This window comes from Mesoplodon densirostris, chromosome 3 (genome assembly GCF_025265405.1).
Source record: "Mesoplodon densirostris isolate mMesDen1 chromosome 3, mMesDen1 primary haplotype, whole genome shotgun sequence".
Taxonomy (NCBI): domain Eukaryota; kingdom Metazoa; phylum Chordata; class Mammalia; order Artiodactyla; family Ziphiidae; genus Mesoplodon; species Mesoplodon densirostris.
The window spans coordinates 8,803,584-8,947,762 of NC_082663.1; the positions used below are offsets into that span (position 1 = coordinate 8,803,584).

Here is a 144,179-nt window from a genome sequence, read left to right on the forward strand (position 1 = left end):
TACACAGTTTTATCAAAAAAATGTTAAAAATATTTAAAATATTAAAGTGTGTTAAAAAGCAAAAAAAAAAAAGAAAGTAAAGTAAAGCAAAATAAAATAAGATAAAATCACACACTTATTTTGGACCGATGGCCAATCTCTTTGTTTTCTCCTGTGTGGCTCTGTTGGAAGAGGGAGCACCAGGCATCTGTGCCATAATCAGCAGCACTGACTCATTGCTAAAAGAGAGGAAAGCTCAGGACTCTAAATTCTCAATCTTTCAGACAGTCTCACCATTTTCTAAACATTGCAACAATGTGTTGCAACATTGCAACCAACATCATGAAATACTTTAAAATCAATAAAAATAGATCTGGCTGCAGAAGGCAATTATTCCTACATTATCTGAAAACAGTAAGGTAAAATATACTTTCCACTCAACTTTCAGGATTATATGTATTACAGGTGAGTTTTTATTTTTAGCTCATTTTCCCCCCTCTTTCTTCTCTTTTTGCTCCAGTTGTTAGTTTCAGAGGGTCAGAGAGAGTTCAGTTGTAGAGAGAAAGTACTAAGTGCTGAATGGCTCTGTCAGGCTCCTGTATTTAAGGAGACAGGATTGCATATTACAAGAAAATGATTGTTCAGCTACCTTTTCATTAACAATTTGTCTAAAAGGAGACAGACTTAACTGCTTCTATTGAAGTTGGGAAGCAACAAATTGAATGTGTTCCATAAGGATTATGTCATACTTCAAACATATGGTGAGCTACAAACACCAAGACAGCGCATTTGGAAATAGTGGTGGGTTCCAGGTTGTCTGGTGGCTGTTTAACTGAATAGCCATAAATTCTTCCCCCAAAAAAAGAACTTATCACTATCTGCACAATCTCAAGTGAAATACTGTAATGATTTTCTTTTATATATATTTTTGGTCCCTGACACATCACAGAAAAGTTTCTTTGGGGAACCTATACGGAAGTTTACTAAGGAAATATTAGCTACAACATACATCCCAGGTCAGTCCTTGTAACGGGTTTCCACATTAGAGCACAGAGGAGACCACCAAAGGTGAGGCGGGGAAAACTTCTGAATGAGCCCAGGGTTAATGCATAAAAGGCTTCACGAAGTACACCTCGAGACTGAGGTCCTGGGGCAAACAGCCCAACCAAGTTGCTTCCACATCTGTCTACAGAACAGGATGTCCATTTATTCCCCATCCTTACCCCATAATGTTCTAAATGAAATACTCTACCTTTCAACACTCCCAATGAAAACATTAACTTGCATTGTCATAACTTATATGGCCAACAAGTATACAGCAGGTGAAAACCCCAGAACCCCAACTGCGGTTTATTCTGTTGTGTCTCTGAGACATGTTTCCACCAGGAAATCCACACTTGGTCAGTCATGGAAACATTACTCATTAATGTTGTATGTAAGTTCAAGTGCCCCGTGCCAAAACAGCAATTCTGGTTTCCTACTTAACAAAAAGAGATCACTAATTCCTGCAGAGGGGGAAAAAACATACTGAAAAATGCCAATTCTGCATAGAACAAAGGAAAACCACAGAGGCCACACTGGACAAAGCTGGTGCCAAGGGTCAGCTATGGGGGAAAAAAAGAGCATGATTAGAGAGGAGGAAGGGAGAGTTGCTTTCTAACGAATTTTCAAAGATACTGTAGTAGGTTAACAAGACTGTTGTCTTGTCATGCAGAAAAACACTAGAGTAGCTGTCCTCAAACCCTTTAGATAGCAAGCATTTTTTAACTACCCCTTTACTATCTTAAAATAGAATACATATAAAATATAGTCTATAAAAACACTCATTAAGGTGGCTCCTATCAAAAAAAAAAAAGACCAGAAAATATTAAGTGCTGGCAAGGGTGTGGAGAAATTGGAAGCCTTGTGCACTGTTGGTGGGAATGTAAAATGGTGCAGCCACTATGAAAGATAGTATGGAGGTTCCTCAAAAAACTTAAGTAGAATTACCATATGATCCAGCAATCCCACCCCGGGTATACATCCAAAGGAAATGAAAGCAGGAGCTCGTGTTCATAGCAGCATTATTCACAATAGGCAAGAGGAGGAAATAACCCAAACGTCCACTGCTGATGAATGGAAAAACAAAATGTGGTCTGTACATACTGTGGAATATTATTCTGCCTTAAAAAGGAAGGATGTCCTGTCACATGCTACAACACAGATGACCCTTGAGGATGCTAAGTGAAATAAAAAACTCACAAAAAGACAAATTCTGCATGATTCCACTTATAGGAGGTACATAAAGTAGTCAAATTCATAGAAACATAAAGCAAAATGCTGGTTAACAGGGGGTGTTTTATAATGGGTATAGAGTTTCAGTTTTGCAAGGTGAAAAAGTTCCAAAGGTGATATAAAATATATATATAATATATATACATCCTAATGCAAACATAATTTTAAAAATAATCATCACAGCGCCCTAAAACTGTAATAAAAAGGGGAAAATAAATTTGCAATAAAATGTACATATATTTCAACACAGAAAATCTCAGAGAACGCAATACTGGAGGATGTAATGCAGTAGTCAGATGCTTGCTCCTGTCCTTAGAAACTTCATGAACACGAAAGCCATAAAGGTGAGTGGACAAGGTGACTACACTGGTAAGTCAAACCCCACAAGTGACTTTCTAGCTCTAACTCAGTCAAGTTCCAAGCAAAATGATTTATATGGTGGCTGCCTTCAGAAAATTTAGAGTAGCTCACACCTGTGCACATGGAAAACAGAGAGTATTTTCACCCGTATGAAAGTCCCATGGCAGGAAGCAACATAAGATTATGAATGTGCATCGCTCACCAGCTCTAAGTGTCGACATGGCATGTGTGATACATTCAATAATTATTTTGTTTCATGAACAAGTAAGTGAAAGAAAAGGAATCTGGGATTTCTACTCTCTGTTTCCTTGCTTTTCATAATCCCAACACACTCCATGCAAAGGAAAATCCTTCCAAATGTAAAAGACAAGATGTAATCTTTGTCCTTCTTACGTAACTTCTTAGAGACTGTCATTGAAGACACAGGCGGGCATGGAGAAATTCCTCGGGAATGAATGGCATGCTAAATGCTGTGGTTTAACCCAAAGTATCATGGGTTAGAATCCTCTTCCTGTGGATGACATGTTCAAAGGATGGTGATGACAAAAAAGTGACATTAGGAAGCTCTTTCTGCAGGACATATGGCCTAATTTTGCCACATTCTTTCCCCTGGAACAGGGCAATGGTGTCCTTGGTCAGTAACTCTGTGTGTTTCCTTAAGTAGTGCTGGGCATGGCCTTTGTCAATGTTCACTGGTAGAAACTATGTAATGTGTGGTTGTAATTGCTCAAATTGTAAGTATTATAAACGCAAACTTCTACTGCATTATTTTTGTTGTTTTTAGGTCATTCTTCCCAAGATTTCAAGGCTTATGTAAATTTTGAGATGAACCATTACATTTCCTGCATGTAAATTTTGAAATTCTGGAGATTGCTTGGGTTGCGGTGTCTACTTGGCTGTACACTTTCAAAGGCATCAGTGAAAAGACCCCAGGAGCACCAAACACAATTAGAAACCTGATCTTTGCTCAAAAAGGAAAGAAATAGCAACAGTAACTTAAATATTCAGGGTAATCACCTTTTAGTAAATAAATATTTAATTTTAAAAATTAAAACAAAGAAACAAAAAAGAAAGTCCCATGGGACATTTGAAAGTCTGGCAGGACCCAGGACAATCCATCCATGGGCAGTACTACCTCATGCACTGCAGGATGCAGGGTCCCTAGGCCATGCTCACTAAATGCCAGCAGAGCCCCCCGAACCTTGTCACAAGCAAAAATGCCCCCTCCAGCTTCCATAATGTAGCAGCCCCCAGAGAAAACCACCCCAACAGAAAGCAGTGAGAATTGCCTGACTAAACCATGAGACCCAGAGAGAAAATCAAGGGGGGGCCTCTTACCCCAGACTCTGTACCCTGCCAATCAAACAGCTCAGGCCCCACCCCTAGGCCCTTGCCCAGGGGAGAGCCACATAAGTCTCAGAATGCAAGCAAAGGGTCCTCTCTGCAAAGCCATCTCAGGACAAAATTCAGATTTCTTGTTTTAATTTCTTTGACACAGAGTGTATGCCCTCCCCACACAAGTCCCTGACATGGAGTTTTATTTTACTTAAGACTCTTGAAAAAAAAAAAAGGTTTCAGCCTCCAAGGAGCAAAGAATTAATGGTGAAAACCTATGTGCTGTTAGACCACTGAGGGAACCATCCTTGATCTTCCTGATGGTGCCCAAATAACCCCCTGCTTGGAGACACCCAATCTGCCAACAACCGGCACTGATCCTGGATGGAACACGAGTGTCCTTGCATTTTCACTTTGTGATTGGCATCTTCCTTCCTGCTTTGTGAAACTGTGTGGCCGCCTAGAGACTGAACAGAACTGGCACGGCTGCAATGGCACAACCAGCCTCTGCAGCTTCCTGTAGCCCCAGCATCTACCAGTGTTTAGAGGAAACAGAGACAAAGTGCACAATGAGGAGTTACATCAAGGAGAAAACTATACTCAAATGCCAATCAGACACGAGTTAGCATCTTACCCATGTGCCGTACACAGAAGGAGAGGGGCAATGGGCTTCCTTCCAGGGCTAAGTCCACATGAGAAGGATCTTTAGAGGTTCTAATGCCAGCCAGTTCTCCCTGCCCTCATGCATTTAACATACATTTATCGCACAATGATGTGGGCTGCTACTAATACTAAACACTTATTGCAAAAATGACACCCAGTCCCTACACCCAAGCAGTTCCAACTGAGGGTGCTGTTACTGCAACAGAGATAAACACAGCATCCTCGAGAATACTGTGGGGTAGGGCAGGGATAGGAGTTAGCAGTAGAAATTGATAACTTCCCCCTCAGTAAAATGCCTGAGATCCTGAAATGATTGGGGCAAACGGGTTTCACATGCCTGAATGACTGAGAACATTAAAAACTGGAAGCAAGCTTTGTGTCTAGACAGAGCTGAGTCCAGGAACCTATTTGATATGCAATTTTCTACTTAGCAGAGCAGGTACACAGAATTCAATTTGGGGGTGATCTGTATTCTATTCAGTTTCCACAATATCATTCAAATGTAGGCAGGGACCGGGAATTTATCTTCCTGCAAATTCACTCCCTAGGGGTCCGCTGGCTCACAGCGTGTTTCAGTGCAAGCTAGGTGGGAGGCAGAACAGACAACAGCAAGAAATTACAGCCACAAATCGCCCTGCGGGAGCCTCAGTACTAAAACCACTGGCTTCTGCCTGCTTCTATAATTGCAGACCAAAAATCACTGCCAGAAAAGGGATAACTAACCTGAAAAAAAAGAAGCCTCTCCAGCTACCCAAGGACCTGGTCTTGCTCTAGTCTGGAGCAGAAACATATTCTTTTCTAACATATTTCTTTGAGCTAAAATATTACCATTTTATCACATTTTATCATTTCTAAAATTTGGAATGTTTTGCAGTCAGACTGCACATTTTAAACAGTAGTATGTTGTTCTCCTCCTCAACACACCGAAAATACTGCTATTAAATTGATAATGTGTTTTACAATCAGTGATATCTTAGAATCTAGGAAATTCAGTAATTACCAAGATTTAAGAATTATAGAACAACTAGAAAGATAATACTGAGAGGCTAAGCATTGCTTTCCACACATTTCCATTTCATCAAATGTTTTTTGTTTGCATCCCAGTGACGCAGAGGTTCAACTTTTGGAATTTTCAGAGAGATGTTAGACCTACCTCACACCTAAGGCCTTGCAAGGTGAACCTCCTAACCGAGCTCTCCCTAGGCAGGAGCCGGCCACCTCTCACCAGTCTGAGGGTACACCAAGCCAAGACAGAGGGGTGGATTAAACCTCTGAGCTCAGCCCAATGTCAAGTCCTCAATTTTAAGAAAGGAGTGCCCCTGGCCACCATTGCCTTCTGCCTCTGGTGGGGCCAGTGTGGGTAGTGAGTCAAATCTGCAATGGCCAGTGTTTGTCCCAGAGTCCCTGCACTGCTGCAGAAAGCTCAGGGGCCTCTTCATTCAGCAGTCAAGTTTTGCGAATGACCAGGCAAAATGGTACATTTCTTGGAAGCACGTGACTAACAATGATAGTCTTGGAGAAAAGGTATCCAGAGAATAAATATGATGCTGACACAGTCCTGGGATAAAGCTAATTGGCAGGGAATAGCTCACTACCTAGTGGAGTTACCTTTAACCTTTCATCCTCTTGTTCATTCATCCTCCCTGGCTATCAAATCTCAAGCCCCTCATCTTGGGCGCCAGAGTAACTCACTAAGAAAGAATCAAAAGTCATACACTATAGACATTTCCTTTCAAATTCTTGATCCCAGGACTAGGGAGAAATTTTTTTTTCCCCTAACCCGTCTAGGATTTTCAGAAGAAACAGCTAAATGTGGAACAAGGTTCAGAGAGCTTTAGGAAGGGCTAGAAATATCCCCACCTGTGGCTGACACACTTGAAAAGGCCAGTGGTGACTTGAAAGCTGACTGTGGTGAATCCATTTAAGGAGCTGTTAATAGCCTGAACAGTAACACAGAAGAGCCAAGAAATATCCATTCTCCATGGGAGCCTGTGTGAGCCAGGAATCTGTCAAAACACCTACAGAAGCAGCCATTGAGGTGGGAAATGCGAAGGGGAGCAATGCAAAAAAAAAATACCCAGACATTGTCAAGAAATGCAGTTTTGCTGGAAAAAAAGCTAAAGGGAAATATGAGGTTAATATTTGATAGTGAGAAGAATATATGGCTTCTCTACTATTGCTTGGAAATTAAAAACTGGGAGGCAAAAAACGCCTACATTAAGGTTTACAAACTTTGTTTTTAAAATGCTGGTAATGGCATAGTTTACCAAGACAATACGAAAATATAAAAGTCACCAAATGCGAGTGTATGTGTGACACTGTATATTCATGGGAAAAGACGGAATTCCAGAATAACGAAAAGACCTGAGTTTCGGTGGAAGCCAGATGGATGCTGAGTGCTCCAAGGTCCCAGAGAATAGCAGAACCACAAGACAGAAGGAGCCAGGGGGGGACTTCCCTGGTGGTCCAGTGGGTAAGACTCTGCATTCCCAATACAGGGGGCCCAGGTTTGATCCCCCGTTGGGGAACTACATCCCACATGCATGCCACAACTAAGAAGTCCGCATGCCACAGCTAAGAGTCCATATGCTGCAACTAAGACCTGGCGCAGCCAAAATAAATAAATAAATATTTTTTTTAAAAAAAAGAAGGAGCCAGGGGACAAAAGCCACCCACCACCTGGGAACCCCCAGTTGGGCTATCCCATGCGTAAGAAACAAATGTCTGAAATTTAGAGGTTTGCTTGTTCAGTAACTGGTGTGACCCTAACAAACACACAGCTCTATCTCTACTGATGCATGATCTTGACGTTTCCTAAGTTCTACGTGTCCATGTCTGTAAAATGGAAATATTAACAGTCCTTTACAGGTTTGCTGTGGTAATTAAGTTGGGAAGGGGATGGAAATCTGAACCTGGAACATTATAAATCTCCAATACAAACTTGGATTTGTTTTTTTCCAAGGAATAGAGACAAAGAATGACCAGGAACTGCAATGAGGTCAATAAAATTTAACATCATCACTAACAATAAGAAATAACTAATTAGAAACAGATATAAGGGGGAAATAAAAATTTTAAAATATGACGTTGTTCCCTGTGTTAGGCTGCAGTGGGTTTCCATCTTAGAGTTCTTTCCTTTTGAGAAGTTCCTAACGTTGGGACAATTTGGAATTGTAAAGTGTAGGATGTGAGGTAGAAAACTACTGCTTAAGACCTATCCTCTGCCTTTGATTCACATGCTGATCTTCCCCATTAAATTAACTGCGTCCTCATAGGGCAGGTAGGAACTTTCCAGAAGGAGGGAATGTGAGCAGAAGTGATGAGAGCTATTTCCAAGCCTGGTTCCTGTATTCCACCCCAACCCACAGCCCCCACCAACATTCTTTCCCCTCTTCCTGCTGGCTGGAGTGCCAAGGATGAGGGTGACCTTGAAAGCCGTGTGTTGAAAACTGCAAAGCCCAGCATCAGCCAAAGTCCCTGAATGAGCAGAGCCACTTGCCAACCTGCAGGGCACCCCTCAGAACTCTCACAGATGGCTGATACATTCGGCTTCTCTGATTTGAGGTCTTGTGTTACAGCAGCTCGTGTTACCCCAATTAATAGAGACTTTCCCTTCTCTGTATCTCCAGTGCTTACAGCAGAGCATGGCTCAGCTATTCACTGAATAACCCAAATGCAACATCTATACCTGTGAGCAGAGCTATCCACAATTGCTCCCAGGTCTCAGAAAAACAAAATAAGACTTATACTTCCCAACACCTATCCTTCTCAAACTCTTCCAAAATATAGCAAAGAGAGGAACACTCCTAAACTCATTCTACGAGGCCACTATCACCCTGATATCAAAACCAGACAAAGATGTCACAAACAAAGAAAGCTACAGGCCAATATCACTTATGAACAGAGATGCAAAAATCCTCAACAAAATACTAGCAAGCAGAATCCAACACATTAAAAGGATCATACACCATGATCAAATGGGGTTTATCCCAGGAATGCAAGGATTCTTCAAAATATGCAAATCAATCAATGTGATACACCATATTAACAAATTGAAGGAGAAAAACCATATGATTATCTCAATAGATGCAGAAAAAGCTTTTGACAAAATTCAACACTCATTTATGATAAAAACCCTCCAGAAAGGAGGCATAGAGGGAACTTACCTCAACATAATAAAGGCCATATATGAGAAAACCCACAGCCAACATCATTCTCAATGGAGAAAAACTGAAAGCATTTCCACTAAGATCAGGAACAAGACAAGGTTGTCCACTCTCACCACTATTATTTAACATAGTTTTGGAAGTTTTAGCCACAGCAATCAGAGAAGAAAAAGAAATAAAAGGAATCCAAATTGGAAAAGAAGAAGTAAAGCTGTCACTGTTTGTAGATGACATGATACTATACATAGAGAATCCTAAAGATGCTACCAGAAAACTACTAGAGCTAATCAATGAATTTGGTAAAGTAGCAGGATACAAAATTAATGCACAGAAATCTCTTGCATTCCTATATACTAATGATGAAAAATCTGAAAAGGAAATTAAGGAAACACTCCCATTTACCACTGAAACCAAAAGAATAAAATACCTAGAAATAAACCTATCTAGGGAGACAAAAGTCCTGTATGCATAAAATTATAAGACACTGATGAAAGAAATTAAAGATGATACAAACAGATGGAGAGATATATCATGTTCTTGGACTGGAAGAATCAACATTGTGAAAATGACTCCACTACCCAAAGCAATCTACAGATTCAATGCAAACCCCATCAAACTACCAATGGCATTTTTCACAGAACTAGAACAAAAAATTTCACAATTTGTATGGAAACACAAAGGACCCTGAATAGCCAAAACAATCTTCAGAAAGAAAACCGGAGCTGGAGGAATCAGGCTCCTTGACTTCAGACTATACTACAAAGCTACAGTAATCAAGACACTATGATACTGGCACAAAAGCAGAAATATAGATCAATGGAACAGGATAGAAAGCCCAGAGATAAACTCACACACATATGGTCACGTTATTTTTTATAAAGGAGGCGAGAATATACAATGGAGAAAAGACAGCCTCTTCAATAAGTAGTGCTGGGAAAACTGGACAGGTAAATGTAAAACAATGAAATTAGAACACTTCCTAACACAATGCACAAAAATAAACTCAAAATGGATTAAATGTAAGGCCAGACACTATAAAACTCTTAGAGGAAAACATAGACACCACACTCTATGGCATAAATCACAGCAAGATCCTTTCTGACCCACCCTCCTAGAGAAATGGATATAAAAACAAACAAATGGGACCTAATGAAACTTAAAAGTTTTTGCTCAGCACAGGAAAACATAAACAAGACGAAAAGACAACCCTCAAAATGGGAGAAAATATTTTCAAATGAAGCAAGTGACAAAGGATTAATCTCCAAAATTTACAAGCAGCTCATGCAGCTCCATATCAAAAAAACAAACAACCCAATCCAAAACTGGGCAGAATACCTAAACAGGCATTTCTCCAAAGAAGATATACAGATTGTCAACAACACATGAAAGGATGCTCAACATCACTAATCATTAGAGAAATGCAAATCAAAACTACAATGAGGTATCACCTGACACCAGTCAGGATGGCTATCATCAAAAAATCTACAAACAATAAATGCTGAAGAGGGTGTGGAGAAAAGGGAACCCTCTTGCACTGTTGGTGGGAATGTATATTGATACAGCCACTATGGAGAACAGTATGGAGGTTTCTTAAAAAACTAAAAATAGAACTACCATACAACCCAACAATCCCACTGCTGGACATATACCCTGAGAAAACCATAATTCAAAAAGAGTCATGTACCACAATGTTCATTGCAGCTCTCTTTACAATAGCCAGGACATGGAAGCAACCTAAGTGTCCATTGACAGATGAATGGATAAAGAAGATGTGGCATGTATATACAATGGTATGTTACTCAGCCATAAAAAGAAACAAAATTGAGTTATTTGTAGTGAGGTGGATGGACCTGGACACTGTCATACAGAGTAAAGTAAAGAGAAAAACAAATACCATATGCTAACACATATATATGGAATCTAAAAAAAAAAAATGGTTCTGAAGAACATAGGGGCAGGACAGGAATAAAGGCGCAGACATAAAGAATGGACTTGAGGACATGGGGAAGGGGAAGTGTAAGATGGGACGAAGTGAGAGAGTGGCATGGACATATATACACTACCAAACGTACAATAGATAGCTAGTGGGAAGCAGCCGCATAGCACAGGGAGATCAGCTTGGTGCTTTGTGACCACCTAGAGGGGTGGGATAGGGAGGGTGGGAGGGAGATGCAAGAGGGAAGTGATATGGGGATATATGTATATGTAGAGCTGATTCACTTTCTTATTAAGCAGAAACTAACACACCATTGTAAAGCAATTTTACTCCAATAAAGATGTTATGATTTTAAAAAAAAGGAGCATGGAGCTACAGCAGCATAAAATAAAGGAGAAATGTTATTTGCCAGGAAAAAAAAAAAGAAGACTTATACTTCTCACTATGAAGAAAAAGGTCATCAAGAAATGAAAACACTGAAATCTGTGAGTATCTGGTCAGGCCAGGTAAAGAGTACATACAATCTAGAAAACACCCATGAATGAAGTAGCCATCAGCTACTTCCTCCAGCATTACATCCCTTTATTCAAGGCATAGAATTCCAAACGTCTTTACAAACCTCCGGCACCACTCAGCTCTGTGGTTGAGAGACTGACTCCACCGTCCCCGCCCCACCCCATGCAAGGTTCGAGCCAGATGGGCTAAAATCAAATAGATTATTCCATCCCCCAGCCATGGAGATTGATTCGGGCATGGTTTTGGGAGTCGGGTCAGACCACAGAGTCTAAAACAGACTGGAACTAAAAGTGTGAATTCCGTCCCCTTCAGTAGGCCACTGAGTAGCAAACAGTGCAAAAGATATTCCTGAGAAAAGGTTAAACGTAAGAGAACAAAACACCCTTGGCTTTCCTATATGCTCCAAGAGGCAGGTCCAAACGTTAATAGTCAGTGCAGCCCTCATGGAGGAGTAATCCACCAGGTCAGAGAAGCTCAGAGCCGAGAATTCATCATTTTATACTACGAGGATGGGCTGGGGGCACATCAGCAGACAAGGGTCTAAGCAGTACCGTGTAAGGAAACTACAACTAAGTGACATGTTCCATGTTCCATGTCTCATGTCCTAGGAGTCATTGAGCCTGCAGTAGTTCCGGCCATGACCCACCACAATCCAGCCCCTTGTGGGGATACAGGTGGGCAACTGTCACAGCCCACCATGTCTAGTTACCCTCAGGGACACAACAAGTGTTCCCAGGACACAGCAGGGCATTACAATAACAACAACAATAATAATAACCCAACACTAAATTGGCATGTCCTATTAGCCGTAGTGTAAACCTCTGCTTTGAGCAGGTAAAATATGCAAATCCATCAGCTGAGCATTTCTACTCCTGTGCCTATTGGAGCCTGTGAGGTTGCAGCTACGTGGCTTGACTTGCAAGACTGTTCTTTGAGTTTTCCGAGTCATATTTCTCTCGGTAGGACCCGCTTTCCCAAGCGTTCTTTGGAAACCCATGGAGGCTGAGCTTCTAAGATGAAGATGCCTGGGGTCAGCAATACATTCCGGGAGCAGTGGGCTCAAGTGCGTTTGGCTAGGCCAGCCCCTCCATCCCGACATCCTCTGTTTTCTGAGGACACAGCTGGTGGAACTCACTACCCCCATGACAAAAGGCTACCACGAGAACTCTACATCACGATCCTGCCTTCTTTCTGCCATCCAAAATGCAGTGGGTTGATGGTGTCCCTCAAAACTCATGTCTACTGCAAAACTCAGAATGTGACCTTATTTGGAAATAGGGTCTTTGCTGAAGTAGTTAGTTAAGGATTTCAGGATGAGATCATCCTGGATTGGGGGCAATCCCTAAATCCAATGACTGGTGTCCTTATGTGAAGAGAAGAGGACACAGAGAAACACAAGGAAAAGACCATGTGAAGATGGAGGCAGAGGGCTTCCCTGGTGGCACAGTGGTTAAGAATCTGCCTGCCAACGCAGGGGATGCAGGTTCGAGCCCTGGTCCAGGAAGATCCCACATGCCACGGAGCAACTAAGCTCGCGAGCCACAACTATTGAAGCCCCCACGCCTAGAGCCCGTGCTCCACAACAAGAGAAACCATCGCAGTGAGAGGCCCATGTATCGCAGTGAAGAGTAGCTCCCCCATTCGCTACAACTAGAGAAATGCCACGCGCAGCAGTGAAGACCCAACGCAGCCAAAAATAAACAAATAAATATATTTTTCTTAAAAAAAGAAGCAGGCAGACATTGGAGTGATGCAGCCACAGGCCAGCCACCCCCTGCAGGACAGGAGTGTCTCTTGAATGCTGTGGTGTCACTGGCCTGGGTGCTTGTCTGAGTGAGATGGAGCACGGTACCTTCTGGTTGATGTGATGAGTGATGCTGCTTCTGGTCCCAGAAGACAGATCTCACTGTCCAGGGGTGAGGGACGGTCCTAAAATCCACCACTTCCAGGAAGTCTCTTCTTCCTCTATTGAAAGAGTGCACAAAGCCGTGGGGGCATACACCACGATGTCTGAGGGCCCAGCTTGGAACTGGGAAACAAGAGCCTGCACTGGACACTGAGGATCTGATGGGGGGAGGGTCTCAGGGAGACACCACAGTGCCCCGCAGGCAGGCAGGGGCTCACTCCGGAAGCCTCGCACACTCCGGAAACCTTGCACCCTCCCCTGTGCTGACATAGCAGCAGTCTCCAGCTAGGTATCCAATTCTAGCCACGATTCGTTGACCCCATGAATATAAACTCTCTTCTAGAAAATACACTCTATACATTTTTTTTTCTTAATTTCATGCCACATGTAACTGAGCCTGGAGCCCAGTGTGTGCTGGAGAGAAGACGGAATGTCTGGATTTCAGCACCAACTCCATCACTGATTAGGTATAACTTTGGTCGAGCTGCCTAACGTCTGTTCTGAGGTTTCCTCACTTGTAAAGTGGGAATAAAATCCTTCTCTCAGAGAGTCTTTATTAAAATAAAAGCAAAAATACACTTTTTGAAACACAGGAGAAAAAAATAGAATAAAACCACATGTAAAGCTGAGGAGATGCTCAGTAAATGGTAGCTACTTCCAAGATGAAAGCACTTCCAGGAAAACCAGGCACAGGAGTGCAGGGGCCACAGATCCTCCAGGAGAGGCAGCCATGCAAGAAGGGAGGCACCTAGTGGCCTGAGATGAGGGTGGCCCTCCAGAGCTGGCCAGTCCATGGTTCAAGTCTCCTCCCTACAGCCCAGCCACTCCCCAGCTGTGAAACCCTCAGCCAGCGGCTGAGCCTCTCCAAGCCTCGGGTCCCCATCGTAAAAGGAATATTGACAGTACCTACCCCTAGGGTACCTATGGCAATTAAATCAGGCCATGCATTTCAGTGGCTAAGAACAATTAGCAAAATGTTGATAATGATTGGACCTGTGCGATATGCACATGGAGAATCATTTTAATGCTTTCCCTACTTTTTTACATTTGCAATTACCCATAATAATTTTTAAATTTATTGCTCAGGTCAGTTCTTGCACATAATCATACACATTATTATTAATAATGTGCTTAATACCCATTAGCCCTTTTGTAATAGCCAAAATAATTTCTAAAATAGTCTTCGGTAAAAGAGAGAAGTTGTTACACTCCGTTCTTGGCATTTGGAAGATCATGGACCCCTTTAAGAACGTGACGAAAGATGTAGACCCACTTCCCATAAATATACACATAACCCATGCCCTGCACCCTGTCCACAAAGCCAGCCCAGGGAACCCCGGAGACTCCAGGGGTCCCAGGTCAGGAGCTGCTGCCCTTCGGTTATGGGGAAGGAGCAGAACTGCAGTGATTCTCTGCCATCCTACACATAGTTTCCTGACTCCCCTTGGGTGACAGTGTGCTGTGGGAAATCACTGAAGGAAGACTCAAATGATGGAACAGGTCTCAGCAGGAGAGCAGCCAATTTAACACAGATAACAAGCAAGACTTGTTTCATCTGTATGGTTGGTATTTATTTTTCTACCTCAGGACATTTATCTGAACATATTTTCCTTTTCATTTCCAGTCAGCATATGAAAGTTTTAGCATCATAATTTTAGAGGTTTGAAAATTTGGTATAACTGTATTAGCCATCATACTCTTGCGTTGAATCTTCTCCATAGCAATAAATCTCAGAAAACAATAAAAGTAAGGTGATGCAGTATATCATTTCTGATTCCAATATTATTCCTGGTTTAACATATGGCTTTTATGCCTTTGTTAACATTTTTATCTAGCTTTGTGAAAATAGATGGAAAAATATTTAACATGGTACAAAATGTAACCATGAAATAAAAGCTCTAGGTAAAGCCATAAGCAAGAATAATCAGCTACAAAAATACCTCTCAAGTTGAATAAAATAAAGTTTCAACTGAACTATCAATTTTGAATACAATTACAGCCCAGTAGTTATCAAATCATTCAGAAATAGATATTTTAGTGTTCTACTTTTCAAATTACAATGTGGAACTTCAAGCAATAAAGGGCAGTTTGAAGAAGTGAAAAGTCATAAAATGGGAAATGTGACATATCTAGCAGGAGCAAGGGGAAATGGGAAGTGTGCAGAGTATTAAATGGGACTGGAATCAGTGTAAATTCTAGGAATAGTAATACCACTGATCTGAAAGTCCCAAGAGAGTGTATAATAAGGCTAGATGAGTTATGTTTTTTAAAAAATACAGTAAGTTCTCTGAAATAAACATTGAGGAAAAATATAGACAATATCTGCTAAAATTAAAATCAATGTTGTTAAATGGAATTATCAATAGTAAATTGTTATGGCAACAAATGCAACTCCAGGATTAATTACATTACCATGAAACGTGATTAAATACTCCAGAAAACTTCATTAAAGTGATTATTTATCTACAACTGGTAAACTTCCTGTCTAAATGGTACTCACTATGCTCCAAGAAAAAAAAAGAAAAGGCAAAGCTGGGCTCAAAACATCTCCCGCAACAAACAGGAAAAGAATCTCAATGCACTAAGAAGAGCTGAAGACCCTGAGGAGAGGCTCTCTCAGCTCCCAAGGCTCTAAGCAAGCTTACCCCTTGCTCCAGAAGGAGACATCATCTCCATCTTCCGAGGCTCTTTGCTCTACAAACATCCTTAAAAAGACAGTCCAGAACAAAGGCTGTCAGCGCCTCCTTTACAAGACGGTCAGAAACACAAACGGCAATTACAGTGACACAGATTTCTCTTCAACAGCGTTAGATGTTGGAAGACAATGGAATAATATCATTGAGGTGATGACAAAAATAATAGTCTAGAATTTCATCCTCTCAAGAGGAAAGGCAAAATAAAAAGATTCTCAGATAAATGTAATCATGAGGATGAACTTTCCAAAGTCTGGGATAAAATCATAAAGCAACTGAAACTTATTAACATCCACTTTCGACTCATTTTCCCTTTAAAACTGTTAATGGACATGTTCTTCTACTTCTGGATAAAAACTCATCCCCATGAATTTTCTGGTCACTGTTAAATTTAAAACTTTAAAAAGACCTAAATCATGAAACAAAAGTTCGATTCCACATTTTAAATATCCAGTCCCACAGAAGCATTCAAAATTCAAACCTTGATTCTAAGTTCATATTTCTTTCCTTCCCCAGGTCAGGCTTTTGCAGTTAGGAGGGGAGCTGCCTCTTCTCTTTTCCCTAGCTTATGTTTCTGCTCCTGTTTGTTAGATCCAGCTCTGACCCCTCCAGGTCAGGCAGGAAGGGGGAGGCAAGGAGGTCAGGAAAGCTCTTACTGACAAGTACGAGAGGTAAGCCAGCATCAGTGCTCTGCGGGTTCAGCAATATCCACATCTCTCGCTTTATCTCATGATGTGTTATGGACTGAATGTTTGTGTCCCCCCAAAATTCATATGTTGAAATCCTACCCCCCTAGTGATGGTATTAGGAGGTGGGGCCTTTGGTAGATGATTTAGTCCTGAGGGTGGAGCCCTCATGAATGGGATTAGCATCCTTATAAAAGAGATACAAGAGCTTTCTCACTCTCTCGCTGCCATATGAAGATATGCTAGGAAGATGTCCACCAGATTGCTGGAAGTAAGATGTATAAACTCCAGTCATGCGAGAAGGACATCCCAGGAAAAGTGGTGGCACAATAGCAAGATGTGCAGACACTGACATTTGGAGGCTCCCCATCAAACATCTATGTCCCCTCGCAGTCATTATATAATCTACAAGCCCTATCTACACACACAGGATCTTGGGCCCGTCCTCAGTGCTCCATTCTTAAAAGTGAGCCATCAGCCAAGGATCTCTAGACATATGAGGAAAGCCTCTTTATCACTCAGCTATTGCTATAATAATCCTTCATGGAAAATAACCACAAAATCTCAAGACTGACAATTAGGCAAGAAAAAAGAAATAAAATACATCCAAATAAGGAAAGAAAAAGTAAAATTGTCTCTATTTTCGGATGATATGATCTTATATATAGATAATCCTAAAGACCACCAAAAAACTATTAGGATTAATAAACAAATTCAGTAAAGTCACAGGATACAAAATCAACAAATCAGTAATCAGTTGCATTTCTATATACTAACAACAAAATATCTGAAAAAGAATCAACAAAACAATATTATTTATAATAACATTGAAAACAATAAAACCATTAGGAATAAACTTAGCCAAGAAGGTGTACACTGAAAACTACAAGACTTTAGTGAAAGAAATTGAAGGAGACACAAATAAATAGAAAGATATCCTGTGTTCATGGATTGGAATAATTAATATTGTTAAAATAGCCATACTACCCAAAGCAATCTACAGATTCAATGCAATTCCTATCAAAATTCTAATGATATTTTTCACAGAAATAGAAAAAGAAATCCTAAAATTCATATGGAACCATGTAAGACCCCAAATAGCCAAAGCAATCTTGAAAAAGAACAGAGCTGGAGGCTTCACACTTCCTAATTTCAAACTTTATTACAAAGCCATAGTAATCAAAACGGTATGATGGTGGCATAAAAATACACACATATTTGGAACAGAATCAAGAGCCCAGAAATAAACTTGTACATATACAGTCAACTAATATTTGACAAGGGAGCCAAGAACACTCAATGAGAAAAGGATAGTCTCTCCAATAAATGGTATTGGGAAAACTGGATAATCCCATGCAGAAGAGTGAAACTGGACCCCTATCTTTCACCACTCACAAAAATTAACTCAAACTGGATTAAAGATTTAAACACAAAACTGAAACTGTAAGACTCCTAGAAGAGTGTTGATGAGGGTGTGGAGGAAATGGGAACCCTCGTGCACTACTGGTAGTACTGTAAGTTGGTACAGCCATTATGTAAAACAGTATGGAGATTCCTCAATTAAAAATAGAACTACCAACACTTCCCTGGTGGCTCAGTGGTTAAGACTCCGTGCTCCCAATGCAGGGGGCCCGGGTTTGATCCCTGGTCAGGGAGCTACATCCCATATGCATGCCACAACTAAGAGTGTGCATGCCACAACTAAGGAGCCCACGAGCCTCAATAATAAACAAATAAATACATATTTAAAAAAATAGAACTACCATATGATCCAGCAATCCAACTTCTCAGTGTATATACATAGAAAATGAAATCAATATCTTTTTTTTTTTTTTTGGCCATGCCATGCAGCTTGCTGGATCCCAGTTCCCCGACCAGGGATCAAACCCAGGCCCCAGCAGTGAAAGCACCAAGTCCTAACCACTGGACTGCCAGGGAATTCCCTAAATCAGTATTTTGATGGGATAGGATATCTGCACCCCCATGTTCATTGCAGCATTATTCACAATAGCTAAGATACAGAAACAACCTAAGTGTCCATCTATGGATGAATAAAGAAGATGTAAGACAGATTTATACACACACAATGGAATGTTATTCATCCATTTAAAAAAAGAAAAGAATTCCGCCTTTTGCTACAAAATTAATGGATGGGTGGATGGATGGACCTTGAGGGCATTATGAGAAATGAAATAAGTCAGACAGAGAAAGACAAATACTGTATGATCTCATATGTGGAATCTAAAAAAAAAGCAGAACTCACAAACACAGAGAGTAGAATGGTGGTTGCCAGGGGGTGGGGTGAGAGAAATGAGGAGATGTTGATCAAAGGGTACAAACTTCCAGTTATAAGATGAGTAAGTTCTGGGGACCTAATGTACAGCATGATGACTATAGTCAACTACACTTGATATTATAAACTTGAAATTTGATAAGAAAGGAGATCTTAAACATTCTCACCACCAAAACAAATGGCAATTATGTGAAGTGATAGAGGTATTAATGAACCCTCTTGTGGGAATCATTTTGCAACATGTAAGTGTATCATATCATCATATTGTGCACCTTAAACTTACACAATGTGATATGTCAATTGTAACTCAATAAAGCTGGGGGAAAAAACATAAAATCTCAGTAGCTTATCCAAACAAATATCTGAGAAGTTATCTGAGAGGTCTGTTGGGAAAAAAAAACTGGTTGAGAATGTGAAAAAATAATGTCAGAAAGAGATATGAAGAAAGACAGGAAGGGGCGAAGAAGAAAACAATTCCCAATAGAAGGAACCAGAAAAAATGCACAGGAAATGAAATATAATCGCTAAGATATAATTTGTGTCATTTGTAAGCAAGATTTACACAGATAAAATAACGAAAACACTAGATATGTAAACCCACCCACCCCTGAATGTGGAGAAAAGGGAATTACATACACACACACACACACACACACACACAATATTTGTTCAGACTTTTAAGGGGAGATCTGGGAAAGGGAAATATCTTTGTGTGAGGGTTACATAATCATGAAACACAGCTAAATCCTGATTTTTCATAATATAAATTCAACAGTAATAAAACTGTAATCTAAAACTAAAAGTCAAGAAATAGCAGTAAAAGCATCATACTTAAGAGTTATGGAGGGAAATACATGAGAAAACAACGAAAAGGGGTGGAAAGTGTTTGCTGACGGCAGTGGGGAAGGATGGGGAGAGGACTGCAAATTTCATTATAGCCTGTGATGGTTGGTTTTATGTATCGACCTAAGGGATGCCCAGAGAGACAGGAAAACATTATTTCTGATGTGTCTGTGAGGATGTCTCCAGAACAGAGTAGCATTTGAATCAGTAGACAGAGTAAAGATCGCCCTGGCCATGGCAGGCGGGGTTCATCCGAGCCACTGAGATCCTGAATGAAAAGAAAAGGTGGAGGAAAGTTGAATTCACTCTCTCTGCTTGAGCTGAGACATCAGTCTTCTCCTGCCCTTGGACAATGGCTCTCCCGGTGCTTGGGTTTTCAGACTCAGACTGAATTATACCATCAGCTTTCCTGGTTTTCCAGTTTGCAGAGGCAGACTATGGGATTTCTTTATATATATCTGACTGATAGAGCAAGCAAAACAGTCTCACATTTTCTACATCCCATTGGTCAAAGCAAGTTACATGGCCAAGCCCAGCTTCAGAGTTGGGGGAGTTTAAAAGCTAGGGGGCTGGGGGTAGAGCCATTCATTTGGCCCATTCACATGATCAACCTACCCCAGTACCCTGCTTTCTGGGGTTGTAAGGAGAACTGAATGAAGCAATACAATGACAAGATTGAAAAAGCAGATACTCAAGAAGAACTGAGGAACCTATAGTGGGTGTCTAACCTGCAATGTCCAGGGACAGAGCCAGCCTGCTCTGGACTCTTCTCTCCATTTCCTTTGTTCAGCTGAACAGTGCCCTTGAACTCTTTTAATATTCGGCAATACATTTTACCATAGAGAATTTTTCACTCTTCTTGTAATTTTCGTGTTCTGAGCTGGAATGCTTCAGATTGAAGTAAGCTTAGATTTTTGACAAACATTGGTAGGACCATACATGGATCTAGGCCAGGAGTTTGTAAACTTTTCTCTATAGCACTCTAGAGGTAAGAGGGAAGGTCGGTATGAAGAAGGAGATGCAGCAGTTGAGGCATCTCTGCTTCCACAAGCACAAGATTATGTCTTATGTCCTGGACTTCTGCAAATGATTTAACATGAACCAGATTCAAAACCCACTCCCCTAAGTGCTCTCTTTGGTGCCAGGCTGCCAAGTGAAACAGGATCCACCTGGAAATTCTCCCAGTATTAATGGACAGGTACTATGTATTACAAGGTACGAAGAGCCCCAGGCAGACAGGCTCACAGAATTCTCGGAGGATAAACAACTGAGAGTTTGGAGTAAAGGTCCTAGTTGCAAGCTTATTTCTCTCATTTCTCTCAATAACAGCTCTGCTGCTTTAATTATGGGTTGTGGATTGTTACAGCAAGGAAGAGGGCAGAAAGGTTGCAGAGGTGTCTGTAGAAAGATGCCGGGTGGCATCCTACATAAAACCTCACCAAATTTGCTCCTTGCACCTGGGTCTCCCACATTTTGTCACCTACCCTTAAGATGCAGGACGTCACTGGAGGTCAATAAATTATTCTATCCCAAGTTTCTACAAGTGTCCCTAACCACGTTATTTCAGGCAGGAACGTGTACATAATTTGCAGGACCCAGTGCAAAAAGAAAATTCAAGGTTCCTTGTGCAAAAATTATTAAAAATTTTAAGACAGCGACCGTGGTGCATTAAACAAAACACAGAGCCCTTCTAAGCAGGCGACGCTGTACAACAGCGCGGGTGGTGGTGCCCCTGTAGCCAGCCGTGATTTCTGGACTACAGGAAGCCCACTGCTAGTGAAAGGGAGAGTCACAGTCTGCTGAGAAAGTGCTTAGAGACTGTGTGTTCCCTCCCTTTCACAGAAACACGGTCAATCCTATAACTTTGGTTTTCTTATCAAATAATTACACAAAAATAGCGAGTGAGTGTGAAGGATAAACATTACTTTAAAAGCCACATTTTCTCCTCCCTTATTCTAGGAAAAAATAATTAAATCTCTGCTTCAGGTGCCCTGCAGAGAATGTGAAGGGCACAGAGGAACAGACAGCAGCCCAGCCTTTAGTTTAAACCTTATCTCTCAGGAAAGCCCTTGTCTCCCTCTGAGGAGCACCAGCATCTGTGAGAAGCTGGGACAAGCAGTTTGGGAGGAAGGGAATGTCTTCCCCAATGAGGTTCTTAAAATCTATGTAGGCGTTTACCTGATCACACTAGAATGTATGTCAACAATTCAGAATTACTTTCTTGTGCATCCCAACGTGTAGGTACATTTTTAATTACAATGGAAGAGTTTATATATGTACATGAATCTTTGCCCTTTGCTCATAACCAAGAGCAGAGAAAAGTTTTGCTGACCCTGAGTCACAGAGGTAACTTCAGAGCAATTAAGAGCTCAGTTCTGGAGTCAGAGAGACTCTTCTCAGGACCAGCACCTCCATTTTCAATCCCTGTGACCTTGAGTGAGTTAAGCCTCAGTTTCCCAATCTATAAAATGGGGATGGTAGCAGGTGAGGATTAAATGAGATGGTAGGTATAGAGCTCACCTACACCCTGGCACAGTGCAAACTCCTCACCAGATCTATTAAGTCTCATTATTGAGCCATGGATCCCACAAGGACGTTTGGTCTGATGTGAAGTTCTCCGGGGTTGAGTCAGGAACAGAAGCAGAACCCCAGGTCTCCAGGCCCCCTGGGGATGCTCCGATCTGACTCCAGGGATGCCCCTGAGAGTCCTGGTTTGAAATTTGCCCCTTGTCTGTAGGCAGTTCCTCTGCCTCAGCTACCCACCCAGCTCTGGGGAAGGAGCCCTGAGTGGGTTCAGCCTGGGGCTGGGACAGCACATCCACTCAGGTTCCCCTGCTGTGTCATCTGCCCTCCCCCCCCCCCACCAATCCTCGGCCAGGCCAGACTTCCCACAACACGGTGACTGCAGCTCTCTACTCACAGCTCTGTTCTTTATCACCTTGGCCTGATATTGAGGTGCATCCGTAGCGTGGCTCCCTCTAGCTGGACCCATCTTCTTTCTTCCACGTCACATCACCAGCCCATCCTAGGCTAGTCTCATTCCCAGCTGTGAACATGCCAAGCTCACGTGTGCCTCCAGCTTTGTCCCAGCCCGAAGTCTTTCCCAGTCCTCTGCCTGCCCAACCTGACCTGGGGCTGCTCGAGCCTACAGGTGGAATGTCTGCAATTTATAACGTCTAGAAAGAATACAGTTTAATCTAGAACTCTCTGCTTTCCTTTGATTCACATGGAAAGTATCAAGTTGGATCCCTATGACACTCATCATATCAAAATAAATCACAAATGGGTCAAACATTTAAATTTTTAAAAATCCATAAATATTGTTGAAGAAAATAAGGGCAAATTCCCCGATGTTCTCAAAGTAGGGAAGGACTTTCGTGTATGATACAAAATCCAAAAGCTATAAATAGAAGATTTTAAAAATCTGAGTAAAGAACATTAAAATTTTATGCATGGCAAAAATAAAGACCAGAACTGGTATATGTTTGCAGCACTATGACAAAGGGCTCCTATAAATCAATAAGAAAAAGTGCAGCAACATCATATAAAAATGGACAAAGGACATGAACAGACTAGTCACGGCAGGGCGGTGGGGGGGAGATGGCTTTTAAAACTGAAAAACACTCAGTCTCATCATTTAAAAATACAAATTAGAAACTACAATAGAATATTATTTTCCATTACTGGTTTTGCAAAGTTAAAAATTTTTATAATCCACTGTGTTGACAAGAGTGTAAGGAAAGAGGCATTCTTATAAATACTCTTTTACACTCTTGGCTGGAGATGTAAACTGGTACAGCCTCTCTGAGCAGCAATTAGGAAGTATCAATTAAAATTTAAAGTTTACATACCCATCAACCCAGCACTTCTCTACACATCGCTTGCACTGGATTGTCTGCTGTCAACCCTTCATCACTACCCACCCCTTCTAAAGTCTCTGAATCAGAAAAGAAAAGGGAGGAGCTATATTCCCCAGAAGCCGGTCGCAGGTTTGTTCTGAGTTAGTCCTCCAATGAGAAGTCCTTGCAGATGAGAGACAGGGGAGAAGCCACCACTTTTTTGCATATAGAGGTGGAGCTAGGCATGGAAGCTGGGAGTCTGATACTTGCTCCTGGTAAGCTCTTGAGAGCCACGACCTTGCACTGCACAGTGAGGTCCTTGGTGAGAGCTTCCTGGGAGCTACAGCAATTTCACAGTGAGCTTCTAAGGACCCCCGACTCAGAGGCTTCGACCTGAGATTGCCGTTTGCATCTTCCCTAACCTTTACTGACCTGGATCTGACAAGGATGTGTAGGCTCTCACTCCCTTTATTCAAATCTTTAACACCAGAGCTACATGGACTGGCTTCTGTTTTCCTGACTGCCCCTGTCTGACACATTTATCCTTGGGGAATGTATCCTACAGGTATACTCGCACCTGTATGAAATCATGTATACGCACCAAAAAATTCATTATTTCTAATAGCAAAAAGTTGTAAACGACTTAAAAGTATATCAATGGCGGACGATTAAAAATATCATGAACCGGGCTTCCCTGTTGGCGCTGTGGTTGAGAGTCCGCCTGCCGATGCAGGGGACACAGGTTCGTGCCCCAGTCTGGGAAGATCCCACATGCCGCAGAGCGGCTGGACCCGTGGGCCATGGCCACTGAGCCTGCGCATCCGGAGCCTGTGCTTTGCAACGGGAGAGGCCACAACAGTGAGAGGCCCACGTACCGGAAAAAAAAAAAAAAAAAATCATGAACCTAGAGATTGTCATACTGAGTGAAGTCAGGGAAAGAGAAATATATTGCTTCAACTTGGAATCTAAAAAGAAATGATATAAATGAACTTACTTACAAAACAGAAAGACACTCACAGACTTAGAGAAGGAACCTACGGTTACCAGGGGGAAGGATGGGGAGAAGGGATAGTTAGGGAATTTGGGTTGAGATGTACACACTGCTATATTTAAAATGGATAAACAAAAAGGACCTACTGTATAGCACAGGAAGCTTTGCTCAATATTATGTAACAACCAAGATGGGAAAAGAATTTGAAAAAGAATAGATACATGTATCTGTATAACTGAATCTATCACAGCATTGTTAATCAACTATATCCCAATATAAAATAAAGAGTTTAAAAAAAATTTTTAAATTAATGTAATTCATCGACAAATATAGCTGGTATTTTAACTCCTCCAGGAAACCTTTTCTATCTATTTCAGTAAAAAACCTTCTTCTTTCATTAGACCCCTGTAATGTTATGTATAGTTTAAGTAATTATTGTAGTGTCATATTTAGTTTAAAAATTGGCCATTCAATAATGTATTCAAATACAGCTGAATACTCATTTTTTAAATATTATTATTGGTATTATTAATTTTTAGACATAATAACAAGATATTCCCTGGCTCTTTTTGATATTTCCACATAAAAAAGCAACAGTTATGCTTTATTCTTTTTTATATATAACATCTCCTCTCTTCCCAGTTACATGTGTCCGTAATTCCACCTCCCTTTTTTTTTAACTTAAGCAGTTTGGAGCTGGATTTCTGTCTTCCAAAGGCAAGAGTCCCAACAGCTCTAACCCTGGCTGTCCTCTCCTGAGCCAATAGTCTGTGCAGCCTCACACACCTCTCCTTTGAGTCATTCTAGTAGTTCAGCTCCTAATCCAGTATCGTTTCCCAACAGCGATGAATACTTCTGCAACTCTCTTCAGTGCTCCTTCCCTCACAACCACTCTGTCTTCAGGGCCTCAAGTTCTGCCTCAGGCGCCCTCCCCACAAATCCAAGTGAAACTGCAAGAGACAGAGATCATTTCCAGGAAGCTTAAGGGAAAAGATACATACAAGGTGTTGTGGTTTGAATTATGTCCTCTGCAGAAGATGTGTTCAAGTTTTAACTCCAGCACCTATAAATGTGACCTTATTTGGAAATAGGGTCTTGGCAGGTGTGATCAAGTTAAGATGAGGTCATTACAGTGGCCCTCATCCGGTATGACTGGTGTCCTTATAAAAAGAGGAGAAGTGATATAGAGACAGACACACAGAGAGAAGACAATGCAAAGAGAGATGGAGAGCATGCGTGTAACAGCAGAGGCACAGATTGGAGTGCCACATCTCCACATCAGGGAATGCCAGGAACAGCCACCCATCCCCAGGAGCAAGCAAAGGGCTCTGGACAGTTTCCCTCCCTCAGAGCCCTTGAAGGGAGCCAGCCATGCCAACACATTGATCTTGGTCTTCTGGCCTCCAGAACTTTGAAAGAATACATTTCTGTTATTTTAAGCCCACCTAGGTTGTGGGAATTTGTTACAGCAGCCATAGGAAACTAATACTAAGGACACTGGGTTGTCTTGTGCTAGTCAAGGACAGGACCAGATGAAGCCAGGCCCTGGAACCCTGACAGGCTTGGTCTCCAACCATCCCCTCTACAACCTGCTTTATTCTTCCCTCTCTCACCACAGGCCTTCTAGAGGGGCAAGACCACTCTGTCGGCAATTCCACTCTGTCAGCTTCATCTCTTATGACTTCTGTCACTAGAGCGACTCTAGGCTCTTGGTCAAAAAGCCCAGGAAAGGGCCCACTTTGGGTCAAGAGGCCCCTCGGGCAAATAGTTGTGGGCAGGGGAGGAGGGACCACACTGCACGGAATGACTGCTTGAGCAAATGTGGCAGAAGATAGTTTCTGGAAGACAGGGATGATGCTTTGATTGAAGACTAAAATTCTACCTTCTCCCTCATATGCAGTCTTTCCCAAAAGTTTACTCTTCAAGATTCCTCCCTTTCTCTCTCTCTCTCTCTCTCTCTCTCTCTCTCTCTCACTCACACACACACACACACACACACACACACACACACACACACACCGTTGAGATTCTCTGCTTTCTGAAGCACTGTTAGAGAATAAACAAACCACACAACAGACAACCATGCATTCTACTCCATAGAATGTTTTCAGCTTCTCTTAACTCCCTATTATAACAACGCACCAGTCTACATTCTTAGAATTTTATCGATGAGTTATTGGCATTGCACATGGTGAAACTTTCTTGCAAACTCATTATTCATGAAGGTATACAACAGTTGTTCCTCAGGTCACTATGTCTTGATCTTACAAATGTCTGCAATCTGTGGGTGGCCATTCCTTGTTCCTGGCTTGTGGTTCATGTTTAAACTAAACCATGACCTGAAGATTCCCTGGTGACTCTGCCTTGTTGCTGTCAACTGTTCGTGCTCATTTATTGCAGCACAAAGTGAATGGAACTGACATGATGGGTTTGAGGCCCCTCCTGGCTCCGATTGATGATTACATATAACCCTCGCCTTCCTAGAGGCAGCTGAGTGGAGAAGAGTGAATGGTTTTAAGAGAATCCATTACCACTACTGATAAATTAACTTAAAACATGTTCTTCCGACAGTGATTCAATAGCATCACCTTTGAAGACAAAGGACAGCACAGTGACTGATGGGCATCTTCGGATATCAGCTCTACTTCTTTATCTAATGAAGGACAAGCTCCAATATATTTAATTAATCGTATTACACAATCAAATTTTCTATAAGAATTTTGGAAATTTTCCCAACCCATATTATTGATTAGATCCATCGAGGAAGACTAGGTTATGGCACATTTATAAACACCCCCACAAAATCTCAATGGCTGTAAACATTATTTCTCACCCTGCTCAACAGATTGGCTGGGACTTCTCCGTGTAATCTGCATTCAGGGACACCAGTTGAAAGACACTCTACCATCTGGAACATCACAAATGCTGTGGCAGAGGGGAGGGGAGATGACAAATGGTGCATTAGCTCTTAAGGGATTCTGCCTAGACAAAGACCTGTCACTCCTGCTCACATCTCATTGGCCAAGGGAGCCACGTGACCATGTCGCTCTTCAAGGGGTCATGGAAATATAACATTAATAGCTGAAGAGTCCTAATGATAACCGGAATCCACCGCAATCCACCTCTCTAGTGGCGAGTCAGCTCAGTTTTCTTCCTTTAAACAAAATTCACTTATTCCCTCCCCAGTCATTGATCCAGCACCTCTGTGTAATGTATGTTCGTCCTTTCATCCACAGGTGTATTAGTCTCCTCAGGCTGGTGTAACAAATTCCAAAGACTGCGGGACTTAAACGACAGAAGTTTATTTCATGCAGTTCTGGAGGCTGGGAGTCCAAGATCAAGGTGTCGGCAAGGTTGGTTTCCCCTGAGACCTATCTTTTCGGCTTAGGACCTCACGTTATGACCTCACTTAACCCTAATTTCCTCTTTAAAGTTCCTGTCTCCAAGTGTCGTCTCCTTGGACGTTAAGCCTTCAGTATTTGATTTGAGGGGACAAAATTCAGTCCATAAAAGGAGGTCATACACAGTGACTAAACTGGTCCTGGATGTGCCTCTTCTTGTTCTGGAGACTTACAGAATAAAAAGACAAGTTATCTATCCCCATACACACACAATTTATGAAGATGAAATAGTGAAGAGAAAACTCCAACAAACATTTCTATTTGGAAAGAAGGAAAATGGGAGGTATATAACAGACAGTGGCCTTCAGCAATTCTTCAACCCCCTGGACAAATACTCTGAGGTCTATGCTGGGCGGGGGGGATAGTAGTCCCTGAACATGCTCCCTGCAAGAAGCCTCATATCCATCATCCTCCACAGGCCCTGGCCTCCTGTTACATGATGCTCCTTGACACATCCTGAAGCGGGCATTAGGGTGTATGCTCTGCTCAGGGGCTGCACGGCTTGCTCAGCCTACTTCTTGACCTAAATGTTTGGGGCCCAAGGGCCATTTTAGGTCTTTAATAGTTATAGTCTCTTTTAGTCCAACCCAGTGATTCTTTTGGAAGTGTACCCCTTGCAACAATTTAGTCTTTTATCTATTTGATTCCAGAAAACTCCATCTGCCAACAGGCAGAACCACAGTTACCTTCAAGACATGTCTTATTTGGATCTTTACTCTGGTGCACCTTAGTCCTTGCAGAGGTTTTAATAATGGTGTGATAGCCAAGGAAATATAATCATTTGAATGGTTTATAACAGTAGGCACAGAGGTCATGCCCTGTGCTGCAAGACTCAGATTTAATGTTTTTTACTACTAAAAGTTTCTCTCAATTTTATCTTCTGCTGTTTGGCATCTAAAATCAGTCAGCCTTTCCAATATTGCAAAGCCTCAAATCTCCCATGATCTCCTGCTTGGAATCCAGCTAATTCTTTTCTGACCTTGTCTCTTACAATACTTTGTCAAGTGCAGCCAACAGAAACCAACATGTTACTAATACAGGTTATCCTTGAACATGAATTTGAACTGTGCAGGTCCACTTATACTCGGATTTTTTTCCATAGTAAATACTAAGGTACTACGTGATTCATGGTTGTTCAAGAGTCAACCCTATTGTTTTCCTGCCTCTTTCTCTAGAACTGCAAATTCATTAGGCATATAATCTGCCTTCCAAATAACTGTGAACAACAGTTTCACTAAAATTTTTGCACCTGCATAACAAGGATTCTCGCCTTTCCAGCCTTTATCACAGTTTCTTCACTGCCTATGACTTGTCCTTCAAGACAATGACAAATTATAACTTTCTTGCTATGCTAGCATCCGACTCCTGGTAGCAATTTCTGTATCAGTCAGAATAAGCTAAACTATGCTGCAGTAAGTAAGAGCCCTACAACTCCCATGGCTAGAAAAAATAAATACTTATTTCTCTCTCATGTTACCTGTTCATTATGCGTCAGCCATAAGGGGGCACAGAGTGGGCTCTGCTCCCTGTTGTCTTCACTAAGAGACAGAGTCCGACAAAGACTCCACCATCTGGAACTGTTACGGCAGGAAGAAGTGAGTGCGGTAATTGATGCACTAAATCATAGACTCTGTCCACATCTTAGTGACCAGATTAAGTCACATGACCATGCCTAATTTCAAGGAGTTGGGGGATTCCAATCCTACCAGGTGTGTGGAAAGCAGACTACCAAAATAATAATCAACAGTCCTTATGATTATCACACTCACTGTTTTAGATCGAGATACCTAAGAATAAGCTCCAAAAAATTTTCCAAAAGACTACACACAAAAAGAAGACACCAATCTTCAACTGTGTTTCTGTATGCTAGAGAATAGTTTAGGCCACCTCCCAGACTGATCTTTAAAACGTAGGTTCCACAGCCTCTTGCACTGTTGGTGGGAATGTAAATTGGTGCAGCCACTATGGAGAACAGTATGGAGCTTCCTCAAAAAACTAAAAATAGAGCTACCATATGACCCAGCAATCCCACTCCTGGGAATATATCCAGACAAAACTCTAATTCAGAAAGATACAAGCATCCCTATGTTCATAGCAGCACTATTTACAATACATGGAAACAACCTAAATGTCCATTGACAGATGAATGGACAAAGAAGATGTGAGATATATATATATATAGATAGATAGATAGATAGATAGGTAGATAGATATATACAATGGAATACTACTTAGCCATAAAAAAGAATGAAATAATGCCACTTGCAGCAACATGGATGCAACTAGAGATTATCATACTAAGTGAAGTAAGTCAGAAAGAAAAGGATGAATACCATATGATATCACGTACATGTGGAATCTAAAATATGACACAAATGAACTTATCTACAAAACAGAAACAGACTCACAGACATAGAGAACAGACTTGTGGATGCCAAGGGGGAGTAGGGTGAGGGAGGGAAGGATTGGGAGTTTGGGATTAGCAGACACAAACTATTATATATAGGATCGATTAAACAACAGGTCCTACTGTAGAGCACAGGGAACTACATTCAATATCCTGTAATAAACCATAATAGAAAAAAATATGAAGAAAACCTCTAAAAACATAAACCACAAAATCGAGGACAGCAGAAAAAAGTTAAAGTCCATGTTGAAAAATTTTTTTAAAAATGCAGGTTCCACTGGATCTTAAGAGATGCTACATGAAGAAAGAATTGTGTGTTCCAATAAAGTTGAAACAAAATGGATAAAACATTTAACGGGTTTCCTCACTGCAGAACTTCTCAGGAGCATCCCATGGAATGAGAGGACCTTAAAATACATTTGGGTGGGAGACTGACTTTCATTTCTAAGAATATAATTCAGTAAGTGAATTATCTGGGTTGTGTTTAAGTTTTGTTTCTCAGGTGAATTAATTCTAGGCTTGGTTATTTTCAAGGATATAAGTGAAGGAATCCAAAAAATTACCTGTAACTAGGAAAGGGTGTCTGTGTGTTATGGAACCAACTCTAGCATTCCAGAGTTTCATATTCTGTACTTCCATGATTTCAGGAAGCTTCCGCCAGGTAGCATGGAAAGATGTTTTCATATAGATCATTCTCCTACCACAGATTCTCTCTGCTCTCTACTTCTGACCATTAATCAGGCAAGGGGATGGGGTGGGTCCTCTTCTCAAGTTGCCCTTTTTTAGGGGTTCCCTTCCCATAAAGACTACCTTGTCATTCATCTTCATGCAATTTTACACACTTAACGGTAGAAGAAAGCTTTACCTAGATTCCATAAGCTTCATGGGCCTGACCCAAACCCACATGTGCAGCTTCATTGATTCCAACCTATTCCATACATCTTACCCAACTATTACTGGACATTACTTTTGACCACAGTGTAATTTCCATGCCCTGGTTTTCTATTTGCAGTACTAGGAGGCTGTGTACCTGTTTCTATCGTTACCATTGCGTTTACTACTTTAGCAATGCAAGACTGATTTATCGGGACTTCCTTGGTGGTGCAGTGGTTAAGAATCCGTCTACCAATGCAGGGGACACGGGTTCAAGCCCTGGTCCAGAAAGATCCCACATGCCGCAGAGTAACTAAGCCCGTGCACCACAACTACTGAAGCCCGCACGCCTAGAGCCTGTGCTCTGCAACAAGAGAAGCTACCGCAATGAGAAGCCCACGCACGACAATGAAGAGTAGCCCCCACTCGCTGCAAGTAGAGAAAGCCCGTGCGCAGCAACGATGACCCGACTCAGCCATAAATAAATAAATAAATTATGATTTTAAAAAAAAAGACTGATTTATCTCCTGACACTAAACTGCATTATGAACAATTTAATGTTTGATACACTCTCAAGAATGAGTTGCTCTCTTGCTGTTCTCTTGCCTTATTTTCTTCAAGAAGAACATTGGGAGCCTGCTCAAGAAGGATGATGCTCCATGGTTATGTCTTCTCTGGGAGTCGCAAACAAAATGCCATCCGCCTGCCAAGCATATGCAGCGGTGTTCCAATGTGAAACAGAAGCTTTGCTGATCAGTGAACAGAAGAAACCACAGCTGCTAGTTTAGCTCTGGCTCCAATCAGAAGTTTCGACTTATCCCATCTCCAAGGGCTGCTTAAAGCTCTGATTCATGCATGAACTACCCAGCCCATAAGGGGTGGGCCATTCAGCTCCAGCTGAAACTTTCTATTAGAATATTATAGAGTTAAGGAAAACAGTGCTTCTGGTACCAATCCATTGCTATTTTCCGACCATTACTTGCATAATGCCATTTAAAGTCACACACTCTTCATCTCTGATGATACAATCCGACTTGCTCGTAGGTAAAATCTGTGGAGAGCTGCTAAAAGTGATCCTCCCAACCAACGCGCCATCTCCATCTCTTTAAATGAAGGCATTCGTCTCTGGAAGCCCCCCCTCCTGGCATTAATACCCTCGGGAATAACTCCTCAAACCACTGCTTCTTAAACTTTCCCGCTAAGGTACCCCTAAAGGAAGATAATGAAGGTGTCTGGAAGGGAATGCAGGAGGCATTTCTGAAGAGGTGTCAAACTCCTTTGAAGAAGTTCCTGTTTTGTCGTCTTTTTTTTTTTGGCTGCGTTGGGTCTTAGTTGCGGCACACGGGATCTTTCTTGAGGCACGCAGGCTTCTCTCTAGTTGTGGCATGTGGGTTTTCTTTCTCTAGTTGTGGCACGTGGGCTCTGCAGTATGCAGCATGCAGGCTCTCTCGTTGAGGCATGCAAGCTCAATAGTTGTGGCACGCGGGCTTGGCCTGTAGCATGTGGGATCTTAGTTCCCCAACAAGGGATCGAACCCGCGTCCCCTGCATTGGAAGGTGGACTCTTTACCACTGGACCACCAGGGAAGTCCCTGGTTTGTCTTTTAAATGTAATTAAATTCTGTGCTCTACTCCATAGTTATTTATGATTATTTTAATATAATCGTAAATACGGATTGAAGTACTTCTATCAGTCACAGTCTGGTCAGGAAACAGAAACCACGCCCACGATCTTAACTGAGAATTTAACATATAAAGTTGATAACCAAGCATTGGTTATAACCTAAAAAATGGAAATAGGGGACCCCAAGGTTCACAGAGGTTGTAATACAGAAAGCAACCAACCCCCCAGTGCTGGGAAACAAAAGGAAGCAGTTGGGATCCTTAAACCCTAGAAGCAGAGAGGCGGAGTCCCACAGGGGGTGGAGCTCTCTGTGGGAGGAAATGTAAACAGCAGTGCGGGTGTTTCTAAGGGGACCAATGAAATGGGTTCTGTACATGTGGGAGAGTGCAACTTTTGCTACTGGAACATCGGATGCTGCGGGGTAAGAAACTGTCACTGCGTAGTAGTCAGTCCCTGGGTGGTCACTAACAGGAAACAAACAGGAAGAAGGAGGTCCCTTCTTCCCCCTCCAGCCTAGCAGCCACCCTTTAGCGCCCCCTTTAGGCAGCGCCCAAAAAGGAGCGGCTCCAAAGTAGAACCGTGTTTGCAGAGTCTCAGCTCAACACCACGACACTGAACACGGAAACGTAGAGGAAGCTGAGAGACAATAGTTTAACACAGTCTTTCGTTTTTTTCCCAATATCAGTTCTAGTTGAATTGATGCTCCAAGAAGATGTACCATACTGATTCATCCAATGGCTCTATATACTTTTGAAAAAACACTTCAGAGACTTGACAATGCGCCAGCATTGGCTATTACCAGCCTGGTGCAAATTAACTCATCAGTCATTTAGGAAGGTCCAAAGACATGGCGTTCCCATTCCAGTCCAGCCACTTCTGTGTGACAGGGCACACACCACTTTCTCAGTTACCTCTCAGTTACCTTTACTTCTTAAAGTCCATTCCAATTTTATAATTACTGGAGATCATTATGGGAAAGCTCATAAGCATGGGTTTTGTGCCTGGGGAGCTGAGAACAGTGAGATTTCTAAGACTCTGCTGGGCACTGTGGACAAAGACTGTGGCCTGCCATTTCAGTAAACAACAAACGTTGTGGCCACCACACCATCAGCCACTGTAGCCACCACCACCTTCTGCCCTGAGGGGATTCAGGATGGAGAAAAACAGGACACTGGTCCTAGATAGTTAAGGTGCATATCTAGAGAATAATTTCAATGAGCCCAGACTCTTACATCTTCCCATACATAGAGAAGCACTAAAATCATTAACTTGAGATGTCTGGTTTTTGTGATCAGCAGTCATCTTTTGATGTTCAACTACGTGTTTTGTTTTGTTTTGTTTTCAGCAAAAACTCCTTTGTATCCTGGCCCCTCCCTTACCTCTTCGGAGCAGTTCCTCCGAGGTATCTGAGAGGCTGCCTCCTGGGCTATAGTCCTCAGAAAGTTCCCCAAATAAAACTTAACTGGCAACTTTTAGGTTGTGAGTCTTTCTTCAGTCGACAGCACCCAGAAGTAACTTAAGGGTACTGGGAGAAGGAGAGCCTTGAAGAAAGGAAACGAGGGAGAAGGAAGTGAAACAGGAATGGAAGATGCTGAAGAGAAATCCATGAGGGATGTTAAGGTGGGAGCAGACACTCTGAGCAGGAGAGAGCACCTGGCATCTCTGAGATCCCGATGACATGAATTTTGTGTGATGGCTCATCTCAGGCTTGCTGGTGGTTGTGAAATGTAATCATTGTGTGCTCTACAATCCTGTGTGGAAACAAGATGGAATGAGCACGAGTTCCCTTAGGGGAAAGCCAGCCTTTCTTCTGCAGTAAGGAATTAGAGTCCAAGGTTGGACATTTAATCCTCTCTTCCCTTCACCACTGTAAAAATGGAGGGGGGAGACCTATACATATTGTCATCCACCACAAAGCATTTCTTGACATCAAACTCCCTTCATAGAGATGAAATACTTTGTCCTTGGCAGAATGCTGTTATTTTGATGCACTGTATGTGTAACTCACTGCCTTGCCGAGGAAAGAACTGCTTCTAACTGGTTCACAGAAAAGACAGGTGAGTGCCAAAGGATAGACCACGTTTGTGGCTAGACTTTGTGTGTGTGTTGCTGATGTCAAGATGCTTACAATTCCCCCTATAACTTTCCCGTGAATCTGGTTACAAATCACTTGGTAATTAAATACCCTCTTCAAGATATCATGTCTGATTTAATGCGGGCCAAACCCATCATAACAGATTGTTAATCTGAGCTGGTGAGGGTTTTTTTCCCTTTGTTTCATTTTCAAAGGTTTTTATTATGGTAAGGTATTTGGTAATATTCTTTATTAGGCTGATAAGTTTTGAATTGCTTTTCATTTTATTATCACATTAGTTCCTTCTTAATGGTTTCACTAGAACTCAGAAGTCTCCCGAGTTTTAATAACCTCTCTTTTTTCAGTACTTATAGTCATGGAATTAATTATATAAAATCATGACCCTTCACTGAATGTGTCACTGAGCCAAAATAAGAAAATTCAATAGGAAGAATTAGACCTTGAAGAGTGATTGACGATTCATCTCACTACAGATTTTTCACTTTGAGACTTTAATTTGCTTTGCTGTAGCACAATTTCCTTATTTTCCACCTCTAAGAATATCCTTCAGACTTAGGAATGCTTTGGAATTCTCTGAACTGGGGGTAACTAAACTTAAACTTTTTAGACATCGGTTGATTTTTTTAAGTATAGGAAAGGACATTTTTTATTCACCTAAGAATGTTTTCTTTGTAGCTGGCTTTGTTTAAAGGAGAGACAACGATAAGGTGAAATACAAGAAATTATCAAATTAGTAATTAGCAAGTTTACTTAGGATCTTATTTTCATGTTCATCTTCCTTGATTAATGGTGGTAGCAAATCTCTTAAAAACAAATGTCTGTTAGTTAATGTCCTGAGGTCAAATCACCCTTGTTAAATCATAATTACTTAAAGAACAAAATGTCAGATATAACAGACTTGAAAAGAACAGAAATTTTACATTTTAAATTTTATCTTAGATCTTGGCAAACAATGAGGCTATCAAGTGGAAATCAGCGGCCAAGTTTTCAAAAAGGAATAAATAATTAAATGCCCAATAATGAGATTAAGAGTTGGGCAAATTAGCTATGGAGAACAGTATGGAGGTTCCTTAAAAAACTAAAAATAGTACTATCATATGACCCAGCAATCCCACTACTAGGCATATACCCTGAGAAAACCATAATTCAAAAAGAGTCATGTACCACAATGTTCATTGCAGCTCTATTTACAATAGCCAGGAGATGGAAACAACCTAAGTGTCCATCATCGGATGAATGGATAAAGAAGATGTGGCACAATGGAATATTACTCAGCCATAAAAAGCAGCGAAATTGAGTTAGTTGTAGTGAGGTGGATGGACCTGGAGACTGCCATACAGAATGAAGTAAGTCAGAAAGAGACAAACAAATACCATATGATAACACATATATATGGGATCTAAAAAAAAATGGTTCTGAAGAACTTAGGGCCAAGAAATAAAGAAACAGATGTAGAGAATGGACTTGAGGTTACAGGGAGGGAGAAGGGTAAGCTGGGAAAAAGTGAGAGAGTGGCATGGACATATATACACTACTAAATGTAAAATAGATAGCTAGTGGGAAGCAGCCACATAGCACAGGGAGATCAGCTTGGTGCTTTGTGACCACCTAGAAGGGTGGGATAGGGAGGGTGGGAGGGAGAGGCAAGAAGGAGGAGATATGGGGATATATGTATATGTATAGCTGATTCACTTTGTTATAAAGCAGAAACTAACTGGAATAAAGATGTTAAAAAATATAAAATAAAATTAAATTTAAAAAAAAGAAAACAGTTCCATTTACAATAGCATAGAAAAGAATAAAATACTTAGGAATACTCTTAACAAAAGTAGTGCAAGATGTGAACATGGAAAACTATAAAACATTGTTGAAAGAAATTAAAGATCTAAAGAAATAGAATGCCATCCCAATTTCATGGAGGATAACTTAATATTGTTAAGATGGTAATATTCCACAAATTGGTATTCATATTCAATGAGACATCTATCAAAATCCCAGCTGACTTTTTTTAACAGAAATTGACAAGCTGATCCTAAAATTCATGTGGAAATGCAAGGGACCCTGAATTGCCAAGACAGTCTTGAAAAAGAAGAAAGTTGGAAGACTCACACTTCACCATTTCAGAACTACTACAAAGCTACAGCAATCAAGACTATGCAGTACTGGCATAAGAGTAGACTTACAGGTCAATGAAATAGACTTGAGAGTCCAGAAATTAAACCACTTATGTATGGTCAATTGAGTTTTGACAAAGGTGCATGACAATTCAACAGAGAAAGAATAAGTCTTTTCAACAGAGACTGGGACAACTGGATATCCACATACAAAGGAATGAAGCTGTAACTCTACCTCACACCATATACAAAAATTAACTCCAAATGAATCAAAGACTCAAACATAAGAGCTAAAACTATTAAACTCCTAGAAGAAAACATAAATGTAAATATTCATGACCATGAATTAGGCAATTATTTCTTAGATAACGCCAAATGCACAAGACAATGAAAGATAAATAAGACTTCATCAAAACTAAAAAATGTTTGTGCTTCAAAGGACACTATCAAGAAAGTGAAAAGACAACCCATAGAATGGGAGAAAATACTTACAAATCATACATCTGGTAAAAGTCTAGTGTCCAGAATAATTAAAGAACTCTTACAACTCACCAATAAAAAAGATAAATAATTTAATTTATTAAATGGGCAAACGATTTGAGTGGACATTTCTCCAAAGAACATATATGTGGCCAATATGCACATGAAAAGATACTCAACATCATTCATCATTAGAGAAATGCAAATCAAAGCCACAATGAGATACCACTTCATACTCGTTAGGATGGCTATAATAAAAAAGATGGACAATAAAAAGTGTTGGTGAGGATGCAGAGAAACTGGAACCCTCATATGTCATTGGTAAGAATGTAAAGTGGTACAGCCACTTTGGAATGTAATTTGGCAGTTCCTCAAAGAGTTAAACATAGAATTACCATAAACTCATATAGAAATGTTCATAACAGAATTATTCATTATAGCTTAAAAGTGGAAACAATCCAGATGTCCATCAACTGATGAATGGATAATAAAATCTGGCTTATCCATACAGTGGAATATTATTCAACCATAAAAAGTAATGAAGTACAACATGTTACACACTACAACATGGATGAACACTGAAAACATAATGCTAAGTGAAAGAAGGCAGGCACAAGAGGCCACATATGATTCCATTTAGGTGAAATTTCCAGAGTAGACATATTCATAGAAACAGAAAACAAATTAATGGTTTCCAAGGGCTGGGGAAGTAGAGGATGGGGGTTACTGCTAGTTGGTACAGGGTTTGTTTCTGGGGTGTAGAAAATGTTCTGACGTTAGATGGTGGCAATGATTGCACAATTTGTGAATATACTAAAAACCACTGAATTGTACACTTAAAAAAAATCAGTGCCTGGGCTTCCCTGGTGGTGCAGTGGTTGAGAGTCCGCCTGCTGATGCAGGGGACATGGGTTCGTGCCCCGGTCCGGGAAGATCCCACATGCCGCGGAGTGGCTGGGTCCGTGAGTCATGGCCGCTGAGCCTGTGTGTCCAGAGCCTGTGCTCCGCAACGGGAGAGGCCACAACAGTGAGAGGCCCATGTACCACACACACACACAAAAAAGCATCAGACAAAATACTGATATTTGAAAATCTGATTATGTCCCAAAAATTATATAAAAAGTTATTACAATTAAGATGAAAATGAAAACACTAAAAATCATAATATTTTTCTTTAGGTGGCATCTATTTTCCTTAAATAGAATTTTGTCATTACTTTTATATATCATAGAGTGTAGATGTAAAAATGTGTCATCAAAGCTACATTTGTATAGGATAACGGCTAATAAAATGACCAAAAAATCACTCCTTCATTCTTTTATTAGGATAATTATCATAAAATATTCTGCAATGATTATTTTTCAGTAGGAGGCAAATCATGTCTATTCATTGATTATGCTCCACTTTCTCCGTTTCTTCAACATGCTTACCATTTTACAAAAAAAAAAAGATCAATGAAGTTTAATAAAGTACAGCCATAGGCAGGTATTTGCAACTATTGAAGCTTATTCTCCAGTTTTTGCACTTTGCACTGACTATTCATTGACTCATCAAAAATTTCACCATTGGTTCCTTGTGAAATACGGTGTGTATATACGTGTTTTTAATTTTGGAAAAGAAATGGCAACCAGGCCAAGGAAACTAACTATAATCTAACATTCATTAAAACAAGGATCACTCTTAAAAGATAATTATAAAAATATGACAATTATCTCATAACCTCAGATGATATAAATTGACCTACAGCTCTAAAGCTCAATCTGTTATTCTTTAGAAAATGGCAATGTAAAAAACTAGAGAAGCTCCTGAAGGTTTAAAACACTGGAGGATAAAATTTCCATTATGTTTAACATCATTCCAGCACTGTTACTGTGGATATACAATAGATTTTAGAGGGCACTGATCATATTGGATTTGAATTATAATTATCATATGTATCAATTGCTACCTTAATAGATTTCTTAACTAAAATACATTACAATTATAATGCTTATTACACCTTTCTTACGAGAAGCTGGCTTTTCAGAATTCTCTCACTAATCCATGAAAAAGGAGGGAGAAATCAGAGATTAATATCCCTACTTCATTTTTTAACAAGAGAAAGTGAGAAATGAAATGCAATCAATAAGATTCTGTACATTAAAAATCCCACTGAGGACACGGGGAAGGGGAAGGGTAAGCTGGGACGAAGTGAGAGAGTGGCATGGACTTATATATACTACCAAAGGTAAAATAGATAGCTAGTGGGAAGCAGCCACATAGCACAGGGAGATCAGCTCGGTGCTTTGTGACCACCTAGAGGCGTGGGATAGGGAGGGAGGGAGGGAGACGCAAGAGGGAGGAGACATGGGGATATATGTATACGTATAGCTGATTCACTTTGTTATACAGCAGAAACTAACACAACATTGTAAAGCAATTATACTCCAATACAGATGTTTTAAAAAAAAATCCCAAAGAACCTACAAAGGAGCTACAAGGACTAATAACTGGATCCTGATCAACATATAAAAAACAGTTGCACTTTTAGGTACCAGAAATCAAAAATTGGAAATTGACTTTTTTAAACTACTATTTACAATAGAACCCCAAAACATGAACCACTGAAGTACAAATCCAATAAATATGTTCAAGATCTGTATGCTAAAAATTACCAAATGCTGGCCAAAAAAATGTTAATACTTAAGTAAACATGAGATATACTGTATTCATGGATTGGAAGACTCAATATTTTAAGATGTCAATTCTCCCAAATTAATTTATAGATTTAATGCAAATTACTTCAAAATCCCAGTAGACATTTTTGTAGAAATTGGCAAGTTTATTCTAAAATTTTCATGGAGAGGCAAAGGAACTGCAACAGCCAAAACACTTTTTACAAAGAACAAAGCTGAGATTTACCATGAAGCTGTAATACTTAAGACGGTAAGGACCTGAAGAGAGATAGACACATAGATCAGTAGAACAAAACACACAGTCCAGAAGTAGACTCACATATATTTTGTCAACTGATTTTCAACACAAATGCAATGACAATTCAAAAGAGAAAGAACAGTTTTTTCAACAAATGTTGCTAGAATAATTAGATGGCCACATGCAAAGAAATAAACCTTAATTCATACCTTATTCCACAACATTTTACCCAAAATGGATCATAGACCTTAATGTAAAACCTAAAACTGTGACTATAAACCTAAACTACAAAAGTAAACATAGGAGAAAAACTTTGTGACTTCGCAAAATTTCTTAGATATGATATGAAAGTACAACTCATAAAAGATTGATTAAGTTGGACTTCATCAAAATTAAAAACTTCTGCTTTGCGACATAGAGAACAGCCTTGTGGTTGCCAAGGGCGGTGGAGGGAGAGATGGATTGGGAGTTTGGGGTCAGCAGATGCAAACTATTATTTATTGAATGGACAAACAACAAGGTCCTGCTGTAGAGAACAGGGAACATATTCAATATCCTGTGATAAACCATAATGGAAAAGAATATGAAAACGAATGTATATATATGTATAACTGAATCACTTTGCTGTACAGCAGAAATTAACACAATATTGTAAGTCAACTATACTTGAATAAAATAATTTTTTTAAAAAAACTTCGGCTTTGCAACATACACTGCTAAACGAAGGAAAAAGAGAAGCCACAGACTGGGAGAAAATGTTGGCAAAACATATGTCTGATAAAACACATGTCTGGTATATGTTTGGATCCTAAATTTATAAAGAACTATCAAAATTTAATAATAAGTAAACAAACAACCCAATTTTAAAAACAGGCGAAAGATCTGAACAGGTACCTCATTAAAGAACTGATTTGCTATGGGTAGCAAATAAGATTATGAAAAGATGCTCCCCATTACATCATTAGGAAAATGCAAAATGATGCCCTAATAAGAAACCAGAACAAACCTATTAGAACGAGAGGAGAAAACTCAGAAAACCAAGTGCTGATGAAGATGCCGAGCAAGCAGAAATCCCCTGCACTGCTGGTGGGAATGCGGATAATACAGCCACAGCCTGGCGATTTCTTATAACATAATGAACACCCAGCAATTCTATTTCTAGGGATTTACCCAACTTCAACAAACACTCGTGTTCACAAAAAAGTAAAAATAAAAAATAAAATAAGCACTATTCAAATGTTTGTAGTGACTTTATTCATAATCATCAAGAATTGCAGAAAAAAAATCCAAATTTTTTCTACTGGTGAATGATAAAGTCGGGTATATCCATACAGTGGACCCCTACTCAGCAATAAAGATTAATAAACACGAAACAATCTCAAATGCATTATGCTAAGTGAAAGCAGCCAGACTCAAAGGTTTACATTCTCTATGATTCCATCCATACGATATTCTGGAAAATAGAGGGAGAGGAGACAGATGAGTGGCTGCCAGGGAGTGAGGGTGGGGAGAGGGTCTGACCACAAAGGGCACAAGGGAATTTTGTGGGTAACGGGATTATTCGATATCTCGACTGTGTAGTAGTTAGGTGACGGTATGCGTTTGTCTTTCTGTATGTAAATGATACCTCAATTTTTAAAAGCATATAGCTTTCATATTTTACCATTAACACCTTAAAACATTAGGTTAAAACATTCTAAATGGTATTTTTATATGGTATCATTATTGGCCACCACTTGGAAGACATTTCCATTGATATTTCCTTAGGCCAGAATATTGGTTTTTCTGAACAAAGGATTGACAAAAACAACTGAAAGAAAAAAAACCATATCAAACCCACTTTGAAACTTTGAAGCTTTCTCCCGCTGTGGGAGAAAAACTGTAAATAGCAAATCCTTGTCCTTCATCATTTCCCTCCACATACAAATGGAGCAGTAAGATCCTCGTTCTTGTTTTAATTCCAGCAACAGTTCATTTGATTCTGGGACAAAATTCATCATAATCAGTCTGAATTATTTTCACATTTGCTAGCAGTTTGCATGATTTGACCAACAGTCATACGGATAATTTGAAATATTTGTTTGTTCCTATCACACTAAACATAATCCATTGCATTCTGCAGCAAAGTAATTCTTTATGCCTGAAAAAAAAATCAGAACCTTCTGTTTTAATGGAAACTCTTTTTATATAGGATCAAAATCCATGTCTTAAAAAGTATCAAGTAAAAACCTTAACAAATAATCACCAAACCACAGAAGATACAAAACACCAATCTGAACCAAACAGTGAAACAGAATAAAATGTAAATCCATCATGTACTTACCTCAGAGAACTGCTGAGCACTCAAGCTTCTTTTCTTCCCTTTGCCTAACTACTAAGTGGGTGGAAATGTTTTCCTTTCATTTACTGGAAATAAAAGTGATGCTGCATCAGCAGATAGGCTACGAAATAAAATAAAAACAAAAAAGACAAGATGATGCCTAGTTAAATGTGAACAGAAAACGACAAGAGGCTTCGTAAGGGTGTGAATTTTTGTGATCAAAAACTGTATTTGGAAAATTAAAATGTGGAAGGAAAACACCGAACATCTCTTCAAGAACAGAAAGAGGACACAGCACATGCCAGGTCCCAAAATGCAAGAGAGACAGGATGGAAAGTAAGATGCAGGTGAGTGTCTGAGAGAGGAGGAGAAAAGTCAGCTGAGCTGAACCGAAGGACAGTGGAAAGTGATTTGTAAATTGTAAATACAAGCAGAAACACATGGTGAGTGTGAAATCCATTGTTCTATTTTGGAACCCACCACCCAAAATACTTAGATTTTGAACTGAGATATTATAAATGAAAAATTGTCAGTAGAGAAATGTTATCTCAATTAGTGATTATGCTAAGAAAAACTTCTTCATTAGAAATTGCAAGTTTAGGGACTTCCCTGGCAGTCCAGTGGTTAGACTCCATGCTTCCACTGCCAGGGGCACAGTTTCGATCCCTAGTCAGGGAATTAAGATCCCATGTGCTGAGCGGTGTGGCCAGAAAAAAAAAAAAAAGAAAGAAAGAAAGAAATTTCAAATTTAGACTCATTTACTCAGGAAGAAACCAGCACTGTGAGAATTTCATAGTCATCCAAAGGGAAAAAAAGTTTTAAAAAACAGAATGGACAGCAAAATGTATTCCAACTAGGGCTTTTTTAATCTACAGAGAGACAGCTGGGTCAGTTACCTGCTCTTAATGAATCCATGTTAGAATAAAATATTGTCCAGAAATAAGATTATTACTGGGGATGTTGGAGAAATCATGTACCACAGGAGAGGTGCAGAGATCTCTTAGCAGTGTGCAAACATTAGTCCTGAAAAGGGGAGGAAGGTCAATTCTGGAAACTACAGACTGACAAGACCTGGACCTCAGGAAAGAGTCAGACTGAGAAGGTTCATGCACAGCAGCAAAAAGGAAGCAGAGACTCCTGCTGTATGTGACAACACGGACGAACCCAGAGGACACCATGCTGAGTGAAATAAGCCTCCACAGAAGGACAAATACTGCATGCGTCCACTTCCTCGAGGGATCTAAAATAGTCAAACTCACAGAAGCAGAGTGGAATGAGGGTTGCCAAGGGCTTGGTAGAGGGATAAAGAGGAGCTGTGTTCAGTGGGTATAAAGTCTCAGTTATACGGGATGAATAAATTCTAGAAATCTAGGCCTTCCCTGGTGGCGCAGTGGGTAAGAATCCGCCTGCCAATGCAGGGGACACGGGTTCGAGCCCTGGTCCGGGAAGATCCCACATGCCACAGAGCCACTAAGCCCGTGCGCCACAACTACTGAGCCCGTGTGCCACAACTACTGAGCCCGCATGCCACAACTACTGGAGCCCACGTGCCACAACTACTGAAGTTCACGTGCCTAGAGCCCGTGCTCCACAGCAGGAGAAGCCACCGCAATGAGAAGCCCGCGCACCACAATGAAGAGTAGCCCCCGCTCGCCACAACTAGAGAAAGCCCGTGTGCAGCAGCGAAGACCCAACGCAGCCAAAAATAAATAATTAATTTTTAAAATATATATATATATATATATTATAGAAGTCTACTGCTCAATACAGTGCCTACAGTGAAGAATTCAATACTGTACACTTCACAACTTGTTAGGAGGGCAGACCTCATGGTAAGTGTTCTTACCACCAAGACAAGAACAACTACACAACACAAAAGAGTAGGAGGAAACTCCTGGAGGGGATGGATATGTTTATACCTTGACTGTGGTGATGGTTTCACAGGTGTGTGCATATGTCCACTCATCAAACTGTATACATTACATACATCCAGGATTTTGTTGGGGGGTTTTTTGTGTATCAATTAGACTTCAATAAACCTGTTTTGTTTTGTTTTTTAAGAAAAATGTGAGAAAGCAAATAATAAAAAAATGAGTCAAAAATTATGTAGGGACTACAGAAGACAGTATGGATGGCTAGGAATGAATCATGGCAGGGTAGCGGGTTTTCTTTTTTAACTAGGAAGCCAACACCACTGGGTGTGGGATAAAGGAAAACAGTGTAGCTGGACTTCAGTAAGACATGTGAACAACTCTCCCCTGACACACTTCATTCGCCCATTTATTCAACAAATACTATGGACCAACCACCTAAGACATGCAGGCACTGTCCTCCGAGCTGGGGCACAGTGATGAATTCCACGTGGAGGTGACATTCTGGCTACACGCTCGTCTACACATCCTTGTAGTCAAGACAGAGGGACATGAGCTGTAAGAGAGCATCACTGAGTAGAGTATAAGCTCAGTGAACAACAGCCTCCCAGGAGTGCGGCCAGAAGAGCAAAAGTACAGGTTACAGGTGGGGAGGTCTCAGGGTTCTGCCTCATTCTGTGGCTGCTTCCTTCACACAGCGTGGATGAGAAGACTGATGGCATGGTTGTTACAGCTGTGGGTGGCACAGGGGCAACCAGATGACTGGATGATGAAATTAGGATCCCCTCAAAACCCCTGGCAGTCGGGCAAGTCAAACAAAATAAAATTTCAAAAGGAATATATTTAAGGTTCTTTATTTGCTTCAAAAAACTAAAACCCTCTTGGATCAAAAAAAAAAAAAAAACTCCACGAATGTGGTTTATATAAGATTATTATATGGGACAGATGATGACTTAGAAGCATAACTAAAAATTCCATGTGAGTTGAGAGTGTCATGTGTCGTCTAATTTGAAGATGAGGAAGGGGGTCATCCATTCTCCTCTGTGCTGGTTGGGCCACATCTGGGGCCATGTCTGGGTCCAGGAGCCACACTTCAGAAAGATCATCATACAAACTCTAGCTTCTGTTAAGAGGAGAGTTACCAGCCTAGGGAGGTTAGTTTATATGAAGAACTTGGAGAATAGAAGATTCACTGGGGACAGGAGACAGTCCCTCAAATCTTTGAAATTCTAGCCCATGGAAGAAGAACTAGATTCCTTCAGGGTGATCCCCAGGGGGTAAAATTGGACCAGTGGGTGGGAAGTGCCAGGGAGCCTGGTTTCAGTCACATTTACAGAAGGCATTTCCAACAGGGGTGCCCAAGGTAAACGGGCTGCCTGAAGGGCTGGGAGCGAACTGCCAGTCCTGGGAAGCATTCACTCAGGGCTCCCTAGCCACAAAGGAAACATTTCAGACAGGAGTTATGGTTATTTAGACTCAATAACCTAAAGGTTCCATTCAGCACTGTTCGTGCATGTCACTTGCTAATCTACGCAGGACGTCCTTTTTTAGGCAGTACAAAAAGCAAAAGAGAACGCATTTTGGCTTTTAACTTGCTGTCAAAATTTGGTGTTGGGCGTGACCCGTTCTAAACATTAGTGGCAATCTCCCAGAGGAGGAGGAGGGAAAGGACACCGAGGGCAAAGGCGAGGGGAAGGGGCTGGATGTGACCTACAGTGGCTGGGAAGGAGGGGGGCGGAGGGGAAGGTCTGGCCCAGGGAAGGGAAGCTCTGCTCAGGGCTGCCCGCTCCCCTCCTCACCCACTGAATCCACCACCTTGCTCCACCCACCTCCTGTTTTCCAGTCTCTAACTTTGGGGACTGCTGACCTAAATCACATGAATCACGTGTTTCTCTGTTCCATTTGATGATAAAGACATATATCAGGGGAGAAAGAGGGAAAGACCTGAAGATGAAAAGAAAGGACTTCCCTGGTGGTCCAGTGGTTAAGACTCCACAGTCCCAAAGCAGGGGGCACAGGTTCGATCCCTGGTAGGGGAACTAAGATCCTGCATGCTGCACGGCAAGGCCAAAAGAAAACATGAAAAACAAACCAGAAACAATACGTAACCAGCACGATGAAAAAGAAGTCACAAACAACATGTAACCAACATAAACCTCTGAAATTCAGCTCTCCATCTTCACAAAGCGTGGCTCTGACTGCCGGTGGATGTGCCCTGAAATACCCAGCTCTCCAATTTTCCACTCATTTACCAACGTACATGGTCACAACAGCCCAGCTTTCAGCCCCACAGCATTGCTGAGCAGGTCTCTCTCCAATGTGCTTTATTTTTTTATTATTTTTTAACATCTTTATTGGAGTATAATTGCTTTACAATGGTGTGTTAGTTTCTGCTTTATAACAAAGTGAATCAGCTATACATATACATATGTTCCCATCTCATCCCTCTTGCATCTCCCTCCCTCCCACCCTCCCTATCCCACCCCTCCAGGTGGTCACAAACCACCTAGCTGATCTCCCTGTGCTATGCGGCTGCTTCCCACTAGCTATCTATTTTACATTTTGTAGTGGATGTATGTCCATGCCACTCTCTCACTTTGTCACAGCTTACCCTTCCCCCTCCCCATATCAAGGAGTTATGGTTATTTAGACTCAATAACCTAAAGGTTCCATTGCTCTAGTCCATGCTTTAGTAGGTCTGTGTCTTTATTCCTGTCTTACCCCTAGGTACTTCATGAACATTTTTTTTCTTAGATTCCATATATATGTGTTAGCATAGAGTATTTGTTTTTTCCTTCTGACTTAATTCATTCTGTATGACAGTCTCTAGGTCCATCCACCTCACTACAAATACCTGTTTTATTCCTTTTTATGGCTGAGTAATATTCCATTGTATATATGTGCCACATCTTCTTTATCCATTCATCCGATGATGGACACTTAGGTTGTTTCCATCTCCGGGCTATTGTAAATAGAGCTGCTATGAACATTTTGGTACATGTCTCTTTTTGAATTATGTTTTTCTCAGGGTATATGCCCAGCAGTGGGATTGCTGGGTCATATGGTAGTTCTATTTTTAGTTTTTTAAGGAACATCCATGCCATTCTCCATAGTGGCTGCATCACTTTACATTCCCACCAACAGTGCAGGAGGGTTCCCTTTTCTCCACACCCTCTCCAGCATTTATTGTTTGTAGATTTTTTGATGATGGCCATTCTGACCGGTGTGAGATGATATCTCATTGTAGTTTTGATTTGCATTTCTCTAATGATTGGTGATGTTGAGCATTCTTTCATGTGTCTGCTGGCAATCTGTACGTCTTCTTTGGAGAAATGCCTATTTAGGTCTTCTGCCCATTTTTGGATTGGGTTGTTTTTTTTAATATTGAGCTGCATGAGCTGCTTGTAAATTTTGGAGATTAAGCCTTTGTCATATATATATATATATATATATATATATATATATATATATATATATATATATATATATATTGGCTGCATTGAGTCTTCGTTGCTGCGCACAGTCTTCAGTGGTTGCAGCACATGGGCTCAGTAGTTGTGGCACGGTGGCGCAGTATTTGTGGCTCGTAGGCTCTAGAGCACAGGTTCAGTAGTTGTGGCACACAGGCTTAGTTGCTCTGCGGCATGTGGGATCTTCCCGGACCAGGGCTCGAACCCGCATCCCCTGCATTGGCATGCAGATTCTTAACCACTACGCCACCAGCGAAGTCCCTCAGATGTGCTTTAAAAAGTGGCATCTCACATGTGAATTGGAGCTTACCTTCTATCTGAACTTGTAAAAATTAACTTTTCACTGAAAAGTCGTATGTATGGTAAAAATGCAAAAAATAATTTTTTAAATATGTAATGAAAGACATCTTCCTCTTACCTCAAGTCCCAAACGCCACCCACCCTCCTGAGATGCAAAAGCTATTACCAGTTTCTCCTATATTCATAGATGACTGCGGGCAGGATGTGTGTGTGTGTGTGTGTGTGTTAGAAACAGAACACGTGTGAGCATGTGAATGCCCCGTGATGACATAAACAGATGCAAACATCACTGTTCTGTCCCTTTTTCGTTACACCTGACAACATCCCACGCTGCAACAACACCTATTGTTATAACACCAATTAGCTTGCAGACCACTGGTGCAGAGAGGAGAGAATAACCTGGAAGTCATATTGGTTCATGTGTGATTTTTCTGCAAGGGGAGCTTAGCTTTGAATGATGAGAGCAGAATTAGAAGCTTCGGCTGGAAAGGAAGTGGCTCTCAACCTGGGACCCTTTCTGTTGTACTTTAAGAAATTGTAAAAGGAGGGTCTGCATCGCCCAAGGGCTTGCACAGTCCCGGGCTTGCAGCAAGTGGAAGCCCTAGGAGACTCATCGTTGCTGTGCTATTCCCCAAAACCAGCATTCCCACGCTATTTGAATAAATTATTATCCCCTGGGGCAGTCTCCAGCGCCACTGAGCTGTCCATCTGGACAGTCCAGGTAATCTCCCCAGGTACCAGTGATTCTTTCTGTTAATGCTCTGATTTCAAGGTTGCACCCATTTTGAATAGTCTCCCATTAACCCAACTTTTCCATAAGGCAGGTGACGTTTAATGTGCATTGTTGAAGAACACGTGTCACAGCACAGGAACCTCTCTCCGGAATCACACGTGCGTTGGTATGTGTCACTCTGCTGTAGTTTTTTCACAGCTGCTCCAGACACACAGACCAGAAGGTACTAACTAGTCTCCAAACGATGCACGTTTAGGCTAGGTCTAATTATTTACTTATAAAAATGATGCCGTAATTAATTTGGTCAGATGTTCTTATGGACTGATTTGTGTCCTCCCAAAATTCATGTGTTGAAGCCCTAACTTCCAGGACCTCAAAGACAGGGCCTTTAAAGAGGTGATTAAGTTAACATGAGGCTATTAGGGTGAGGCCCTAATCTGGCAGGACTGGCGTCCTTACAGGAAGAGAAAGACACACCAGGGATGCACGTGCGCAGGGGAAAAGCCACATGAGGATGAAGTGAGAAGGTGGCCATCTGCAAGCCAAGGAGAGACAAACCCTACTGGCACCTTGATCTTAGATGTCCAGCCTCCAGACTGTGACACATAAACTTCTGTTGTTGAAACCACCCATTTTGGGACATTTTGTTATGGCAACCTGAGCAAACTAATACAGATGTGTACTTTTCACCAGTCGTTCATTTTCCAGCGTAGGTGGAAAATGCACTAACCCATCTGTAGGTGGGGTAGACCTATCAGGCAGGTAGATGGGAATTCAGTTCTGCTTAGAAGGTATTATTACTTGAGGACCACCCTGTGCCTGCTACCGTGTGATAGAAAGTCAGGGAACCCAGGCTTCAGAGTTTCTCAAGTGTTGCTGATAGCTAAGCTAACTGGGTAGACGGGATTGATTCCCAAGCAACAGAACGTCCCCTGCGTCCTGCCCAGGCAGTGAAATGGGGGAAATCGCAGTTTTAACATCAGAGGGCCTGGGTTTGAATACCAGCTCCACTACTTGCCTATTAGTGCCTGGGCCTTAGCAAACGAATCTCTCTAAATGCCTCCATTTACCCCACTAAGAAATACCATGTCTACACTGCAGAGCTAACATGAGAATTAAAAATAAAGTATGTAAAAGGCTGATCACATGGTAGACAGTCATTACACGAGCACCATCCTTACTATCATAGTTTCTGGACTACGAATTTTCATTCATAATTAACATTTTCAAGTCAAGAGAAACTTCTGGCAACCACAGTTTGCTTTTCCGCGCTGTCACGGATGTACCAGTTGAGTAGTTTAGACTGGGGTAAGGGCAGGTGGAAGCAAGGAATCTGACACTTCTCCATTACAAATTCATCTCTTTCGGTCTTACTAAAACTCAAATTCATATTAACACACTCCTTACCAAAATGCAAATGCCTTTGAAAATGTAAGGCTTAAAAGCAGAGATGTGAAAAAGGGGCTACGAGATGGGAAGAGGGATAAATTAGGAGTTTGGGATTAACAGATACACACTACTGTATATAAAATAAACAAGAAGGACCTACTGTATAGCACAGGGAACTATACTCAATATTTTGTAATAACCTATAAAGGAAAAGAATCTGAAAAATACATATATGTATAACTGAATCACTTTGCTGTACCCCTGAAACGAAAACATTGTAAATCAACTATACTTCAGTAAAAAAAAATGTTTTTAAATGTTAAAGTGTGCAAAAAACAAAAAGGTGAAGGGGTAAAGGGTAACAGCCTGGGACAAGGTCAGTGCAGGGGGAGGTAAAGGGAAGCTCACTGGAACAGCAGCAGCTTCATCAGCTTGCCTTAGGATTTTGCTGACTACCAGCTATGCGGTACGGGCACTCGCCTAATGTCTTGTGACACGCCACCCCTTCTTCAGCTGTCACTTTCCCCATGGACAATACCGCAAAGCTATATCTATAGCCAACCGTACAAGACCTCGCCAAACGAATGTATCCACCGAGTTTGGGATATGGATGGAGTTTTGTGAAATTATTCTGACACAGCTGCCCAATTGTTCATCCTACAATATTATGGAGAAGAAAACTCACTTGATTCCTCCCTCGAATCCTTGAATTAAACCTAGTGATCGATGAGCTACTGTTTTATCCATCCTCCTGGGTAACGTTCACACCATAATATTAAATGAGAAAGAGTAAGACATCTAATCTCCCTCACCTGGAAAAGGCACATGGTTTTTGTTGCTCATGTTCCATTTGCATTAGTCCACTGGGTCACGAGTGCACCAATTCCAATACAGCCGTAAGGCATCCTTATTACAGGAACACTTCACTCCAAAGGGAGGAGTCCTGCCCAAGAGGATCCTGGACGACTAAAGTTTTCTATCTGAGCAAAAAACTTTATTGTGTTATTTAGATGGAGATTTTCATACATTTATACAAATATCCATCTGTTTCCATTTAAGTATATGACCTGCACCATCTTTGGGGAAAAAGAGCTCCTCCTGTTTAATACCTGCTATGACGAGTAGTATTTTCATTCGTCCAAAATAACCTAGTCCCTAAATGGAGCTCTTCAAGGAAGAGGACACTCTTCTGATGAGGAGGCAGCTGAGACGTTCCAGGGACAGTGACAGGTCCTCCTGCCGCCCGGTGGGTGGGGGCAGGCACCTGGCAGGGGGTCCCACCCTCCCTGCGCCCAGCACCATGGCCTGGCCCCTGCACGGAGCCCTTGACCCAGAGAGAAACCTGGCTCTCGTCTCTCACACCCTCCAAGTTCCTCTGGCCTCAACTTCATAACCTTAACTTCCACTAAGCTTTTTCCAATTCTTCTGTTCCCCAGTTAAAATTCTCAACATGGAATCCCATAGCTCAGCTCACGTCTATCTGCCAGCCACACCAGATGTCCAAACCTGGGTCGACAAACTGGAGAAGGGTTGGGGGCTTCTGGTCCTCAGAAGGTTGCTCTGGGGACAAGGTTATGGGTGAGGCAGTGTCAGAAGGGGATGAGGCACCGTTAGTGACCTATTTCCACCAGAATCTTCAAAAACAGTCCCCTGGTTTAATCAGGACCCAGGGAACACAACTGTGTTCTCTCCAGCTGAGCCCTGGGGGCGGGGGGCGGTTATAGATTCCAACTTCCTTCTCTGGTCCTACACATTTCTCAGCTGGAGTCCTGATATGTTTCTCTTCACTCATCTGCACTCCAGTATTCAACTACCTTGTTAGCAAATCACAGCCTCCTCGTGCTTGGGGATGCTGAGTCCTGCAGTTGTGTGACTCGCCTTCACCGCTGAAGGCTGCTGTGATGCCTCCCAGACCCCCGGAGGTTGGCGGCCCTGCTAAGATGGGAAAACTCATCATCATTTCAAGTCTTAGGACTCAGCCTGCTTGTGGAAGGATCCCTTCGGCAACATCCCCACCAAGTGGCTGTCCAGCCTCTGCTCCAGCATCTCCAGTGACAAGGGACTCACCAGGTCCAGAGGCAACACATTTTGACTTTAAATGACTTTATTAGGACTGTACTTCATCCTGAGGGTGAACGTCACGTCCCTCTGGCACCCACCCAATGACCCCAGTTCACACCCCAGAGCCACAGAACAGGTCGAATTGCAGGGAAGCAGCCAAGTGCAGTAAGACCCTGCACCTCCGTGTCAGGTTGTAACTGAGCAAATTAATGATGACACACCACTCCCCCTTGGTTAAAAAAAGGAAAAGTAAGACGGGGCCACCCCCCTGAGGATGAGAACAGGACAGTTCCAGTGCATGGAAACCCAGGCACACAGCCGTGTTACCACTTTGCTTTCTGCTGCTGCCTGGCAGCCCTTCAAAATCTGAAAGATCTTTCCTCCGAACCGTCTCTCACCCAGGGTAAACATCACACCACTCTGTGCCTCTTAGGATGTCTTTTCAAGACCCTTTACCATCTAGAAGTTACTCTGCTTATCAATGCGGTTTCTTCTGCTCCCTTTTCTAATTCTAGTTCTTTATATCACCCATGTTAGTTTAGGGACAAACTGCCAAAAGCTTCCCCCGTGTAAGCCTGGAAGGGAGACCTGGAGAGAACACCCCTCCCGGGGAGGCCTCCTTTGCGAGCATGGTCCACCCACACCCTTCAACGGCCCAGTAGAACTTCTGGAGGCTATTCAGTCCTGACCATGAAGTCAGCGGGATGGTTTCCTGCTCTTCGCAGCCGGCACATGGGAGAGTCCTCTTGAAGCTTGGCTCCCTTTAACTTCCTTTCCTCGTCAGAGCTAAGGGAATGCTGGCTAGGGCCCAGACAAGTCTGGGTAGTGCCAAGCGTGGCTCTCCTAAGTACCAGTTTGTCTTAGCCTGGGCTGCTCTAATTGGGGGGCTTAAACACCAAGCATTTACCTCTCACAGTTCTGGAGGCTGGGGAGTCCAAGGTCAAAGCGCTGGCTGATCCAGAGTCTGGTGGGGGCCTGCTTCCTCGTTCATAGATGGCCCTCTTCTCGCTGTGTCCTCACGTGGTAGAAGGGGTGAGGGAGCTCTCTGGGAGTCTCTTTTATCATGGCACTAATCCCGTTGATGAGGGCCCCACCCTCGTGACCTAAAGCAAAGGCCCCACCTCCTGATACCATCACACTGTGGTGGGGGGGGTTAGGATTTCAACACAGGAATTTTGGGGGACTCAAACGTGCAGTCCATAACACAGCTCCTCTACTTGGCAACCCTACCTGTCAAGAAAGGCAGTCCAAGGTGATTTCTTCCTTTTTCTAATTCCTTTCCCACACTGAGAAATCATCTCTCCCCCTACCAAACTCCCTGGGGGCAGGGATACAGCTGAGGCTCTGCTATTACTCATCCCTGCCCATGTCCCCAAGGACAGGATGCTCTCCTCGGATGTCACTGTGAAGGCCACGTCCAAGTTCACAGGCCCCTTGACTTGGTACAGTTCCCAAACACCACTCTGGGAGCAAGCTTCCCTGTTCCTGGGAGCTCCCCGTCTCTCTGCGACACTCCAGACACACCTTCCAACCTCTCTAGCAGGTGTTGCCTCTTCCAGTGCCCTCCAGACTGGGGGAGTGGGCTCATTCACACTGCCGGGCACCTCTCGGCCCAATGCAACCTCAACCCTCCTGTCTCCGTCAGGCTGCTGAGGGTGCAAATTACACAGCACCCACGTAAAAACAGCTTAAGAACAACATGGTCTTATCACTTCACTGCACAAGATGTCTTGAAGTCAGAGGCTCCAGGTCGGTTTAGCCACTCAGTGCATCATCAAAGAAAGACCCAGTCTTTCCTTCTTTCTGCTCCTCCAGCCTCAGCATCTTGGGTTCCATCTTCATTTTTCCCCCAGTGGTTGCAAAATGGCTGCTAAAACTTCAGGTGTTACTGCCGCAAAACCTTTCCCTAAGTTCCCAGTGGACGGACCCTCCAACCTCACTGGAGGAAACTGGATTACTGGCCCACAGCCCATCCTGACGCCCAGGGGATGGGATCAGACAACGGGCAGGGCCCACATTCCCTGAACTCATCAACGCCTGACACCTGGATAACTGGTGCCTGTCAACAAGGAGAGGGGAGATGGCTGTTGGGCAGGAGGGAGCAGAGTCTGCACACCTCCTTGGCTGGTCTACTGGCACCCGCTGCTGCCTGGGTCAGCAAACTTTGCTGTCCAGACCAGGTGAGGAATACGCCACCGTGGCCCACACGACTCCAACATCTTAATAAAGGGCTGATCACACTAGGGCCGCAGTGGGCAACAAGCCACACCACACAACCAAGGGATGTGCTTCTTGTCTGTCGAGACTTTAGTAGACTCCTGTCGTATGCTCTGCAATGGCTTCAAGGTCTTTTCTGGAATGTGCTCGGCCAGGGCTAAGCTAGGAAATACACATACTAGTACAAGCTTAGAAGACTCCTGGACTTGAGGACACTGAATTCTTCACAGCAGGTCTTTAACAATTATGGCCATCAGGGAAAGTACTTTGGCAGTGGGGTAGTATCCAGTTGCGTGGTTTAAATATCAGGAATCTTGCATTTTTTTTATTCTGGCTATCACCTGTCCTGGTGTATGCCATCTCCCAACAATAGTGAATAATGTATGTGGAAGAGTCTCATTTCCTACATCATCTAAACTTGGTTTCACATGCAGTTGGTGGAGCTAAGCATTTCGAGGAGTCTGAATGCCAGAGTTGGCTGAGGGTCTGATGAGGTGCCCACCTGGCACACCTGGGGAACACAAGCATTGCGATCCTGGGACCATGCTTCCAGAGAAAGATGTGTTCAGATGGAAATGTGCTCAAGTCTTTGAGCACCTGAGTGTTAATGGAACCTCCAGGTCTGTTCACAAAGGCTCCTGTTATGCTACATGACCCCTAAGCTGTATTTCTACTGTTTTTTTTTTAACTTTAAATTTTATCAGGTAAGCACTTGCCTCTGATTTCAATCTGTATAGACATTTTTTGAATCCCATTTCTGACATCAAATATAGCAGCTCTCATTCCATGCCTCGTGTTGTTTGCAAATTTGATCAACATCCTTAACCTAGGAACTAAAAATCAATTAAAGACCCTGCAGATGCCATGAATCACAGAACTTCTACGAAATGGTCTGTTTTTCTCTAAGGTTACATGGCCAAGCATCATCTAATTCTCAGGAAGCTAAAGGAGGAAACCCCCAAAACAGCTAAGTCGTACATGACTCCGCAGATAGCCTGATGCCTCTACAAGTCCGGCAGGAATATGTCTAGGAAATTATGGAATACCTCCAAGGTTCCACAAAACCCGGCCTCTGCCCACCCCACCCTCCCGGCAGGGAGCTATGAGAGGTCCCTCTCCAGATGCACCCAGCCAAGTTACAGGTCTGGCTGGAATGGAAGGTGGCAGCAAGGGGCAGACACCAAAACTACACACAGTGGGAAAGAATTTGTTCTTCATAAAGAAATCAGGGACTATTGGAAAACGGATGGATGGTGACAGCTCAAAACCTGACAAATGTCCCCAACATCCCAGCCCCTCACCCCAGTTTCTCTCTACACCACCCACTGTTTACCTCTTCCACAGAATTCACACACAGTAACATTCACTCACCTGTTTGTCTCTCTTCTAGAACACAAATACCATAAGATTCAGGAACCTGCATGTCATTAACCATTGAATTGGAAAAGCTTATTACACAGCAGACACTCAATAACAATTTGCTGAATGAATGAATGAGTCCACAGTTGCTTCTCACTAAAATAAAGATCATCAAATTGATCATATTTTTATCCTTTTAGTTAAAGATGCAAACCATCTCACTTTATATCAAATCTCTCTTAAAACGGTTTGGTATTTAGGTTTCAGGTATATAATTGGGAGTTTATTTTCCCTGACACACAAGGATTATTCAATCACCATTCAATATTAATTTTTCAGATATGTGAAGCATGTCTACTCACATTCAGAGGTTTTCCTTAACTTGTCTTTATCTAAATCAGTCAAGTCTCTTCTCATAAATGAGAAATATTAAATAAATGGCTGCTTTCATAAAATAAAGAAGTGACTAACAGAAATAATCTGCAACTTCTGTGAACAAGATTTTCTTTAGTGTCTAAAATAACAAACACCACTTACAGGCCACAGACTTTGTGCCATGAGTTTTACAGATCGGTCCCCAGCCCCCTATTCAGTGTATCATTATCCCAACGACAGGGATGCTCAGGAAACCAAGGGAAAGCCTCTTGTCCAAGGTCCCTGCTGATGAGGAAGCAGGAACTGAACCCAGGTCTGGCTTACACCAAAGCTCAGGATTGTTTATTTTACTATTAAATCCACACCAACTACTCCACTACACCTTCTGTCTTCTCTGAATACCACAGTTCATCATATCTGAGATTCTGTCTATGGTGGGTGACATACAACTACATCATGAAGTACAGCACTGCCAATTACAGTGATAAGACACCACCAACTGGAAAGTACATCACAATTTCAGACATGTTAAAATGTGTATTTATAGACACACATTTACACACACATACACAGCTTAGATTCAACAAAATACAGTAATCCACTAACTTTGGAACAAATTATTCCTAATAAGTGTTATAAAATATAAATACTGGGCTTCTCTGGTGGAGCAGTGGTTAAGAATCTGCCTGCCAATGCAGGGGACACGGGTTCGATCCTTGGTCCGGGAAGATCCCACATGCCGCGGGGCAACTAAGCCCGTGCGCCACAACTACTGAGCCTGTGCTCTAGAGCCTGCGAGCCGCAACTACTGAGCCTGCCTGCTGCAACTACTGAAGTCCGCACGCCTAGAGCCCGTGCTCCACGACAAGGAAAGCCACCGCAATGAGAAGCTCACGCATCACAACGAAGAGTAGCCCCCGCTCGCCACAACTAGAGAAAAGCCTGTGTGCAGCAACGAAGACCCAACGCAGCCAAAAATAAATAAATAACTTAATTAATTTAAAAAAAATTAAAAAGAAAATATATAAATACATCTCTACATCCTTTAGAAAATTAATTTTGACCTAAGTACAGAAAAAAAAAGAGATAAATCTCAAGTGTGAATAAAGTTACAGGAAATTGGGCCTCCCTGGTGGCGCAGTGGTTGAGAGTCCGCCTGCCGATGCAGGGGACACGGGTTCGTGCCCCGATCCCGGAGGATCCCACATGCCGCGGAGCGGCTGGGCCCGCGAGCCATGGCCGCGGGGCCTGTGTGTCCGGAGCCTGTGCTCCGCAACGGGAGAGGCCACAGCAGTGAGAGGCCCGCGTACAGCAAAAAAAAAAAAAAAAAAAAAAAAAAAAAAAAAAAAAGTTACAGGAAATTGCAAACATTTACAAATGCATTCCCTCTTTTTAAATTGTTTCTTCTCATCTGTGGCATTAAAGCATGCTCTTTATAATGTGAAGAGCTGCTGACATCTCTCCCACCCATCAACATGACCATAGCCCATCCATATTTTCACACACCTGAGTGCATGAAAAGCAGTAAGCACATTTGTTTTGAACACACCATGAAAGGGGCTTTAAATCTACCTGCTGTTCTCAACTTCTGTTTATTTTCTCCAAAAGTTAAGGAAAGCAATCCTAATTTCTCATTCCATAACAAGGAAAAATATACTCTTTGCTGAAGACATAGCCTTAAGTCTCTATAAAATCAAAGACCCCCAACACTTCAGAAAACTCTCTGGATAAAGTTTATATTTGAATGACCAACTGGAAATGCACGGATCTTCAGGGCCTTTTCTTACTTCTCCTGAAAGAACTGGCATCGTAGGCCCACACGGTGTCTATCCCCTCCCCCATGACCTGGGCTGGGGTCCAGTGTGGGAAGGGGAACCGGCAAGCAATGACTCTAGCCTCGTCCTCAAGTTCAAGCTCAAGCTTCTTCTCCAACTGCAGCATCTGTGGAGAATGACAGCCATCATTTCAGTGAGCGGGTAGTCGGAGGAAATGATTTCTCAATGTCCTTTTGTATCTGCATCCCTGAAAAAAACCTGTGCAAAATTACTGATTGTAAAAAGATTACTCCTGGGCATAAATACATCATCAAATAACCCATTAAAATACAGAAGTCACATGAACAACAGTTATAAGAATATTCTAGTATCAATTATAAAATTTGCCATTTATAGCAAATGTGTACCACAGAGTTCCACTTTCCTGACTAAAATCATGATGTGGCAGTAATTAATGTGAGAAGCAGCCTTAAATTATTTACCTACCTAAACATTTCAATCTACCCTGTCTCAATTACTTATCTTTTTCCACATTTTTAACATGTCTGAAATCAGGATACATCTTACAATTGACATTGTCTTAGAATTATAATTGGCAACATTTTTTTTTCTTTCCCAGCAGCAATGGTACACCTTAAAATCAACAGCACCTAAAATCAACAAAAAAATGGTATAATTAGACCATGAAAAAATATACACATTCTACCAACTTGAAATATGATGAAATATTTCATAGTTTTTAAAAATGCATCCATAATACACTGATAATTAATTCTTGATAGTCAACATAACTTATAAAAAATAAAATCCTCTTATTTATCACTTTTGCATAATTTTGTTACTAATCTATCTGTGAAGGAGGAGTTTTACTGCTTGCTAAGAGTACTGACATTGTAATTACATCAGCAAATTAACAGCTGCTTAAAATTTTATCTTCAGGTCCTAAAATTATATTACCACCTTCACTTCCTAAAAACATCTTTTCTACTTTATTCCTTTAATTTGTTATTTTGGAATAATTTCAAATTTATAGAAAAGTTGCAAGAATAGAGCAAAGAACTCCTGTATTCCTTTACCCAGGTTCACCAATTTTTAACAGTTTGTCTTACTACTCTCTTCCCCTCTCTCTGAACATTTTTTCTAAACCACTTGAGAACAGGTCGCATACAACATGGCCCTTTACTCCTTGGTACTTCGGTGTTTTCTAAGAAAGAGACTCAGCACAATTATCAAATTCAGGAAATTTAACATTGTATTCCAGTAATAATAATTCCAATAGCATCCCAATTTTGTCAAATGTCCCAGTAATATCCTTCACATTGTCCCACAGCCGGGCTCCCACACTGCATGGAGCTGTAATGGTTCCTCAGCCTCCTTTAGTCTCTCACGACAATAACCTCCTTTAAGAACACAGGTCAGGGCTTCCCTTGTGGCGCAGTGGTTGAGAGTCCGCCTGCCGATGCAGGGGACACGGGTTCGTGCCCCGGTCTGGAAAGATCCCACATGCCGTGGAGCGGCTGGGCCCGTGAGCCATGGCTGCTGAGCCTGTGCGTCCAGAGCCTGTGCTCTGCAATGGGAGAGGCCACAGTGGTGAGAGGCCCGTGTACCGCAAAAAAAAGAAAAAAGAACACAGGCCAGTTATTTACCGGGCGTCCCTCTGACACCCACTCATGATGACTTGGTGCGTGCGTCCTTGGCAACGCCCCACGAGCAGGCCTGTGAACTTCGCAGGGCTCCGCAGTCCCGAGCCCACGGGGTCCTCCTGCTTTGAGGGTGACGTACCACTCAGGCAAGGAGCTTTCTGGTGTCTCCAGTGTGCTTACTCCTTTACAATGGGTAAGTAATTGCGGGGAGACACCTTGAGAAGATGCAAATGTCCTGTTACTCATCCAGCTGCCCCCACTCAATGCAGCATTCCTGATGACTCTGCCTGAGTCAAGTTTTACTGTAAGGATTGAAAGTGGCAATTTGCTAATTCCATCCTTCCTCCCAGATCAACAGTCAAAATGTCGAGGAATGGCTTTCCCCTCTGTCTCTCCATCACTGTAAGTGTGAACTCCTGGATTCTCACTTCATTCAATGGGTTACAACCCACCATCGTCCTTGTTTATTCTAGCACACAAATTGTCCCAGCTTGGCCACTGGGAACTCCCTCAAGCTGGCTTCTCTCTCCTGTGGATGTGCCCCATCAAACATTCTGAGCACCTCCTGCTATTTGGGCTCAACAAAATGTTCCAGGCTTTTGTATCTTCCCTTCCTCAGCCCTGGGATCAGCCATTTCTCAAACATTCCTGGTTCCTCTGAGTAAGAAGTGATATTTAGAAACCAAGATCTGAGCAAAACCTACTCCCTTTAAAAGTAACCAGTTAAATCAAGATGAACAAATCAATAGGGCTTCTAGGAAGATTTTATTCCTCACCTATATATCTTTAAAGAAAGGTTTGGAAAAACTCCTCTACATGACCTACGGCTGCAGTGAGCCAGGATTCTGATTCTTCATTAGAATCAATACCAAGATAACAAAGAATAAATTCCATTAAGGATGGAATATTTCCATTCTTTTAACAGCTAGTAAAAGATTGCTTTTTTAAAAAAATTTTAAAAAAAGGAAAAGTTTTGTTCCTTAAAGGAAAAAATTAAATAAGCAAAGAATAGGACAATGTGTGTTTTTCCAAAATATCAGACGTTTCTTATGGTAATTTTGTTCAGAGAAAGGACAATTATAAATTTATTCACATTACCATTCTTCTTTTCTCTTTTACAGATCTTTTATTTCCAAATGACTGTCATATGCTAAGTCAAGATAAACCTACAAATGAAAGGCACTATTTCAATCATAAGAAATTAACTGACTAAATTACACATAAATATGCAACAAACCTGGGTCTTGATATCATACACAAAGAGAAGCCGTGATGTGCCATGTCCGCCTAATGAACTTCAAAATTATTCATACAATTACACGTTTCAAAGTGACACGAACTCATCGTATTCTAATTACATCTTCAAAACTTAAAACATTAGTTGAAACCAGCTCAAAGGCGTAAGACACATTATCGAAGTGCACCCGCAGCTCCGAGCCGCTTGGTCACTCCTCCCTGGAACGGGCTTCTCTTGGCTTCTGGGGTAACCCACACACACACCCGCTCTCCCCCTCCCCTCCCCTCCCCCTCCTCTCCAGTCCTTTGCTGGGGGCCTGGGCTCAGGCCTTACACTGCTCCGGCCCCTCCCCAGGTGACCTCAGCCACTCCTCGGCTTCAACTCCTGGCACTAATGCCCCACGTGCCCTCCCTCCCGTGCCCCAGACTCCTGGCGTCCACCGCCGCCCACCTCATGTACCCACACGCGTCCCAGACTGCACAGGCCACGTGGAATTCCTGGTCTCCCCTCCCACCCCTGCCTACAGCTTTCTGGGCTCAGCAAACTCCAGCAGCTCAGGCCAAACACCTCGGGGCGCCCTGGGCTCCTCCCTCCCTCATGCCCCCACCTGGATCTGCCTGCTCACCCTGTTGGTTCTCTCCTCACGACGCATCCAGAATTGGACCACCTCTCACCAGCTGCTCCATCGACAGCCCGGATGCCTGCCAGAGCTCAGACGCCATCCCCTGGCTCCTCCCCGTCTGCTCCCCATGGCAGCCTGTGTCCTTCCTGCCCAGCCCCTATCTCCTCTCGGACCCCACCTCTCCCCCGCTCCCCTCCTCCCGTCCACCTCCCTGCTGCTCCTGGAACCTGCAGGCACCACCCCTCAGCGCCTCTGCCTTCGCAGTGGCTGTTCCTCTGCCTGGACCGCTCTTCCCGACCACCCGGCCACACGGCTCCCCCCTCGCCTCCACGGGTCCCCTTTTCAGGACAGTCTCTGCCCCGTCCCTCTCTCGCTTCAGTTAGCCCCACGGCACTGACCCCGTTTTATCGTACGACATATTCTGTCAGTACACAGACATCTCACTGAATATCTGCTCTCCCCACTAGCATATAAATACCTTGGGGCGGAGACGTTTTTCTTTTTCATCCACTAAAGTATTCCAAGTGAGCAGAACAGGGTCTGGTGCTTAGTGGGCCCTGAATAAACACTTGTTGAATGAATGAATGAATGAATGATAAATGATTCGGTCATGAATCATGTTTCTTGATCAGAACGTGATGATAGTATTTTCATTCATCAAGTCATAACCGGATTCATAACTAAAACTAAAGGAGTCATCCTTTGAAGTTACGAAACTTAATAGCCCACTGGAAGAGTGTACTCAATGGGTATATTTATACGATATTCATCCGTTCGTCTGACACACGTTTCCTGGGCCATCACTGGGCCGGGTGCTGCTGAGCTGGAGGTCTGGCAGTGGGGACGACAGGCCCGCCCTGCTCCTGAGCTCACAGCACACGGTGCCCGTGGCCGACAGCACCAAAGCCATCGCACAAGGAAACGTGTGGCCATGTGTCCTCAGAGAGAGGGAAGGGCTCCGGAAGTCGGGGGTGCTGGGGCTTGTCCCACAGGGCGATCAGGGACGGGTCCTCGAAGGAAAAGACATCTGATCTGCGGAGTGCTGAGCAGACGCTCCCTAACCAGGCCCAGAGCTGGGGGCACTGAAGTCAGAGGGAAGGACGCACACAGCTCCACACAGTGCGGTTCAAGGGCCAAGAGAAGGATGGAGCTGGCGTGCAGAGGGCTGTTGGAAGCAGGACCACTCGGGCCAGGGGGCGGGCCGGGCCTTACCCTCCCTGCTTTCAAGTAGCAAGAAGTCACAGAAGGGTTTTCTACAAGGACACAACGGATCTGTCCCACATTCCGAAAAGACACTCTTGGGGCATGAGCTTGTGTTAAGTGCGGCTGTTTACCATCCTAGCACTGGCCTGCCAGGCCCACTGGCACCCTCACTCCTGCTACGCCGGACACACACCCAGGATGAAAGGTCAGGGCCACTCTCATCTGAGCCACCACTGCACAGAGCTGCCACGAAGCACCAGGCCAGTACCAGGAGCAGAGTGAGGATGTGTAACACCGGGGTCCCCACCTCTGAAGCTCCCTAAGCGTCCTCCAGCTTCTCCCGGCCTACGTGTGCTTCAGTTGCCACTGGAAACCTTTCCTGCCGTGCTGGCTTTGTCCAGCCACCGTGCCACTGCCAGGAAACTGGCCAGGGAAATGCATTCTATCAACAGAAAATGGCATGATGGGGCCCAGACGGGTTGAAGAACTTTCCAGCGCTCACACGACCCGCAGAGGGCCGACCCGGCCCCGGGAGTCCCCCGGGAGCACTCCCCTCCGCTCACTGCCTCCACATAGGCAAAGCTTGACAAGGGGGGAAAGCAGGGCCCTCCACCTGGAAACCGGGGCCCCCAGACCCACAGAAGCCATCTGGGCCCTGCACCCCGATCGATCCCCCTGCATGGAAGACTCCAAGTTGGCTGAATCCCTCTTATTCCAGGGAAAGTGGGTGCTTCAAGTATTTCACCTGCTCCCTTTTTCTGGGAACAGTGAAATGCTGCAAGTTCCTTATTTAAGATTTCTCTGTGTACAGAAAAATTGACAACAATCGTAACAGTATTCTTCAAAATAACAGACTCTTATTTCCCTTGAGTGAACAGTTCCCAAAACTGACTACAAACGTGGTTAGAAGCACAAGGAACTGAGCCCAGCAAAGGCCACTGCTGCCCCCCACTGGGCCACAGCTGCTACTGCAGCCACCACCGGGCCTCTCAAGACAGCGAGGAATAAATATCAACTTTCTGTGTTTAGAAAGTACAGATTTCAAATTAAAGCTATTTGCCCCAAAATGCTAATTATTCCAAAAGAAGAATAATAAATATTATTAAAAATAATTATTATTCCAAAATAATAATAAGTAGCCCAAACTTCACAATAAGTAGGAAATAACCATCAAATTCCATAGCAATTCTATGATCCTAACTAGTTTTTTTTCTTTTTTTTTAATAACCAGGGATCATGCCTTTGTACCTCTTTTCATTTCTATAACAGAAGTGTAGATGCGGAAGTTTCATCTTAATTTTAGGCTTGCTAAGAATTTCAAACATATAAACTCCTGTCACTTTCAAGAATATCTAACAAAAGCACTTCTAAATAGACTTTTTAAAGAAAATGGCGTTGCACTGAAAGTCCTAATAGTAAGACAAAACTTCTCCAGCGTTGAGACATCTTAAACAAAAATTAAGGTATGAATAAGAAGGCATAACAACAAAAAAACGTAAATTTCTTTTTTTTTTTTAAATTAAAAACCGTATCAGTCATACAGTGGCATTTCGGCAAACATCCAATTTTACCAAGCTTATTATGGCTACAATTATATATTTTGAAAAGTAAAGGGGGATTTCTTACTATGGTCTGTAAACCAACAATTACAATGAAAGCATCCCATTCTGGTCACCTTTCCAAAGCCTAAATGTAGGATCATTTTCAGTCTGATGCTGCAGCATTTTCACTTGTGAAAGTACAGAGTCAGAGTTCAATACAAATCAGTCAACTGAGGTCAACTGAAACTAGTCAACGCTCATCCACCCTGAAAATCATCTCACTGCAAAATCCAAGGAATGATCAACTCAAAGGGAACATCCCCTTAACTTTCCCAAGTGATTTCAGCAGAATATAAGTGGGTGAACGTGAAAATATCCACCCATACTAGACACCAGGAGCTCATAAAGCAGTTTTCAGACTGGAATTCTTAGGGCTTAGGTAGATCATTGAGACCTTTATCTGAAGCAAAAGTTTTAAACTACAAGACTGGATCTTTTATGATTAATCTTCTAGGGCCCTGAAGTACTTTGTTAAACCAATGATCTAAAATCCGACGTTCCCTCAGAATCTCGGGAGGCTGTCATTTTGCACATGGGGGGAGCAGGCCAGACAGAGGTGGTCTGTTCGGGCTGGAAGCCCCCTCATAACCTAGAACCAAACACACAGGGGGCAGGAGAGTGCATACTCACCATCTGGGGCACACCAAAGATAACAACATTTGAGTACTGCGAAAAAGTGACCTAAAGGGGAGGGAGAAAACAATTCACAGATTAATTTTTGAAAGCCAAACATTAGCTTAAGTTTTATTTCAAAATGAGTAGCAATTTCCCATTTCACCCAACAGTGGGTTTTCGCAAAGAGTGGCCCTTCTTAAGATTTCCCACGTTCACACTTTCGCTCGTGTTAGTTCATCTGTTACAGTCTTCCAAAAGTTTCCCGTAAGTTATCTCATCTCATCTTCACAGCCACTCCATGCAGGGCCGCCCAGGGTCAACCGTCAGAAAGGCAGTGACTCATCCAGTGACCACTGGTGCCCATCCAGGTAGCCCACTTTCCACTCCACTGTCTACCAAACGAGCTTGGCAAGAGCCCAAGGGATTTCAGAACCACCTGTTTTTCCTGTTGAGCCATCCTTAGAATTCCAGTCCCCCTCCTCTTCTCTAAAATACTAAGTAAAATATGCAATAAAATGGTCTTTAGTTGGAAATCTGGGGGGAAAAGTGCTTTGCCAGTCAAAATTCTTAGTGCCCAATGAAAGTTTTATTTACTCTATAGAGAGATCATTTACATATATACAGAATAAAAACAATGCAAGCAAAACTCGAGTGAATTTTTATAAGCTACTGATGACAATATTACAATGGGAAATTCTTATTTAAGAAAAAGCATTTTATGGAGCATTCCTAAAGCAAAATTACAGGGCACTTTTTAGAGAACAAGTAAACTTGGAAGTATCTTGTGCTTTATGAAGACATGAAGGAACCATGACAGAGTGGTTGGTGGATCCCTTCTTTTCTCCTGCACCATCTCTGTCTCTCTCTAGGTATGTATACACACACACACACACACTCACACACTCTCACACACATAAACCACACACATATAAATACACACTCACACGTATACAAACATACATGTACACACTCACACATAAATACATACATGCTCACACACATACACACACTCGCACACACATAAACCACACATATACACACTCACACATATACAAACACACATGTACACACTCACACATAAATACATTCAGACACACACATACACAAACTCACATACACAGTCTCACACACATACACACATATACACACATACACACACATATATACACTCACAGTCTCACACACACACATACACATATACACACACATAAACACACACACACACCTACTATTTACCAAGAATGACATTAACAAGTTAATGCCTATACTACGATGTATAAGACTTCCAAAAGAGATCCAAATCTTATCACTGCATAATAAACAGAAATGAGAACTTTAATTGAGTAAATAAAATGTTAGTATTCACATGACCTGTAAGTTATAACCTGAAGTTTCTACTCTAAAGTAGGGTTGATTTGTAAAATGTATCAACTTAAAAGATGTTCACATTTCATTATGCTGAAATATACACTTATATATCTTCTTCTTTTAATACATCTTCAGTTTTCAGTCATACTGATCATGAATTATAAAGTTTGGGGGTGGAGTTTCCTAGCACCATCCTCTGCCTTACTTACCTTCCACAAGTCTGAGATGTAAAATTTGGCCGATGCCTGCACCCCTTCCCGCCGAGCGCAGTATCTGGAGTACCAGACGAGCCAGGGGTTTAATTCATAACCCACAGCTGTGAATCCTTCCTTTGCAGCTGCTATTACCTGTGGGGAGAGGCCATGTTCAAAATAAGAAAAACATCAACTCACATGGTCAAATGATACGAAAACTTCCGATTTATGGTCTATAATCATAAAACATCCAATGAAAAGGTGTTTGTTCAAGACACCATTTAAAGGTGGAGCTCTGGGCTTCCCTGGTGGTGTCGTGATTGAGAGTCCGCCTGCCGATGCAGGGGACGCGGGTTCGTGCCCCGGTCTGGGAAGATCCCACATGCCGCGGAGCGGCTGGGCCCATGAGCCATGGCCGCTGAGCCTGCGCGTCCGGAGCCTGTGCTCTGCAACGGGACAGGCCACAGCGGTGAGAGGCCCGCGTACCGCAAAAAAAAAAAAAAAAAAAAAAAGATGGTTCTCTCAAAATCGACAACAGGAAGACGTGCAGTAGATGGATTTCTCCATTATGCAAAACCGGATGCATCACAACAAAATATAAGTGTTCACATAGGAAAATACCATTTCTATCCTTTCTTGGTATCATGCTTCTGGCATGCTAACATGTATTAATTCAACACTGAACTTCAACACAGCTTTGTTTTGTGATGCCCATTCTTGCCTGTTTGAGAAATTTCAATTATTCCACAAATATTCACTGAGTGGCTGCTATGTCCTAAGCATAGAACTAGACATTTGGGATAAAGAAATGCGCAAAATACAACTCCTGACCACAAGGATCTCACAGCTTACTGGGGGAACACGTATACCAACAACAGAAAATGCCATAACAAAGATAATAATAATTGTTGACATACTTATTTAAGAGCTTTACATTTACTACTACATTGAATCATCACATTATTGTCATTTTGTAGGTGACGAATCTGGGGCTTTGGGAGAAGTTACGTGACTTGCCCAAGAACATTTAGTTTAAAATGGGAAGCCCTGATCTAAACTCAGGTCCCCTGACATTGGAGCATATACTGTAAACCTTGATGCCACCTCTCTTCAAAGAACTGTGGAAACATAAAGAAAAGACCCCAGTGGGGGTAAGAAAATTAGGGAGGGGTGAGAAAGGAGGTTTCAAAGATCTTTCACTTACACTGAGTCCGTAAAAGAATAAAGTAGTCAGGACCTGGGCAGTTTTATTATAAATTCTTCAGAAAAATAAGTTAGCTTGCCAAAGTAAATGCTGGAATTGCCCTAGATTTGTTTAGCTACCTGAAGATATAGTCCATCAAAGAACGATGAACACTTACACTGTTTCCACTGAATGAAGCAAAATAAGATGTCAAGCTGAAGCAAAGCAGGAATGTCCTACATTTTAAAAATCGATAGTAGACAAACATTTGTGAACGAGGAAACATTGATGATGAGAGGGTAGAAGTCCATCAGGGCCGCCTGCCGGGCTTGTGCAGATGGGCTTCCACTGGAACAAGTAAGCATCCAAGGTCTCCTGTGAGGACACACCAAGGAGGCCCCCTCCTAATGAAGAAAGCCGATGGAGCACACTCCAGACCAACTTCCAGTTGTGAAGAAACATTTTAACAAATTACCCCATGTTCTTAAAAACTAGATGAAAGCAACTCCATTAAATTGTTTTCTATACTACTTTGGCCTCACAGCAGCCCTGTGAGGTTTGAGTTTTTAAAGTATTCCTGTTTTATAGACAAGAAAAGGAGGTACACAGAAGTTAAAAGCATGAAGCTACGTAACAATAAAAGAATGGTAATGCAAAAAAAAAAAAAATCGACAACAGGTAAAAGCAAAATGGAACGAGTCAGAATAAAGTCAAGTGCCGAGTGCCCCCCGCCTCCAAAGGTGAGAGGGACGGTGGGCTGGGCTGAGGTCTCTGCTCACCCTGTTTTGCCACCACAGTTCAAGGGAGCAGCCCTGAAGGAACTGTCCCATCTACAGCAATTTCCCAAGTAACTACAGTGTCACCCCTTTGCCATTTTCTTAGAAACCAGAAAGAGACCATCCGGAGATGTAAAGCGTTCATATCTGGATTTTAAAATGTCCTCCTAGTTAATATATCCATCTCCTGATTTCTTCAAAACAAGTCACTCTTGCTGATTATTCCAGGTCACTACCATGAAACTGCAGGGTCCACGTCAGCAGGGGCAGTGAAAGGTGCTGTACGCTGCTGGTTTCCACACTAAATGTTTCCAGAACACGAGCCTATACTTCTGCTACCCTAACTTTCTGCTCATCATCCGGGTGGAGGCCTAAAGATGGTGCCACCTTGCCCAGCGAGGGACACGCTGGCCAGTCAGTGGCTTTGAGTCTTTATTTATAGGTTCCCAGCTGGGGTCACAATGAGCTGAAGTCACTGAAAGTCTGATTTTTGGATAAGTGGGGCTCAACACCTTGGCTCTTCCCTATTTAACTCAATATTACCACACAGGAATTATGATACTTGTATAAATACAGGTAAATGTAGAAGCATTTATGATGCAAAAAATGTAAAACAAACTACATGACTTAACATGTTTCTTCTGGTTATGCCACCTCTACTGCCTAAGTTTTTTAATGGACAATTTCATAATTACAAATTAATTGTTCCTTTTTACCTGGCAGATCTACAGTGCACTTTCGCCTTTAAGAAAAGTTAAATCTGAGAAAAATAAATTCCAAAATCCTGCTGGAGGGCTTAGAAGTTCAGCCAAACAAACACAAAATTAAATGACTACTTTATTAGGCTGTCAATTTAGCAAGTCTTTGCATAAGCCTCACAAGAAATGTGAAACAGAAATTTTAAACCTTAAAACCTAAAAAACCATAAACCTTAAAACATCTTCACGTAACTCACGATACGTCCGTCGCCGCTACCGATGTCTACCAGGGGTCCTCTCCTGCATCGCAACATTTTCACAACATTTTCAATCTGCTTTGCAGTTGCAGGTACAAAAGGCAAACAGATTCTTCGGAGGGCTGGTGTTATAAACGGTGTGGCCACGGCGTACACGGCCACCAGCGTCCCCCCAACAATGCCAGGAAGTAAGAACCCCCAGTTGCTTTTCTTCAAACTGCTGCCCTCAAGACTTGTAGCTGGAACACATCCTGACTGCTTTTCTTCTTTAAGTGTTTCTGGGGGTGTCCCTGGATTGAGAGCAAGCAGAAAAGATACATGTAGCACCAAATCGGAAATCCAATGTAGTGGGGTTTTTTTTACAATTCTTATTGACAAATAAACTCATGCTTTTTAAAGGATAATTTTGCTCAATACAATTTGAATTACAAATGTAGAATTCCACAATGAATTCTAGAGTCCAGCAACTAAAGTATTTTACAGAAAATTATTCAATACTCATGGAAGACTAAAACCTTTTCTTTCCAACATATTGATTTTTTTTTCTAGGCATCATCCTTAGAAAACAATGTGTTCCAATCTATTTGGTATTTTATGAATCAGTATCCATTAATTCAAATATTAACTACGTACTCCATATTTTTATGGTTCAGAACAAAGCCCCATAAAGAAATAAGCATGAAAATGTCTGATTATTACCCTATTTCAGAGAGGATGAAAGTATTCTACATCAAAATTGGTCAGGCATCAATAATCCAGTTGTACAAATTCAATTCTGAAGTAACAGAGGAGACAAAATTCAGGTTTTACTAAATAGGGTAATAAGGAGATTTTTAAAGCAGGTCCATAAAGAGCAGAAAAGAAAATAAGCATTTCAATGCTATCACAAGTACAGAATAAAGCAAACTCTAGTCACTGATTACAGAGGAAACAAATGGTAACTGGCATAACCTCCTCTTGAGTTTTATCCTTTAGAACGTATTCCTAATAGGATCTCAAGTTTTTTAAGTTGAAATTGACTTGAAGTTAATTTCTAAATGGATTAATGATGAGCACAGCACAGAGCGAAGGGCATGGGATCCTCGTGAGGATGAAACAAGGGGATACGGGAATAGCACTCAGAGCAGCGCCCAGCACTTGAACCCCACAGGGAACAAGACCATCGCTGCCCTGAACCAGCGCTCGATCTCACTGAGGCGCTAAGACCAAAACCACAGGAATCTGTAGGAAAAAGAAGAGTGACAGGAGGGGCGACAAAGGAGTCTTATCCATCGAAGACATTAGTGTTCATAGTTTGGGCATTAGTAAGCCGTACAAAAGGCCCACTGGGTTAGTCTCCTGCTGCTGCTGTAAGAAATTACCACAAAGTTGGTGGGTTAAAACAGCACGCATAGCTGATGAGGATGATTATAATTTTTGTGACTTTCTGTTTGAATTAAAAAAGAAAAAATCCCACAAGGACTCAGAGGGAAAAAATATACAAATCCATTTTCACTGCAAAGTAAAGGCGCTGTTACAGTGAAGGATTCCTGGACTGAATGTCAATATTATGACACAGTGTGAGTGTTTCGTGTTTGGTAATTGCAATCATTGTTGCTTTTGTTGTGGTCATCCATTTACAATGTTTGGTGTCAGTTTATCTCCTGTAAAAATAAAATACAGTGTGTGTGTGTGTGTGTGTGTGTGTGTGTGTGTGTGAAAATAAATAAAAACAAGCATTTATTAACGTACAGTTCTGGAGGTCAGATGTCTGAAACAGGCTGGCTGTGCTGTGTTCCTTCTGGAAGCTCTAGCGTAGGATGGGCCACCCGCATTCCTCGGCCACTGGTCCCACATCGCTCAACCTCTGATTCCATCGCGGCACCTCCTCTGACAGCCCTGCCCCCCTTTCCTTTATAGGAAAGGGATCCTCCCCTTGTGAGCACACTGGCCTACCCAGACAAGCCAGGATAATTCCCCCAGGTCAAGGTCCTTAACTTAACCACATCTGCCAACTTGCTCCCCAGGTAGGGCCTCGCAGGGTCCGGGGATTCACACATGGACCTATTTCCGCCTACCATACCCAGGAGATGTGGTAATCTGTCACAGCTGTGGTGAGGTCCAAATGTGAACACAGGACACACCAGAAGCTGGCCCACAGCTGTGAGTCACTGCTTGGGGGGGTGGGGGGAGGAGCTGACCCACCTCAGCATCTTCCGCTCGGTGCAGCTTTGTTGTTGATACCCGAGGTCCCCTAAAGTGAGTTTTACAACTAGTGTCAGGGAGGAAAACCAATTCAGACACAACAACAGAAGTCTATTGCTGATGCAGGCGATGGAAGTAAAGTAAAAGTAAAGTTTAGGAAAGTGATTGTGTTTGATAGAAAGCAAGAGTTTTAAATACATTCTCATTTATACTTTTCAGCATCGTATGGAGGAACTTACACGCTAATAGAAGTGCATTTGATTTTTGTATTTTTAAAGTCAAGGCACATGTGTCATGCCTTGTGTAAAATCCTCCTACAGGCATTCCAATTGTAGAGGACAGTGGTTAGGAAGATTCCAGCCACACAACTCTGGAGTCTCAGAACTGAACAGGTTGTGTGGCACTAGTTAAGTTGTTGTTAAGGCTCAGTTTCCTTGCTTGTAAGATTCTAAAATAATACTATCCTTACAGAGTTACTGGGTCAGTTAAATAAACAATGCATATAAAGCCCTTAGCACAGCCCGAGAGAGAAAGTGATGACTACTAGCCACTATTATTACTACTCTCAATTCTACCACGGGGCGGGGGGGGCTCAATAATTTTTAACAGCTTTATTGAGATGTAATTCACATATCATACAATTTGCCCATTTGATGGGTACAATTCAAAGGTTCTTAGTAGATTTAGATATGTGCAACTATCACCATAGTTAAATTCAGAACTTTTTCATTACTTCCGGAAGGAACCCCTTAGGCTTTAGCCATCACCCCCCATCCTCCCACTCCCCCTCTGGCCCTAAGCAGCCACAAATCTGCCTTCTGTCTCTAAAGAAAGCAGACTTTCATGAATGAAATCATACAGCACGTGGTTTTTGTGAGTGACTTTTCACCTAGCATAATGTTCTCAAGATTCATCCATGTTGTACCATGTATCAGCACTTTACTCCTTCTTATGGCCCAATATTTAATATTCCACTGTATGGATAGCCCACATTTTGTTTATCCATTTGTCTGTTGATGGACTGTTTCTCTAGTCAGCATAAGCCAATAGGGAGTTGATTAGACCAACACGCGTCAGATGACCCACTGTTTCACCTGTGTACACATGGGCCCTTCAACTTAATCAGCAAAAAATGTGATGAAGAACTCCTGGTCTTCAGGGCCCCTATCAGCCTGAGTGAGTGGTTGGGGGCCCAGTGGAGACAGTTACAAGACAGGCTGTGAGAGATGCTCTAACGTGTACCAAACGCCATGGGAATACGACAGGAGGTGGAGGAAAGACTGATCCCAGTGATGGAACCGGGAAGGTGTCGGCAGAAACAGAATCTGAGTGGGGCGTGAGGGTACAGGTTTCCCCCAATGTCCAAAAGCAGAGTGTTTCCATGAAATCTTTCGTAAGCCAAAGGCTTAAAGCAAAAGAAATCTAGGTGATGCACGGATTCTCCCAGACACAGTTCAGGGCTGTGGCGGCTGGATGCTGAGTGTGGTTCCTGGGGAAGGAGCCTGGCGGGGCTGCTCCCGCTGCCGCGGTGCACACTGCCTCCAGGACAGCTCCCTGCAAAACTAGCTCAGCACGCTGCGTTCCCTTTTCCCCTTTTGTCATGAAAGAAAAACCTTCTTTGGACTCCTTTCAGTTTGGGAAAACAGGGGCTAATGTAGACTTTGCACAAAAGCAAAGCAGTGTAAAGTTTATTTTCAAAAAGCAAAGGATGCCTACATGAGAAAAGGGGCATTCTCAAAAGGACGGACGCCTTGGAAGCAAGGCGTGGAAGGCGGGAGAGCAGTTTGATGAGCACAGGGTGGGAGATAAAACAGGAAGGACGGGGGAGCCCTTGAACGCCAGGTTAAACATGTACTTTATTCTTACGCACTGGGATGAAACTTTTTGAGCAAAAGCACTATAGTATTTGTGTTTTTAAGAAAGTCAATACTGGCAGCAGTGTATCCCTTGATGAAATCACTCAATCTTCTGTGTCAAGTTTTTTAGACCTGCAAAAGTCCTTCAACGTCACAAAAATTTGCATGAGCTTTTGAAGAAGTTACTGTGTAAATCCAATGTATATATCCAAAATATTGCTATGTCCGTTCAGTAAAAAATGTATTTTTACCAGTGAAAACCAATCCTTAAAGATTCAAAGCTAAAATCAAGACTGCTTCTACAAATGCCTAATCCTCTGGATGGAACATGTTAGATTCAGTCTACTTACTGTCATATAAATGACATAAGATTTCTGTCACATGTGCTCTTTTGAACATGGCAGCATCCCTTTACATGAGAGCTGTGGGGACCACTGGCTATTTTTGAGCACTTGGAGGGAGCCAGTTGTTGAAAGTAAATGACCCAAAAAAGTGAACTTCTGTCGTCTCCAGGCTTGCCTAGTGACTGACTTCTGATAATGGTTGAAAATCTCAATTTTCAGTGACACATTTGGGTCAGCCAAAGTTAGAGGCAGTGACAGAGGCACAAAAAGGTACAAGGTTCTTATCCAAGTTCAAGCCAAAGGAAAAAGGCCAGGAAGAAAGGCCAGGCCTTTTGGGGATTGGGACCTGCCGTTTGTTTAAAGTGGGGTTTATATTTGAACGTCACAATATTTTAGGGCTGTTCACCATGTACTTGCATATACATACAGGCTGAAAAACTACAGCATATATTTTATGTCCCTTTAACATATATTATTTTGTCCCTTAAGAAGCCTTTCTTGTACTGGTCTAACGTCATTTGTGTCTTTTTGAGATAGAGACTGTATTGACATTAGAAAAAAACGTTTTTTCCATGTTTTGACAGGAAATAAACTGCACAGGGGACATCATTAGACATTCCCTATACTTCAGCACAATCTAATGAACCAAATGGATTACAGGATTCATCACTGTGAATGAGGAAACACTGACTTGGCCAAGCCAAAGTGAACTGAGACCAGAAGCCAAAATGTCCTCGGAGCATCACTTAAGTGGACCAAGCATCAGGAGAGGTTAAATGATCACCACCAACCATCCAGTGACAACGCCACTTCTTAACTTTCAGGCCACGGTTAAATGTTAAAACCCACGCATTCATTTCAATATCTGAGCAGCCGATAAAGGCTAAGAATAATACAGCAGGGTAAGTCCCTATTCTACAGCAGGTGGAGTGCAGGGAGACTGGAAACCCATAACAAATAAGTCCTCCGAAGAAAAAGCAGCAGAGGGGATTCAGAGGACCTGGTATTAGTTAGACAGGGTTGCCAGGAAAAGATCTTTCAGAGGCAGCACAACGCAGGGCTTCAGAGTGGGACTCTTAGCCCAAGGCAAGGCCATTTTGCTTCTTACTAGCTGGGTAACTCTGGGCAAGTTACTGGAGTATTCGTGCAAAACGGTGATCTCTTTAACAAACACAAATACAAACAAACCTTTTTAACAAACAAACAGAGCCTGCTAGGGACCAGGCACTGTTCTCCCTGAATCCGTAAAGCAGCCGTAAACAGGGATGCTACTGTTATTATTGCCATTTTTGCAGACAAGTCACTTCTCCAAAGACACAGCTAATAGGTGGCAGAGCTGTGATCCCCACCCGGACAGTGTGACTCCAGTGCCCACATCTCAGATGACGGTTCCGGGTTAAGTGAGTTATTCGCTCTGAAGCGCTGAGAACAGTTCCTGGTGGCCAGATACCAGGACCGGCACAGGCACGCGCCGCAGGCACAAGCACTGAGCACCGAACCCCAGACCTCGAGCCCGAGCAGCGGCCCCGCGGCTCCCCGTTCCGCCGCGCCGACACGGACCTGCTGCGTCGCTGACATCCCGGCTAACTGACCACCAGGCCCAGGAGGCCCACGCCGCGCCCGCGCCCACGCCCGCACCCAGAACACACCACCACACCCGGCCGCGCTCACCTCCCTCCATCGCGAGATCTCCGGTAGTTTTTAAAAAAGGAAGTGGACTCTACCATCTTCTCGGAGCCGGGGTGGGAAGGAGGGAGAAAATAATGCTCTAAGTAAATGAGCTCCTCGTTGGGAACCACTGTCAAGAAATAGTCAATTTTATAGCTTTAATAAATGTTGAGCTTCTATCTACTCCTGGCTTTTGGGTTCTCAAGTTCCCGTCCGTGTCTTCCAACTTCCCCCCACAGCTTCCTGGATGATAGAAGTTTCCGAAGGCCGCTGATTCCAGAAGGTACTGTCCGGCGTTAAATTAGTCTCTAGTGAGAAATAAGTCTCAGGAGGCCTGTACTGCGCATGCGCGAGCTTTTGCGCCCGCTCGCGAGAGCAGAGTGTCTTCTTGTTTCCGCGGTAGTTTCCGCCGGTTGCGGGACAGTAACTGCTGTGGCTGCATCATGGCGTCCTTTGGGACCCTCGCCTTCGATGAATATGGCCGCCCTTTCCTCATCATTAAGGATCAGGACCGCAAGTCTCGTCTTATGGGACTTGAGGCCCTCAAGGTAACGGGAAGGGGACGCACTGGCGGTGGGATGAGAGGACGCGGCCGAAGCCAGTGGCTCTGCGCCTGCGCCACTTCACAGTGGTTCTGCCACGTGCTCCCGGGGAAGGTTCGAGGGAGCCCCTCTGGTCTCCAGTCCTGCAGCCCACGCCTCGGGCCCGGGAAAGGCCGACGTATAAGCCCTTAGTCCCATTTGGGGGTTAAAGTGGCCCGCAGGCGCCCTTCAGAATTGGGTGGGGCGGCTTGAATTCACTGGTGTTGAAGGCGCGGCCCCGCTGGTTTCTCCAGCCTGCAGTCCTTCAGCAGTAAGATGCAGCGGAGGTATTCTCAGGTCACCTGGCCGGTTAGGACTCTAATTGTTAGCCTTCAGGCGGTGTCCCTACAACAGCCCCAAAGGAAATGAGGTTCATTTTCTTTGTCGCTTCCTAAAGGCTTAGTCATTTACAGCGTATTTCATATTTGAGTCCCTTTATGCATGGCGTATTTCTGGACGTGGGGTCGTAAAAATTTAAAAACGAACTGCAGGAATGAAAAGTTGTCACCAATAACCATAATACTGCAGGAGTGAAAAGTTTTCACCAGTAGCCATAATACAAGATTGTGTGCGACCAGAATCACCAGTTTTGGGAGGGGTGGCAGGTAAAAGTTGGAGGGTGTCCTTCAGGCGTTGGAGAGAGGATTGATTGGCTTTTGATCAGGGATGGAGTTCTGTTTTGAACGGGAGAGAGCTAGCTTCCAGGAAGAGGAAACAGTGAACGCAAGGACCGGGGCAGGAGAACGCATGGCATGTTGTAGAAGACAGCACTTCGGTTTTAACAGTACAGTCTACTTTAAGTTAACAGTGGCTCCGAAAAGTGGAAGTTCTTGGATGCCCCGCAATCGAGGTGTTATCCTGAGGGATGGGAGGGGAGCCATTGAAGGGGATTTGAACAGAATCACAATTGAAGTAGAACTAAACTTGGGGAGGTAGCATTTGGGATGGAATCCATGACGTTGCTGTGTATGGACCGTGTCACCAGGTCTGAGGTGTCCCTGTTTGCTTAGTTTCTTGGGGTTTTACTTAAATTAAGAAGCAGTACAGTTCTACTCCGGGCTGTTTGTTTGACTTACGACAAGTTACACAACCCAGTGGGGGCAATACACCCCCGTCGAGCTGAGGACCAGAGTTAAACGGGGTAACGTAAGGAGTGGCCGCCCAGTCTTTGGTACATGGTAGATCCTCACACCACTTGTGTTACGTATTCAATTCCATTTTTCACTTCAGAGAAAGTAACAGCCAGTACCTGCACCCAAAATACCAGTATAACAGAAGGTCCAGGTTATTTTGCATCTGCCACGTCTCATAGTTCTCGCATTCTGAGACAGGTACTATTTTATGGAAGAGGAAACTTGACCCCAGAGCAGTTAAGGGATTGCTTGAGGTCCCAGAGCTAGTAAAGAACAGGACCACGGTTCAGGCCCACCTCTTATCTGACTCCGCAGCCAGTGGTCTAAAGCCCACTTCTCAGCCTCGGCGCTGTTGGTATTTGGGGCTGAATCCTTCTCCGTTGTGGGGTCTGTCATGTTCAGGATGTTTAGCAGCATCTTTGGCCTCTACCCACTGTGGTCCCCTCCCTGATTGTGGCACCCAGAGGTGTCTCGGGCATTGCCATATATCTCCTGGGGGGCAGTACCACCCCTGGTTAAGAATATATATGCCACGTCCCTGTGGTTATTATCCTATAAAAATTCCATTGTGCACACCTGTCAGTCAAGGTGTATTTTGGGGATTACCAGTATTTTCACAAACCTGGTGAACTTTGTGTGTTTTGTTACCTGTTAGATGGGGTGACAGGGGTAGGCTTCACAGCACGTGTGCGTTTGAACTGCTTGGAGACTTGTTCAGGATTTTGACGGGCGGAGGGTTTTCTGTGCATCGGTGCTTCGGCGACCAGAGGGCCTGTTGGGGCGCAGGCACAGGCTGTCCTCACTGGAAGGGGATGGGGTCTCAGACTGTGGAGGGCTTTGAAGAGCAGCTGGAGCTTTCGGACGTGAGAGTTGAGGTGCTGGGGAGTCATTTTAAGGGCTGGGGACTGGAGAGTAACATGTTTGAGAGAAATGGATGGCTTAGCTGGATGGAGGATGAATCCAAAGGATCGGTGAGGTAGGAGACCAGGAAGTCTGTAAGGTGCGATGGATCCGGGTTAGGTTGGTGACGGCAGGAATAGGAAGACGGGGAACCAGACAGATGAGTGTAATCGTGTGGAAGGAGGAAAGGATGCATTCAGGCTGCTGTTCTTTTCAGCATTGACCGCCTTGTGGGTTGTGTACTGGCTGGACCACCTGAGAGAGGAGTGCAGTAAACCGTAGTGCGACAGTTGAAGGTGCTGTGTGTTGACGGCCAGACTCTTCACATGACGTTAGCATTGCTCAGTGGTCTTGCAAGGCCTGTCAGGTCAGACTGTCTATGCTCTGGGCTGTAAAATGGGCCCGTAGAACCTGCCTCATAGATGCGTTGAGGATTAAAGAGAGAACACAGAGCACTTAGTTCTGTTCTTTTACTTAGTTCTGTTCTTTTACTTAGTTCTGTTCTTTTACATAAGAATTGCCTTCTGACACTAGCAGTTGGGAAGTGGTCACCGTTAGATATGGACCTGTCTGCTGCTACTTCTAGAGAATGGAAAATATGTCATAAGTGATTTTTATAACCATCAGCTCTGTGTTCTTAACTCTTAAAATTATATGTAACTTGAATATTGGCTTTTTCTGTTTCATTTAGTCTCATATAATGGCAGCAAAGGCTGTAGCAAATACAATGAAAACATCACTTGGACCAAATGGTAAGAGACTAACATTCTCTGTTTTTTAACAAAAGTCATAAATGATAAATAGTCAATACGGTATCTTTGCCGGAAGTTAGGAAACGAAGGGAGGCATCCTCCCCCCTAATATGGCCAAACGTTTTTGGTGTATTCCAGACCGTAAACACGGTTACAGCCATAATGCGCATACAATTTTACATTAGATGTTTTATCCACTTAGCATAATTACCATTAGCATTTTCTAAATCATAGCTGTTGTCTTTTGTGACATTATATTTTGTGGTGACTGTTACATTTTGTGATGCTGCATAATTTTTTTGCCATTTCTCTAGTTTTAGCCATTTTAAATTGTTTCCAATGTTTTGCTTTAGATTAGCCAACCTAGAAAGGTCTTCATGGAGATATTCCTTTATGTATGTTGAATTATTTATTTATCATAAATTCCTAGATAGGAACTGGGTCAAGAGGTCAAAGCCATTTTCAACATTGGTGTCTTTTAGGGCTCGATAAGATGATGGTGGATAAGGATGGCGACGTGACCGTAACTAATGACGGGGCCACCATCTTAAGCATGATGGACGTCGATCATCAGATCGCCAAGCTGATGGTCGAACTGTCCAAATCACAGGATGATGAAATTGGAGACGGAACCACAGGAGTGGTTGGTAAGAAAAGGCAAAATATCCTTTCTCATTTAAGAGGTGTCATTTAATATTACGGGCCTAACACGCCTGCTGAGAATGTTTATTCTGAATTAAATCATGGGGAGACAGTCGGACAAATCCAAATGGACACGATACAAGACAAGTGGCCCAGACTCTTCAAAACTGTCACTGTCATAAAAGAACAAGAAGGGGGTGGGGGGTAGAGTTAGGCAATTATTCTAGGTTCAAGGAGCGAAGGAGACACGACAGCCAGCTGTAATGTGTAAACCGTGGTTGGATGCCTGGTGTGTTTGTTTTTTCCTGGCTGCGAAGAATGTTTGGGACATACGGGGTCATTTGTGAGTCATGTATTAGAGTCGTATCTTACCGATGTTAAGGTTCCTGAGTAAGACAGTTGTGTTACAGTGATGCAGGAGAATGACCTTTTCCTTAGGAGCTGTGTTGAAGTATTTAGGGGTTACATGTCTGACTTCTGCAACTAATTTTCACATAGTTGAAAAGGCACACATCTGTAGAAAAAACAAATGCGACAAAATGTTATTAATGCGTAAACTAGTGTTCATTTTACTGTCTTGAAATTTTTTCTGAAGGTTTGAATTTTTTTAAAGTTTGGAAGGATTGATAAGATGAATGTCTTTAATGTTACTTTTTCTGTACTTGAAATTTGAATGAATTTATTCAGCAAATATTTCAAATGTTCATTGGGTACCAAGCACTGTTCTGGATGTGCTTGGAATACAGCAGCATTAAAACAACTCTTCAGGGCTTCCCTGGTGGCGCAGTGGTAGAGAGTCCACCTGCCAATGCAGGGGACACAGGTTTGTGCCCCGGTCCAGGAAGAACCCGCATGCCGTGGAGCGGCTGGGCCTGTGAGCCATTAAAAAAAAAAAAAAAAAACACACACACACACAACAACTCTTCATCTTTGTGATGCTGAAGTGAGAGAGGAAGGCAAGGGGGGAGGATAATAAACAAATTTTGTAATCCTTGTATCGCCAACATAAATGTCCCTGAACAGAAATCCCTGGTCCAGGACACATAAGAAGTTTTTTTCCCTTTATAAAAATGTTTGCGATTTATGTTCTTTACATTCTGTATATCACCAAGAATTGAACATGCATCTGTAAGAGATACCTGTTAGGACTTTGTTAGGACCGAAGCAGCATTAGATTAGATGGCCTCAGCCTCTCAGACGCTTCCAGCTTCATTCCGGAGCCTCCCTATTTCCAGCAGCAGCATCTGCTTTGTTTTGAGTTTCAGCGATTTCCTGAGCCAGGCGTCTGTTGTCTCCTCCGCAGTCCTGGCTGGTGCCCTGCTGGAAGAGGCTGAGCAGCTGCTGGACCGCGGCATCCACCCCATCAGGATCGCTGACGGCTACGAGCAGGCCGCCCGCATCGCTATCGAGTACCTGGACAGGATCAGCGATAGCGTCCTCGTCGACATGAAGGACACCGAGCCCCTGATCCAGACCGCGAAGACCACGCTGGGCTCCAAAGTGTGCGTGTACAGTACAGCGTTGCCGGGCGCGTTCACAGAGTGGGCAGAGTTTGTGTGCTTGTTCAGAACGGCAACTGAGAATTGTCATTGATGGTTGCCTGTTGATTTAATGAGCTGCTTTCGGTTTGTGTTGTTATTTTGGTTTACTCTGTCTTTACTGCAAATGTAGACGGGTATTTTGTGTTTTAGTTGGAAGCTGAATATCCAGGTTTGGTTATTAAGGCCTCTTGACAGTATTTGGAAACTATAGAGTTCTTTAATTTGGCAGGATAGGGTGGGTTAGCAAAAGGTCCTACTAGTGGGATGTATTAATTTTTCATAGCAATTCTTTCTACCATTTTTTGCTAGGAAGCCTTTTAGTGGGGAGGTTCTGCTTTTATTCATTCAACAAGCAAGTTAATGATCCAGAGTTTTGATTTAGTATGAAGGGGCAGTCTTGAAGTTTGACTTAAGCGGAAAGTGACTTAGGTTTGTAACATTTACACGGTACCGACTGTGTGCCAGGCCTGCTGCCAAGTCTTGGGGATGCAAGACACAGTCGTTGCCCCAGAGACCCAAAGCAGCGTCAGCCCCAGGACACACTTACTTTGAACAACGGTAGAGGCTCGTGGGCTCTTGTAAAAATGTAGCATAAAAATCCAGTGTAAGGTGCCTTATTGCGCTGTTTTTCTTATCCATATCAATTTGAGAAATGTTTTAATTCGTGCCAAGAAGGAGGACATGGTCTCAACTTCGAGGTCAGGGGAAGTGCTACCAAAATGTCTGCTGCCTTCCGCCTCGGGGGAAAGGCGTCCACTGCAGCACGGTGTTAAAGCAAAGAAGGCTTCGTTGATGCCAGCTGTCCCCTTGTTGCAGGTCTGAGCTGAGACAGCTCCAGGGCAAGGGTGACTACCCAAGGTGGCCTCTGTCACAAGTACAGCTCTGTTTTTCTCCTGGAAAGCAGGCATTACCCTTTCTTGAAGTGCACAAATCGTGTGTTATTATTGCTTTCTAAGTTGACCCTGCTTTATTTGCAAGTCTTTATAAAACCCCGGTATGTGTAGGTCTTTACTACAGAAAATGTCCAAATGGATTAACGAGGGCCAGATACCCTCAACATAAAGCAAAACGTTGTATGTCAGTTACTTAGGTCACACAGTATTTTTAGTTTCATGGTTCTCTGTTCTAGGTGACCTAAGATTTCCGGCACTGTATTTCAAGTACTAGAGTTCCCTTGTGGTTTCTCCAGAATCAAATTAAAATCACTGAGCAGTCTTTTCCGATGTTTCAAAACTTTCAAAAAAGATAACGTCCGCCCTCTGTAACTGATATGGTCAGGCCTTTCTCATTAAGTGCTGCACCTCCTGTGGATGCGATTGGCTTCTCCTCGGTGGTTTCATCGCTTTCCCGTTCTGTTCTGGGCTTCAGAATGTTAATAGTATTAAAAAGTGGCAGTCTCGGTAAACTTTTGGTTCTTGCTGTACTTCAGTGGTCTCTTACGTATATTCATAATGGAAGGAAATAGTAAATTACAGTTATTGTTAGTGAAAATACAGATGGAATTTTTTTCCCATCCCAGGTTATGATTCCCTTTGGTGTCCCTGCATCCCAGGTTAAGAATCCCTGCTCCAGACGGTTGAAAGTGAAGGTCGTGGCGGCGTTCTTTTTGTTCAGTGTCTGTGGGTCGCAGTATGTTGTGTCGTATGAGTTACCACATCACGTGTTGTGCTCTGGTTGCAGTCACTGTTCAGTGAACGTGAAAGATTTGTTTCATGTGTTTCAGGGTTAACAGCTGTCACCGACAAATGGCCGAGATTGCCGTGAACGCCGTCCTCACTGTGGCCGACATGCAGCGCAGAGACGTTGACTTCGAGCTCATCAAAGTAGAAGGCAAAGTGGGCGGGAGGCTGGAGGACACCAAGCTGATCAAGGGCGTGATCGTGGACAAGGATTTCAGTCACCCGCAGATGCCCAAAGTGAGTCAGCGCCTTCTGCAGCATCAGGCTTTTCCCTCCTTAGCCCACTGGCTTGTTCATGACGTTTCTGTCTCTCACTGTAGCAAGTGGAAGATGCTAAGATTGCCATCCTAACATGTCCGTTTGAACCGCCGAAACCAAAGACGAAACATAAGCTGGATGTGACGTCTGTAGAAGATTTTAAAGCCCTTCAGAAATATGAAAAGGAGAAGTTTGAGGAGATGATTCGGCAGGTAAGTCTTACTGTGGCTCTTGGTGAAATTTAGAACTTTGAAAGGATGCAGTTAGTTAGCTCCAGGTGGTGAATACATGTGGTGCTGATCTGTGTTAATCTTGATGCTTTATGTGGCTACAAATAAGGTATTAAAGGTATAGGCTTCTTTCCTTTATTTTTTCTTATAAACTTATTTATGTTTGGCTGCGTTGGGTCTTCGTTGCTGTGCGCGGGCTTTTCTCTAGTTGCGGCGAGCGGGGGCTTCTCGTTGTGGAATACAGGCTCTGGGCTTCAGTAGTTGTGGCTCGCGGGCTTCAGTAGTTGTGGCTCACGGGCTCTAGAGCGCAGGCTCAGTAGTTGTGGCGCACGGGCTTAGTGGCTCTGTGGCATGTGGGATCTTCCCGGACCAGGGCTCAAACCCATGCCCCCTGCATTGGCAGGCGGATTCTTAACCACTGCACCACCAGGGAAGCCCCTCCTTTACTTTTACATTATCAAATGGATAAACATTCACAGTGAGAAAAAAATCAAATGGCACAGAACGGCATAAGGGGGCAAGTCTTAAAAAGGTCACGTGTCTGGGGCGCATGAACGACTTGGCCTGGGTATGCGGAGCTGCACCTTCGAGTTCACATGCTTGTTCTCCTGGACACATCTGAGCCAGTGTGTGCCAGGTTTGAACAGTTGTACTGTGGCTTACCACACGTTTGAGACTTCAAGTATAACTTTTAGACAAAAGAGTTGCCGAGTAACTGCAATCAAACCAGAACGCAGTCATAGTCGTCCCAGTTCATTGCTCAAACAAGTCGAGAGGATTATTTTATAAATACTTTCTCGCTGGCTATTAACGTTTTACACGTGCCTGCTCTCTGACGGAACGGTTCCTCTTTTGGGGACTCTGTCCTTGGAAGTTTAAAACACCAGCACGCAGGGGTGCATGAACATGGGTCTCTATTAAAACATTATCACAGCAAACAAACTAGAAGCTGTTCCAGTGTTTTTGAGGGGAGGGGGGAATAGTTGAGTTCATTTATGCTTTCATGGTATATCTCTCTGCTTAGTATATACCAGACACTGTTGTGGGCCCTGGATATACGGCAGTAAACAAAGCAGAGTGCTTGTTCTTGGGGTGCAGAATAAGGGGAAAGCGGGTCGGGGGACTGTTACAGACACTGGTCAGAGGGCCTCTAAGGGCATGGCATGTGGGCAGAGACCTCAGAGAAGTGAGAGCAGCATGTCTGGGTGAGGAGCACTCCAGGCTGCGGCGAGGTGGGGATGGGCAGCACGTGCAAAGGCCCTGAGGCTGGGAACAGCAGGCTGAGGGGTTGGGTGTGCTGGCAGAGGGCTGTAAATGAAAGCTTGTTATCTGGGCTCTATCTAGGGTGGCCATGGGAGTGCTGGCCGAGGTGCCCTGCAGGAAAAGAGGACAGGAACCAAGATGCCAAGGGGGTCAGGTGGACCGTGTTGATAGGTGTGCAGGTTGCCAGGAATGCTAACAGGAGTGGTGATGGGGCTGGATGACAACGCTGTCAGGAATGAGAGTGTGACCCAAAGAGGGACGCTGTGGGTGGCCGGGAGAGGCAAGGGCCCCTCCTGCTTGGAGCATGTGGGAGGGAAAATAGCCATTTGAGGAGGAGGCATGGGCACGTTGGTTTTTCAGGGGACAACCAGCGTTGGTTCACAGCAAGAATGGAAAGGAAACATTGCCAAGAAGGAGTCTGGCGATGGGCTGAATTCCAGAGGGCTATGGAAGGTTCCAGAGGGTCAGGGAAGGGGGGGGGAGGGGGAGAGCCAGGTGGGTGGGTGGAGACAGGAGTGAAATGGCAGCTGTGGGACACGGCATAGTCCTTACCGCCTGGGGAAGGATTGACAGTACCAATCACTGCCGCCGTCCCGGGATGAGCCACTTAGCTGTTTGTGGGATTGGGGGCTGGGGAAGGTCGTACTAGAATCAGGGTCACTTCTGTCGGCCTGTAAATTAACCTGTATCTCGTTCCACGGAGGATAGCCCACTCAAGTGCGAAAAGCAAGCTACAGAAAATTGTATCGCAAGATTCAATTTTTGTTAAACACACACACGAATAAACTGCTTCATAGGTGTTCGTGGCAACACAGAGCTGTGGACCTTGGTTTCCGGGGGGCAGGGTTTTGGCCTTGTTGACGTGCCTCGTGTTGCTTCACTTGTAACAGTGGCATTCACGTGAATTGCTAACGTTTAAAGCTTTGTTTAAAAATGAGGTGATTCCCGTTGATATGTGTTCAATATTTAGAGTTTAGAGCTGACAGAAGGTAGACATTTGGATATTTCTTTTCTTCTCTTTTCTGTGCATTATTTTAATGCACACACCTAGCTATGTTTCTCACCGTTTTTCAAACAGAAGAGCTCAAGGAGTACTTACTTTTTTTTTTTTTAATTTATTTATTTTTATATTTATTTTTGGCTGTGTTGGGTCTTCGTTTCTGTGCAAGGGCTTTCTCTAGTTGCGGCAAGTGGGGGCCACTCTTCATCGCGGTGCGCAGGCCTCTCACTATCGCGGCCTCTCTTGTTGTGGAGCACAGGCTCCAGACGCGCAGGCTCAGTAGTTGTGGCTCACGGGCCTAGTCGCTCCGCGGCATGTGGGATCCTCCCAGACCAGGGCTCGAACCCGTGTCCCCTGCATTGGCAGGCAGACTCTCAACCACTGTGCCACCAGGGAAGCCCAAGGAGTACTTACTTTTTATTAACATGATTACGGCATTTCTTTCCTCAGATTAAAGAAACTGGCGCTAACCTAGCCATTTGCCAGTGGGGCTTTGACGACGAAGCAAATCACTTACTTCTTCAGAATAACCTGCCTGCGGTTCGTTGGGTCGGAGGCCCTGAAATCGAGGTAGGAGGCTCCCTGAGAAGAGACTGCAAACACGGGTTGAGCTCACGGTGCGTTTCTGCCCGTGAGTCTGCAGTGACCTCGCGCGCGGGCAGTCAGCACACTGTGCCAGGGCTCCACAGGTGAGAGGAGGGTGCACTGGGGGAGAGGAGGACGCTGGAGTCTCTGTCACCATTTTTATGTGTGTTTCTGATGTTTCACGGCACTTGGGAACGCTTTCCCCTCTCCCTCTGGCTGTCTTGTAGGCGCTCTGAGGCAGGGGCACGGGCTGCCCACTTCGCTGTCAGCCCCATCAGTACTGAGAGCCCTTGCACACGTGGTCCGTAGCCCGGCACACGTGGCCTCGTGGCTCCTCGTGGCAGGGACGGGTGGGGAGCTGAGGGCTGCGCGCGGGGTCATGGCGCCGGGCCGCCTTGCAGCCTGACAGGACGCCCAGGTCTTCGGAACCTTGCTCAGTGAGCTGGGCTTTCGGGGCGGACTTTGAAACCTGGGCCAGGCTGGGGCAGAGGTTCTACTGAAGGCAGCGCTCGTGGGTCAAGTGTGGCTCCTCCGTGGTCCGATTTTGAGAGTCCCCGCTCACCAGCCTGGTCTTCCTTCCCCCCGGCCCGCCGGTCAGCTGATCGCCATCGCCACGGGCGGCCGCATCGTCCCGAGGTTCTCAGAGCTCACGGCCGAGAAGCTGGGCTTTGCGGGTCTTGTGAAGGAGATTTCATTCGGGACCACTAAAGACAAGATGCTGGTCATCGAGCAGTGCAAGAACTCCAGAGCCGTCACCATTTTCATCAGAGGAGGAAATAAGATGGTGAGAACGCAGTTGTTTGTCCTACATTTTTTCAGAATTTGGAACGTGATTTGGCTTTTCCCATAATGTACTTAACTGAGACACGGTTACCTTAAGAAAGATGACAGCATATTTCTTAGAGAAGCAAGGACACGTCCGGAATTCCCTGGTGGTCCAGTGGTTAGGACTCAGAGCGTTCGCTGCCAGGGCCTGGGTTCGGTGGAACTAAGATCCTGCAAGCCGTGCGGTGCAGCCAGGGAAAAAAAGGACATGTCACAGCGTAAGATACTAAAGACCGTGTTCCACTGTTGGGTCTACGAGGCACACTTGCCTTTCCTCCGTCTCGTAGGTGTAAATGGGGAACCTGAGGGTAACCACTGGCACTCCCTCCATTCACCAGGAGTGGGTTTTAGTGCATCAAGATGAGTAAGACTCATTGTGAGGGTGTTTCTTTGTCATTTTTGTTTGACCCCCTTCACTTGGGCAGGAGTCCCTGGCTGCCCTGTATTTTGGGTTTTTTTAACTACGTTATAGGGAGGAAAAGTAGAATAGATAGAAACCATCTGGCAAAGAACCTTCTGGCACCAGTCTTTTTAACCAAGGATATTACTGGGGGCGAGGTAGGAATATTTTCAGTACCCAGCAAGCACTTAGATTAAACCCCCGGTGCACGGTATTCGGCTCTAAAGTGATTAGATTGTGATAACGTTAACTTAGGCAAAATTGTTTTCCCCAGATCATCGAGGAAGCGAAACGATCCCTTCACGACGCTCTGTGTGTCATCCGGAACCTCATCCGTGACAACCGTGTGGTGTACGGCGGAGGCGCTGCCGAAATAGCCTGTGCTCTGGCCGTCAGCCAGGAGGCCGACAAGGTGAGTGAGACCCGTCACAGATTGTGCAGCGTGTGCAGCGGGAATGCTAGACCCCAGGTGTCCGATCTGCGTCGATTCTCGTGCCCGTGTACTCGAGTGTGGGTTACCACAAACCAGCGTGTCTCAGCCTTTTTCAGACCTTGCAGCCTCAACAGCAAATCTCTGCACTCTTAACGTTACTTGAAATTCAGAATTAATCAGACGTCGTACCTGCAGGCACAGCAGGAAGGGCTGACCTGTTCCGACTTCTCACACATGTACCTTCTCCATCCTTATCCTGTAGTGACATTTTCATAGGACGGCCTGTCCTTAGAATTCTTTATGAGTTAGCTTTTCAAAGTACGCGATTTAATTATGTTTCCAAATAGCTGCTGGGGGGGCATTGGCCAAGTACGCTGACCGTAACCGTGTGCCCTTCCAGTGTCCGACCTTGGAGCAGTACGCCATGAGAGCCTTCGCCGACGCTCTGGAGGTCATCCCCATGGCCCTTGCCGAAAACAGCGGCATGAATCCCATCCAGACTATGACCGAAGTCCGAGCCAAACAAGTGAAGGAGATGAACCCTGCCCTCGGGATTGACTGTATGCACAGGGGAACAAACGGTGAGGCGCTGTCACCGCTCTGGGGCTGCGGTTCGACTTAACTTGAAGCATTACGTGCTGCGTGTTATCCTGTCTTTTTAAATACTTAAACACGCTTCAGGTATTTAGGTCCTGAATTTTAGAACATTTGATTTAATTACCTTGGGAATTGTTAGACTGCTGGTCTTAGCAACCTACAACTAATTTTAATAACAAAAAGCTGCAGTGCGGTATTTATTCCAAAGGTGACTTCCATTTTAGAAAACAATTTCCATCTTACCTTCTTTACACAAATGTCTGTCAGCGTGGGTTCTGTATGACCTATAAAAATAACTTGCATCTTACCTTTTTTACACAAATGTCTGTCGGCGTGGGTTCTGTATGACCTATAAGACAGCTCTGAAATTGACTTCCGGTTTACAGCTGATTCTGTGGTCGTGTCCCATAAATTCCAGGGTGTTTTATAAATGGGATGTACTATAACTTCTGTAGCACTCGCATAGTTCATCTGCTGAAAAGGTAGCGCAGCTTTAGCGTGTTGGAGCGGTGGTCCTGGTGATTCCCAGTGATTCCTGTACTGATGGGTCCGTCTCTGGGGTTCTGCAGTCAGTCCTGACCACAGAGTCTCCAGCAGTTGGTGTTTGTTTTGTTTTGTTCTGTTTTTACTTAGAACTGTAGGTATATTCTGGGTTTTAGGTTAACAGCCCAAGGACTTGAGTAGCAGCAGCAACTCCTTGTCAGACACATATTTCAGTTCCTTTAACTTGAATGCCCAGGTCTTTGTTGGAGTCACTTTACATTTCAGGCACAGTCACATCGGGCTTACTATCAGTAAGTGACGGCATTGGGTGCGCTGTGGGATGAGGTGTCGCTGAGCGATTCCCCCTTCGGCGGGTCACTGAGAAACTCAGCCTGTGGTTGAGGAGGCCCCGTCCCCAGAGCTCTCTGGAAACCAGGCTCCCGTTCCAGAATGTCCTGGGAAGCAGTGGAAGTATATTCTTCTGAAAATATAACCGGGACTAGTGGCTTCCAAATTTGTGTTTCTTAAGTTTTACTCTAATTCCATAAATTGGAGCAAGGTATTAGTAATAAATACATATGCTGTTTTATAGTAATTTATCTGTGTTTTTCAGATATGAAGCAACAACACGTCATAGAAACCTTGATTGGCAAAAAGCAACAGATCTCTCTTGCAACACAAATGGTTAGAATGATTTTGAAGATTGATGACATCCGTAAGCCTGGAGAATCTGAAGAATAAAAAGAGAATTTAGAATAAAACTTAGAAGTAAGATCCACTACTGTGATTAAATAAATGGGTGTCTTGTGGTGCATCTACAGTTATTTATTACTATGTCCTTCATTAGACACTGTAGGTGCTATAACAACAGTAGCTGTTTGGTAGCAATAGTTTCACTTGTTCAGAGACATGAAATTGTAGAGATGGGATCTCACAGGTTTTTGTATTTGTTATTAAAGGGAACTCCTTAAACAGCCTTTATATTCTGCTCTTCAAGTTAAGAAACATTCATTGCAACATTCATCAAATGCCTTAATTGAAGGGGTTTGAGTTGATTTTTTTCTTTTTTTTTTTCTTTTTTTTCTTTTTTTTTTTTTCTTTTTTTTAAAATAAGCCGTAGGACCTGTATTTAACAGCTTTAAATGTTCAGTTTGTTCTCAAGATTTATTTTAACATTGAGAAATTGAGGGCTTGGTCCTATTTATTTAAATGCTGCATCTGTGTAAATGGGTGGATCTTTGACTAGAGACCCATCAGAGGTGAGTATCCACCAAACGATTGTGGGATGTCTTAACGTGCTTTTAGGTTACACTGACGTGTGCTAGGGCATTATTACTGTGCCACTGAGACTGCGTTAACAGCGTACCTTCACGTAGTCCCCTTGGCGTTATCCTGTCCTGGCTCCACCCTAAGCGCAGGCCAGCATGTGTACAGAGAAGGCCAGAGTGGACACAGACTCCTGCACCACCTGCAGGTGCTTAGAAGGGCGATTCAGAACCCTGTTGGGGTTTTCTTATCAGAGGAACAGAACGAGTGGAGGTTAGAGTAAAAAGTAGAAAAATAGGTTAACTGGGAGGAAATACCTTGCAATGACCATGTATGAGTAGATTGGTATTGAATTAATTCTGCTTATTAAAATAATACTGGCTAACAGTGACATAGCCCTTACCAAAGGCCAAGGTGTGTTCTGAGAACTTTACCTGTTCTCACCACCTTGTAAAGGAGACAGGTTTCTTGTTATTCACATCCTACAGGTGAGTTTTGATCATCTGCCAGCCTCTTCTGGCCAGTACGTGGTAGAGCTTAGTCAAACCCTGACAATCTAACTCGAGAGTTCCCCTCTCCCCTGTGCTGCTTTGCCCCCACTGGCTTGTGTTTGGTTCTCTAAAAGGATGTTTCTTAGAGAATCATGATGATAAAGTTCACTCTTGTGCCACCAGGGGGAGAGGATTTGGACCAGTCAGGTTCCACAGAACTAGGAAACGATCCAGGGTTCCTTCTGGGGACCTGGGTGCTGACCAGTCCTAACTATTGGGTCGTTGTGTCTTCTCGACATTAATGCGTTAGTGGTTTCACTAGGAAGCGTAGTAGTAAGTGCCAATATCATTCATCCTAATGAACATACAGCCTGGTACATATTTCATCATGAAATGGATTGTGAAGTGGCACTGTTATCACTTACACTACTACTTTCTGGGTGCAGCGTCAGAATGCGTCAAGTTCGGGATCAAGTCAGACTTAGACCCACAGAGATAAATATCTTGACCTAGTAGTTCAGATGAGTTGATTTACAAGGATGGATTCTAGCCTATAAAGAACATACAGCAATTTGCTCTGGACCAGTCTTACAAGAAGGGGTTTGTGGTTGAATGAGAAGAGCTGCTAAAGCACGCCTCCGAGGAGTGGACCTCACATGCTTCTGCTGGTTTCGGTTGAGAGAAACTGTGTGGCTTATGAACAAGCTCGTAGACATGTTGTTTCACAAGCTTTTGATTTTTTCCAGTAAAAGCACCTCTTCAGGGTACCATGTTACCTTTTATCTTCCAGTTCTAAATGGCTTGTCGAGTTTATATCCCTTGTATTGTAGCCGACCCCGTGTGTATCAAGAGCACACACCTCATCCTGTGTGTATCACAAGCAGTGAAGGCACTTGACCCTGAAGCTGGATTCCCACGTAGGGCCCAACACTGTCCTGCTGGTTCCCAATTCCTGCACTTGCCGCTTTAGTCAGTGTTTTTGTTTGTTTGTCCTTACGTTTGTTTTGTTTTTTGGCTGCACCGTGCAGCTTATGGGATCTTCGTTCCCAACCGGGGCCCCAGCAGTGAAGGCGCCAAGTCCTAGCACTGGGCCACCAGGGAATTCCCTATTCAATGTTTGTTAGGTGGCCTGGTCTTTAATTATAAACAACCACTCAAAAATATAAACGCTTCTGCAGGGGCTGAGAGACTAGTGGGTTGCATGTGACCGAATGTCTTTAATCCTTGCTTTCTCTGTTCGTGGTGAAACAGCTCCACTAAAGGGGAGGGGGGAATGGGAGTAACGAAGTAACAGATAATTGAAGCACTACTAGGCGTGGAGAAGTGTTTCTGCATTTCAGGTGCTGCTTAGGGGTAGCCGGGCAGACGGGGGTCATCTGAAGCGCCAGGAAAGAGGGCACCAAAGACACGTGGCTCCTTGGGGAGTGTTGAAGGTCAGGGAGAGGGGGAATGACCTGGCAGCAGCGAGGGCACCTGCAACGTGCTGGGTCCCGAGTGCTGTTGTAACGTCTTACGTAGGTGATAACAGCGGTTTTCAAGGGGCCGTGAGGTCAACAGTAGTTTCTCACTAAGAGCTGATTTGCCTTTTTCACCGTGTTGACAGTTGCACTGATGGTGCAAAAGCAGTGACGGGTAAAACTCATGTGAGCAGGGATCAGGTGGTGGTGCTAGAAGCTGTATTCCTCACCACCACCTGCTTAGAAAGCCGCTGTCACTGAAGGGTGACCTCGAAGCAGTGCCAGCCACTGAGTCATTAGATTTCGGCCCCTGAATACACGGCGTCTCGGTGCTCGCTCGACACAGCAAGTGTGTGAAGCACCTCACGTAACAGGCATGGCGGCCACCTCAGCTGGACTGGCCCCTCCCCGTGGACACCGTCTTTACTTAAATGTGACTGACAGCCGGTTACTCACACGTGTGCGAGACAGACGGCTGCTCAGAAATGAATTGTGACCCTGTCACTTCAGTGGAACTCCTACAGCAAAAGTACCGTAGTCCGGGTGGCTTAGACAACACAGTTCTGGAGGCTGGCAGTCCAAGGTCAAGGTGCCGACGGGTCCGCTGTCTGGTGAGAGCGCTTGTAGGCGGCAGCCACCTGCTCACTGTGTCCTCGGTGGCTCCCGGAGGGTCTCCGGAGTCTCCCTCTTTCTCCCCCCACCCCGCCAGCAACGACGGATGGTATTTGTGCGTGGCTCAGTGAGCTCGTATTTTCCAATCATCAGTATATTACGGTCTCATTCTTGTGTAGGTGGACCAACGTAACAATGAAAAGTTTATTGAAACTACCACTTGTTCTGTTTTGGAAGAGACTAAAACAATATGCACTGTTTTCCAACTACTGAACATATCGATGTGGCCAGACTCTACACTGCGCTGAATTGAATGTGTTAGAAGCAGATGTGAGAACCCACTGTCCTCTGCTAAGAGAGACATCGAGGAGATTTGCAGAAGTGGAAAGCGACGCCGCTCTTCTTCTGTTTTGGAAACTACAAAAAGTGTATATTAACGTGTTCATTATTTTAAAATAAATATTTGCCTTAATTTTTTAGTTTTATTTTCTAACACTAAATGCCAACGGGTGTAACTGACAAAAACAAGCTCTTGGGAGGAGGGGGGAGGGTCCTCGATAAGTTTTTAAGTGCATACAGGGATCTTGAGGTCAAAACGTTTGAGAATTACTGCATTAGCACTTTAAATCCTCATGATAGTGCTGGTTGTTGCCAAGAGACGCTGCATAGTTTGCACCATTCACTCATTGAAATAAACTCAAGTTTATACAGCGCTGAAAATCTGCACTTACCAAGACTTATCGTATGATCTTGACCCATTTCAAGGGCGGTCGAAGCTGATAGTGTGAACCTATGGCTTCTGTGCTCACACCGATGGTCACCTTGGCAGCCCCTCCATCCCCCCTCCCGGTGGCAGGCAGGATTTCAAACCGGGGCTCAGACCCCGCTTATGCAGTCATCCAATCAGACACTGATCTAGGTGCTGCTGTGAAGGGACTTTGCAGACAGCATGAAGTACTAGTCAGCTGACCTTAAGAGAGGGAGGTGATGCAGGTGAGCCCCGTGTCATCACAGGAGCCCTTCATGGTCACAGAAGGGAGGTGCAGGTGAGAAGGACTGGATGCCCCCCTGCTGGCCCTGAGATGCAGGGACCGTGTGCAGGCCCTGAAGACAGGCTTGAAGGAGCCGAGGAAGGAAACGGGGCCTCGGTCCTGAACCGCAAGGGGTAGCTGTGGCAAAAGCGGGTGCACACTTGGTCCTTGAACAACACGGGTTAGGGGTGCCGCCCACCTGTGCAGGTGAGGACCCCTGAGTGACTTACAGCCGGCCCTTTGGCCCTCCACACACTCAGTCCCACATCCAAGGATTCAACCAGCCGCGAACCGTGTAGCGCTGCCGGGTTTACCGTTGGAAAATATCTGCAAGGGGACGCACGCAGTCCAGGCCTGTTGTTCAAGGGTCAGCTGTATTTGGAAGTGGATCCTTCCCAGACCTCCTGAAGGGAGCCTAACGAGCCAACAGCTGGACTTGTGAGACCCAGAGCAGCAAAAACAGCTGAGCCGACGGAATAATACATTTGCCTTTAAGCCACAAAGTTTGTGATCATCTGTCACAGCAGCAGTAGGAAACATACACTCCTGTCGTTGGGCGGTGGGCGGGGGGGGGTGGGCGTTACCCTAGATTCCATCTCCTCTCAAGCTTGCTTCCTCAGTTCCCCTCTCGGGTAGTCACGAGTGAGCCTTGCCAACACGTGGCCCTTTCTGGGCACCTGACAGGATCGCGCTTCCAGATTCTGTGACCAGCGGGGCCGTGTGAGCAGCTCAGGCCAGTGAGGGGAGAGAAGCGTCACCTCCAGGCCAGCGCGTTGACCAGCCACGCAGGGCCCTCCAGGGTGCCCTCCTCTCAGCACAGCCAGGTGCGTTATTCCAGGCGGCCACTCCGGCCTGGCCCCCTGGAGGGACCGTGATGGGCACCCCCTCCAGCAGCCGTGGGCATGGAGCAGAGGTGAGTCGGGCTCTTGGACAGGTTCACCCTGAGAGCTGAGGCCCCCCGGCCTGACAGGACCTCTCCACTGCACCTCAACCCCCTCGCACCCTCCACCAAGTAGCTCCCCTTAAAAAGCAGAGCAAGTCGAGCCCCTCTGGGTCCTGAGGCCTGGGCTCTTCCCTCGCGCCTCTCATCTCCTCTACAGCCAGCCTGGTTCCCCGCGCCCTCACCTCCTCTCCACTCCCCACCCACCGCTGCCCGGCCTCTGGCCCAGCCCGGGAAAAACGACAGCCCGCACCCCTTCCCGGGGCCTCTGCAGGCCCAGCGACCACGGAAGATGAGGGGCGGCTCCCCGAGGCTGCCGGGATCTCCTTGCTCCCCGGCTTCCAGATGAGAAATTTCCCCGATTTCCCTCCTGGAGCCCCAGCCCTGACAAGAAACGGCCCCCAGTCAGCCATGCACGTTGGGCTGAAAGCTCACCCTCCACCCAGGACCCAAGCTGGCCCCCTCCCCGCAGCCCCACCTGGTGAGAGCCTCCTGCAGGGCCGGCCCGGTGGGGAACAAGGTAGCCCTTCAGCATCTGCAGAGCCTGCGGGCCAGCGGGAAGGACGGCTACCTGCTCTAGTGAGCACTTGGTCAGGTAGAGAGATCCTCTGGGCCGGGACTGAGGACGACCGCTGGGCTGTCACGTGGGGGATGACAGGGTTAACTGAGCATCAGCAGGATGCAGCCACAGCACGTGAAGTGGCCTGACCAGTGCAGACACGCACACCCCGTGCGGTTCCCACCCGCCACCCGTGGTTACGGAGGGCTTGACTTGTGAGGGCTACTGAGGAGCTGGGGCTTCGATTTGATGTGATTTTAATTAATTTAAATGTAAAAACTGAAACTTTACCCTTGACACCACCCTTCTGGTTGAACACAGGAGAGATTTGTGATGCCACCCCAGCCCCAGGGACCCGAAAACGTCACTGTGTGAAACACCACTGCCTAGCAGAGAGCTGGATGGCAACTCTCATCCATCGTTTTTTATTAGCTTTTAGAAAAAGCCACAAATTCAAAAACTCAAAAATTAAGTCTTTAGCTTGATATGATTAGGTCAGTCATTAAAACCCTATTTTAATCTCAAAATTTCTCAGTGCAATATATGAACATGACAAATTCATCTGTATTAAGACAGAGATAAAAGTCCAATTAAGGTGGGCTTTACCTGAGTTTACATTTCAGGCTCTTCACGGTTTTGCCAAATTATTCGTTTTAGAGGATGTGCTCAATTCAAGGCCAGAAGGCCATACCCGAGCTGTGAGCTGGTCCCTGGATAGCTCTAGGTTTTTACTAATAGTTAGGACATTACTCTACCATGCAAATTCTTCAGGTCCTGAACTGTTGTTAAAATTTTTATTTATGCGCATGTTAAAGGTTAAAGTATTTCATACATTAACTTTTCATACTGAATTTTTGTTTCAGATGAATTTCAGGATTCCTTGATTCATCTTCTGTAAAGTGAAAATGAAATCAAATGATCTAAGCATTTCAAAGCAAATTTCTGGATGCGAGCTATTTTGAGAAAGTTTGCCCTTGGCCTTGGCTACACGTACTTGTTCAGCCACTCGAGCAAGCTCCTTCTCGCCTCATCAATATAGGGCTTGTCTTCAGGCGAACAATCTTCTCTCTTGCGATGCACGAACCCGTGCGTCTGCCCAGAAAACGTTTTAATTTGATATTCCACTTTGCAGTTTTCTTTCAACTTCTGAGTCAGCAAAGAGACCTGGTTGGCAAAAGATTTCATGATGATAGGACTTTAACCCTCTAGCAATATTTTCCATTCTCCATATCTTCCCTGAATGCTCATCAAAGAGCTTTAACATCTGTGCTTTAAATTAAGTTCCATAGCTATCATGAATTCTTCACTTTTAATTTTACAACCGGCACAGTCCTCACCTCTGGCAAAGGAGAGAATTCAGAGCAATATAAAAACAATACATCAGGGGACTTCCCTGGTGGTACAGTGGTTAAAACTCCGTGCTCCCAATGCAGGGGGCCCAGGTTCAATCCCTGGTCAGGGAACTAGATCTCACATGCGTGCTGCAGCTAAGGAGCCCACGTGCCTCAACTAAGACCCGGCGGAACCAAATAAATAAAAATCAATACTTTTTAAAAAGATACATCATCAATTATTTGAAATTGTATTAATATATTTATATATTATTCAATATATACTTCAATCTATTTGCATATACCATATTCAATGTATTCAATATGTAATTCAATAGATTCAAATGTAAGTTGTTTAAAACATCAATAAAATGTATCAGTTATGAATAACAACAGTAATTTCTAAACAACTGCTTTTGAACCACAGTTTCCGTCTGCTTTTTCCTTATCAACATACTGCATTTAACATAGCTGTGTCTTCACTACTATATATAAAATAGATAACCAACAAGGACCTACTGTATAGCACAGGGAACTATACTCCATATTTTGTAATAACCTATAAAGGAAAAGAATCTGAAAAAGAATATATACATATACATATATATGTATATATATATTTTTTTTTATGTATAACCGAATCACTGCGCCGTACACCTGAAACTAACACGACATGATAAATCAACTATACTTCAGGGCTTCCATGGTGGCGCAGTGGTTGAGAGTCCGCCTGCCGATGCAGGGGACACGGGTTCGTGCCCCGATCCCGGAAGATCCCACATGCCGCGGAGCGGCTGGGCCCGCGAGCCATGGCCGCGGAGCCTGTGTGTCCGGAGCCTGTGCTCCGCAACGGGAGAGGCCGCAGCAGTGAGAGGCCCGCGTACAGCAAAAAAAAAAAAAAAAAAAAAAACTATACTTCAATAAAAAAATTTTTTAATTAAAAAAAAACAAACAGAGCTGTGTCTTTAAGGACAGAGATCTTATGATGATAACTCATGGGTTCCACGTAGAGGGGGCACGGGCAGGGAAGTAACCAGCCATCCAGCCATGGCAGGAGCCCTTAGGGGGTTACAGTCCCCCTCAAAGTCCCCGATAAAACACACCTTTAAAACTTTAATGTTGAAACATATTTGGAGCAACAAATGAATCCTTCGGGATGTTTTCCCCAAAATGTCAAGTCGTGCTATTAAACACAGAGACGAGAAGAGTAAAGATGCCAACTTACCTGCTCAAGTGGAATCACAGCATCGTTTTCAGCAAAAATGAACAACGTGGGGCTCTTTAATTTGTACACGTCTTCAGAGTCTTTGATGATGCCTGGAGAATGGGGGCGGGACAGGGACACAGGGTGTGACTCCCGTACATGTGCCACAGAAAACGACGTGAGTTAGATTTTTCAAAGGAAAACATGTTCTTTGGGGGTTTTGTGTCTCATCTTTTTAGCAATTCCACAAAAGTGGCCTGTTCTATAAAACTGGGCTCAAAGAGAAGGTTACTGAGTCTGAGCTCCCTTCTCTCTACCTCACTCACCAGGAATCGGGCCATTAAATGATGGCTGTAGACCTGGCCGGCTGCTTGGCAGATAAAGATACGGAGCAGCCTGAAAAATGCTCCCTCTTGGGACGTGCCCTCATTTACCAAGAGGTGATAACTTTCTAATCTGGACCATCTGACCACCCCTGTTCTAGAAGTTTCTCACGGTTTACTCAAGCCCCAAGGTTCTGACGTCAGTGATGGGGTATTTGTGCTCAGAGGAGACCACGTGTGTGAAGTCCCTGGGCACGGCAGCGGGTCCCAGCAGGTCATTCATAATAATTAGTTTTCATCCTTCTAAAGTGCCTTCAGAATTTTAGAGATCATTTAGTCAAAAGCATGTTGGACTTTGGGGATTCAGACAACTTTGAGTGTGCCCACTCCTACAGGAAAATAAGTAGAAATTTCAAACTCCACTGTCATTCTGAGATGGGAGGACTTCTAAAGAAAAGATTATTCTGGGCTTCCCTGGTGGCGCAGTGGTTGGGAGTCCGCCTGCCAATGCAGGGGACACGGGTTCGCTCCCCGGTCCGGGAGGATCCCACATGCTGCGGAGCAGCTAAGCCCGTGCGCCACAACTACTGAGCCTGCGCTCTAGAGCCCACAAGCCACAACTACTGAGCCCGCATGCCACAACTACTGAGCCCACGCACCACAGCTACTGAAGCCAGTGCGCCTAGAGCCCGTGCTGCACAGCAAGAGAAGCCACCACAATGAGAAGCCCGCGCACCGTAAGGAAGAGTAGCCCCCGCTCGCCGCAACTAGAGAAAGCCCGCGCTCAGCAACGAAGATGCAACGCAGCCAAAAATAAATAAATTAAATTTATAAATAAATGTATCTATTTAAAAAAAGAAAAGATTATTCTGGCACTTGTCAAAGACGGTAAGGAAGATTTTATTAGAGGAGACCACGGCAACGAGGGTTTGCAGTGAGGGACGGACACCAGACTCAACCCCAAGTGCGAGGACAAGTGGGCTTTACCACCACGGAGCAGGATGGCAGCCGGTGGATGGAAAATGACTAAGGAATCATCGGGGTACGGGGATTCTGGCCAGACAATACTTGACAAAGCCTTTGCTGAAGGCAGGCCAGGGTGACAAGGCATCGAGGGGGGGCGGGGGGGACATGGGGAATTTGATCACATATCAAGGGTGGGGAGTTCTCGCTAAACAGACCCAGTGGGCCAAGGAGCGAGCCCAAGGTCGGGACCTACTCAGAAAGAGGACTCACAGTGGAGCCTGACTCAAGGGTGGTCATAGAGAATCCCAGTCAGTACGGAGAAGAAAAAAAAATGTTTTCCATTTCCTGTTGGCAGTATAGCAAAGCCAAGTAACCCGGAGAGCCTCCCCTTAGCTGTAACTCCTCTCTAGAATGCAGGAAGCCACGGGCAAGAGGGCCACGCTTTCCGTCCTATTCTGTGAAGGCCACGTTAGGTGGCTTCACAGCGCTTTGAGGCCCCTGGGCTCCAAGTCCCGCCCGGCTCCGCAGTCGCGCACTGCGCAGAGGCAGCCACGAGGGGGCGCCGGCGAGCAGTCCACTCCGGAGCGCCTTGTGCTAATTCACACAAAGACGCCGCGAGGGCTGCCAGCCCCATTGTGCACAGCGGCAACTGGCAGCTTGCTTCTGCTTTTGAGCAAGTAAACAGGTAAAGGGTTTTTTTAAAGGGTTTTTTTAATGCTAAAAGTAAGTGAAAATACCGCAGTGAGGAACCATTAAGCCAAATAAGAATCATTAGTATAACTGTTGGATATACTATCATGAAAGAAAGCCAAGGTCGGATGTTTCCATAGCCTCACTTAGTAACCATTTCTATACACAGATATATTGTTCTTATGTCATTGGTGTGATACATTTGGTTTTTTGTGGATGAGATATTTATGTTGCTATTTTAGAGTGGGTTTTCCCTTTCCCTGTTTGCATATATATACACATATATATAGTGTGTGTGTGTGTGCGTGCAGGACTGCATGCAAGCGTGAGTAGTTGAAAATTAGTCATATCTTGGAAAAATCTTTTCACAGCTGTCGCTCATAAAAATATTGCTTGATATTAACCATTATCACAGAAAGAAAGTTATCCCCTTCATCCTAGGTGAAGAAATTGAGACCTCGGATTAGGGGATTTTCCCAAAGGCACACTGTCAGGACCCGGGTTCCCCCTGGTTAGATATTACATACTTCCGCCTCTACCTTCAGATTTTTAAAACCAATTCCTTAAGATAGGCCATCTCTGCTCCACTGGGGTTTGTGTTACACCAGGACCCTCAGTTTGGGAAGAGGCTCGTGGCCTTTGTCACTCAACCCCTCCTCCCGTTTTCATTGTATAAAAATGCACAAGGCAGGTTTACCGTAGATGGACACCCCTGCCCTGAATTCTGGGTATTTCATCATCATGTGATGCACAGCAACTCCACCCCAGCAGAATCCCACGACGCCAAAAATGCACAAGGCAGGTTTACCGTAGATGGACACCCCTGCCCTGAATTCTGGGTATTTCATCATCATGTGATGGACAGCAACTCCACCCCAGCAGAATCCCACGACGCCAAAAATGCACAAGGCAGGTTTACCGTAGATGGACACCCCTGCCCTGAATTCTGGGTATTTCATCATCATGTGATGGACAGCAACTCCACCCCAGCAGAATCCCACGACGGCAATTTTCTTGGCATGACAACGTTGTTTCAGATACTTCAAGACTGCGTCAACTTCTCTAGAAGGAAAGAAAAGTTATTCAAGGGGAATTCCCTGGTGGTCCAGTGGTTAGGACTCTGCACTTTCACTGCCGGAGCCCGGGTTCAGTCCCTGGTGGGGGAACTAAGATGCAGCAAGCTTCTGGCACAGCCAAAAAAAAAAAACCAAACGAGGTATTTTGTGGCCCCTTGAAGGTACACTGGGCAGCAAGCACGAGTGGTAACAGGGCTTTCTCAGCAGCTGTTCCCTGAGGTTCTGAGATTCCTACTTTCAGAGCTCCGTCCTCACCACCTCCTGCCCGGGTGACGAGTAACAAGTGACATCTCTCCCCGGCAAGTCTCCCTGCCAAGCCCAGCCTCTTCCAACCACCTGACAGGGTGGCACAAATCAGACCATCTTGAGCAACAGCCTTCCACAGCCTCAGGAGAGATCAAAGCCCAAGGCCACAGCGCGGCTCTAGGGCTTGATCCCAAGATCCGGCCCCAGGGAGCTCCTTCATCTCCTCTCTCTCAACAGGGCCCAGCCTCAACCAGGAGGCAGCTCCCCAGCTCTGTCTGACTCGGCACATTCCATCCCCCTGCCCGACACCGCATCGCCTGTTTCCTCCCGTGCCCAAAGGGCACAGCAGTATTTGGAAAGCCACGAGGAAGAGGCAAGCCCGAGGGGACGGGGAACAGTGGCTCTGGCCTTGCAAATGGTTCATTTGCAAATTGGTTGTCTGGAACTCATACAGCTTCTGCAACTAGAAGCACGATGCCAAAATGGAGGTAGTGCTGCAAGGCCAGCCCGGAAAGTTCTGCTGGATCTGATAAGGAAGAAACGCTGTCTGTTTGCAATTAAGGAGAAAAAAAAAAAAAAGGAGAAAGCAATTCTATTGCACGTTCTTTTTCTTTTAATCGTAAGATATCTTTGAACACACTTAAACATATGTATCATACCATTCTCTGTGTAAGTAGTTATTTTCATAATGTTAGAAGAGCTGTAATTAAGTAATTCTGTAAAGTAAAATGGAATAAGGAATAGTTTTTGTTATTTTGGTTTTTCAGTTTTTCTCGAATGCTTTGATCTTAAGAATAACTGCCTTGACTGGAGGGGACAAGAAGGAAGCGGGAATTTCTATAAACGTTCTTTAACTGACTCAAGTGAACCTATCTTGGCTTTTGTTGCCAAGTATATTCCCCACTTTCCTGGGAACACCAGAACTTAGCTTTGGATGAACCTCCCTTCCCCATGCTCAGTCCATATACTTTGGGGGGCTCAGTTCCAGGAGGGGAGTATGTGGCTCTGGCCTGGCCAATCACAGCATAGCAATCTCTAGCCACAACGATTGGTTCAAGGATGGACTTGTGACCCAGTCATAACCATCAAGACAAAATGAGGATTTTGCTGGGTTGCTGGGAAAGGAGCCAATGGGAGGCTGGAGCTGCTGCAGCCATCTTGCCACCCAGAGGCAAATGCTGCCTGACAGTGCAGCCAGCATCAGACAAGGGTGCTGCGGGATGTTGGGAGGTCGAATCCTGGGGATACCTTCTGAGCTATAGACCAACCTCTGCTTGAAGCCAGATATTACCTCTTTTCGGTACTAAGCCAAAAAATTCCATGACTGCTTAAGCAGTAAGCATTCAAGATGGGTTTTCTTTCAAACAAAAGATACTTGACTAGACACAAGGACTTCAGTCTAACTTCCAAGTTAGTGTCTCCATTTTATGTCTCATGTTGATTTAAAATGCGTGGTTCTCCTTATCCCCTGTGGAGAGGTACCTCTGGGCTGCTCTAATGCCCGCCAGAAAGGATCACCCTGATTTGCACTCACAAATAGAAGGCAGCCCCACAAGGCTCTTCCTCAAAATGTCCTAACTATTCCCCTCCACGCAAAGCTGAATTTCATATTCACATCACAGGCTCTCTGGGTCTCTTGTGTTTCTACTTGTATTTTACTCGTAACTTCTTGCTTCATTTTGTTTTTCCTGGGCTTGCAGTCTGAGTCCCTGGGAGGGAGGCCTGGAAATGGATAAAGGTGCGGGAAGTTGGGTCCCCAGTGATCTCAGAGTCCACCCTGGGGAAGGCAAGGGAGGAAGCCGGGCAGAGAGAGAAGCTGGGCTGTGGTGTGGTCTCCACAAAAGCCTCAACTGGGGAACTTGGAGCTGGGGCGGCGCCCGACCGGGGTGAAGGAGCCAGGCCTCCACACCCCTGCGGTGAGACTCCCCAGGGTGGGACTTAAGACAAGGTGCTTCGCACCTCCCGCCGCTGGCAAGACCCCAAGGTTCCCCCTTGCTGACAGCCCCGCAAGCTGAGAGCCCCCAGGGCAGCCTGCAGCATCTCCCTGGTCTGACGGACTGTGCAGATAGCCGAGGGGGACGCTGGCCTGAGCCGCAGAGCACCGCTGCTCGGCATAGGCCCGCAGAGAGAGGGTGGCCGGAGCGCAGGAAAGTCTGGCCCCGTGGAGTATGCGGAAGGAGGTGAGGCCCCTGCGGGCCGTGGACACAGGTCTGCCCGGGGTCCACCGGCTCAGGAGCTGGACGGGTCAGCAGCCCTGGCGTCAGCTCTGGAGCAGCAGAGAGTTCCGGGGACCAAGTGGCCACAGGCAGAGGGCCGTGTTAGCAGCTGCCCCAACCTGGGCTTGGGGGACAGCTTATCAAACACGAGGCTCCCGGGCGTGACAGGAGGACGTCCGACGATGGGAGAGGCCAGCGATCGGGAGGATGCCTGGTCACGGTGAGTCGGGGGCTAGGGCTGGGGGACCCCTTTGCCCTGGGCTCAGGTTTTCCTGTGCAGGAGGAGCTTGGCACTAGAGAACATCCCTGCCTCTTTCCCCGCTCCATCCTTATTCCTCCAGACCAAGAAGAGGGGATCTGAGTGGCAGCTGAGCCCTCCGGTCCTTGCTTCTGGACTGGCTGGAGCCAATTTAATAAAAGGCTGCAATCCTGGGGGATCGGCCCCCCTTTCCTTCCCACAGTTCCTGGAGCCTGGCAAGACCGCAGTCCTGGTCTGGTGGGTCTGGTCTAAAGACCCAGTTTCCCCGAGGCAGGGGGTGGGAGGGTGGCATTTTTTGGGGGACGGGATGGCACTTGGGGCCTCAGTTTCCAATCAGCGGAGTGCAAGTGGGGCTGACGTGTTCTCTAGTCTCTCTTCTCTGCCTGTTGTTTCAACTGATTCTGCAACCAGAGGGGAAGGAGGGAGTGTTGATCTATGGACCCATATAGCCCAACTGTCAAGGAAAATGGGACCCCCAGGTACGTCAAGGAAGCTCTCTCAGCATTGGTGCCACGAAGCATTTCCCAGAGAGGAAAGCAAGTGAACTTACTGGCCAGCAGGGTACTTGTTGGTTTCTAACCAACCCTCCGCTGCAAAGACTGTGCTAAACGAAATCGGTTTCCTTTACGCCTCAGGAAGGACTCTGCGAGCCGTGGCCTCTGAGGTCGTACACGGCGGGAGGGAGGGCAGGTGGGTGGGTGACCCAGGAAGCCGAGCCCTTCTCTCCCTCCTGTCTCTTGCTCCCGGGGCCCTGGGGCGCCACCAAGACAGCCACGCTGGCTGGTAACATACTTGGGACTTACTTATCGATCCTTCTGGCATCTCTTGTCTTCAACCACTCCGGGAAGGTGGACCAGTCCCCTGAGGGGTGCCACGGCTCCTGTCCCACAAAGAAGTCTGGAACAATGGTTCTGTAAAATAGGGACATTCATACTTCTTAGTTTCAGAGCTGCTGGGACTCCATATTTGCTTCTGTTCATTAAGAACTTGTCACGTTGGCGGTTCTGGACCACAGGAGAAGAAAGGTAGTGGTCACGAGGGCCAGCTGTGATCGCAGCAAAGAGGCCAACTGGCTCCAGGCCAGGGCATCTCGGATTTCACAACCAAAGGTGCAGGGCCTCTGGCAGCCAGCCGAGAGCCCAGCCCGTCTGAAATGCCGAGGCCTCGGCCGTGCACACTCTCCGCTAGCTGTGACGCCCAGGACAAGGGTTCCCGGGCGGCGAGAGCCTGGGCGGGCAGACACAGGCTCCCCTCCTGCCCCTGAGGAGTCGCACCTCTCAGCTGGCCTTTCGCATTAGCCTCAGGCCAGAGAGCACACCTGGTGAGCGGCCCAGTCACCATGACCAAGCAATTTCCCAACCTCCGCCCAGGATGCCAGCAGGGCACAATGTCCTGCCCGGAGGGTTTGGTCTCATGCAGGCTCTAAAAGGGGCTGCGGAGCAGACAAGCCAGCTTGCGGGGTCCATGTCAACCTTCCTTCGGGGTGGGGCAACGCGGCCCCCGCCAGAGAGCCGGTTCCGGAAGTAAAGGTCACGGCCATGGATGCAGGAACACAGCCTCTCTGCAGGGGTGGGAAGAACACTGAAATCTGGGTCAGAAGAATCTAAGTTCAGGTCCCAGTACTGCCCCGTTCTGCCCTGAAACCTTAACAAGTCACTTAATCACTTTTAGTCTCTTTTTCTTGATGATCTAACAGAGCCGTGCACCCTCAGAGGATTATTCTGAAGGCAAAATACTTAGATAAGGGTGAGAGGCTTTGTAAGTCACAGGCATCTTTTACTCACTTTTATGTTCTGTCTCCAGCTAATGGACCCACCCAAGACAACAGACGCCACCGTCCCATCCAGTCTCCTCGCTGCAGCGGGTGACCTGGGGCAACTGAGACCTCTGCCTTCATGTCCGGGTTTCCTAACCATCAAAATGGGAACAGTGACAGCCCCGCCTTGTCCGGGTTGTTGGAAGGATGAAGGGTAACTACCCCGGGGAAAGCCCTAGTGCCGGGTTTGGCGGAGCCAGAAAGCAATCAGGGCTGGCTATTGTTTTTATGACTGGTATTGCCCCTGGAAAGTTAAGTTGCCTCATGTACGAGAAGAAACGTGAGGGCATGAAAAAGGGAAAACTAAATGGACGTCCTCTTTCCAGTCAACAGGAAATTGCATCACACGGCAGTGGGTGTGCTTCCTTTAAATGGGTCTCTCTTTGTAGGAAAACGAGATAGGCGCACGCTTTGGTTTTCAGCTCCTCTTTTTAAGAAAACAAAGGGAGTTGGGGTGCACCACACTCAGGGCTTGCTGAGTGTTACGCTGAGTGAAGCTGGACTGCCAGGGATGGTCCCTCCTCTCTCTCCTCCGTGCTTTACTGAAGCTGCTACCAACAAAACAGCGGTGCGGGGCAAGCAGGTGACGGCAGTCACCAAAGGTGGCCATGGTCACACAACGTGACGAAGAGACAGCCTTTGGGAGCCGAGGTCTCACTCTGCCAGCTCTGGAAGCCAGTCTAATTCAGACCAGGATAACTACGTGTGCCCTGTGTGTGAAAGCTGACCCCAGGCAGAGATGCTTCAGGGGCCAAGTAATGGATCCATTTCAGAGCTGGCGAGTTCTGCCCCCGGTGTCCTGTACCAGTGTCTGCACAGGGCCTCGCATCGGGAAATAACTCTCTCAGTGCCCAACAAGTCTATAGGGCTAGCCATCCTAGGAGGACCTGAAGCCCAGACATTGGGTTGGGAGCAGTTGGCTTCCACTGGACACTGACTGTCATATGTGACAGTCTCCATTTACCTGCACCCCAGTGAGATAAGAAAATAGATAATGTACATCAGAATATACTCAGGGTTTTTTGGTTTCATTTCCTTTGAAGGGAACAAAATACAGAAATGTACATGAATTTAAGCAAAAAAAAGAAGAAGAATTTTATACGTACGTGTATCCATTTCCTGCAATCATGTCCGCCATATACCTGGTATTGGGTAATTGCCAGCCGAATATATCTTGAATGACAATCACAGCTTTGCCAGCGTCAACGGGGGATTTGGTGAGATAAGCCTTGATGTGCTCAACTTGAACTTCATGCCCCAACCCTCCGTACTCTATCCTATGGCCAATGTCACATGGACAAGGATGAGCTTCGTTAGCCATTGGAGATATTTAAGTCAGGCTACAGAGAGAGACGCATGCATTACACTCTGAGTGGGGCACATTCAAAGATTATAAACAATGAGAAAACTAAAATCAAGAGTACAGGAAAAAATTAATTTTAACTATACTTACAGTGTATTCATGTAAGAAATCAATGATAACTTCTGGTTCTGGGTAATAAGATTAAGCTAATAAGAATCCATTCCCAGGCTTCCCTGGTGGCGCAGTGGTTGAGAGTCCACCTGCTGATGCAGGGGACACGGGTTCACGCCCCGGTCCGGGAGGATCCCACATGCCGCGGAGCGGCTGGGCCCGTGAGCCATGGCCGCTGAGCCTGCGCATCCGGAGCCTGTGCTCCGCAACGGGAGAGGCCACAACAGTGAGAAGCCCGCGTACCGCCAAAAAAAAAAAAAAAAGAAGAAAAAGAATCCATTCCCATTACAAACAGTAGAAATACCAGAGTGAATGCAACCAACAAATAAAAGTTAAAATGGTGGAGCTCAGAGGGAAAAGGAAGCAACCCCCATCCCCGGGTGAGAGAGGAAACTGGAGGTCAGGGTCAGGATGGCAGGAGAGGATGTAAAGGAGCCAGGATGCTGGGGACAGGGCCAGACCCAGAGACAGGCCCTCACCTAACCAGTGCTTAGGATTCTGTGTCCAGTGAGGCCTTGAGACCCCTTGCGACAGGGATTTATAACTGAGACTTTCCCACACAAGGTCTGAGCCCTCCAAGGTTCATATTTAGTGGAGAAAATTAAAAACAAACAACAAAAGAAAAAAGAAAAACTCTGCCAACCAAGCCTAGGAATATGGTAAGGAAGCCCAGGAAAGGAAAAAAGAAACCATAAAAAAATAAAATATAAAATAAAACTGGAAAATAAATGAATGTAAAGTCTTCAGCAACAACAACACAAAAACCAATCCCCCAAATCTGCACCATCCTTTTGAAGTAGGAATACCTAGGCTGAGAAACTGACGGAACAGTGGACCCTAGGCAGTGAAATCCCTGGGCACCTGGCAGAAACAAATGCAAGACTTTCACAATCCAGGCCGAAAAATGCTTCCCACTGAAGAGACGCTTACTACAAATAGCTTCACAGGAGGAAGTGCTCCAAATAAACACTCATCAGGAAGACTGATGTGGGAATGGGGGTAGAAATGAGGAAGAGACCCAAACACACTTGACCAAACAAACAGCAGGAAAGGAGAAGAAAAAGAACAGTAAACCTATCGACCATAAAGCAAAAAACAATGTGGGCTGAAATAAATCCAAACAAATGTAAATATATTAAATTCACTGTTTGAGACAGATTCTCTAATTAAATTTTTGTTTTTAATTCAAAGAGGTTTCCTTGGAAAGGAAAAACTAGGAAGCCTGAACCCAAAGATAGAGATCTCTTCACTAGCAATTAGAGAATATACAGTCTTTTCAAGCAGATGTGAACAGCTACCAAACTGCCCACATATTAACCCACAAGTCAACAAAAATTTTATATAAAATATGTTATATTAGCACAATGAAGAAATGACAATAAACATTCAAAAGGTTTAGAACCGAATTACAATGAAAACACTCTGTAGCAAAAAGTTGAAACAATACACTGGTACTTAGAGAAATATTGATACCCTAGATTGCAGTCAGAGAGAAAACCACTTTCCCCTACCCTCCTAGGTTCAGCAACTGAGGGCCTGTGAATTTAACCGACAAAAGTCAGATTAACAGGAGAAAAAGCATACACGTTATTCATATTTTTAATTTTTAGCACACAGGTGTTTTGCAGAAAAGAAGTGAAAACCCAAGAAGCAGTTAGACACATGGTTTATACAGCATTTTAAGAAAGGGTGATAAATGTGGAGGCATGACTGGGAAATATATGGGGAATCTGGTGATAAGAGTTGCTCCCCTCATGGGGGAGAGGGAATTTATGCCCTAATTTTAGGCAGAAAGGGGGAGGGAGAAAAACTCTTTTTGCATCTGCTCTTTCCTAATTGCCTTCAGCTCAAAATAATCAATACGCCAAAGTGCCATATTTGAGGATGGCATCCTTTGATCCTCTTCAATTGCATGTATTAGACAAAAGGGAAGAATGGAAATAAGTTAAGCATTCAATTCAAGAAGTGAGGGGAAAAATTAGAATAAACCCAAAAGGAGAAAATAATGAGATGAACATAAACAACGGAGAAACAGAAAGTGATTAAAATCTGATTTTCGAAGTTATAAAATAGGTATATCTCCAGCAAACCCGATCAATAAAAAGGAAAGAATGATAAAGACACATAACAACAACAGCATAACAATATGTGGAATGAAAAAGGTGACGTAAGTACAGATTTTTCCCTTTAAAAAAATCACAAAAAATTAGTATAAACAACTTTACGCTAATAAATTTAGAAACAGAAAAAACTGACAAATATGCAGAATGAAAGAGAGGAAGAAATTCCTAACTTCAAAAATCAATATAAAAGAAAAAAAAAAAGGTGATGAGACAGCTCGAGATTAAAAGAGATTAAAGAGAAATGAAATCAAATACGCCATGTGAATCTTGACTACATCCTGGTTCCAAGTTAAGAACCGCTGTAAGAGACACTTGGGGAACAAGTGAGGAAGTGAATATGGATGATAGTGGCTATTACGAATTAATATTAATTTTCTACGGTGTGGTAATAGAAGTTACGTAGGAGAATGTTCTTATTTTTAAAATATGTGTGCTCAAGTAGGGGATGAAGTCTCAACATCTGCAATTTACCCTCAAATCATTATAAAACACACGTGCACAGACATACAGACAGAAACATAAAGCAATTATGGCAAATTGCAAACAACTGTTGAATCTAGGTGGTCACAAGTGTTCACTTTCTTCCGGTTTTTGAGGAACAACAAGGAACAGTGTAGTTGGAACAGAAATATCAGGGAGAGGGCGTGGTGGGGAACACTGCTTTTCCCAGAATCCTCCAGCAGCTTCAATCTCACACTGAAAAAGCCAAATTCTTGCCACGAGAATGGTAATGGTGAAAAGAGCGAGAAAGGTCAGGGTCTAGATAGATTTTTCAGGTGCAGCCAATTGGTTCTGCTGACAGATGTCATGCATAGGATATTTAACAAAAAGGAGTCAGTGGTGACTAGGTCTTTTGCTTGAGCAACTGGAAAAGGATGGAATGTCTAAATGAAAGGGGAGAGTGCCGAAGAGCAGGTTTGAGGAGACCAGGACTTCAGGCTGTGGCATCAGCAGTTTGAAATGTCTATGAGACGTTCACATTCATGGCCAGCAGCCAGCGCCCAGCTGGATAACAAGACACCAGTTCAGGGCAGGGGTCCAAGCTGAGGATACGCATTTGAGAGTGAGCAGCACACACAGTCGAACCTCGTTATTTGCAGATTCTGTGTTCATGAATTTTCCTCCTTGCTACATTTATTCATAACTCCAAAATCAATTCTTGCCGGGCATTTGCATCATTCACAAACCTGTGTAGAGCCACAAAAAATCTGAGTCACTGAGATGCACGTTCCCAGTCAAGGTCGAACAAGGCTGTGCTCTGTCTTCCTGTTTCAGCTCTCACGCTGTAAACAAGTGTCCTTCTCATGGTTTATTTAGTGCCACACGTTTGGTAATTTTGTGCTATTTGTTGGTGATTTCATGGGCAGTGCTAAAGTGCCATCTAGAGATCGAAGTGCAAGAAGGCTGTGATGTGCCTTACAGAGAAAATACGTGTTAGACGAGCTTTGTTCAGGCGTGAGTCACACTGATGCTGGCCATGAGTCAATGTTAATGAATCAACAATATGTAGTAAATATACATTGTGTTTCTTCATACAGAAACACAAACAAAACAAGGTTAAGTATTGATGAGTTGATGGAGACGTGACCAGAGGCTCGCAGGAACCGACTACATTTCCCTGTGCTCCGCTAGCAGCTAGTTCAGCATTCACAGCAACTTTACCGAACATAACTTCTGTGAATAATGAGAATCAGCTGAACACAGTATTTAGAACCTTGAGAGTGAATCACATCATTCAGGGAATAACAATAAAGAAGAATGCAGAAGATGGAGCCCTGGGGTCCTTCAGTACTTAAGACTTCTTTTGGGGAGGCAAAAAGGGACTAGTGACTGTGTCTGAGAAGGATGGGCCAGTGAGAGAGGAGGAAACCCCAGGTGTGGTGTCCAGGAGCCAAGCCAAAGAAGGACTTCAAGAACGGAAGAGTGTAGGGGCTTCCCTGGTGGCGCAGTGGTTGAGAGTCCGCCTGCCGATGCAGGGGACACGGGTTCGTGCCCCGGTCCGGGAAGATCCCACATGCCGTGGAGCGGCTGGGCCCGTGAGCCATGGCCACTGAGCCTGCGCGTCCGGAGCCTGTGCTCCACAACGGGAGAGGCCCCAACAGTGAGAGGCCCGCGTACCGGAAAAAAAAAAAAAAAAAAAAAAAAAGAACGGGAGAGTGTAAGCATAATGGAATCACTTTGCTGTACACCTGAAACTAACACAACATTGTAAATCCACTATACTTTAAAAAAAAAAAAAAAGAAAAAGCGTGTATGCACCAAAAATAATTAATTAATTTTTATAAAAAAGAAAGAAAGAAAGGGAGAGTGTAGACCATGCAACATTCTGCAGGAAGACCCAAGGGTGCAGACAGGGTTGCCCACCAGGCTCTGCACGGTGGAAGTCAGGCTGAGGGCATCCAGAACAGGTTTGCAGGAGCGGGGAGGGCGGGACTGCCGGGGGCTGATACAGAAGAGAGATGGGGAGACAGGAAAAACAGAAAGCTCTCTCTAGACTGTCACCAGTCCTAAAAAAGAGAGTGAGCAAAAGATGGAGGGAAGATGTGGAAACAAGTCTTTTTTTTTCTTTTTCTTCATGGAAGAAATGTCAGCATATTGGCTTGTGGATGAGAATGTACCATGGGGAGGCAACCAATGGTCTCTGGAGAGAGGGGTGAGGCCAGCACAGCAGAGGAGGCACTGGGCAGGTCCTCCCACAGCCCTGGGAGAGAAGGCAGAGGGTGAGGACATAGACACAGGTGTGTGGGTGATGCCAGGAGGGAGGTTGTGGATGCTCCCACCTGCATCTGTTTGCTCAGAGAACTAAGAAGCAGAGTCAACAGATCAGGGTAGAAGAAGGAGGAGGTTGGAGGGGAGAATAGAAGTGGAAAATGAGGGCCCAGGACATAGGCAGGGTCAGCGAGGCCGTGTCCTCCAGCCAGGTCCAGCTGCAGGGTGCAGGCAGGGAGGGGTCGGCAGAACAGATGGGGCTCTGCCGGGTCATGACAGGGGCAGGAGGGCTCTGTGGCTCCTTGGGAGGTAGGATGGACACCAAGCAACCCAGGTGAGAAAACAAATCCCTGTGAGTCACTGCCTACCACACACAGCGATCCTGTCAGCCTCCTTTAAAGGCACGAATCCCATTAGGGGGCCCCCACCCTCATGACCCCATCTAAACCTAATTGCCTCCCAAAGGCCCCGCCTCCCAATATCATCTTCCAAATGTAAATTTGGGGGACACAATTCAGTCCATAGCAGTAGCCAACTGTAAAAAACACATAAGAAAATTGGGGAAAATTGAACTGACTGGATATTTGATAATATTGAGAATCATTTTAATGGGGGGGGCAGGGAAGGAGGAATAGTGTTATAACAGTGATTTGTTTTTTTAACGAGTCCTTATCTTTTATAGCTACGTGCTGATGTATGTACTGGGACTTTCCCAGTAGTCTGTGGACATTGCGGGAGAGAGTCTAAGTACTGACAGTGCTGGAATTGGGTGGTTCGGGAGCATCCATTGTACTAGTCTCTCAACTTTCTTTTTCTTTTTCTTTAATTTATTTATTTTATTTATTTATTTTTGGCTATGTTGGGTTTTCACTGCTGCACGCAGGCTTTCTCCAGTTGCAGCAAGTGGGGGCTACTCTTCGTTGCGGTGCATGGCTTCTTACTGTGGTGGCTTCTCTTGCTGTGGAGCATCGGCTCTTGGAGCACAGGCTTCAGTAGTTGCAGCACGCAGGCTCAGTAGTTGTGGCTCGCGGGCTCAAGAGCGCAGGCTCAGTAGTTGTGGCACATGGGCTTAGCTGCTCCGCCACATGTGGGATCTTCCCGGACCAGGGATTGAAGCCGTGTCCCCTGAGTTGGCAGGTGGATTCTCAACCACTGTGCCACCGGCGAAGCCCCTCTCGACTTCCATACATGCTTGAGATTTCCCACAACAAAAAGCTTTCAAACTTTTATTAAATTTTAAACACTGTAAGATAAAAGTCTCTGTAAAAAAGTGAGAAAACAAGATACAGACTAAAAGAAGAAATTATTTTCAAAGCAGAGGCTGTAGTATCCAGATAAAATATATGAAGAATTCTTAGAAATTAACAAACAAAAGACAGCCCCAATAGAAAATGCTCCAAAGATATGAGGCAATTCACAAAAGGTTATTACACCTGAATGGCCCGTAAACATGTGAAAATATACACAACCTCACTGGTATTTAAGGAAATTATAACAAGAACAACAAGATACCATTTTACCTCTTGCAGATTGGCAATAAGTCTATTTACACCAAGAGATGGTGCCCAAGTAGGGAAACGGAAGGGAGTGTAAACTGATACATACTCTGGGAAGCAGTTCAGCAAAGGCAATGATGAACACACCCTGCAACTCAGAAATCCCCCCAGTGGTGTATTCCCTAGAGAATGTCACACTCGCGTGTGTGTGTGTGTGTGTGTGTGTGTACACACAGACACATGCAGTGGGTATGCAAGGCTGTTCTTGCCACCAAAATGTGGCAACAATTGCAAGCAATATAACGACCATCAGGAGAATGAGATACGTCGCCATTTATTCACTGTCGTGGGTTGAACTGTGTCCCCCAAAAAAGATACTGTTCAAGTCCTAACCCACAGAACCTGTGAACGTGACCTTATTTGGAAATAGGGACATTGCAGAGGAATCAGGTTAAAGACAAGGTCATCCTGATGAAGGTAGGTGCTGATCTAATTAATGGCTGGTGTCCTTAGAAGAAGAGAGAGAAATTTGGATACAGACACAGACACACATGGAGAGACAGCCATGGAAGACACAGGCAGAGTCTGGAGGGGACGCAGCCACAAGCCAAGGAACACCAAGAACGGCCAGCAACCACCAGAAGCCAGGCGAGAGACAAGGAAGATCTCTCCTCTACAGGTTTCAGGAAGAGCACGGCCCCGCCAACATCTTCATTTCAGATTTCTGGCCTCCAGACAGTGAGAGAATAAATTTCTGCTGTCTTAAGTCACCCAGCTTGCGGTCATTTGTTACAGCTAATACACTCCTAAAAAGAAGATTACAGGGCTCCCCTGGTGGCGCAGTGGTTGAGAGTCCGCCTGCCGATGCAGGGGACACGGGTTCGTGCCCCGGTCCGGGAAGATCCCACATGCCGCGGAGCGGCTGGGCCCGTGAGCCATGGCCACTGAGCCTGCGCGTCCGGAGCCTGTGCTCCGCAACGGAAGAGGCCACAACAGTGAGAGGCCCACGTACGGCAAAAAAAAAAAAAAAAAAAAAGAACATTACATAGCGGTTCAATGAGCAAATTCCATATATATTTATCAATACAGTAAATCTCAAAAACATAATGCTATATAAAGAGACAATAAAAGAAATGAGATTGAGTTATTTGTAGTGAGGTGGATGGACCTAGAGTCTGTCATACAGAGTGAAGTAAGTCAGAAAGAGAAAAACAAATACCATAAGCTAACACATATATATGGAATCTAAAAAAAAAACAAACAAGAGTGGTTCTGAAGAACCTAGGGGCAGGACAGGAATAAAGACGCAGATGTAGAGAATGGACTTGAGGACGGGGGAGGGGGAAGGGTAAGCTGTGACAAAGTGAGAGAGTGGCGTGGACATATATACAGTACCAAATGTAAAACAGATAGCTAGTGGGAAGCAGCCACATAGCACAGGGAGATCAGCTCGGTGCTTTGTGACCATCTAGAGGGGTGGGATAGGGAGGGTGGGAGGGAGACACAAGAGGGAGGAGGTATGGGGATATATGTATATGTATAGCTGATTCACTTTGTTATACATCAGAAACTAACGCAACAATGTAAAGCAATTATACTCCAATAAAGATGTTTAAAAAAAAAGAGAGACAATTTTTTTTGATGCTAAGTAAATACTAAAACCCCCGAATAATACATATTTTTAAATTAATTAATTATTTTATATTATTTATTTTTGGCTGCGTTGGGTCTGTGTTGCTGCATGCCAGCTTTCTCTAGTTGTGGCGAGCAGGGGTTGCTTTTCGTTGCAGTGCACGGGCTTCTCATTGTGGTGGCTTCTCTTGTTGCAGAGCACGGGCTCTAGGCGTGCGGGCTTCAGTAGTTGTGGCACGCAGGCTCAGCAGTTGTGGCTCACGGACTCTAGAGCGCAGGCTCAGTGGTTGTGGCGCACGGGCTTAGTTGCTCCGTGGCATGTGGGATCTTCCTGGACCAGGGCTTGAACCCCTGTCCCCTGCATTGGCAGGCAGATTCTTAACCACTGCGCCACCAGGGAAGCTCAGGACAAAATGTTAATATCTTTTTTTTAATAAATCTGCGTCATGTGACTATAGGTGGCTATTACATTATATCCTGTACTTTCCAGAATGTTCTAAATGCTCATAACTAGAAATAACTGAATTTTAAGGAAAGAGAAATTAAGAGCTAGTCATTTGATCAAAGAAAAATTTGATGGTATTTTTCATAGTTTTGTTTCCATAAACTACATTATAGAACTATTATAAGAGAAGTCAGAACAATCCAGTATCAACAGCAGTAAACTTTATGTCCCACTGCACATTACTTGCTGAGAACCTATTCCTCAGGCTGATTTCTTGCCTGGGCTGTCCTATGGGGATGCGAGACTACAGAAAATAAGCAGCCTTGAATCCGAATCTTTTTACTTACCTTCAATTGCTATCCATTTTGCAAAAGGAATGTTTACAGCCAATACAGCCACTCTCTGAACTGATCCTGAAAGGCTTTTCTCCCACAGAAAGGGGTGCTGGCTGGGGAGGCCTGGATGTGCCACACATGAAGGCTGGACTCCTGCCAGACACTTCACGGGGCACAGCAGCCAAGCCCAGCCAGTGTGTCCCGGGCCAAGGCCACAGTGGGCAAGGCAGACAGTCTCTCTGTGGGCAAGAGCCTTGGGAAACATACCCTTGACACTCTACTGATTGTACTATACGTAAACTTTCTGTATATATATTTCAAGATTTGGGCTCTTTTCCCTCCCAAATGACCCATTCGTTAAACCACAATTTTCGGAAAAAAAGTAAAACTATGACTCCTATACAATTACCAAAATGAATTCACATTAAGGATTGTATTTTACTCATATGATAGGAGGAAATAAGGCAGATGTTACCACTGGTTCTAAGGAAAAAAGAAAAGAGCTCTAATCTATATGGAGTAGAGGGATGTTGAGATGAATTGTAAATGGAGACAAAACCAATGTTTCCACAGTAGGGGAGGAAGCCAATTAATTCTCCACCAGACCGGACAGAATTTACAAACCTATCAGTTACCCCCAACTTTCACAGAGCTGCAAAACAGCTCAAATACAATGAACAGGGCTAGAATCAGACAGCCCGGAAGGGTGGGCTATAGTCGATGGGTACTTTTCCATTGAAACACAGAGTTTCTTCTATGACATTATAAGGTCACGGTGAGGGATAAGGTTTCCTTCTGTAAGGGGATGGGACTGTGGGTCTGACATGTATGGTGGGGTCCTCAAAATATGTACCAAGAAGCACTTTTCTGTATCACGTCAGGTGGACTTGGCAACACACTCCAGCCACCCTGAGATCAGATCTGTGGTTTCCACCAGTGACGCCTCCAGAAGTCAGGGTTCTCTCTATGACACAGAGGATGGCCAGGACATGCTCCAGCAGAGGAGACCCTGATGGGTACATTCTTTGTCAATGCCACCCAGGATGCAGCCCTAAAGTACCTGATTCCCCCATAACACCCATGCAAGATCCCACATAACTGTGAATGACTGCGAGACCCGTTCCCTACAGACTGACTTTTCTGGTCCCTTGACAAAGATTCTCTCCTTGACCGAACTCTAGTCAGGATCCTCTGAACTCTCTTCTCAACTAGGCCCTGACTTTGGGGCTTTGTCCAGTTTTAGTAAGAATCCTGCTAAGTCGGTTCAGCAGAATCCTCCAGCCTCCTATCTGATTCGCTTCCTCATCCTCCATCATCCCCCAGGTGATGTCCGATCACCCTGGCTTGTCTTCTGCAAGAATCCGGTTAGGTCAGCTTAGCTGGAATCCCTTTATTTCCATCCACTGACCCCCTCCTCTGCCCCCCTACTCTGCCCCTTGGCTAGAAACTCCCACTTTTTCTTATATTCAGAGTTGAGCCCAGTGTCTCTCTCCTACTGGAGTGGTCCCTGCCCCTATCACGAGGGTCCTGAATAGGGTCTGCCTTACCATTTTTTTTTTTTTTTTTTTTTTTGCTGTACGCGGGCCTCTCACTGTTGTGGCCTCTCCTGTTGCGGAGCACAGGCTCCAGATGCGCAGGCTCAGCGGCCATGGCTCACGGGCCCAGCTGCTCCGCGGCATGTGGGATCTTCCCGGACCGGGGCACGAACCCGTGTCCCCTGCATCGGCAGGCAGACTCTCAACCACTGCGCCATCAGGGAAGCCCTGCCTTACCGTTCTTTAACAAGTGTCACGAATGAATAATATTTTCTTTGACACCCTCCAGTCCTCCTTCACACAGCAAATGCCTCCACAAAATTGTAAGTCAAGACCTATGGGGATCACTGGTGCATGTTTGATCTGCAAATTCCAAGGGGCTGCTGTGCCCTCCCCCCTTTCCTAAGATGTACCATCCAGAGGCATTCTTTTACTCCAAACAAATTTGTGTTTCTTGACTTCTTTTTCTGAACCAGTTATAAGACCTGCCTGGTTCCCTCTTTAATGAATAAAATAGAATCTTTAACACACGCTCGTTTTTCTATCTGTATTAGTCATGATTTTGCCTTTTGCTGAAAATTATCTTTTAACTGTGTAATTGAACATTCCCCTTTTCTCACTGGAGGGCAGAAAGCTAGAAAGGGGTGGTAAAGTATGGTTGAGCTAGTGTGGTTTCCTGCTTTCATACCCCCAAGGATTTAAATAACTCAGAAGTCACACTTCCCAAAGCAATGAAGATCTCCAAAAGAAATAGGGAAGCAGATTTTGATAACTGAAGGGGATTGGTGTTGATGGGAATGCAACAAGCAAAGAAGTCTAGGAATAAAATGCTGGCAGCCTCAGAGCTTTAGAAATGGAAACACCTGAAAGGGCATCGAAAACAACACTAAGAAATAATAATACAGGACCTTGAAGGTGGCTGCAGGGGAAGGCTGGGGGTTTCCTTTACTGGGTAAACACTGTAACTTGCATGTCAATTGATCTTCCATCTTGAAGCAGGGAAGGCAGGGCGCTCCTTACCCTTAGATGGTTCTGTGAACATCAACTCCTCCAATTTTTTTTTTTTTTTTTTTTTGCGGTACGCGGGCCTCTCACTGTTGTGGCCTCTCCCGTTGTGGAGCACAGGCTCCGGACGCGCAGGCTCAGCGGCCATTGCTCACGGGCCCAGCCGCTCCGCGGCATGTGGGATCTTCCCGGACAGGGGCACGAACCCGTGTCCCCTGCATTGGCAGGCGGACTCTCAACCACTGCACCACCAGGGAAGCCCCTTCCAATTATTTTTATTTTTCAGTAATCATGATTGTGTTTTCCAAAGGGTACACGGTCTTGACAGCATTCATTAGAAAACTAGATGGGATGAAGCTAGATTGGCCTGTGAACTGCCAATCATGTGGCTGCCTCTGGCCTTTTCTTGGACTGTTGTGAGGCCTGGATGGCGTTCCCGCAGATACCCACAGGGCTCACTTCTGACCACCTTACTTTAAATGGGCTTTGAAAACAACAGGTGGCATTTCCATCAGCAAGGAGCCCTAAATCGCAGTGCCCAGCGTCAGCAAGGCCTGGGAGAGGCCACTGCTTCACCTCCTGACCCACATGGCCGTGTGGGAACGGTACAGTCTCTCCTGGCAACACGGACCCAGCATCCTGGACGCTACACACCTAGACCAGACCCGCCTCTCTTAACAGCCATCCTTAATAAAGGCTGCAAAATGTGGAGAATGAGCTGGACGCAGATACGCTCATTTTTCTCCCATACTTTTATATCAGTAGTAAGAATTATACGACCAAAATGTTCAACTGTAGGAAAACGGTTACAAAGAGTATTTAATGGCACGGAGGAAAGGATCATGACATAGTGTTAAATGGAAAAAAAGGAATACATGTTTATATACAGTATGATTTCAACTGTCTATTCAAAATGTATGGCTAAACAATACAGGGAAATATGCCAAAGTAGGATGGCGGGGTTGCTTTTCTGCAGTGACAATGTACTGCTTTGATAAAAACAGGTGTTGAAAGTGGACTTTAATAGGTTCATGACCTGTGCACATGGCAAAGACCTTTGCCTCAAGCAAACGCATGCGCAAGTTAGAGCAGAGCGGACCTGCAGCGCGTTCCCGGGCTCGCGAAGCGCACGTACCTCGTCCAACTGCCTGAAGGTCGCTGTCCTTACGCGCGGAGGAGGCCGGACCGGAGCGGGCAACGCCGCAGCCCCGCGGGACACAGGGGAGACGGTCAGGGGCAAGCCGAGGGGGAGGCGCCTCCTTCGGCGACGGAAGTGGACGCGGTGGCGGAGGGCAGTGGGATCCCGGTGGACCAGTGGCTGTCCTGGATTCCCGACCTCCCGGGAAGGCTGGAGCCGGAGGGAGGGGCAGGGAGGGGAGGTCGGGAGGAAGAGGGAAGGAGGGGAGGAGGGAGAGGGAGGGAGGGGAGGGAGAGAGGGAGGGGGAGGGGAGGCGGAGGGAGACGAGGAGTGGGGGAGGGAGACCGGGAGGAGGAAGACAGGCCGCCTATGAAATTTACATGTGCGCCTGGCTCCTGAGACCTGTGACTTCTTTACTGTAAATCAAAATTAGGCTATTTTAAACAGTAGATGGCTACATATTCATACTTGACCTCCCTCCCTCCGCCGCCACTGCATATTTTGTCTGGTCACCTAAGATTGTGATAACCAATTCAATTGGCTACAGAGGAAGGTTAAGAAAGAAAACCGGAAGAAATGTTGATTAGGAAAATAAGTGACAGAGGGAAAAGTAGCAGCAGCTTCTTGACGCCACAAGAATTTCACCAAAAATCTCATGACCCCTGAGATAGAGCCTCACTAGTTAAAACGCTTCCAGTTGGAAAAGGTGTGAATTCTGATTGAGGGTGACTTTTTCTTAAGGGATCTTTTCTGCAGAGGGATGGCAAATCAGTAATATAAAAAACCTCGAGAGGTAAAGTTTGTGAGACTTAATCTGATTGTTCAAGGGCAATTTTCAGAAAAAGGTAAAATCATGATGCTCACACAGATATAAAAATGACCTGTGTTGAAAACTTTACAGTACTCATTAATTAATGAGAAAACCAGGCAGGTGTTAAAACTAGTTCAAAAGAAAGTTTTTGGAAAGTTCACACAGGGCTTCCCTGGTGGCGCAGTGGTTGAGAGTCCGCCTGCTGATGCACGGGACACGGGTTCGTGCCCCGGACCGGGAGGATCCCACATGCCGCGGAGCGGCTGGGCCCATGAGCCATGGTCGCTGAGCCTGCGCGTCCGGAGCCTGTGCTCCGCAACGGGAGAGACCACAACAGTGAGAGGCCCGCGTACCGCACACACACAAAAAAAAGTTGCCTCCAAATCAGTGTCAATTGGCAAAGTTGTGCAGTGGATTCCAATATTACGAGACAGCGCTATATTATAAGGTACACCTCTGCTACAGCGTTCAAACACAATTTATATCTACTGTTTTCCCACCTATTTTCCTACAGCTATCTCCCAGACCCCTCTCACAGTCTCCTCTTTGTCTTAACGTGCACCTTCCCCATGAACCTGGCTGGAATCTCCGTTGTCCTGCCTCTTCCTCCCTGTGGTCTCCCCACTTTGGGGAGAGGGCCGCCCTCTCTCTTTCCATTTATGCAGATCCTTTCCAGCTTTCAGAATTCTTCTTCATGAAGCTTGCTTAAGTGCTACAGCTCTTGATTTTCCTTAATCTGCACTCCTAAAAAAAAAAAAAGATTCCTTTGGCATTTTGTACTACAAACCGGGTCACTGGATCATGTAACATCTTCTAGTTGATGAAAACCTTGCTTTCAAAAGTGTAGTAACCTGAGGTTTCTCAAGGCAGGCTGTGAGTGTTCTCCGCTCAAAACACCTGAGTGCAAGAAGAGGCTGCCTCCTCTGTCCATCTCCTTGCATTAAACCAAAGACGTGTCCCTTCTCCTTAGACTCGTTTTCCTTAACTACGAAATGAGGGATTAGACTAGGTTTGGTTCTCAAACTTTAGCACGCATCAGAATCCCCTGGAGGGTTTATTAAACCACAGAGTGCTGGGCCACAAACAGAGCCTCTGATTCAGGAGGTCCAGGGGAGACCTCAGGAATTTGTGGGTCCAACAAGATTCTGGGTGATGATGCTGGTGCTCCTGGTCCAAGGACCATACTTTGAGAATCACAGTGACTAGCAAACCCAATTGGCTGACCATCAAAACCATCTAGGGAACTTGTAAAATTCAGATGTCCTGGGCTCAGACCTACTGAACCAGAATCTTACAGGGTGGCACTGGGGAAACCGTATTTCAAAAAACCTCCCCAGATGACGCTTATGATGGACCAACTTTAGGACCCAATTGAGCTAGATAATCTATAGAGGCCATGTCAGTGTCAACCTTCCATGATTTTATGTTATAGGTTCAGCAAGGAAAGCCTGGCTGGAGGAAGGCAGGTGCAACTCTCAGGATAAAGTAAATCTTATAGCTCCATCAAACTAGAAACATACAAGAAAAGGGAATCCTGGGAAACATAGATCAGCTTAGCCCAGTGGGCACATCGACAAACCATCGCACCATGGCTGGGTACCCTTCCAGTCCTCCCCAAGGCAAAGGCGTTATCCTGCTAGAGATACACTGGTTTACCATTAAACAGAACCTTTCACATGCCAGTTTGAAACATCTGCAACTGAATTACTTCACTGCCTTGGGATTTCTCCAAAATAATGCGTGGGTAATTTTTTAAATTCTGAATAAGTCAAAGAAGTCACCAAAGTGTTATCACCCAGAACCAACTGAGGGTGGGCCCTAAACATAAATTCTTGCTTCTATCTTAAAATGAACAAACTGCTTGCAACACCCCAAATGGCATTTTTTTCACCTTCACCAGTTTTAGTTCCAAACTCCTCTGGAAAATTCATCACAAGTTAATATTTAACTCTAAAAAAAAATTTTTTTTAAAGCTCTATTCTTATAGAAACTCTTAGCATAAGCGAACACTGGGATTTCACAGTGTTCCTTAATAAAGAGCTGTGACTCAGCAGACACAGCTGGTTATCTCTCCAAAGTTATTTTATTTATTATTATGAAATAAGGAACTAAATTCCAGGAACTGAGTGAACCCAAGCTGAATTAACAAACCGGGCAAAGTTAAACAAGACCACAGACTCTGCTAAAACCCCATGATGAACGCTGACCTTGAAGGCAAGGTCAGGAAAAGTATTCCATGGAACTGCTCCTCTAAAGAAATTTTGGAACAAAATCAGAAGAAGTGCTGGTGTGTTTGAGAACATCTCCCAGGAATACCTGGGGGAGAGTGTATTGTAGTTCATCTGTTCCCATTTCTGGGGCGGTGTTGCTGACTCAGCCCCACCCCTTGAATGCAGCTGCAGGTAGCCAGCTGGGAAAGCACTGAGTCCTGTGTGCAGGGCAAGCATTGCTGCTGAAGGCAGTTCGGAAGGCTGGGTAGAAAAGAAAGCTGGTTTCTAGATGATTCTTGAACCATTAAGCCAGAAAGCCTAAATTAGCTTTTTTTTCACTTTTTACTATGAAACTGTACAAATATGCAGAAAAGTAGAAAGAAAAGCTCAGTAAAGTCCCACATTCCCCTGATTTAGATATAATTATTGTGACTATTTTTGCAGTTTACTTCTTTCTTTTTTTTTTTTTTTTTTTTGGCTGAAGTATATAGGTTATAGACAACATGACATTTCGCCCCTAAATAACTGTGTGTTTATCAGCCTACAAGATGACCCAAAATGCTCCCAGCCTCTGGGATTTCACACCCTCCTACAGTGTCCTCCCACACTGTACAGGGTTGGTCCAGTAGAATACAGAAGTAGTGATGGCCTCTCTCGTCTGGAATTAAGTTACAAAAGACACGTGGCTGCTCCTTGCCTTCTGTCTCTCCCTCTCCCTCTCTTCACTTGCTCTGGGGGAAGTCAGCGGCCATGTGGCAAAGAAAGCCTCATGGACACAGATCCTCAAGCCCCAGTCAAGTGTCAGATGACTGCAAACCCCACCACATCTAGATGGGAGCCTCCTGAGAGACCCTGCGTCAGAACCACCGGCTAAGCCAGTCCCAGCTTCCTGACCCTCAGAAACTGTGCAAGATAATAATTTCTATTGCTTTAAGCTGCTCAATTTGGGGCTAAATTGGTAGTACAGATAGAACACATTTGGATACATTTGCAGGCGGGGTACTGTGGCAGAAACCCAAAATGTGTCAGTGGCTTTGGCACCAGGCGGTGGGCTTTGTTGGGAGCACTGGTAAATGCCTGGAGCACCTTGAAGAAGCTGTGAATAAACGAGTCAAGGTCGTTAAAGATTCAGGTCAGAGCTTGCAGGAAAGTGAAGGAGATGCTGTCAGGAACTGGAGGAAAGGATCCTTGTGATGCTGTTGCCTGCGGTCATGTGGACAGAGGAGAATGCACCCAGTGAACTCATGATCTAGTCGAGGAGATTTGGAGCCAAAGCATTGCCCATGCTGCCTGCTTTCTGCTAGTTGCTTATAGTAAGATGCCAGAGGAGAGAGAGAAATGAACGGAAGGGCCATTAAGCAGAAAAGAGCTGGGACTGGAAGCTTTTCAGCCGGGCCAGATGACAAATTATGCTAGAATCAAGGAATGGCTTCCAAGCAAAAGTCCAAATTCAGGGCCCTGCCAGAAAACCTGTGGTCCAGAGATAGACCCTAGGCTGTGCCTGTAAACAATTCTTAAAAGATTTCAGAAAGATATAAAGCCATACCCCATAGTACTTTTGTCAGACAAAAGGCCCTCTAAGGAGAGTAAAGGTGTGCCTCACTGCTGTGGCCCGAATGCTTGTGAGATTAAAGGTGTACCTCACATGTGAGGTCACAAGAAGTTGGCAACCTGGAGGAGGTCCCTCACCAGAACCCAACCATGCTGGCACCCTGGTCTCAGAATTCCAGCCTCCAGAACTGTGAGAAATAGATTTCTGTTGTTTATCAATTACCCAGTCTGTGGTGTTTTGTTACAGCAGCCCCAATGGACTAAGACACTCACAGACCCTCTCAATCAAAGGATAGTGCTCCTCAGGACTTCCCTGGCGGTCCAGTGGTGAAGGACTCCACGCTTCCACTGCAGGGGGCATGGGTTCGATCCCTGGTCAGGGAACTAAGATCCTGCATGCCAGCGGTGCGGCCAAAAAAAAAAAAAAAACAGTGCTCCTCGAAGCTTTGGATCATTGCCCCTCAGCTCTCTGCAGAAGCCCTATCTATGTGGAGAAGGTCTCATCTCAAAGAGATTTAGAGGTGTTGACTTTGCCTCATGGAGTAGATCCCATGGAGCTTCGCAGGAAATCCATAAAGTTTTTCTGAGAATTCTATGTACAGGATCATTACCAACTTGGACCGAAAGGGATAGAGCCAGTACAAAATACAAAGAGGTCTTTGGACCCTCAAAGTTCTACTGGCAGGAAGCAGGCTGAGACTATTACTCAGCTGCTAACACATGACACCTTTCCTGTTACAGCACGATACCTTTCCTCTCACGAAAAAGGAAGCATGACTCACAGGGAAAAACCAAGAGCCCAGTCCAAAGCCTTGGAGTATGGTTCCCAAGACTTGAGACATAATCAAGGAACTTAGGACATTTGCTTGGCTTGGAATCTATATGGGCCAGCAACTTCTTCATGCTCTCATCTTCTCCCGTTTTGAGCAAGAGTTTCTAGAGTGGTTATTCTGTCTGTCCCCTTGTATGTTCAGTAGGAGAGGGTTTACGAACTGAATATTCGTGTCCCCTTAAAGTTCATGTTGAAGACCCAACCGCCAATATGATGGTATTTGGAGGTGGAGATTTTGGAGGTAATTAGGCTTAGATGAGGCCATGGGGGTGGGGTCCTCATGATGGGATTAGTGCCCTTGTAAAGAGACCAGAGAGCTAGTTCTGTCTCTCTCTCTTCCATGTGAGGATACAGTCAGAAGTCACCCAAAAAGAAAAAAGAAGTCAGCCAGCTCCAAGCCAGGAAGAGAGCCCTCACCAGAACTCAACCATGCGGGTACCCTGATCTTGGACTTCCAGCCTCCAGAAATGGGAGAAATAAATGTCTGTTGCTTAAGCCCCCCCACCCATCTGTGGTATTTTGTTATAGCAGCCTGAGCTGACTAATACAGAGGGGGTGGGGCAGAGCAGATAACTTGTCAAGAACTGTACGGGAGAAACTGGATTTAAGGAACTATAAGAACACCCGGACCTGATTTACATTATGAGCTTCTGGGCATTGAGCAGATGCTCTAAGAGGATGAGATTTCTGGGGACTCCTGAAGGGGTTGACTGTATTCTGCACGTGGGAAGGATATGAATTTTTGGTGGACCGTGGTGGTCTGCAAATTGGCCCACGTGAACCCCGCCTCCTGCTATTCATACTCTGTGCAGCCCTTTCCCCCACAATGGACCATCGTTTGTCTGTCTGACCAATAGCGTACAGCAGAAGTGATGCTATGTCATTTCTGATACTTATTTATTTTTCTAAGTGTGGCTTAACTCTCTCACTCACTGTCAGATCACTTGCTCTGGGAGAAGCCAGCCACCCTCTGAAGAGGCCCACTTGGTGAGGAGCTGAGGCCGCTGGCCAAAGTCAGCAAGGAACTCTCTTCCAACAGAGAGAAAACAAGATGCCTGGGCCATCTGGGACGCAGAGCCTCTGGCCCCAGTCAAGTTTCAGATCACCGCAGTCTGGCCAGCAACTGGATGGTAACCTCCTGAGAGACCCTGAGTGAGCCAGAGCCACCCAGCAAAGCCACTCCCAGATTCCTGACTCTCGGAAACTGTATGAAATACTAAATTTTTTAAAGTCGCTATGTGTATTAACCATGTGTTTCTGATGTTTTTATCTCTGGGGCCTGGAAAGACTGTCCCTCCCAGGGCTAGCCAATTCCCAGGGATAGAACATGCCTTTCACAGGCACACATGAAAAGATGCTCAACATTGCTAATCATCAGGGAAATGCAAATCAAAACCACAATGAGATGTCACCTGACACCTGTCAGAACAGATACCATCAAAAAAGATCACAAATAACAAATATCAGCAAAGACGGGGAGAAAAGGGAACCCTTGTACACTGTTGATGGGAATGTAAATTGGTGCAGCCACTGTGAAAAACAGCATGGAGTTTCTGAAAAAACTAAAAATAGAGTTACCATATGACCCATATGACCCAGCAATTCCACACCTGGATATACATCCAAAAAAAGCAAAAACACTAATTCAAATAGATACATGCACTCCAGTGTTCATAGCAGCATTATTTACAATTGCCAAGATATGGAAGCAAACTAAGTATCCCTCAACAGATAAATGGATAAAGAAGATGTGGTATACATACAATGGAATACTACTCAGCCATAAAATTTTGCCATTTGCAGCAACATGGATGGATTTGGAGGGCATTGTGCTAAATCAAATAAGTCAGACAGAGGGAGACAAATACTATATGATATTATTTACACGTGGAATCTAAAAAATACAACAAATAAGTGAATATAATAAAAGGAAGCAGACTCACAGATATAGAGAACAAACTAGTGGTTACCAGTAGGGAGGGGAGGAGGGGCAATATAGGAATGGAGGAGTGGGAGATGCAAACTATTGGGAGTAAAACAGGCTACAAGGATGTATTGTGCAACATAGGGAACATAGTCAGTATTTTGTAATAACTGTAAATGGAGTTTAACCTTTAAAAATTATATAAAACATTAAAAATTAAAAAAGAGAACACAGCTTTCATAAGCAAACCAGTTAATCCAGAGCCCACACCCCAACCACCTCCTCCGTCAGGCTCTCACACTCTGGGCCACTATCTACCTGCACCAGTGACCACATAGCCAGGGACCAGACAACTAGAGATAGCCCCCATGCCCCAAAGCCCACTGAAATTTTTCAGACTAGGCAATCCTAAGCCCACTTTCCCTGCCTTGCCTGTTCCTTCCCATAGAAACCACGACAAAGTCTCATGCCCGCATGTTCCCCTCAGTCCCTCTGCCTCCAGACTGACCCAGGTGCTTCCCCATGTAGCTCACCTGTGGTGTGGTGTGGTGTGCTCCCTTCTCTTGGGATGTAGGAGTATAGAAAACTATATTTTCAATGGCACTCATATTCTGATCTATTGGCCTTGCCATACGTAAATAATAATAAAACCTACATTTTAAAATAGCATAATTTGGGGTAATTTGTTACACAGCACTAGATAACTCATACACTTAAATATATATATATAGATATGATCTTTTCCTTCATACCACAATGCCATCTTTACACCTAACAAAATTATCACTTATTCGTTAATATCATCTAATGCTTAGACCATCTTGTAAATGTCCTCCATCTCCCTAAAAATGTCTTTACAACTGGTTTGTTAGAGAACAGGATCTAAACAAGGTCCCCCTATTGCATTTGGTGTTATGTTTTTCAAGTCTCTTTTCAATGTAGAATTTTTAAAAGGGCAAAACCTGAGTCTCCTATAAACATAAAGGAACTAGGTATTAAATATTTAATTAACTCAGTAATAAGGGAAGCAGCAAGATGATTAAGTTGGTTGAAAGAAACTTTGAGAAACTGAGGCATCAGAAAATGATTGCTAAGTTAGAGTTTTTTTGTAAAACTGGTTAACAACCTCCAAGAAAATAAAAATTAAAATCAAAATCTTTTTGATGATCTTTGCTACCAAATAGAAATCAGTTGCATCTCTACCAGACAAAATTAATCCCAGTTGCTATCAGAAAAGAATCATCTGCATCACTCTGTTTTATAGATGTTATCATCTTTACTCATAGAACTGTGAAATACCTTCATTAATCTTAAATAGCCTGAAATGAAGGTGCACGACCCTAGCATGTTAGGCAATGCCCCAGCGTGACATTGAAAAAACAGGACACTAAATCATCACTTTTGTATTTCCAAGTTTTGAGATTTCCTTTTTTCATAACATACTTTTATCTAGAATAGTCTCCCCAGTGGGTTGTTATCCTGTAGAACAGGGGTCCCCAACCCCTGGGCTGCAGACCGGCACTGGTCCATGGCCTGTTAGGAACCAGGCCACACAGCAGGAGGTGAGCAGCAGTGAGCAAGCGAAGCTTCATCTGCTGCTCCCCATCGCTCCCCATTGCTCACATTACAGCCTGAACCATCCCCCCATGGCTTGTATTACTGCCTGAACTATCCCCCCTCCCCCCCATCTATGGAAAAATTGTCTTCCACGAAACCGGTCCCTGGTGCCAAAAAAGTTGGGGACCGCTGCTGTAGAGGGTCCCACGTTCTGACTTTATCTACTTGCTTCTAATGTACTTCAATAAAATATGATTTTTAGATCAATATCTAGTTGCTAAAAATAATACCACGTTATTAAATGGATGAAATGTTTTGGTGTCAATAAGAGTTATTCAATCATTATGGGATGTTGAAATACTATTTTATTAACTTATTTTACTATTAACCTCAAATTCTATATGTAGGATTCCCTTTGAGTATTCTAAAGTAGGGGATGTAGGCTTCTTTTGAAGATGTTACCCGAAAACTCGGTTCGCCTCTTGGAGAATGCCAAGCCACAAAAGACAACCAAGCCAAAGAACACAGAAACATAGGATTTATTACTTGCATCAGGTAAGGAAAACACCAGGGATATTTCCCAATGCAGTGTCTCCCCAAGAACAAAACTGAGGAAGTTTTAAGCCAAGGGTATATGCATATTCACAAGGGAGCTTGGGCAGAGGAGAATTCAGCCTAGAATTGGGGAAAAGATGGACAGAGTCCAGGTTCTAGTTGATTGAAGTCTCGAGGGTCAGCAGAGGTCAGCATCATCATTTCCTAGGTTCCAGTTAGTCTGGTGGTTGAGTGCTCAAGGGGGTTTGGATCCTGCAAGATGGCTCAAGAGTGAGCTTCAGGCTAATCCTTACCTTCAAACAGAACTGGGAGTCCTTATAACTGATTTATTGTCTCTGATACGATTAAGTTATTTCCTTGGCCTGGTCAAAGGCAGGCATTGTAGACAGGCTTAGATCACAAAATGGCTTAGGCCAAAATGGCCTCCTCAACCTTTTTGGCACCAGGGACTGGTTTCGTGGAAGACAATTTTTCCATGGACTGGGGTGGGGGGATGGTTTTGGGATGATTCAAGTGCATTACATTTATTGTGCACTTTACTTCTATTATTATTACATTGTAATATGTAGTGAAATAATTATACAACTCACCATAATGCAGAATCAGTGGGAGCCCTGAGGTTGTTTTCACTTGCCGCTCACTGACAGCGTTTTGATATGAGTCTGCAAGCAATTGATTTATTATGGTCTCTGTGCAGTCAAACCTCTCTGCTAATGAGAATCTGTATTTGCAGCCGCTCCCCAGCACTAGCGTCACCGCTTCAGCTCCACCTCAGATCAACAGGCATTAGATTCTCATAAGGAGTGAGCAACCTAGATCCCTCACATGCACAGTTCACAGTACAGTTCATGGTCCTTTGAGAATCTAATGCCACCACTGATCTGACAGGAGGCGGAGCTCAGGCGGTAATGCGAGCAATGGGGAGCGACTGTAAATACAGATGAAGTTTTGCTCACTCGCCTGCCGCTCACCTCCTGCTGTGCAGACTGGTACCCGTCCGTAGCCCAGGGGTTGGGGACCCCTGTGTTAGAAAGTATGTCTGGTTCTCTTCTTCCGGGGACGCCCATCCTATCTGCCTACAGAGGCATAAACCTGAGACCTTCGTTTGTTGACCTCAAACTCAATTCTCTCCTTCTTTTCTTCCAGAGTCTCTCAGTGTCTAACAGAGGCTTCTTGGTGATTTTCTTTGAAATCCTGGGCTGGAAGCTTGAGGGGGCTCTCCTTCCCCACCTCCTTACCTCCTCCACTCTTCCTTCTCAGACTTTCATGGAAGGCCCTGGAACTTCTGCTTTTTGTAAAGTACACCGGCTTTTCTCCTTGACATCAATTTCTGCTTGGCTTTGCTTCTCCTGTGTCTTTAATGTCTTCGAAGTGGTTTTGTTGCCTGGTTTTGCAGACGGAGCCCCATAAAGAAATCCACAGGGATTTCTTCCTGTGTCTCTCACAGGAGGAGAGTTCCTTGAAGCTAATGTGGTACCCACTTGCCAGGAATATTAGACAAAAGAAGAGCATTTACTAAAAGCAGAGGGTCTCCTTTTCCTTCTGGCAAACCAAGGATGACAACATAATTCCTCAGTCTTGAATTTAAGAAACTCACCCCTAATTTGACACCAAACTATCCTAATATATTTACCTATTTTTATTTTGAAAATTTTTGAAAGTATGAAAAAGTCAAAAATCAGTACAATGAATAATTTGTACTCTCTACTGAGATTCAAGTGTTAATACTTTGTCTCATTTGCTTTATCTCTCCTTTTTTTCTGATCTGTTTAAAAGCAGGTTGCAGACTTCATGACATTTCATTGCTAAATACTTCTGTGTGCTTCTCTAAGAACAAAAATCTTCTTCCACGTCACCACAATGCCACTGTCATATCTATGAAAATTACTAATAATTCCTTAATTCATCTAATATTTGTTTCATATTCAATTTTTCCAGTTGTTCTCAAAATGACTTTTATGGCTTTTTTCTTTTTCTTTTTGCAATCTATAAATGTTTCTTAGATCAAACTGGTCAATAATGCTATTGAAATCTTCTATACATTTACTAATTTTTGGTTACTTTTTTTTCAGCAGATAAGCATACTGAGAGAGGGATGTTTGTCTCAATCTCACTGTGGATTTGTTTATTTCTCCTTTCAATACTGTCAATGTTTACTTTGTGTATTTGAAGCTCTTTTTATTAGATGCACACACACTTAGGATTTTTATGTTTTTCTATTGACAATCTTTTGATCATAATAAAATAGTTCTCTTTATCTCAGACAAAACTCTTTGTCTTGAAGTTTACTTGAGTAATATTAATATAGTAATACCAGTTTTTTAAGCTTATGTGAGCAAGGTGCATATATTCCTTCCCATTACTTTCAACCATCTTCATGTTTTTATATCTTAAGTGAGACTTTTGTAGACAACATATCATTGTGTCTTACTTTTTTTTAATTGAGGTAAAGTTGATTTACAATATTACTTAAGTTTCAGGTGTACAACATACTGACTGACAATTTTTAAAGATTATACTCCATTTATACTTATTATAAAATACTGGTTATATTCCCTGTGCTGTACAGTGTATCCTTGTAGCTTATTTATTTTATACGTAGTAGTTTCTACCTCTTAGTCCCCTTCCTCTATCTCACCCCTGCCCCTTCTCTCTCCCCACTGGTAACCACTAGTTTGTTCTCTATATCTGCGAGTCTCTTTCTTTCTTTCTTTCTTTCTTTCTTTTTTTGTGGTACATGGGCCTCTCACTGTTGTGGCCTCTCTTGTTGCGGAGCACAGGCTCCGGATGCACAGGCTCAGCGGCCATGGCTCACGGGCCCAACCACTCTGCAGCATGTGGGATCTTCTCGGACCGGGGCACGAACCCGTGTCCCCTGCATCGGCAGGTGGACTCTCAACCACTGTGCCACCAGGGAAGCCCTCTTTTTTGTCATATTCACTAGTTTGTTTTATTTTTTTTAGATTCCACATATAAGTGATAGCACGCAGTATTTATCTTTTTCTGTCTGACTTGTTTCACTAAGCATGATTGTCCTCAAAATGACTTTTATGACTTTTTAAAAAATCCAGGATCCAATCAGCATTCACACATTTCTTCTGGTTTCTTTATCTTTTTTAAACTAAAATAACCCCTGTGGTGATTTTAAAATATGTTGACAAATTCTTTGATTCTCCCCATTCAAAAGATGAAACTTCCCCTTGAGTGTGGGCTGTCCTTATTGACTCACTTTTGATAAATGGAATATGGCAGAAGTGACAGCTTGTGCCTTCTGAGACTAGTTCATATGAGGCATTGGGGCTTTCTCCTTGCCTTCTCTTGGACCACTGTGTGAGATACTGTTCATTGTGGTTTAAGTAGCTTAGATCTGGGGTAATTAGTTACTTAGCAATAACTAACTAATACAGTGTCCATTTAACTACTCTCCCCTGTATTTCCTGTGAACTGGAAGGTAAGTTTAAAGGGTTGATGTTGTTCAGGTTAAACATTTTTGGCAAGAGTCTTCATAGGTTGTTTGAAGAACTTCATGTTCTAGGACATCAGGAGGAACATAATGTTAGGTATCCCACTGTGAGTCACGTTAAGTTTGATCACTTGGCTCCTTTACTAAAAATCTTGTTCCATGTGGTACAGTGAAGTATGGGGAAGTTTGTGTTTGATTAGAGACCACAGTATGTATCAAAAGAACCAGGGCTTGAGTCCTGATCCTACCCAAACTGTTTCAGCTTCCTGCCCTTGGTTGAGTCATTTATCAATTTGCAGACTTTTGACAGCAGGGTGGGGTGGGAGTAGGGCTGGCACCCCCAACCCCCATGTTGTTCAAGGGTCAATTGTATTGAATTATCACAAAACAGTTGTGGAAAGGGCTGTGCATGACTGTCAGGCAGAGATTTCTATTCCGTTCTAAATGTCTGCAGCATCAGGACTCACGTTTGTCTGAAGCCCCTGGCCTGAGTAGCCTCAGTTAACTGGAATGGTAACCATCCTTTCCTCTGGGTAAATACCTTTTAATAGGGGAAGATTTAGAATTAAATATCAAAACTTTATGAAAGTCAAAGCCATAGTATTAACATGAAATTTGTCAGGTAGGATTTGTGCATATTTGGTATTTTATGTTCTTGGAATATTTAATAGAATTTGACCAATTAAAAGGTCAGCCATTTATCACCAATTTAAAATGTGTAACTAAATAGTTAATTTAGATTTGTGATTCAAGGATGGAGTCTTACTAGGTTGATTCACCATACTGAAAGGATTAAGAGAACTTAAGCTTTGCTTCTTTGTAAATTAATTTATTCGATTTCCTATAATTATGTAGTATTCAGGAATATTTTTTGTTGTTAATTTGGGCAACAAAAATACTTTAAAGGGAAATCAATTACATTATATGTATAAATGTAGTTTAAAAGAGTTGAAGATGGTTCATTAACTTAGTAAATCCAAAAACCTCTTTCAACTGATGCCTCAGGTTTACTAGATGTATAATAAGAAGAATGAGATCTGTAACCTAAACTTTAATAACTAATAAGAGAATAAGGATTTAGGATTTGTAACTTTCATATATGGGAAATTAAAATGTAAAGCAAAAATAAACATCCACACAGTTCTTTCTGCACCCAAAACTACCCTCAAGGATGCCAAAAACTTATCCACAAATCCATGCCTTTCCTTATCCATTTCTGGCTGCCAATATATTGAATACTTTCTAAGGTCCAACCGAAGTGCATCAAATTTTTGAAAATTTTAACTTCTATCTCTCCATCTTCAGATCATGTGTAAAACTGCCCTGCTCCAAACCACCATTTTACTTTATTTGTATCCATTATATGGACTTGATCTTTGCCTTGTCATGATTTGTGGGGAAAAGTCATGGTAGTTATTTAATAATCTATATTTATGTAATAAAAGTGAATACAAGATAAATGTTAATTTACCCCCCAATTACTAGAATAAACACTTTAAATAAAATTAAAGTGTCATAAACTACAGTTTAATATTTCTGCTGATAAAGTAGTTTTGAAATAAATAACATTACAGTTAATGAATTTAAATAAAGAGTCATTTATAGCAGCTCTACTCATAATTGCCCCAAACTGGTAACAACCCAAATATCTTTTTATTTTATTTTATTTATTTTTATTTTTATTTTTATTTTTATTTTTTGTCTGCATTGGGTCTTAGTTGCGGCACATGGGATCTGTCATCACGGTGCGCGGGCTTCTCTCTAGTTGTGGTGCGCAGGCTCAGTAGATGTGGCACGCAGGCTTAGTTGCCCCACTGCATGTGGGATCTTAGCTCCCTGACCAGGGATCAAACCCGCATCCCCTGCATTGGAAGGCGAATTCTTAACCATTGGACCACCAGGGAAGTCCCCCAAATATCTTTCAGTGAATGAATAGATAAACAAACAATGGTACGTTTATACAATGGAATACTACTCACATAGAAAAAGGAACAAATTATTTATACACCTTGCAAAGGGTTCCTGGACCCAATTCCAATGTGTGTGTGGTGTGCGTCTGTGTATGGATGCTCCCCCATATCAACAAGCAATTCTTGGGTGCCAGTAGGGTGTCCAATAACTCAACTAAATCTACCTGGAGATGGAACCAGATTCCACAGGTAAAGGGCTCAATCTCACACGACCACTCTCCACTTCCGACGCCAGTGGAAGCCTGTGCTTCTGACCAACTGGCTACAGATTGGAGGTTCCAACGACCCCCTCCAATTCAGGATGCCAACCCCAAGTCCGGGTTGCGTCCTGTACTTCTGAACAACTGGCTATAAATCAGGGGTTCCCATGACCCCCTCCTTGGGTTCCATTAATTTGCTAGAGCAGCTCACAAAACTCAGGAAAACCCACTTACTCACAAGATTACTGGCTTGTTAGGAATCAACAGTCAGATGGAGAGATACATAGGGCAAGGCATGGGGAAAGGCATGGAGCTTCCATGCTCCAGGCCCTCTCCCCAACCTCCACGTGTTCACCAACCCAAAAGCTCTCTGAATCCTGTGCCTTTGGGGTTTTATGGAGGCTTCATTACATAGGCATGATTGATTAAACCATTGGCTGTTGGCTAATGGTTGACCCTCCAGCCCCTTCTCCCCTCCCTGGAGGTTGGGGGGTGGTGGTGATGAAAGTTCCAACCTTCTAATCCCCTAATTGATTCTCCTGGTATCAAGGCCCCAGTCTTGGGTGGGACTCAAAAGTCACCTTCCCTGAAGAATTTCAGGAACTGAGGATAAGAGACCAATTATTATTCCCTTGCTCTTTTTTTTTTCCCCCTTGCTTTCATGACTCAGAGAATTCTAAGGATCTTGGGAGCTGTAAGCGAGGAACTATGGAGGAAGCCCAAATATATACATGAGAAATTTATATTTGGTCACCTGAGTGACCAAATATATATAAATTACAATATTGCACACTCAAAAACATGAATGGGTGAGTGAAAGAAGCCAGTTTCAAAAAGTTACATAGTACATGATTCCATTATACAGCATTCTGGAAAGGCAAAACTGTAGGAAGGGAGAACAGGCCAGTGGTTGCCAGGGGCTGGGGATTGGGAGAGGGGTTGACAACAAAAGAGCATGCAAGAGAATTTTCTGGGGTGTTGGAATTGTTCTTTATCCTGATTGTAGTGGATACACATATCTACACGTATGTTAAAATGCACAGAGCTAGGGGCTTCCCTGGTGGCACAGTGGTTGACAGTCTGCCTGCCAGTGTAGGGGACATGGGTTTGTGCCCCAGTCCGGGAAGATCCCACATGCCACGGAGCGGCTGGGCCTGTGAGCCATGGCCGCTGAGCCTGCGCGTCCGGAGCCTGTGCTCTGCAACGGGAGAGACCACAACAGTGAGAGGCCCGCGTACAGAAAAAAAAAAAAAAAAAGCACAGAGCTGTGTACCAAAATCAAATGTGTATTTTACAGTAGGTACATTTAAAATAATTTAAAATATGTAAAGAGACAAATATAAAAAAGGATAAACAGTAATTCCGTACCTGGATCTTTTTCTCTAGGTATTTGTTGCCCAGTATTCTGGTGAAAAAGGGAATAAATCCTGTTATCAAATTCCTTAATTTCAAGAGAACCCCATGAAAGGAGTATTGTCATCATGTGTTTCTTTTTCAGTGAAAGAGCAAAGAGGTCCTTCCTGAAATCCTGAAACTGAGGGCAGGAGTCTTCACTTATATCCCTTATACTATAACTTGCTTAATGAGTAATATTCTGTAACCTGTCTTCACCGACTTAGCTCACTTTAATTGTTCTTGCAAACCACATTCCCCCCAAGCTTCATGTAGCTTAGACAATATATCACAAGTAGATGAAACCTCTGACCTATGGGGTCGCTACGGTAATGGTTGCTTAAGTTGTTTTTCAGACATTGGACAGTTCTCCAAATTCGATCAGGATAACACTGCCATTTTCTGAACATGCATCCCATAGAAGCATGTAATTCAGATACACCTTCATAGAACACCTATTACTTCACCTTTTTCTTGGCCTTGATCCTCTTTCCCCACACCTCAGGCCACTCTGATTCTTTATCCCGTAAAAATCTCAAGCCCTTCGCCTCTGGGGAGGCAGATTTGAGACTTGTTCTCCCATCTCCTCGCGTGGCTGTCTCGTGAATAAACACTTTCTGTGCTGCAAGCCTCCGCATCTCAGCATTTGTGCATCTGGCACATGAACCTGGTATAGGAAGATGCATTTTAATTCAAATGCCTGGGGCTTCCCTGGTGGCGCAGTGGTTGAGAATCTGCCTGCCAATGCAGGGGACACGGGTTCGAGCCCTGGTCTAGGAAGATCCCACATGCCGCACAGCAACTAGGCTCGTGAGCCACAACTACTGAGCCTGCGCGTCTGGAGCCTGTGCTCCGCGACAAGAGAGGCCGCGACAGAGAGAGGCCCGCACACTGCAATGAAGAGTGGACCCCGCTCGTCGCAACTAGAGAAAGCCCACGCACAGAAACGAAGACCCAACACAGCCAAAAATAAATAAATAAATAAAATTTAATTCAAATGCCTGCAAGTGAGAAAGGTCATGATATCAGGGGGAGAGATACAGTGTATCTAGTGCGGTGAGAGCTGCTGTGAAGGAGGTACCAGCAAGGAAAGAGGGCAGAAAAAGAGAGCACAATTGTGCTCATTCAGCGTCAGGTGCTAGGAGGGCAGGTTCCAACTCCTTCGGAAGCCAACAAAGCACTGACCAGGACAAATGAGAGGGAATCATGGAACGCGTTTATCAATTTCTTTTTTTCTCCCTAACGAGCTCTTAGTCTGAATAATAAAACTTAATTTTTAAAAAAATGGATAAACATTATTATATTTTGGCTTTCAAACCTAAACACAGACTTTCCTGAACAACCCTGTTTTCTTTCTTTCTTTCTTCCTTTCTTTCTTTCCTTCCTTCCTTCCCTCCTTCTCTCTCTCTCTCTCTCTCTCTCTCTCTCTCTCTTTCTTTCTTTCTTTCTTTCTTGATGAAACCTCTACCGTACCATTCTGGAAAGTGAGGAAATGTCTCATTTGTTTTTAGGAATGAGGTCTATTTTTATAGGAAAGGACTCCATTCTGCCACCATTTAGGATACGAGTTATATTTGTTATCTTTTGTGCGTAACAAATGTCCCTAAACTTTAGTGGCTTAAAACAACAAGGTATTGTTTCTCAAGTTTCTGCTGGTCTCCCCAGGTCAGACTGCTGGTGGAGATACTGAGGCTGGAGTCAAAGGTGGCCTCATTCACATCCTGGGACCTTGTTTGGGCTGCTGGTGGGGCTTCTCTCTCCACATGGTCTCTGTCTGCTCCAAGACGTTGAAAATGAAATCTTCAATACCTCTGAAGACCTAGTCTCCGAGGTTGCACAGTGTCACTTCGGCTGCATTCTATCAGCCAAAGCAAGTCAGGAGGCCAGCCCAGAGTCAAGGGGTGGAGAGCCAGGTGTCACCTCTTGATTTAGGGAAGAGCAGCAAAGTCACACTGAAAGGGAATGAGGACACAGGACACCATTTGAGGGGGCCATGACTGTCACAACGCACCACACTATTGTTAATAACGTTTAAAGCTCATATAAACATTAATTAAATTGGCTCTTGGCTCTGAGACTGTAACCTGGATGAAATCAGACTAAAGATCTACTTTGGATCAGAAGCTTGTATTCATTCCAGCTTTGATGCAGTTAATCCTTACTTAAAACGATCAGAAACCACTTATAGATGAGTCAGAGAAATCTGACCCTGCAGTTTTTATGGGGATTTTAACCATCAACTAAGAGAAAAGTAATGCGAATCCATCAGCTATTTTTAAATGTACTATTATTATCTAATTGTATGTCAACTCCCTTAGGTTTCCTGATGCCTAAACATTTCACAATGTTGTAGAATTATGAAAAGATCCAATTGCCAAGAGGATGTGGGCAAAGCTGAACATGCATGTGAACCGGGGCTGTAATGCCGGCAGGTCCCTGCAGCAGAAGGCACAGAGAAGGCCAGGATAACCCTTGTGCCTGCAGCTCAGACTTGGCCCTCGTGTCACTGCAGGCTGCCAAACCTGTCACACTCTGGCAATAAGGAGCAACAGTTGGATGAGGACCAGGGTTACACTGACATCTGACCACCTCTGCGGTCTGGGCTGATTCCAAAAATTCCCTGGGAAGAAAGTGGCATGCAAGAATATCAAAGTTGGGAACTGCTTCCACACCTGCCCCCGCTATTCACCCTCACCAAGTTCATCATGCTTTCTTCCACTTCAAAGTCTTTGCACTAGCAGTCCTCCCTGACCTCAAACTTGACCCCCCAAGGGTAAGTAATGAAGCGTGCTGTGAATCTTACCAGGAACGTCAGCATCCTGGAAGTGCTTTGGCTTGCTCCTCTGTTGCCCCCAGCCCAGATTTTCTGCCCGCATGCATCCTTAGGGAATGTTTTTTTCCTCTGATCCCTTGAGTCAGGGGCTCTTTCTGAAACCCTCAGCCTGTACCTGAGCCTTAGGGCTGGCGGAGAAGCCACACCACCCTGGGAACGGGCCCTGCAGAGACACTGGCAGCTGGAGTTCTGAGTTCTTACAGAAGAACAGGGGAGTAGAGAGAAGAGGCACAGAAACAGAGAAACAAGGAAAGAAGGAAGAAAAAGAATGGCTTCTGGAGACAAGTATTTCCTCTTCACACTTCTGATGACCCTAGGGTGGCCCTTAAAGAGCCTTCTAGGAGGAGCCCGGAGGGGTTTGCAGAAGTGGGGCTGGGCGGGGGGTTGGGGCGCTGTGTGTGCCTGGGGCGGGAGGCATGTAATGGGCAGCTCCACCCCCCTCCGTGGGGACAGAGAGTGAAGGCTTTCTCCCGAACCCAAAGAAGCTGCGTTTTCATCTGAAGCTGTTTCCTTATTGGAGCTCAGTGGAAAGAAGCACACAGTAAAAGCGTTGAGCAACTGTACATGCCCTGGGCGCGGTCCAGGTCGTAGCCATTCTTTCTCCCTGGAAGAAAGGACTAAACCTTTATGACTGCGGCGGCTCTCCCTCTCCCTCACTGCCTCCCACCTTCCTGCAGTCCTGTGAGGTTCCCATACGCCTCTTCCCCCCTTTCCCCACCCTCACGTCCGGTCTCTGCCCCGACATTTTCCTGATCTCTCTCCTGTGGCAGCCTCCACCCAGAGCCCCCGCTTCAGGCCTCCTTCCCTGCCCTCCTCCAAAAGCTTGGCTCCGGGTCATGGGCTGACCACCCAAGTCCTGGCTGGCTCCCAGGACCTAAAGGTTCAAGTCAGAACTCCCTAGCGTGGCATCGAAGTCAGGCTTCAGTTTGCCCTCCTGGGCCTGTCTGCCCCACTCCTGTCCTCCTTTTCTCACGGCCAAGTGCATCAAGCGCGCTCACACGGCTGGGCTTTAACCCATGCCGCTCCCCCTCTCTGCTGCAAAGTCTCCTGGAGGTGGACGCAGATGTTATCTCAGCTGTAAAGCCGCCCTCTCCCCACACCCTCACCACCCCAAACAGCCACCGCTGGGCGTTCCCCTGGATTTCTGCCCTCTCCGTGAGAAAGGGGGACCGCTGGGAGTTGGGCTGTCTGTCTCCGTCTCCATCCCCGGGAGGAGGATGTCCTCACTGGACCGAGCCCTCTCTGAGCTGGCTCTTGTGTTTCCTCTCGTAGGTCTCCACAGGGTAGGCTTTCTGTACAGAAGGCTCTCTGTCATCAGCTGGGAGGTAGTTCTCCTGTGCTGCTGCAGGCCTGTTTGGTTGCTTTCTGACCTAGCCCCACCTCCCTCTTTCCCAAATAGCTAAAATCAGGTCTTGGACGGGTCCTTGAAATGTCAGAGTCACCATACAGCCCCGCCATTCCACTCCCAGGAATATAGCCAAGGGAACTGAAAACATACGTCCACACAAAAATGTACTCAGCAGCATTATTCATAATAGCCAAAAAGTGGAAACGACCCAAATGTCTATCAACGAATGAATGGAGAAATACAATGCTCTGTATCCACACAGTGGAATATTATTTGGTGAGAAAAAGGAAGGAAGCACTGTTCCGTGCTACAGCATCCATGGACCTTGATAACGTTATGCTGAGTGACAGAAGGCAGCCACCAACGATTACAGAGTCTAATGATTTCCCTTACATGAAAGGTCCAGGATAGTCAAATCTATAGGCACAGAAATCGGATTAGCGGTTGCCAGGGGCTGGGGGGAGAGCAGGAAGGGGGAGCCACTGCTCATGGGAATAGTTTTCTTTCTACAGAAAGGAGAAAGCTGTAAAACTGATGGTGGTGGTGATGGCACAACCCTGTGAGTGTATAAACCGTGGAAGCGTACACTTTGGATGAATGGCATGGTAATGTGAGTTATATCTCAATAAAAGGTTCAAAATAATTGTCCTTTGAGCACTGAGGATGGGTATTCGAGTCCTTAGAGGGGTGGATAGGGTATGCCATTTCTGTTCTAAGCGCAAGAGGATCGCCTGGGAAACAGCCTCCTGCTCGTGGCCCCTGCCACCTTTTCTGCAAGGCTCCCTTTTCCCTTTTCCCTCTTCCCGCTCGGATGCCGTGGGATGGGGTTAGGGGCGGCAGAGGGTGGGTGAGGAGTCTCTAGCTGCACCCCCTACCTGCGAGACCCGCCTGCAGGAGCGCGCGTGGTGCCAGGCGGGGCCCCAGGGGGGGCCCTCCACCCCTGCCCAGCTCCAGGGGCTGCGGTCCGAGGGAGAGGGTGGCACGCGACACTAACAAAGGTGTTCGACCCCAGGCGCAATCCCAGCCGTCCCAGGAGACCCCGAAACCAACCATAACCGCACCCCCAGCCCGGAAAGGGCTTCTCAAGGGGCGCGGGGCGAGGCGGCACCCCTGGATCCTGTCCCTCCGGGGTCGCCGCCGGGCCCGAGAGGGGCGGTGTCCTTGGGTGGGCGCGAGGTCCCGCGAGGGCCGGCGGGGACTCGAGGAGGGAGCGGAGGGCCCGCAGGGAAAGGGGCGCCGAGTCAGCGGAATCCGTCCTGACTCTCCCGGCGAGACCTGGCTCAGAATCGAGGGGCCTGCAGGGGGCGGGAGGTTCGTAAAAGGGCAATATTTGTATTACGGAGAAAAGCAAATAGGAGTGTCCAGAGAAGTAGGGATTGGGGGTCGCGGAGAAAGCAGGAGAGAGGCGGCCAGGAGCTGGAGCGGAGGCGGGGCAGGGGGGGCGGGGGGGTCCGGGATCACGTGGGACCCCTGCCGGGCGGGGTGGGCACAGTTCGCAGGGCAGGCTGGGCCGGGGCTAGTAAGCTGAGGGGCTGCGAAGGAAGACGGCCGTGCGGACGCTTCCTGAAGAAGATGCACGGAGACAAGCTAAACTCCACCATCCCGTGATTGCAATCCAGCCACTCAAATGGAAACCGAGTCCCAGGCGCCCCACAGTGTCCTCTGAGTTTGCCTCTAAAATGCACGCCAGCCTGAGGAATCTCAGAGACCCGAAAAGAGGGGACGTCTCTCCCGGGGAGCTGGGGGTTGGAAGGAGAGCCCCCACCGGGTCTGGAGCCATTCACCTGGGCGGTGACCCTGGAGCTTTGCCTTTGGGGCCAGCTTGGGCCACCTTGTCACCAGTTCCTCTCTCTGCTGCCCTCTGGCCAAAGTGGAGGGATGCTTCAGGAGCTGGAGGCAGATGCCATCAAGAGTTGCAGGGGTGAGCAAGAGGGCAGCTGTCCCTTGGGCCCTTCTTTCTTACAACGTTTTTATTACCACAGCAATTTGTGTTCATTATTTAACAATAGATAAAATACACTGAATAGAATAATGGGCCTCCAAAGATGTCCTCCCACAACCTGTACACATGTTAAAGCCCACCCCCCCCCCCAAAAAAAAACGAAGAGACTTTGCAGGTGTGATTAAGTTAAGGATCTTGAGAAGGTGATTATCCTGCATCATCCAGCGGGGAACAGTGCAACCACAGAGGTCCTCAGAATAGGGAAGCAGGAGAGTCAGGGTCACAGGAAATGTGAGAACAGAAGCACAGGTCAGAGCGATGCAATTGCTGGCTTTCAGGATGGAGGAAGGGGACGCTAGCCTGGAATGCAAACGGCTTCTAGAAGGTGGAAAAGGCAAGGAAACAAGAGTTTCCCCTAGAGCCTCCAGAAGGAACCTAGGCCTGCAGACACCTTGATTGCAGGCCAGTGAAACCCATTCAGACTTCTGACCTCCACAACTATAAGATCATAAATGTGTGTCGTTTTAAGCCACTAAGTTTGTGGTAGTTTGTTACAGTAGCAAGGGGACATGAATACATACATCTTTAAAATGAAGGGACTTCCCTGGCGGCCCAGTGGTTAAGACTCTGTGCTCCCAATGCAGGGGGCGCGGGTTCGATCCCTGGTCTGTGAACTAAGATCCTGCAAGCCACATGACATGGCCAAAAAAAAAAAAAAAGAAGAAGAAAATCAGTCACTTGTAATCCACCTCCCAGAACAAACACATGATTTTTCATATCTGTAGCTTAGCAGTCAACTGAGAACCAGAACTGGTGTGAGAACGCACTGGTGTAAAGGCTGAAGTGCCACATAGCTAATGCTGGCGTGCCCCATTCTATCTGCTAAGAGGGTCTTGACGCTCACCCAGCGCCCAGATCTGGGCGTTCCAAATGCCATTCTCCACTAAAAGGAACCAGAGCTCCACAGGGAAATGGCCAGTTTCACGGTTCAAGATACAAGATGTGCCCAAAACATATTATTCTGCCAGACAGTGAGGAAATGTTCAAAGAATCATAGGAACCTATCAAAAGGACAAAAGATACTTAGCTTGAGCAGGCTCCCACTGGACAAATCTAAGATGATGATATTATTGAATTATAACTATTCTTACTTTATTCTATTATATAATCACAGCCTAAAGTAAGAATCCACAAGGGCATATGGATATAATTATGTAAATAAAAAAATAAATATATAGGGAGAAGGGAAAGCTCTTCCTTATGATAGAATATCGACTAATGAACGTAGGAGGGATAATGGAATGAGAAAATACCATTTGGAGCCACCATAGTGATAACCGTGTCAGGGAGAATCATCAATGGACGCTAAAACATTGGGTGAAAGTTTAATGAGACGCAGGATTTGTACATGGTCTCAAGCTCTTTCCCCACAGGATACTACGAAAGGGAAAACCCTAACTTCACAGTGGAGAAACCTGGCCACCATCTTAACCGAGTGATCAAAGTTAATGTGACCGCTAATGGGACACATTGACAACAGGTGGCTCTGATATGATGCAACACAAGGGCACAACACGCCCAAAATGCATAACCTGAATTTCATTGTGAGGAAACAGCAAACAAATCAAATCGAGAGACGTTTTACAAAACAACTAGCCTGCACCCTACAAAAATGTCCACATCGTGAACAACAAAAAAAGACTGAGGCATTGTTCCTTATTAAAGGGGACTAAAGAGGCATGACAACTGAATGCAATATGGATTCTGGATTGGATCCTGCCCAGGAAGAAATATTTTTCCTTATAAAGGACATTAGTCATGCTACAGCATGGATTGACCTTGAGGACATTATGCTTAGTGAAATAATCCAGTCAAAAAAAGACAAATATTGTGTGATTCCACTTTTATGGAGTACTTAGAATAGTCAAATTCATAGAGACAGAATAGATAGTGGTTACCAGGGGCTGGGTGGCAGGGCGGATGGGGAGTTATTGTTCAATGAGTACAGAGTGTCAGTTTGGGATGATGAGCAAGTACTAGAAATGGATACTGGTTGCTATAGACTGTTGTGTCCCCCCAGATTCACACATTAAAGCCTAATCCCCAATTTGATGGTATTGGGAGATGGGGCCTTTGAGAAGTGAATAGGTTATGAGAGGGATTAGTGTTCTTATAAAAGGGACCCCAGAGAGCTCCCTTGCTTCTTTTT

At 44.5% G+C, this 144,179-nt stretch overlaps 3 protein-coding genes across 4 annotated transcripts; 1 reads left to right on the forward strand and 2 right to left on the reverse strand.

Moving 5' to 3' along the window:
* Positions 1-57,831: 57,831 nt before the first annotated feature.
* On the reverse strand, positions 57,832-75,499 carry ATPSCKMT (ATP synthase c subunit lysine N-methyltransferase). Of its 2 annotated transcripts, XM_060092723.1 has the most exons (6): positions 75,387-75,499; positions 69,654-69,943; positions 66,755-66,892; positions 65,193-65,243; positions 58,824-58,906; positions 57,832-58,422 (listed from the first exon to the last, which is right to left on the reverse strand). In XM_060092723.1, exons 1-6 carry the CDS (start codon positions 75,412-75,414, stop codon positions 58,308-58,310), a joined length of 705 nt encoding a protein of 234 aa, XP_059948706.1. In that variant the 5' UTR covers positions 75,415-75,499; the 3' UTR covers positions 57,832-58,307. The 2 variants fall into 2 exon arrangements, with proteins under 2 accessions (XP_059948706.1, XP_059948707.1); XM_060092724.1 differs by lacking the exon at positions 58,824-58,906.
* A 588-nt stretch (positions 75,500-76,087) lies between these two features.
* On the forward strand, positions 76,088-89,827 carry CCT5 (chaperonin containing TCP1 subunit 5). The gene is made up of 11 exons (XM_060092722.1): positions 76,088-76,253; positions 79,011-79,071; positions 79,554-79,718; positions 81,017-81,215; positions 82,978-83,170; positions 83,254-83,403; positions 86,135-86,254; positions 86,868-87,053; positions 87,769-87,906; positions 88,328-88,508; positions 89,621-89,827. Exons 1-11 carry the CDS (start codon positions 76,149-76,151, stop codon positions 89,746-89,748), a joined length of 1,626 nt encoding a protein of 541 aa, XP_059948705.1. The 5' UTR covers positions 76,088-76,148; the 3' UTR covers positions 89,749-89,827.
* Positions 89,828-95,904: 6,077 nt separating this feature from the next.
* Positions 95,905-119,624, reverse strand: CMBL (carboxymethylenebutenolidase homolog). Its single transcript, XM_060091584.1, has 6 exons — positions 119,380-119,624; positions 106,597-106,830; positions 104,478-104,585; positions 100,797-100,939; positions 97,920-98,011; positions 95,905-96,527 (listed from the first exon to the last, which is right to left on the reverse strand). The coding sequence occupies exons 2-6, from the start codon at positions 106,809-106,811 to the stop codon at positions 96,348-96,350; spliced, it is 738 nt and encodes a 245-aa protein (XP_059947567.1). The 5' UTR covers positions 106,812-106,830; positions 119,380-119,624; the 3' UTR covers positions 95,905-96,347.
* Between the last annotated feature and the right edge of the window lie 24,555 nt (positions 119,625-144,179).

Excerpts from the sequence above, each read along its gene's own strand:
- ATPSCKMT (XM_060092723.1), bottom strand. The coding sequence starts at position 75,414 with ATGTGGGCACTGGAGTCACACTGTCCGG. Across the intron at positions 66,893-69,653 it reads GTAGCGGCGACGGACGTATC|GTAATAGCAGCTGCAAAGGA; the intron begins GTGAGTTACGTG and ends CTCTCCCCACAG. Across the intron at positions 58,423-58,823 it reads ATTCTAAGACAATGTCAATT|ATGCTGCAGTTGGAGAAGAA; the intron begins GTAAGATGTATC and ends CATTCTCCACAG.
- CCT5 (XM_060092722.1), top strand. The coding sequence starts at position 76,149 with ATGGCGTCCTTTGGGACCCTCGCCTTCGATGAATATGGCCGCCCTTTC. Across the intron at positions 79,072-79,553 it reads AACATCACTTGGACCAAATG|GGCTCGATAAGATGATGGTG; the intron begins GTAAGAGACTAA and ends GGTGTCTTTTAG. Across the intron at positions 87,907-88,327 it reads TCAGCCAGGAGGCCGACAAG|TGTCCGACCTTGGAGCAGTA; the intron begins GTGAGTGAGACC and ends GTGCCCTTCCAG.
- CMBL (XM_060091584.1), bottom strand. The coding sequence starts at position 106,811 with ATGGCTAACGAAGCTCATCCTTGTCCATGTGACATTGGCCATAGGATA. Across the intron at positions 104,586-106,596 it reads ATTGCAGGAAATGGATACAC|AACCATTGTTCCAGACTTCT; the intron begins GTACGTATAAAA and ends CCTATTTTACAG. Across the intron at positions 96,528-97,919 it reads CTGTGATTCCACTTGAGCAG|GTCTCTTTGCTGACTCAGAA; the intron begins GTAAGTTGGCAT and ends TTTGCCAACCAG.